Source organism: Lynx canadensis, chromosome D3 (genome assembly GCF_007474595.2).
Source record: "Lynx canadensis isolate LIC74 chromosome D3, mLynCan4.pri.v2, whole genome shotgun sequence".
In the NCBI taxonomy this organism is placed as follows: Eukaryota; Metazoa; Chordata; class Mammalia; order Carnivora; family Felidae; genus Lynx; species Lynx canadensis.
Window position 1 is genome coordinate 13,095,277 of NC_044314.2, and position 144,179 is coordinate 13,239,455.

Consider the following 144,179-nt stretch of genomic DNA (forward strand, 5'->3'; position numbering starts at 1 on the left):
CCTTTCCTATTTGAACTCTTTTAGTTCTAGCTTCTTAAGAAGCAAATTAGAGTCCACTTTTCCATCTCAGAATGTCAATTTCCCAAATAAATGCAATAATCGGCCCCATTTGATTTCCTGAATTATATTTTCACCCCAACTGGAATATCACCTATCTTTCATGAAAAATAAAGATTTTAAATCCGCAGACTCATTAAGCTTTGAACAACTTTGGTGGTCAAGTTGAACATAACTGATGTACAGACATCCCCCACTTCTCCAAGTTAAGCCACTTGGCTTTTAAGGAAAGACCTGCATCAGTAGGTCTAACGGAAATAATTCCAAAGAGGAGTTTCTCTTTTATGAGAAAAGGTACAAAATGAGTTTTGCAGGAGCCACTGTAGAGGCAGCGCTAACCTAGCAGCGAGAGTGGTACTTGCCCAGCTCCTTCCGGGGAACCGCACAAGGCATCTCAGCAGCAAGCCCCAGACCTTTGAACTGTGTGTGTGAGCATCTGGGCTTTGTCTCCATTTACTGGTGCATCTGTGTCCTTAAGGTACCAGGAAAGCCTAACAGGGGTTATTTTGGGGTCAGAGAATACCCAAATATTTGCCATGTAAATTAATAGTAATCGCTTCTTCTTCTTCTTCGCTTGAGGCCATTTCAGCTTACAAAAGGATAGCAGGGGAAACCTTTGTATTTAGTTTTTCTATAACCTTTTATTTCCTCATCCTTTAACATCATGGTTCTGGGGCGCCAGGGCAGCTCTGTAGATTAAGCATCCAACTCTTGATTTTGGCTCAGGTCATGATGTCACGGTTGTGACATTGGACCCCAATTCTCTCTCTTTCCCTCTCTCCATGCCCTTCCCCTGCTCCTGCTCTCTCTCTCCCTCTCTTTCTCAAAATAAATAAACTCTAAGAAAAAGTCACATTCAAAGAAAACACATATCCCACTCCATTTATTAGCTTCCTTAAAGAGACCATTCTAAGGACTTCGCAAAGCCTGCCACACAAAAAGTCCCTCCTAGATCCTTTTTAGATCTCTCTTCCCACCCCCAAACTTTCACTCACAGCAGCAGCTAAATATCCTTCTCTGTATCACAAATACATATTTCCTCACCACGATTATGCCCCACTTTCCATTCACCCCTTCCTGTTTTACTCAAGATTGCAGTATCCCCGCCCACGGAACACCTAACGGCAGGGGACCCACCGCTCCTCCCCACCATGCAAAGTGCATGCACATCTTTTGGAAGTTCAGCTTCTCTCCCACTCTGATTACATTTCATGAGACTATCATCCCCCTTTATTCTGGTGAAGGGTGGTAACATTCTTTGGCGTGTGCGTGTGTGTGTGTGTGTGTGTGTGTGTGTGTGTGAGAGAGAGAGAGAGAGATACAGAAAGAAATGGCAATAAAATAAGGTAAGATGCTAACATATTTACACAGCATAGTCATCAGAGTAAATCTAATGGACCTATATGAATTTTATATCCTGAGAACAGAGAATACACTCTTCTCAAATGCCCATGGTTAATTCATAGAACTTGACCATATACTGGCTCACAAAGAAAGCATCCATCAGTGGCTTCAACAAAGGGAGTACTGCAAACAACACCTTCTGATCCCATCGCAGCACAACTAGAGTTTACGAACAAAAACAGAGCACAAAAAGACCCTTCTACATAGATAGTAAACGTCCTGTTAACTCCTAGGGGAAAGGGAAAATAGAAACTGAAATTACAATAATAATAATAATAATAATAATAATAATAATGACACTGGTTTCCAGTTCTAGTCAGAATAGGAAAAACATATCCCACCCCGTTTTTTCCTATGAATTACAACTAAAATCCCTGGACAAAAGCCATGAGACGACTGTGAATGGTGGGAAAAAAAGGAGGAAGAAAGGCTAGAACCTTAGGACTAGAGGCACAGCTGGGTCTTTACCCTCCTATACATTCCAGCTTGTGTTCCATACTTTGGAAGTACTACCAGGGACAGGAAAGAAATCTTGAAGGAAAGCCTGTTCTCTCCAGCCAGAGGTCTAGGAAGAGGGTAGCCCGGCAGGACAGAGCCCTTTAGACCGCACCCAAACAATTACAGGCAGCTGTCATGAAGGAAGCAACGCCCCAACTCCCCCTCACCTTGGCCTGGTTGCGGCAGAGACAGTGGGGTGAAACCACGGTGAGCGTCCCCACCCTACCTCAAGCAAACAGTGTCACACGTCTGGCCACTGGTGGTGGCTGCAGCCACAGAAAATAGAACCCTACTCCCTCCCATTTACACTGAGAACACAGTCTTTGAGGTGGGATCTTGTCCACTCTGACCACCCTGAAGGAAGGAAAATGAAGAATACAATAACCAACAAACAAGTAGCCCCCTCCTCTCCCAACTAGAGAGTTTGAGAAGGATCACACAAAGGCAAGAGATGGAAAAAAAAGATCCTTCAAATTTGTATATGAAGCCCCAGGCACACACCCCTGTTCCACTCATCTGTAAAACCAAACAGAATCAATAAAGCAAACACTGGGAGAAGGGAATTGTGGTGCAGTTTCACACAGGCCTCTGGATAATGCAGAAGTGGGGCAGACCAGAATAGTACTGCAAAGATTGTGGCAACTAAATTGACACTAAAACCACAGCCTACCAAAGGGAGCCAGGACGTGCTTTGTAATAATAAATGTGTTAAATCCTACCAAAGAGAAGACTGAAATGAAACCAGAGTCTCCTTACAAAATACTCAAAATGTTTAGGATACAATTCAAAATTCATCATCATACCAAAATCCATGAAAATCCCAATTCACATGACAGAGGATAATTAATAGATTTCAACATCAAGATGATACAGGTGTTGGAATTATCTAACGAGGATTTTATTTTTATTTATTTTTTTAAAATATTTTTTACATTTATTTATTTTTGAGAGACAGAGAGAGAGAGTGTGTGAGTGGGGAGGGACAGAGAGAGAGGGAGACACAAATCCAAAGCAGGCTCCAGGCTCTGAGCTGTCAGCACAGAGCTCGACGCGAGGCTTGAACTCATGAGCTGTGAGATCATGACCTGAGTCGAAGTCGGATGCTTAACCGAATGAGCCACCCAGGTGCCCCAAATGAGGATTTTAAAACAGCTATTAGAAGATGCTACAACTAGCAGTTTCAAACACTCTTGTAAGAAATAGAAAACACACAAACAAATAAATGCAGATACACTGGAAAATCCAGATGAATTGGATAATTCCCTAAAGAAATACAGATTACTAAAACCAGATTAGAGCTGAGAAACTTAAACAGACCAATTTCCATTAGAGAAATAGAGAGCATTATTAAGGAACGACTCCCAAAAAAACATCAGGTACAGATGGTTTGACAGTAGAATTCTACCAAACTTCCAAAGACCAGAGTCCCAGTGCTCATTATTCTAGAACACTGAAAGGAAAGAAAACATCCCAATTCCTTCCCTGAAGCAAGTGTAACATTGATACCTAAACCAGAGGAAGACAGTAGGGCAGGGAGGGGACACATACCACACATCACAAATATTGATGCAGAAATTCTAAACAAAATATTAGCAAATAGAATCCAATACGACATTAAGAAAACAATACGCCAATACCTTGTGGAATTTATTACAGAAAGGCAAGGTTAGCTCAATATTAGGAACTTTACTGCTATAATATACCATATTAATAAATCTAAGGAAAAAATATTATGATTATCTGGACGTATGATGAAAAATCCACTGACAAAACTTGATACCCATTCGTGATTAAAAAAAATAATAATTTAAATGCTGAAGAAAAAAGATGTCCACTATCTCTGCTACTACTCAGCTTTGCACTGAAGGTAGGAGCAAATTCCCTTAGACAAGAGAACTCAATCAGAAGAATAAGAGTGGATGAAAAAAATAAGTTAAATCACCTGTATTTTCTAGATGCTATAATAGTATAGCTGGACAGCCATAGGTAATCAGTAATAAGAGCAAATCAAACAATTAAAGAATTCAATGAAGTAGCAGGCATAAAAGAAACATTAAAGAAAGTCCACAGTTACATCCAAATACCTATGGAAAATCCGAATATGATAAAGGCAGCATCTCAAATCAATGGAATAAAGATGGACATTTAAATAAGCAACTCTGGGACAATTGGGTAGTCATGTAGAAAAAGATAAAATTAGATCCATATCTCACCCCATCTATAGGAATAAACGCCAAATGGATAGGGATCTAAATGTAAAAAACTGAATCATGGAAGTACTAGAAAAAAAAATACTGGTCAATTCCTCTTTAACTTCTGTGAAGAAAAAGGCTTTGTAAAAATCCAGGGACAGTAAAAGAAAAGATTAATAAATGTGACTAAAAAATTAAAATTAATGCGTGTCAGAAAATACCAAAAACCAAGTCAAGCTATAGGAACATTAACAACATACACCACAGACAAAAGGTCTATACTTCGAATATGTAAAGAAGTCTTAAATGTGAAGGGCAAAGGACCAAAAACTTGATGGAAAAAATGTAGAAAAGTCGTGACCAGGCAATTCATACACAAAAGAAATTTTTTTAATGGACTTTTTTTTAAGAGAAATTTTAGGTTCACGGCAAAACTGAGTGGCAGGTAACCAGATTTCCTGTATACACCCTGCCCCCATTCATAGCTAGCCTCCCACACAAACAATGTCTCCCGCCTAAGTGGTACATTTGTTACATCTGATGAACCTACAATGACACATCATAATCACCCAACGTTTATAGTTGATATTAGAGTTCACTCTTATTATATATTCTGTGGGTTGGACAAATGTATAATGACACATAGCCACCAGTATATAGTATTATACGGAGCAGTTTCACTGCCCTAAAAATCCTCTGTGCTCTGCCTACACATCCCTCCCCTCCTCCCCACTCCTATTTTAAATGTTTATGCAATTAAAAATACGGGATTTCCTCTACTGCTCTTATGTTTAAAAATTCCCTCTGTGCTCTGAGATTCAATATCTACTTGCCCATGTCTTCTGCTAGTTTGTTTTGTTTCTTTCTGTTATTTTTTGGTATGAAATGAAGATCTACTATTTAATAATAATAATAATCAATTATCCTACTAGTATTCCTTTAAACTCTCTTCCCTCCAAATCTGGGTGAGTCCCATTCATCACAAGCTAAGTTTTAACTACGTAAGTTTATTTCTGCATTCTATTCCATGCCATTCATCTGTCCATTTCTCTGCAGTGAATTAAAACTGTTTCATGAAAGTGTGTTTCAGTATTTGCTAAGGCAAGTCCCTCCAATTGCTCCTCGCTTTCAAAACAGTCTTGACTATTTTCAATTCACTTAAATTTTCTACAGAATTTTAGATTTATTTTTCAAGAAAAACATCCCATTACAGAGTATAGTGGAATTAATGTCTGTGATTTTAAAAATACATTGAGTCATGTGTTCCTTAAGGAGACTAGCTTTGTTTCTCTGATGACAGCCACTCCTGGAAGGCTAGTATGAAGGCTCCTCAGGACACTTCCATCAGCAGCTTGGAAGGAGCAGGAAAGAACATACAAGGGATGTAGAAAGAGATAGAGACAGAACTCAAACAAGCAGAGACCTGACTTCCTTCAAAGGGCCAGACTATCAGTCACTCCATGTTTACCTGAATATGAATCAGACAGAAAACAAATTTGGTCTCGTGAAACATCCAAAAACAGTGTCACTGGGGTACAGTCTGCAGAAGAACAGAGGTGGCATCTTCGTAGGTTAGATAACCAAATCCCATCTGCTTTCACATTATTCTACTCCAGATCCTGGGACCAAGGCTGTAAGTGACGGAGAACAATTCACCCAAACGTGTCAGATCATCCATCACTCATAAGAGTCCAAGTCTTGGGAGAATTTTCTTTTACCCTTAAGGTTGGGTAAGTTTCACTGTTGGGCCTGCCTTCAATTCAGTTCATACCACGTAAATGGCATGCAGTTTCTGTTTTCATAACTTGGGAAATACTACACAACTGTAATTGTTTTGTAATGCAATTCTTTATAGTGACCCATTTAGAAACACAGGTCAAACTTGTTCTTTTCTGGGTTCCTTGGCCTGGAATATGTTCCCAAGTCCCAAAGCATGGCATGGTGAGATGATAGAATTCAAGTTGCCAAAAATTAGTAAAATAACTTAGTGCATGTTAGTAAAATAACTTAGTGCATGTTCCAAGGACACGATCTTTAACAAAGGAAGCTAGTTATAGTCTTCTTTGCCCAATGGCCACTAATTTCTGCCTCACTAAACCCAAATCAAAGCTATCACTAACACCTGCAACTCTCCTAGCTCCAGCCCCTAACCTTTCTCTGACTTTCTGTTCTTTAAAGTACTCTACATAAATGCTTTATATTCCCTTAACACCTTAACAACAACGACTTAAAATGTGGACAAGTAATAATCTTTAGGTCAAGCAGCTGATGAATTGGAACATTACCAAATTTAGTTTTGGCTGTAACTTCCCCAGGATTATTTTAAAATAAAATTATTTATGAGTGGGCCTTTTTTAGACCCACTAATAAATTTGAAGTGGATTAGTTTCCAGTTTTTTCAATATTGAAACTAGACTATCTCAAACATAAGCAGCAAGAAAGTTTGTAGCACAAAGCTACATAGAGAATACATAAAGATTTCAACAATTCCCTGTAGCAGTTCAGAAAAATGATGTCTATATTTTGATAATGAAAAGCAGAGATTTGTGTGGTATTGGTTAGGGTGCTCAATCTCTTTCTGGAGTTGGACTTTTATCCATCCTTTTATTCCTTTCCATAATTACAAAGTGAGTCTGTGGCTAACCTCATCCACCCAATTCCCAAGGTTATAGAATATGTTTAACACTAGACCATAGTAGCTGGGCCCCCCTCCCTTTATTTCTGATGGAGTCTGAAAGTAAGGATATGACCTAACCTCAAACATATCTTATCAGCCTCTTAATTCACAATTATCTGCTAATATTATAGGCATGAGAGTAATTCAATGTTTAATTTAAAATGTTATGATATTTATATAGTTCTTGTTTTATGGTCAAATACATAAAAATAAATCTAGAATGTGCCACTGAATATAGTGAAATGTGTCATTATGTAAAGTGACTCTTCTCTTCCTAAATATTCATACCTGGAGAGGCCACGTTTAATAGAGCCCTTATTTTACCTATCTGTTTTAAAAAGTTAAGTGTTCATAGCAGTTGGTTGTGAAGAGAGAAAATGCTCAAAACCACAGAACAAGTGAGGGTCAAATGGGTCAACAAAACTCAGGCCTCTCACTCCGTCTCCTGCGCGTGCCCCTGCCCCTCGGACATCTTCAGAGGTGGATGAGAGTCTAGTGGAGCCTCTACCCATCCTCAGTCTCCTCTGCTGGATCCTCCTGTTTGCTTCCTGCTGTAAATGCTGGTCCTCTCTTCCCACCCTCTCTCTGGAAGATCTCAGCCACTCCCATTACTTCCATGGTCACCCACCACCGAGGACTCCCAAAATTGCATCTCCAGACCCAAGGTCTCCTTTAATTCCTATATTCTAATGTCTACTGGACATCTCACAAGCATCTCATGATCTTCCCTCATGATCTTTCCCCAAACCTGTTCTTCCTTTTCAGCCCTTCTCTCTATGTAAATGGAACTTCTATTAGTCCAGTTGTTCAGCACACAATTTTGAGGGTAACCTTTGAATTCTCCATCTCCCCCATACTTATGCAATCCATTGCCAAGTCCTACAGTGAACTCCTACTCCAAAACCTATCCCAGGTCTATCCACTTCTTATCATCTCTTCCTGGACTACCTTAGTCCAAACCACCATCATTGCTTATATGCCTTTAGAGCTGACAACTATAGCTCTTAAGCTATAAGAGCTTACAACTATGTATATGTGTATTTGTTTAATGTCTGTCTCTCCTTTATACTTTAGGCCCCATGAAGGCAATGCCTGTGTCTGTTGTATCACTACAATAACCTCTATCTTAGTAGAAACTAACAATAGTCCTTCCATAAATGAAATTACAGAAAGAAGAGAGGACTAAACAATCTCCTTTTGTTGGTGAGTTTTCCGAGAAGTGGCGTTTCCCATGTTGAATTAGTTGAAAGCCATCAACCATATTAAAGTTAAATTTTAACTAAATATTGATAAAATGAATTATATTCTTATATTCCATAGATATAGGATTAATTCAATTGAATCGATACAAAATTTGAGATGAAAATGCCACTGCAAGGGAAAATACTTCCTCTTAGATATCTGATCTGCTGGAGAACAAGCCCAGTTGCTTCCATGCACCAACCCCCATGTGCACTGGCTGAGACAGCCACGATACCCAATCAACAACCATGCCAATGAAAACCATGCAGGTCAGATCCTTGGCACATGCAGTCTTTCATGAATGTGCCTGAAGCTAGGATCCTTAATATGCATATAATCTCTTCCCACTTCCCTGCAGCCCATAAACATGTCTAGGAGGCCACTGTGTCTCCTACCATCTGATCCACATACTAATGCACATAACAATCTTTAAGTCAGACTCAGCCGTAGTAGAATGTCTTGGGCAAGTATGACCTGAATGAAGATGTAAAGACTGTACACCAGAGATAAGAGGGAAAAAACTGCACAGTCTTATTTTGGGAGGAAATTCCATGGACATTTTGGCATCATTCACAAAACCAAAGAAGACTATTAACAGAACCAAATTTTTTTTAATGTTTATTTATATTTGAGAGAGAGAGACAGAACATGAGAATGAGCAGGGGAAGGGCAGAGAGACCGAGAGAATCTGAGGCAGGCTCCAGGCTCTGAGCTGTCAGCACAGAGCCAGACGTGGAGATGGAACCTATAAGCCATGAGATCATGACCTGAGCCACAACCAATGGAGCCACCCAGGCGCCCCATAGAACTTATTTTAATAAGGTTGCCCATTCAAGTCCTTCATCTAGTGGTTCTTCCCCCTCCAGTCAGCAGTTCCAAATTATCTACTCATTGATCCAACAAATTTTCATCAAGGGCCAGCCAACTGGATGTTAGGCTTGCGCCACACGGTGGGGATGCCGTGGTAGGTAAATTAAAACACCGTCCCAGCCTTCAATGGGACCAAAGTTTGGTAAAGGAGACAGCTGATGAGCAATTACAAGGCAGCATGAAAAGTGCCACAGGGGGGTGTTGTCTGAACAACCAAGAAATAGAGTTCGTTGAGAACTAGAGGGAGCAGGGAAACCCAGCAGAGACAAGTGGACTTGATCCAGTCTGGAGGGGAAGAAAGGAAGCCAGAGCCACACATGCAAGTGTTCAGGGACAGTAGGGAACATGGCAACCCTTTAAGTGGACGATGGAACTACTGGTCAAAGGCAGAAAGAAAAAAGAAAAAAAAAAAAGACAGACTAGGGGAAATAAGAAAGGAAGAGAAAAAGCTAGATAATGAAATTAAAAAGACAATCAGGATTTTAAATTAACCCATCCAGTTGTAGAAGGAAAAAAGTTGTGTATGTCCAGAGAGGCCTGAGTGCTCTTAGGTCCCTGTGTCATGCTGTGTCATGTGTGAAAGAAAATATATATTGTTTCCTAGCCATCAATTTTAGTAGGCAAGAGTCAGTAATGTACCTAGAATGTTGCTTTTCAAACTGCAGATTATAATCCACTGGGGAAAATGAAATAAATTTAGTGGATGGACATCAACATTAAAAAAAAAAAAGAAATACATTGGTACATGATAAGACAGAATAGTATAGGACACATGAGAACAAACAAATAGATCATAAAGCACTGCTCACAGGAAGGGCAAGTATTATTTCATGGGTACCCATGCATGTGATCAATTACAATTGCTTGATAGCCACCCACCAAGAAGCGGGTCCAGTGACGATTCCAATCAAGTCTTGGCATCCCTTTGAAATCTTTCTTAAATATTTAGGGCTTACTAAAGCTCCTGGACCCTGGCCAAAAAGGTAAAATTCTTGCTCTTTGCTGTTAAGTGAACTTGGACGCTGGGAGAATGCCTTTGAAGAGCTGGGCTCTGTGCCAAAGGTGGGGAGGAGGGGCCTCATAGTGGTCGTTCACCTTGGAGGGAGGGTCAGGGAGGGAAGCCTATCACACACAGCCACCAGGGTTTCCATGACAGTCTTGTGTATGTCACATATACCAAAAATCCAGATGCTAGGAGGATCTGGTTGTTTAAACGTGCCCATGCACTAAAGCATCTTTTCCCTGTAACTGTCCCAGAAACTTCTCTCTACAGTCAACCACTGTCTCTCCAGGGGCCAGACACAGAAGATTTGAGACTGGATGATAAGAGCCAAGCCATTGGTGTTTAGAGCCAGTTTCTAGACAGTGGTTCTATTTCTGAGGGCTTCGGTGAATCAGGTAGCATCTTTAAGAAAGGAGTTCATGACTTTTTGCTTCACTTTATATTAACTAATCCGTTCTAGGCAGTGAACATTTGTTTATTATAAAATTTAAGTCCCATGTGCCACTCTTCACCAGCCAGGACATGCACAAATATCTGAGGAAAAAGAATTCATCTCCGCGGATGGTGTCAGGCTCTGGGCACGGGTAGGCAGTTGGGCTAAGTTGTGGTCATGATACTAATAAAGATTTCTGGGGCTTTATATCTGTAAATATTTTAAAGTCACACCAATCGTGCCATTTGTTGCCTGCCACATAGGCCAAAGTTAGCGATGGCAGTTGTACCAAGTGTGTGCATGACAGGGGCGGGGCCGAGTGCTGTGAGAATGTGGCAATGTGACACTGAAGGTTTGAAGAAGTAATTACTAGAATATGTGGGCAACACACCCTCCTGGTAAAGCCACTTGCGGTTGAGGGACAAACAAGCAAACAGGAAAGCACCCCTCAGGAACTAAAACTTACCAGAGAGGCAAACTAGACTGAACTCGAAGGGGAGCTCTGTTGATATTTTCCTAAGTGTGGTGTCCAGTGTTGACAATTATATGAAAGACTGAGTATTGCAGTGCAGAAATTTCGAGACCGTTTATTTCATCAGGAACTCCTGGGAGCAGAGGTTGGCAAACTTTTTCTGCGAGCGACCAGACAGTAAATATTTTGGGTCTGTGTGCCGTATGGCCATCTTTCACAGCTCAATTTTTCAGTTGTAGCGTGAAAGCAGACATAGCAAGTAAGGAAACAAATGGACATGACTATGTTCCACTAAAACTTTATTTACAGAATCAGGTTTGGACTGAGAGCTAAAGTCTGCCAACTCCTACCCTAAAGCATTAAATGGCCCTCTGGAAATCAATGAGATTAAAGACTTTGGCAAACCACACAATTGATTCTTGACAGACCTCTATCCAACTTTATAACTTAAAACTATTACACCAACTAAAACTATAAAAAGGCAACAGCAAATTAGCCTCTCTCTTGACCCTCACAAGCATGTCCCTCAATATCGTTATTTTATTGTTGTCATTATTGGTATTCCTATTTTCAGCTGAAAATTTCAAGCGATTCAATTGCTTTTCCAAGGGTACACATGCTGTAATAAATAGCATTTATGCACAATCATTTGACTCCATAAGAATCAGAAAATCCAGAATCCAAATTTTTGTTTTGTAGCTAACCAAATTTCCTAGGCAAGGAAGATAAACTTTCTATGTTTCTAACTCGAAACACGGAACAGAAACTTTCAAAATGGTAATGGTGACTAACTTGGGAAGCAGTAGAGAATTTGAGAAAAGAAAGACTTAATTCACTGTTATGACAACTACAAAGAAATCAGAGTCCTTGTGTTTCCATTTCCTCACATCTCTCTTTCTCCTCCTTCTCTCTCTCTGTCTCTCTCTCTCTTTCTCTCTCTCTCTCTCTCTCTCTCTCACACACACACACACACACACACACATACACACACACACTGAGTCCCCCCAAAACTCTGGAAATAACTGGCAAAATCTAAAATGTAGGACAAGAGTCTTGGAGGAAGCTGCCAGGAAGTCTTGGAGTGCCAGGCCTAACCACCCTAGGTAATTGATGCCTTCTAATCTCACAGAATCTCCTTCACCAGCTCCCCCCAAAATACTGAGCAGGAACCTCTGTTTATCCTCCACCCTGATTTCAACTGCGATGGAGCGGAGGTCCAGACCCACTTTGTCATATGAGATGAATGGCTTGCCTGGCTTTCACAACCTTTAACAAGAGACCGGGCTGGGACTGCTGTTAGATTGTGGTGTTGTCACTGGATCCTTCTGCGGGTCCTGTGGGTGTGGCTGGCAGCAAACCACTCATAAATGGATGCTCTGTGCCCCACGGACAGAAATGGCCAGTCACTGTCCATGTGCAGGAACACACATTCCCAACCACTTTGCTGAAACACTTCATAAACCCACCCCGTGTAATGATTTTATGAGACCTGGCACACAGCAAAGTTCATAATCTGAGCCTGAAAACAGGTAGCAACAGGTGTGAGAAAACAGCTCTGTTCTTTACTTTGTATCCCCTACGGCATGCTCTCATTACGTAACATCATGTGCCCTGAGATGAGTACCTTCCTACTTTTAAACTTCAAAGGCTCATGTATAAATCCCTAATATTTATCTCAATAAATGTTATTGCTATTTGTTTCCACCTTTGGTGACAGGTAATAACATTGGTCAACCATTACAATGATCTTATATAGAGAACTGTAGACTTTTTACTGGTGATGTGATACAATTCTTGTCCATAGTTGAATAAAGATTTTTAAAATTCTTCAAGTTTGCCTCACTAACTCACCTTTAAAATGATACTATTGTAAGTGAATTCTGTTCAGTCAACCTGCAAACTCCAGTGTCTGCCATTAAAACACGCTAATTGTAATGCCAAGGGGACCAGTAGAAAGAAATCAGGGTCCTTTGCATCTTATCCCTGATTTTTGTCCCTATTCATGCCTCCTCTAACCCCAAAATTTCTCAACTTCTCATAGGAAAAGAAAAATTGGGGGGAAAAAAAGGTGGGGGAGAGGAGGGGAAATGAGAAGAAAAGAAGTATAGAAAAATTGTTTTTCGGGGCGCCTGGGTGGCGCAGTCGGTTAAGCGTCCGACTTCAGCCAGGTCACGATCTCGCGGTCCGTGAGTTCGAGCCCCGCGTCCGGCTCTGGGCTGACGGCTTAGAGCCTGGAGCCTGTTTCCGATTCTGTGTCTCCCTCTCTCTCTGCCCCTCCCCTGTTCATGCTCTGTCTCTCTCTGTCCCAAAAATAAATAAAAATGTTAAAAAAAAAAAAAAGAAAAATTGTTTTTCTTCATTTCAGAAATAGGAAAAAAAAAAACAAAACAGGAAGCCTCTAGCTATGGCCTGAAATGCCACCTCAATTCAACACTTCAGATTAAACACTGTGGGCACTAGGAAATTACTAACATTTTCCCTGCCTCCTTCCAACAGTCCATGCTCTGTGATGGCTGGAGATACTTGGAAAGAGCTTTGGGGCAGGCAGAGCAACTAACTACAGGAGGCTTTCCAGGAGAGATGATGCTCCAACTCCTTCTGGAACAAGGAAGGAGAGAAGCCAGTGAGGTTGACTGAGCTGGAGGGAAGGGCTTGGGCACAGAGAATCTCATGCACTACGGTCCTTGGGGCTCCAGCTTCTCTCTGGATGGCCCGGACAACCAGCCTTATCCCATCTTTGCACCTCTGGGGAACATTCTAAGACTGGAGGGCTTGTACCTAGAAAATGTCACAGGTAGAGCTTTTTATCTATTTGCTGGTGTTCCAGGCAGCATCACCTATGGCAACACTACCAAGTTCAGACAGGAAAACATAATCTGATTATTTCTCAAAGAATAAAGGAGGAAATCTGTGTTTGCTTTGGAGCAAACCCAGACCCCATATTCTGTCACAAAACATGAATGGAATAGCACACTTCCCTAGTGTGAAACTGAGGTTTTCAGTCCGCTCTATACGGATCTCCAAGCACTTTTCAGCCAAACAAAGGACTTCACATCTCTTTTCTAAGATAAACTTCCAGAATAGTTTTACTTCATCCCTGTCAAGGAATAAATGCAACTTGATTTATCAATATAAATATAAGCTTCTCTTCAAATATGTTAGGATTGAAAACTCTACCATAGACTTTGGATCAAAATCTTCCAGCTACAACTTTGATTAAATGCAAGGTTTCCTGTTGTAGTTCTGTTCTAACCGCAGATGTCAGGGCCTCACAAATTAAAAAGTCCTTTTCCTTCCCCTCCTCTTGTGTCATGCCGTTTGGGGGCCCCATGAGAAGCCCACTCCCTAGTCCATCTTTATCGAATGCAAAAATACTAGCAGAGATATCCAGGCTATAAATTACTATAGAAGACAACATTTACAGTACAGAGACCTTCTAAAGCTCAGCTGTACCCAGCTTTGGCTTTTTTTGGAGAACTTTTGATTCTGAATAAGTTTATCAAGTACTCAAAAGCTCCAAACATTACTAAAAACAACAACAAGCTCAAGCCTCTCACCATTGTTGCTAGAAGTTGCCAAATATCATTGATAATAATGAAAATATCATCAACAGGGAGCATCTAACACGTAGCAGACTTTTGGGGGGGAATGCAACTTGTCATCAGGGTTTTAGATCATTTGCTGTTAAAAAAAAAAAAGTAGGGGGCGCCTGGGTGGCGCAGTCGGTTAAGCGTCCGACTTCAGCCAGGTCACGATCTCGCTGTCCGTGAGTTCGAGCCCCGTGTCAGGCTCTGGGCTGATGGCTCAGAGCCTGGAGCCTGTTTCCGATTCTGTGTCTCCCTCTCTCTCTGCCCCTTCCCCGTTCATGCTCTGTCTCTCTCTGTCCCAAAAATAAATAAAAACGTTGAAAAAAAAATTAAAAAAAAAAAAGTAGAAAACACTAGCTTGTAAATATCCATTCATTCATTCACACATATTTATTCATGTCGTTACGCCTGGGGGATAGAAAGCCCAGATGCAAGCATTAAGTGTATTCATTCAGTGCATTAGTTATCTTTTATAAGCATGGCTTTGTTCTGCAATTGGCAGGCATTTTTCACACACAGTAAAGAACAAAGCTGATTTTCCTATATCCAGTATGTCGGCCAGTGAGATAGAGGCTGCCATTCACTGTCATCCTCATCGCAAAATTACTCTACAACAACCCTGAAGAGAACAGAGAAGGACAGGGGAGTTTACAATGCCTTCAGGGAAGCAAAAGAAGGCTACAGTTTTACCAAGCAAGTCATTGTCTCGCTTCCAGAAACCCAGATGCTGGAGGCAAAGCTGTTCCTCTGAAGGCAGATAAATGCTCACACAGACAGCCCTCAGGCTCTGGGGGTTGTCATCCATTTTAGGGTGTCTGAGAATACTCTAGAATAACCCAGCATGCATAAGAATGCCACTTACCTCCTCCCACTGCAGTTCTGCCACCTGCACTGATGGGCTCAGGTTCCTCCTGCCTCCTCCCTCCTGACTCCTCACTCCTCCCACCTCACCTCTGCCAAGGTCCAGGGAAAGTTCTCCAGAATTCCCACTGGCTCAACCCCTGAGGGAGAGGCCGGTGACTACAGCAGCAGTAGTGACAGCAATGCACGGAAGTCCCTCCCCCCTCCCAGACAGCACTAGTACGAAAATCATGGAGGGGACACCAAAGAGGCATACCAACTAGGCTTCCCTGTCCAGCTCAGGAAGGCATACGGCAGCCCCCTGCTCAGCAGGAAACCATAGTGTCTGTTATTCATCCTACTATTTGTTCATGAGCAAGTAAACCACAGAAAGAAAACATCCCCATCTAAACTGTATGTACCTGGATGTTGGGCAGGTTATCAGTCAAGAGCCAAGAATCAGAACAAAGAAGGGATGCACATGAGGGTAAGCCAGAGCCAAGAGGGGCCAAGCACCAGGTTCAGGACTCAGACAGTCCTGGCCTCTGCCCAGGACTGAGACCATTCCGAGGGCACTCACTATCTAGAGTTCAAATGGTGTCCCTGGAAGATGAAACGACTCAAGTCCCAGATCTCAAGATAAGCTTGCAACACATGGATGGTTTTTGCCAATGACAGATGGCAATGTGCGACTCTGGAGAAACACTGATGACCCAATACACAGCAGAGACCATATACTCCGAACCAGACGTCAGGATATGTGTTCTGGGAAGCACACTTTTGGTGGCAGAATACAGAAGGGTGTGGTGTACTGGAAATTCCAGTTCCTCACCTTGTACCCATGTGATCTTTGGCAAGCTCTCTAAGTCTTGCTTTGCTTATTTGAAAAATGGGGAGGATTTTAGTAATGGGGAAAAACGGGGAGGATTAATGGTTGAGAGGATTATAGGTAGCATATGCAAAGTACTTAGTATATAGTAGGCATTTAATAAATGTGTTATTAACGTAATAACAGATTGAGGCAGTCCTGGAAAATCTGTATCTATAATGAGAACTGTACCTATAATACTCTTCTATCTACATGTTACCCCACTACTCAAGGTCCATGTCAAGTCTCCCCATTTTCACCATCTTCTATATGAGCATGCACCCATATTGATTTCTTTCATTCTTGATAATATGTTTTCAACATATATTTTACTGAATGTTCTACCTTTTAGATACAATTTTACCTTGTCAGTTCTAAGTCCCTCCTATAAGATCTTTCCCTGAGCACAGAAAGCAAGCCATGCTACTTTAAAATCCCAAAGATTTAATATAACATAAGAGACCTGGTAAGCATTTGAAAAATATGTACTTAATTAATTGTGGTCCAAGCAGTATTTTTGGTTGGCCGTGACTATAAACATCCTTCATATCCACCTGCACATTTCCTAAATTATTTTTGAAAGAAGACTTTTCATGTTTGCATTGCACCATGATCTATATGGAAAATAAAAATCCTATCCACCTCGCAAAATTATTGTCACTTTGCTTTTGTCATTAAATACAGCTATGGCCCTGTGACAGTGGAACATGGAGATGTCGTGTCTGTGTGCTGAAATAAGGAGACATCCCTGCTTGTGTTAAATAAAGTCAGCCAGCATCACCGATTTATGGAACCACTTCTGTTCTCTATTTCCATTTATTTGGGCTGGGGATACCCAGTCTCCATCTTACTGGATGCCCTGGTCCATGGGGTAAGTTCCAGGTTAGAAAGGGTAAGCATGGCAAAATACAGCAAGTTATCTGAAGGTCACTAGTCTTTTATAGAAACAATATCCCCTGTACCCCCTCACCCCCTCACCACAAACACACTCACCCCTATGGATACAGGAAGAGTCAGACCCATTGCCAAGGCTAGACTTAGGGTATAAGTATGAGTACATCCCTTTTCCTCATTCCCTCCCATTCAAATGCCCAATGCCCTCCAAATCTCCCTTAGGTTTTGACCCCTTCCCCAGTAACAAAACCTGTTCTTACCTCAAAAGCAGTGATATTTGCCATTACTTCTTAATCTGAACCTTTATCAGAATCACTTTCCCAAAAAAACCCGTACTTGGATATCCCTCTAATCTTGGCAGAGTTTTTCCCTTAAGAGATTTTTTTTTTTAACGTTTATTTATTTTTGAGACAAAGAGAGACAAAGCATGAACGGGGGAGGGTCAGAGAGAGGGAGACACAGAATCTGAAACAGGCTCCAGGCTCTGAGCTGTCAGCACAGAGTCCGACGTGGGGCTTGAACTCACGGACCGTGAGATCATGACCTGAGCCGAAGTCGGCCGCTTAACTGACTGAGCCACCCAGGCGCCCCGATCCCTTAAGAGATTTCAACATCAGAAGCAGGTGGAAGAGTTTTGAAGATAACACCTCTCCAGATTCTAATGTATTAACTAGTACAGTGGTTTTAAAGCTGTGGGAAAAGATGAGATTTGAAAACATACATTTAATTCTCACCCCCTCATCCCATCCGCCATATAATGTTAAAGAAATTCTGTAAGAAATTGTAATGATAAAAAGTACATCATTGATGGCAGGGAAGAGAGTTATGTAAGTACCAGAAGTGCCAGGGAAAGATAAACAGGGTTCACTTGCAAATCACTATCACAAGGAGCAGTGACTCAGAGGGAGTAAGTGATGGGACCCTGCACTCCCCTCCTGGACATGAAAATAGAAGAAAGAAGTGGAGGAAGAGCATCAGGGGACATGACCATCGGAGAACGGCTTCACAGGGACCCTCTTTTGCTGCTGCAGACTGGTGGAACTGGAAAGCAGCGTTCCAGTGGAACCTAGAAATTCAGATGGATACAAGGGCAGAAAGCCCCTAGAAGGAGATTTCCTGAGATGAGAAGACATGTTAGAGTGAGGAACTTCATGAAAAAAAAGGTCTTAAAAACCAGGGGTACCAGAAGTTACACCAAGATACCACTGGCAAAGTGTTCGAAGAGTGAATTCCCAGGGTGGCTTTGTTATAAACTGGTGAATAAAACAGGGTTCTTCTACTCAAAAATGGATTGGATACTTGGCCACAGAGGATCCCACACCTACCTCAAGGCTTTGAAAAACAACCACCACCACAAGAAAAAAATACAAAACAAACAAATCAAAACAGAGACAGGACAGCACAGAAATGAGTCTTCCCTAGCAGGCTTGTCCATGACTCTGAATCTCATCGTCTGCCCTGACATTTTCCTTGCTGAATTAGCAAATATGAAGATTGATGACATTTCTAAAGGGATCCAAAAATCCAAGAATGGTCAAGACCTCCTCACAGAACATTAAAAGAATGTAATTGAGAGACATGAAAGAAAGTCTAAATGGCAGGACTTATTATGCTTATGGATGGAAAACTAAATATTGGAAATATGTCAATTCCTCAAAATTTTTTCATAGATTTTTTTTTTGCTATTCAACCAAAATCCAGTAACTTATGTGTATGTATTTGTAAACTGATGGGCTGATTTTTTTTAATTTTTTAGACATTTTTAAATCAAGTATAATTAACATACAGTATTGTATTAGTTTCATATGTACAATATAATGATTCCAACAATTCTGTATATTACTTAGTGCTCATTATAAGTGTATTTAGTCCTTTTACCAATTCCACTCATCCCTCCACCTGCCTCCCCTTCAGCAACCAACCACCAGTTTATTCTTTATATTTGAGTCTGGTTTTTGGTTTCTCTCTCTCTCTTTAATTCATTTATTTTGTTTTTTAAATTCCACATATGAATGAAAGAAATCATGTGGTATTTGTCTTCCTCTGACTTATTTCACTTAGCATTATATCTTGTAGCTCCATCCATGTTGTTGCAAAGGGCAAGATTTCATTCTTTCTTATGGCTGAGTAGTTAGTATTCCATAGTATGTATGTTTATATATAAACCACATCTTTTTATCCATTTATCTATTGATGGACACTTGGATGGCTTCCATAACTTGGTTATTATAAATAATACTGAAATAAACACAGGGGCACATAATATCTCTTTATTTGGGTAAATACCCAGTAGCAGAATTACTGGGCCATATGGTAATTTCATCTTTAATTTTGGGGAGAATGTCCATACTGTTTTCCACAGTGACTGCACCAGCTAGCATTCCTACCAACAGTACATGTGTTTCCTTTTTCTCCACATCCTTGCCAACACTTGTTATTTTTTTTGTATTTGATTTTAGCTATTCTGACAGGTGTGAGGTGGTATCTCAATGAGCTTTTGATTTCCATTTCCCTGATGATTAGTGATAAAGAGCATCTTTTCATGTGCCTGTTGACCATCTATATGTCTTCTTTGGAAAAATGTCTATTCATGTCCTCTGCCCATATTTTTTTATTATTTTTTTAAAATTTATATCCAAGTTAGTTAACATGTAGTGTAATAATGATTTCAGGAATAGAATTTAGTAATTGATCACTTACATATAACACCCAGTGCTCATCCCCACAAGTGTCCTCTTTAATTCCCCTTGACTGATGGGCTAATTCTAAAATTTATATACAAATATAAAAATTTATATACATAAAAGAAGACAACCTTGAAATATAAAAACAAAGTTGGAGCCTTCCATTAGGAGATGCCAAACTTAGAAAGCTACAGAAATTAAGAGTGGTATTAGTGGAAGGACAGACTAACAGGCCAATAGAGCAGAATAGAGAAGCTAGAAACAGATCAACCAATTTGATTTTTATTTAAAACAAAGACACCACTAAGTAGGGGAAGAGGGAGGGAATATGGATAGCCACACTTCTTTTAAACAAATGAAGTTTGACCTATACTTCACAGCCTTCACAAAAATAGATTCCAGATGGATTATAGTTCTTAAGGGAGATGATTTAACACTAAAACTTCTAGAAGATGACAATGGGGAATATCTTCATTAACTAGGTTTAGACAAAAATTTCTTGAACAGATAACAAAAAGCATTAGCCGTAAAGGAAAAGATTGATAAACTGATTCCATTAAAATTAAGAACTTTCTGGTCATCAAAGGGACACCTTCAAGAGAGTGAAAACATAAGCCAGAAACTGATAGAAGATATTTGCAAAAAATATTTATGACAAAGATCTGTTATCCAAATACATGAAGCGTGTTCTACAAATTAGTAATAAAAGGAAAGAAAACCCAATAGAAAAATGTGCAAAAGATTTGAACAAGAACTTCTCATACATTGCTGGTGCAAACTCTACTTTGGGATACTCTCTGGCAGTATCTCAAACTGATTATAAGTCTGTGCATAAGCTGTTTCAGCACTATATACGTACTCAGCAGAAATGCACACACACGTGTCAAATTAACTGCATATTCTGCTTCTCTCATGGTTTGCATCCTGCATTTTTAGTGCCAAATCTTGGAAGTTCAAAAAGCCTGGTCTCCCAAATTCAGGTTTATGCAAACAAAAGCTTGACTTTCAAGGCTATTAACTAGAAAATCCATTGAGAAACCCCTTCACTGCCCAGAGCATTCTCTTTCTTCATGAAGCCGATGTACACAGAAAGCCTAGAGGTGGATCTGAGACATCAAGGGGGCAAGTAGCCCTCAAATATTATCGCAAACTATCATCTGATACGTTTAAAATTTAAAAAGTAAACCAACTGAAAATATACAATAATAAGGAATTATTTATAGAAATCCTGCTGCATCCTGTAAATGAATACTGTACTGCTCTTAAGAATTATTTAATGTTTTAAGTACACAAATCAAGTTTAACATGATATATGCAATATAAGCCTTCTTAAAACAGAAATTTAAATATATGTGTATATATACGTAGGAAAATTATAAAGGATACTGGCATAATCTTAACAAAGGTTAGAGTTCAAGGAAGAATTAATGAGGTTTTTTTTTTCTTTATGATTACCTATGATTTCTAATGTTTACACACTGGGTAAATTTTTGCGAATACAATGTCTCTTTAAATTTTCAATGGATATAAGAGGGTGGATCGTATTCCGTTCATTACTGTTGAAATTTGCTTCCAATATTTTTTTCAGAGCATAGTTTCTTACTTTAAAAATATCCAAATTGAGGTCCAGAGAGATCCAGTTGGGGAATTTAATTACACGTCAGTAAAAAAATCTTTATCTGAACCAGCAAATAGGTAGTAGATGTACAATATATGCACACTTCACTGTCTCTTATCCACACTCCAGTGCAAGTACCTAGAGGGTCATAGAAGAATAAAAACTGAGGCCAACAGTATAGCGATGGGCCAAATGGATCATATGGCAATGTACAGCAGAAAAAGATGCTAAAATTTGTGGGCAAAGCTTGAGGGGAGACTAGATTTGCATCATCTCCAAAAAAAATCTCCTCAAAGGTGTTCAGTAATACAAAGGGATAAAAAAGTAACTTTATAATGGAGAAACCTAGCAATCATCACATCATCCAAGTGATCAAGCTAAACATCACCAGCAATAAGACGTATCAACATCATGAACACCCTGATGTGGTGCACAGATGAGAGCACATCATTCTTCTGGTTTTCTTGCCCCAAACGCAATACCTCACTCCAATTAGCAGAATACATTGGACAAATCCAAACTAATGGACATTCTGTAAAATAATGGATCAATAAAAACTGTCAAGGTCATGAAACACCAGGAAAAATCAAGGAATTTTTACAGAACTGGAGAAGACTAAGAAAACATAATAACTAAATATAATGTGAAACCCTAAGTATGGGCCCAAAACAGAAAGAGAACATTAGCGGGGAAAAAAATGGGTGTAATTCAAGTAAGGTTTGTAGTTTAATTAATAAGACCGTACCAATGTTAATTTTTTATTCTTGATATCTGCACTAAGGTAATGTAAGACGTTAACATTACAGGAAATGGAGTGACAGATAGAAGGCAACTCTGTATTATGTTTTCAACTTTTCTATAACACTAACATTTGTTCAAAATGAAAAGGGAAAGGAAATCCTTACAACAAAAAAAAAAAAAAAAAAAAAGAAAACCTCAAATAATTTTGAGTCCTGACTATAGGCCAGATACTGTTCTGGTCATTGTCATGAGCGAGGCAGCCAAATTTCCTGCTATCTGACTTATACTCCTTTTGTAGATACTGTATACATTGAACAAATAGAGAGGAAAAGGGGGAACTATTAAATACAAACTGAAAGAAATTTAATGAGTAGAAATGTAATGAATATTTATAATACCAACTGAAATAGCCCATAAACTATTTTACCAGTAGGATAGAGATTTACAAATTAAATACCATACATACATCTATACCACACCTTCCCCTCCCTCCCGCCACCAACTCTGCCATCTAGTGATAGGAAGGGGAGCTGCCCCAATACATCTAGAGCCTTTAAGCAAGTGTCAATTAGCCCAAAGTGTTTAAGGACCATAGGACTTAAAGGGGAGTGTGGCAGAAGCAGAGTTAGAACACAGGCCTTTAAATTGCCAATCTAACCCCCCGCTCCAACTTTCACAAATGTACCGAGCAGCATTACAGCAATGGCGCAGAGGACAGAACACAGACTCTAAAGTCAAGCTGCTGGGGCTCACATTTTGGCCCTACAACCAACAGTGTGACCTTAGGTAAGTTACTCATTCTTACTCAGTCCAAGTGACCGAGGGACATCACATACAGTTGTGGGGATCAAATTGGTAAAATCTTAAAATGGTGGCTGGCATGTAGTAATACCTCAATAAATTTAGTTCCCACTGCCATCACTGTCACCACGGTCTCCCATAAGCAGATTATGTTCTTTACACATCTTATACTATGGTCTCACCCAGCAGGAAGAGCCTAAGACACACTGACTGGCAAAGAGGTGGTAACTTAGCATAAAAGCTGAATATGAGATACCACCTCATACCTGCCAGAACGACTAAAACTAACAACACAAGAAACAACAGATGTTGGCCAGGATGTGGAGAAAGGGGAGTCCCCTTATGTTGTTGGTGGGAATGCAAACTGGTGCAGCCACTCAGGCGAATGCTGTGGAGCTTCCTCAAAAAGTTAAAAACAGAATTACCCTACAATACAGCAATCGCACTACGAGGTATTTACCCAAAGGATACAAAAGTAGAGATTTGAGGGGGTACATGCACCCCAATATTATAGCAGCATTATCAACAATAGCCAAACTATGGAGAGAGCCCAAGTGTCCACCGACTACAAAACGGATAAAGAAGAGATGGTATCTAAATACCATGGAATGTTACTCAGCGATAAAAAAGAATGAAATCTTACCATGTGCAACGATGTGGATGGAGCTAGAGTGTATTATGCTGAGCAAGATAAGTCAGTCAGAGAAACACAAATACCGTATGATTTCACTCACAGGTGGAATTTAAGAAAACAAAACAGATGAACATATGGCAGAGGGGAAATGAGAGAGAGAGGGAAACACATCGTAAGAGACCCTTGAAGACTTAAAGATAGAGAACAGACAGTTAAGGGAGGGAGGTGACTGGGGGATGGGCTAGCTGGGTGATGGGTATTAAGGAGGGCACTTGTGCTGAGCACTGGATGTTGCTTGTAAGTGATGAACCACTAATGTCTACTCCTGAAACCAAAATTGCACTGTATGTCAACGAACTAGAATTTAAATAAAAATCTGGGGGTGGGGAGGAAGCTGAGTAAAATTTAGCCGAAGTAATTTCAAAATCTGGTTACATTATATAACACTATGAAATTTTGTTTTGGAGATGCCAGAAGGCTCTTGACCATCCTTAACAATTTGACTTGATTTGAATGATGTCCTAACAAACTAGCAACCGCTAAACTGCTCAGCTCGCTGTTATCAGCACCTTGCACTCAGTTACACAGGTTGGACGTCCCCTTTCACTTATAAGCATCATTGCAATGGGTCAGCTGACTTCAGTGGTCATGGACTCTCCTCAACTGTGGTTTAGATGTTCTGGGAAACCCAGCTCAACACAAGGTGCATCTTAAACCTATCTTACATCGGAGTACACAGGCTCTTTCATCTTCTTTGTCAGAAGAGATTGTGCATGCAGAAATAAAACATTTTTCCACATTGCGGCCTGGGGTCATCTTAATTTCACTATAAGCAATCCTGTTAGAATTGTCACATGAGTTCTGCCATGGGCCAAGTTCACTGCATTAGCCCCCATTCAGCATATCTCACTCGGACCAATAAATGCTCTTCATCTCCCAAATCAAGAACATAGTAGACACTCGACGTACTGAAGGATTTAAGGATTTAATTCCTCAACTGATTCAACTGGCATTTATTGAGCATCCGTTATGCTCTATGCATTACTGGCACTGAGACAACAAAAAATATTTTAAAAAACGGCCCTTATGAAGTTCACATACTAGTGGGGAAAGACTGTCACTAAACTAAATAAATATATAATGAGAGTGACAAGTATTAATGAGAAAAGCAAAACAGAGAAGAGGGACTGTGTGTAGTGAGGCTGCGAATTAGAAGTTTGGAGGCTGGTATGTATAAGTGAAAACTGGGAGCATGGCCAGGGTCCCAGATGGACCTGTGGTCCACGCAGGAATTCAGATGGCATGGGCAGTGGGAGAGCGCACTGGAGCCCATATGCATGAGGAACCAAGAGGCATCCTGGAAAGAATTCATGTTCAGGAGGAAAGTCAGGGCGTCCATGAACCAAGGACAGTGGCTCAGGTTCAGAGATGAAGGGCAATTGTATAAGCAGCACACCTGTATTCTCAGGTCATGTCCGTCCCACACTCGAGCCTGAGTCTCAGGGCAAAAAGCTTCATGGGGCAGTTCAAATAGCCTCTGCGTCATCCTCGAGCAAGACTGGGACAGCAATGCAGCCTTGCTTGGGAATGACGGGATGGGATACGGCAAACAGGTAGTGAGAGTTTTCTGACCCCAGCTTCCACTGCAAGCAACGAATTGCCTCCTCACACCAAATCCTTGGGCCCACCGGACAGGGGCAGCAGGTCCAGGCCTAACCCAATGCGGTTCTGGACACAGCACCAACAGAGGGTGGCCCCTTCGTGGACCCGTTAGTGACATCACAGGTGGCTTCTGTGGCACCAGAGAGAGGGGAGCAGATTCGACACTGAGCCAACCACAGGGAAGGGAAAAGTGGGGAGTCCCAGAGAGGATTTGGGGCACTATGGAAGTAAGGGGTGGGATTCTGAAGGACCCACAGTAACCAGTGGGAACAAGCGCAGGAAGAGTCTGTTGGTTTGGTGTAAGTTCTGTAAGACTTACAAAGATTTAATTAATAGAAAGCAGTATTTTAAAAAATAAATCTGAAGATTGCATACAGAACCTAGAAACCCTGCCAAACCCACGCTGGTAAATGTCAGCCAACAGCCTTATTACCTCTTCACATGAGTCTTTTCTTTTTTTTTTTTTTTTTAATTTTTTTTTTTCAACGTTTTTTAATTTTCACATGAGTCTTTTCTACATTGATGGTCAAAGATGCTTGGGGACTAGACTGGGGGATTCTTGGCATAGATGTATCAGAGCTGCTGTGAGCGACGCTGACTCATGTCCACATTACCGGACATTTCCATCACCCATTTAAGCATCTTAACGGCGCCTTCACTGTCACACCTGAATTGTCAAAGATGCTATCTACATATAACCAAAACAAACCATGAGCAGGCATTGTACCCGCACCTCTAGCCTCTTCGGGTTCTGTCAAAATAATTGTTAACATGGAAAATACTCCTTATGATGTACTTTATGTAGCTTATACTGCATCTTTCCCATTACAAAGGTGGCCACTTAGAAGCTCAAGTGATGTTTACAGAATGCAAATCTGATCAAGTCATTTGTCTCGGAAGAAAGTCCTCATTCCCTGAAATGGCTTACAGCGTTCCGCACTAGGAGGTCCTCGCCCATCACTCAACCCTTGTCCTTGCCCATCGAAGCCTTCTCACAGCGCCCAGCACCCAAGTGGCATTACTGTTCTGAAGTCTGTCTTCTCTGTTTATGAAGACAAGGACTGAGGCTCTGAGGCTCTTTGGTATTCATTTTATATATACATAAATTCATATATATATATATGTATACGTATATATGTATATAATGAATAAAATACATAAATAATATGTATAATAATACACACAAGGCTTAGAACTTAGGTGCTCCAGAAATAGATCTTCCAAAAATTAACCAGGTTATAAATGAATAATGAAATGACAACAATCTTTTGAAGTCATTCACTCTTGGGCAGCAAATCTGGGGCTGACTGGAGGTACACGTGCTTTTTTGCGTCGGACTGAGGGTGGGCTGGGTGCCTCACTGAACTCCGCTTTCTCTACTGACCCAAAGAAAAAAACAAGTGCCACCAATGGAAAGAAACAAAAGGAGAAGGTTCCCCCACAATAAGACATAGAAGGAGCAGCTTCCCCGAGAAAGGCCCCAAAACAAGAAGAGGGATGACACTCTCAGGAAGTGAATCAAAGGAACATGGGACATGAAAGCAAACACCAAGAGCTGGTCGAGCATCAGTGTTATGGCTGCCGGGAGAACTGGAGCCTCCTTCCAGCTGCCCTTTTCTGTTGCCTTAGGTAACTAACAGCCATTTGATAGGATGACCACAGATCATGACATAATATCCAGTAGGATTAAGGTAGGAAAACCATGTAACTTATAATCCAAACAAGGATACTTTTGAGCATGAAATGGGAAGCTGTTGGTTGTTACACAAGGACAACAGAGGTGAGCCAAGACTGGGCCAGTCACACCAGTATTTTGGTTACCCCATTAATCCAGGCACTCCAAGGACAGCATGGGGAGAAGGATCTAGATTCCTCAATGCAGAAGTCTGAGGGGGATTTCTCCCCAAGAGGTGTCTCCATTAAGTCTTCATTTCTGCCATTCCATTCTGCTCCTGAAAAAAAAAAAAAAAAAATTAGAAGTCAAGGGAAAAAGCTATACTTATCAGTAAACACACAGACAAATCTCTCACTGTACCATATTTTTTTTTCACTTCATCTTTAACTGTGCATTAATTTCACATGGAGGAGGTCACTCTGAAAAGAGAGATCCGAGAAAAGTCCGACGTTCTATGCCCCGTTGATGCACAAGGACGCAGAATCTGGTTTGACGCTATTTACTGTCCAGGGGGGCGTCCCAGGCTTCCCTGTACATTATAGTGAGGATGTGAATGCAGTTAGGAGAGCAGCGATTTTGCCTGAGTCACTGTGACATTGTATATACCAAACACTGATCTGGGGGTTCAGCGTTCCTGAAATAAGAGAGAGAAAAAAAGACGACTGATAAACTAAGAAGAGTGTTTAAGTATGAAAGGGAATAAAACTGATAGAAATGAAAACAAAATACTATCAGAAAACACCTAAAAAAAAAAAGTAGAGACTTTTTGGTTTTTGAAATCCATGTAAAGGAGATTTCCTCCCTACTAACTTTTTTTTTCTTTTAATTATTAGTCTTTAAGTTTTTTGGAGCAGTTTTAGCTTTACAGAAAAATCGAGCAAAAAGACTTCCTATCTACTCCCTTTGCCCATCCCTCTGAATCTCCCCATTATTAACATCTGGCATTAGTCATACACGTATCCTCCGATATGGTGTCATATTCAACAGTTGCGTGGTTCTCCGTGATGGATACTTGGGTTGTTTTCCTGTCTTGGATATTATGAATTGTCCTGCAATGAACCTGGGAGTACAGATATATCTTCAATACACTGACTTCATTTCCACTAGATATGTATCCAGAGATGGGATTGCTGTATCTCATAGTAGTTCTGTTTTTAACTTTCTGAGGAACCTCTGTACTGTTGCAGTAATGGCTAAACCAATTTACACTGCCACTGACCGTGCATAAGGTTCCCTTTTATTTACATCCTTGCCAACACTGGTTAGTGCTTTTCTTTTTGACACCGTCATCTTAACAAGTGTGAGGTGATATCTCATTGTGGTTTTGATTTGCATTTCCCTGACGATTAGTGATGTTGAGTAATCTTTTCATGTACCTGTTGGCTTTTTGGAGGTCTTCTTTGGAGAAATGTCTTTCCAGGTCCTTTGCCCATTTTTTTTTTTTTTACTGAGATATAATTGACATATAATGTTAGCTCTTGGAAGAGTGAAAATAGCTGTGTCCTCCATATCTGGGGGAGATGTAGGAGAAAAACATCAAAGGAAAAGACCTCAAAAGGGAAAGGCTGCAGCAGGTACAAGGCCTTAGGACATGTTTTCACAGCTGCTCTTAAGGAATGCCTTGAGCCATTAGCATTGTCCACGGCCTTCATGCCTGACTCTTCCTGGTCATAAAGAACAATCATCTAGAAATTCAACCTTGAAAAACAAAACCATTAAGTTGATTAACACACTCGCTTAGCTGACTTTTTGCACGTAGTCTTTAGCAATTTCCCTAATAAAAGGGGGCCTCATGCTGACTTCAGCATGAGGACCTTCATTAACTGCATTTTGTTTAAGGACTCATCTTTTGCAACTCTGGCCATACTCCCTGCAACGGGTGCCTGGGGGCCCTAAAAAGCTCCCCATCCTACAAAAAGACTTCGGAGAATGACTCCAGCACCCCTCCCAGCTTTGCTCTCCCAGGCTGATTTAGTCACTGTCTCTCCAAGTCCTCCTCTCCTATCCCAGCACTCACACTGGTGTTTCTGAAGGCCCCTCTCTGAGACTTATTCCTGGCTTTGACTCTAAATGATGACCATCACCAGCTCAGTCCCCATCCCCTCAAGCAGGTTTTGGGGTTCTAGGACTGCAGCCTGTGAGCAGACACTCAGTCTGAGTCTTTTTAACAGACAGAGGCCAAGCCAAGTGAGCGCCATGATGCTCTGCTATGGTCAAGCCCACAGCACTTGGCCTATGTGATACCCCTGAGTTCCTATACAGCATATGCCAGGTTCACGTAGAAGGACACGGCATTCACCGGACAGGTCCTAGTCATCGTTTCTTTAGGATGTTTAAAGTGAATAGTAGATGCCAAGATATAACTCTTTTCTCCACCCATCATTGTTGCTTCAGGTATCTCCACTGTAGCACAGTGAAACCCTCTGTGCTCGGGGACCACTGGGTTATTCTGTGAAGTAGGCCAAAGTGGCCTCTTGGCTTTATGCCATGTGACAAATGGGCTTATAAAGGATCATTAGGTTAGCCCATCCTTCAGTGCCCTGATGGGGAAAAAAAGCCATCACTGGCTGCCACCACTGTCAGTAGAAAAAGAGGGTGTCCCATCACCTTAGGGGGGAAGCAGTGGCCTGTTATGGACTGCCTCTTCTAAGATTGGGTTATGGAAGAGAGAACTGAAGGGCCCCTATGCTTTGTTCACATCTCTGAGAGAGTTCTGGTAGGAAGCATTTATGAAGAGGGCACTGAAAAGGCAGTAAACGTATCATGGCCATCATTATCTGATTATCACTTCATGTTATCTTGAGTAGAAATTAAGGAGGATTTCTTTTTTTAAAAAGGTTATCTTTTAAATAAAAATCTCCTGATTGATTTCTGTTTTTGCTGTTCTGAATTTTTATTCATTGCATTATTGAAAAAAAAGAGAGAGGGGGGAAGAAGGTAGGAAGGAAGGAGAGAGAGGAGAGGAGGGAGGGAAAGAGAGAAAAATGAAGGAAAAATGGAAAGAATAAAGGAAGGGAGGGAGGCAAAAAGAAAAATCAGTTATCCAATTTAGGGCTTGAAAACATTTGGCCAAAAATTCCACGAAAATGTTGATTTAGACTCCTCCTTCTTCAATCTCCTTTGGTAAGTCATTTAATTACTGGAGTATATTAAAAATCTTCACAGAACTGAAGGCATTTTATATATTTATTATAACGAATACAGAATTTTGAACTGAAATTCATGATGTTATGTCTACACATGCAAGGAAAACTATAATATTTAAAAATCCAACCAAAGCTGAAGTCCTTAATTTAGTTTTCTGAAGGTAGATTGGTCACTTGTTCAAGAGATCAGTGATATATACAAGTCAAGTAAATCTAACCCTTGAAAACTGTTCTCATCGACTTGATCATGTCACCCAGATAGCACTTAAATGAGGCCCCAAAGATAAGAGAACCAGAGAAGCTTTTTTTGTAAATGTATCTTCTTCCATGATTTCCGTAATTTTAGGGTTCACCAATTCAAGGTATAAGTTGAGAGAGATCCTAGACCCATTTTGCTGATGAGCAAAGTAAGGCACAGAGGTGTGTAAGGGATGAGCTACTTTTAGTCATGGGTTTGTCCCTGTACCTCTTCTGTGACCCTGAGCCCCCCTCAGCCCCACTTGTTTAGGGAGAGGCGAGCTTGCCACAGAAGACGATCATGTTGGTAGGGATGTGCCTTATGAAAAACAGGAAAGGGTGGTTCGCCATGAACTGAGCTCGGATGGGGAGTCTTTTTACAACGAAGCTGTCCCCAGTAGCTGCTGCTGCCTCGGTGCCCTCTTCATTGACATCCACGTATGACTTGTGGATGACCTTTGATAAATGCAGGCCTTTGGCTGGTGATATTCCAGAGAGATCAGCTTTGATTTCGTTGAAGACATCTGTCATCCCAAGGGAGTTTAGCAAAGCATTTAGCTCATACTTCATTTCAAGTTTGAACCTGGGGATATGCACTTCAACTTCCCTCTCTACCATGTTAGCAGAGCTGGTCCATTCGTAAAACGTCTTCATGTTCAGCTGTTTCTCTATCTAAGAGACAAAACACAGATGAGCCCATGTAAGCCAAACACGTGCCTGTGGCATTAAATGCCATTCATTTTATAATTCTCAGTGTGCATGATTCCATGTATTGCTTTCTTTTGTACCTTGAAAATATGCTCAAGTCCTATCTGGGAAAAAACAAAAAAAACAAAAAACACAAAGAATGTTGCATTCAGCCACATCTTCCCCATTCTATTGTCTACTTTTCATCAATGTTTCATAAGTAAACTCCCCAAACGTGTATCCTACAGTCTTCTGCCTTAACTCCCTCAGATGCAGACTTCACCTAAACTCCCTCTCTTGCCTCTGAAGTCCTTGTGTTTCCTGGATGAAGTCACCATTTCTTGATTTGGTTCTCAACTCCGAAACATTAAATCGCACCCTCTATTACAAATTTGTTGCTCACTTGACTTCTGTGATGCCAGGATCCCCTCATTACACCTGGCTTCCCTCCTGACTTTGCCCTTGCCCTCACTGCCTCTGCCATGCGACTACTCCCGAAGTCCCGAAGAACTGAGGTTCTACACACCTTCCACACCTCCGCTCAGCCATGTAGCTACCAGGCCCCTTCTCATCCCCCCACCCAGTGCCATCATTCTGTGTAAGCCCTTCAAACCACTCCCCTTGGGCATGTGATCCCTCCAGCCAGTCCTCCCCACAGCTCCAAGACCAGCAGGCCAAAGCCCATCATCCCACGACAAGAGTTGAAAACTTTTTGTCACCTTCTCTCCATCCTGACAATATACAATCAGACATAAACTATCTTTTCCTTTTGTCCTTTTCTGCCCTAATCCGAGTTACCATGATGCAAATCTGTCTTGCTGGTCTCATATCTCTAGGGCATTTTCATGAGCATTTTGCTCTAGCTGGAACCACAGGGTACCCTTGTTCACCTATTCATCTACCCCTCCACCTGTGAGACATCAAGGTTACTCTACTAGGAGCCTTCCAGATCCCCTCATTGTCTACTCTCTCTACTCCCACAGGACTTCCGGCAGAGTATCGTGGCACTTGTTACATGCTATTTATAACTGTGTGTTGGAACCACACGTTTGTCTATGTTTCAGAACCCACTACGTCTATGTTCTATGTGCCAGAACCCACTAGAATTCTCAGCATAAACAATGTTTGGTGTATGAATGGCTAAACGAACAGATAAATGAATGCATCACAAGCTAATAAAGACCACTTCTACACTGCTTCCAAAATGCTATCTGCCTCCAAATATCTTCCCTGGCAGTCCACAACAGGTGCCCAGAGGTCTGAGCCCCTCTGAATCGGCCACGCCAGTATCGCACCTGTTCTCCTGGCCACGGCCATGCTTCTCTTCCTAGATGTCCACACACACACATCCCAACCCAGGTGCTTCAAGAAGGCTTCCCTAGGCCCCGCCCGCCCGTGCCACATTGTTTAACCTCAAGCAGGCGCTCCCTGCCTTAGAAACCTCCGACTGGGACCAGCCCATCCGTGCGTGTACGTCAGCTTCCTCTTTGTCATTCCCGCAGAGCACTGGAGAGTTCCAGCAAGGCTGGCGAGGTGCGCTTACTCCATGTCAGTGGCTTGCCTGCTTCTGTGCTAGGCAGTTTTGGCTGCAGCCAAAGAGGGGGGCTTTGACCCAAACCCCTGCCACCACCATGACCTTTTCTCAGTGGCTGTGGCACTCATTTCCCCTACAATAGCAGGATGCTAAAAAAGAGTGGTTGCCTCATGAAAGCATGTTATAACTGGGTTGGAAAAACTGCTCCCGAGTGGAAGGTGGCTTAATCAGATTGCTGTGTACTAAGACCCTAACCGGCACTACAGATCCATCACTAGAGAAAGATGCTTCCCAAATGTCAAGTAAGCAGCAGGTGCATGTATTAGTCCAAGATGGCACTTTTGCCTCCTTGTGCCCTCTTTTATGGAAGAATAGATTATTCCCCCTGAAATGCCTGGTCCCGAAGGCAGGGCCCAGGGTCCCCCTTCCTCTCACAGCCCCTGCGGCCTACCGCTGAACCCAGCGTGTGACTGAATTAGGGACTGACCACACTAGCGTCACACACTCGTGCACATGTGTTTCCTCTTCACATTAGCAGTCTCTAACTTCACCTGTTCCAGGCTGGCCGTGCCCGCGGGAAGCAGAACAATCATGCTTAGTTTGTGGTTCACGTAGGGCAGCTCCAGAATTTGCATCCGCGGCTCCTTTATGAAGGCTAATTTATATGTTCCCATTTGATACATCATTTCCACAAGTACGCTTTTACCCTATTAAAAAAAAGGGGGGTTCTCATTAGGTACAACAGTCACATATTTGCATGCACATGTACGTACGCTGATGTTTTCGCAAAACATGAATATTTGCATTAACACTAAAGGCGTGGGTAAAATAAAACCAATAAAGGACACCCTTTATTACTTTCCTTTGCAAAGGTTATGAATTTTTTATTTTAAAATAAGTCATTGTTAGAGCCTGTCTAGTTTAAATACTATATACAGTCATCTACATATAAAATTTCTTTTATATATTAGCTTGAGACGCATTCAAAACGAAGCTAGCGTTACCACCTAAGATGATTTATGTGGAAAAATGACATCATAGGATCATTTTCTTTGCTAATCCAATTGGAGGCTCTCTAGGAGAAAAGTAATACGGAGAGCTGTGTTGTGCTGAGAAAGCAACCCCAGCACACGTGGACAGAATGCATGGCTACGGGAACAGGCTCTCTTATCTGCGAGAGGGGTGCCAGTCTCCAAAGGCTCCAGTTACGGGCCCCATGAGAAAGATTACTGGCACTTCGTGAGGAAAAATGAAAGTAAAATTCACAGAAAACACAATTAAAGAAACCTATGGAGGGGCGTCTGGGTGACTCAGTCGGTTAAGTGTCCAACTTCGGCTAAGGTCGTGATCTCGCAGTTCGTGAGTTCGAGCCCCACATCAGGCTCTGTGCTGACAGCTCGGAGCCTGGAGCCTGCCTTGGATTCTGTGTCTCCCTCTCTCTCTCTGCCTTTCCCCCATTCACGCTCTGTCTCTCTCTCCCCCCACCCAAATAAATAAATAAATAAATAATAAACATTTTAAAAAAAGAAAGAAACCCAGACCAGTGTCTTCACTGAAACTTTCTAAATTGGCCTTAACATTCTCCAGAATTTATCATCAGTCTGAAAACAAAATACTTACCTCACTTAGCAGAAAAGGGGTTTTAATTGTCTCTCTTTCCTGAAACTTATTTTGCCATTGTCCTTTGAAATATATGGCATTCACCAGGACCATTACACAAGAAGGATCAATTGTGCCCTTTCCAAAGAGGTTTGTGACTTTTCCTTATAATAATAATTAAAAAAAAAAGATAATATATTTGGATTAGAACTGGGTTTATTGATAACAGAGAGTTGAACATTCACTAGAAATCTGGAACCATTTCTTAATTTTTTTTAACGTTTATTTGCTTTTGAGGGAGAGACAGAGCGTGATCAGGAGAGGGGCAGAGAGAGAGGGAGACACAGAATCTGAAGCAGGCTCCAGGCTCTGAGCTGTCAGTGCAGAGCCCGACGTGGAGCTCAAACCCGCACACTGTGAGATATGACCTGAGCCAAAGTCAGTCGCTCAAACCGACTGAGCCAGCCAGGCAGCCCTGGAACCATTTCCTTTTTAAGGCTAGTTATAAATTTGAGACACCAGAAGAACCCTTTTATCTCCTGGCCATGGAGGCTGTCCTTGTCAAATGACGTTTATATCACAGGATTGAATGCTTTGTTATTTCTAATCAGAAGATGGCATCCAGAGAGTAGCTAGTGTATTAGCTATGATCCACTTGTGTGATACCTAGTCATATCCAATGCCTTCCTATACATTACTGCTTATTTAGAAAATCTTTAATAATTTCTTATGGCTTCCCTTTAATAGTTATCAGGCTTCATACTTACCAGCACTTCACCACATCCAAATAGGTTAAGCATTCAAAAGATTCACTGATTCTTACAATGTACTAGCAATTCGTGTATCACAAGTATATACCAACACTTAAAGTAAATACATATCTAAAAATCAGAATTTATAAAAAACATACAAGATGTTTACTGCTTTGTTAATATACTGTTCAAATTGAACACCAAGCCCCCTTGGTGCACCCTGGTACACTGCAATTTACAAAACCTTAATTCAATACAAGCTAGCAATAGGAAACATAAGGATATCTGGAACATCAGACTCTAAGCTTAATTTTTCCACTACTGTTCCAAGTAAATTAACAGATCTGAAAATGTGTAGATCTTTCCAAGCATTTTCTAACTTAATACAAAGAACTGAATAAATGCATATTTTAATCTTGTCACCTATTACTAAACTTGAATAACACCCATCAGTCCACCCATCAACAAAATATTGTTGACACTTCACTGATAAGTGAAATAGTGAGATACAAATATGTTAGGGGCAGTCTTTAGGCTCAGAGAAGTATTTATTTTGTACTACTGACATGTTCTTCATAAATGCAATTAGCTTTAATACTTTGATGTTATTTCATCCTAATTTTATTACTTAATAAGCTTTATTTCTCCTGTATCAAGGAATATGATTGCCTACATTCATAAACCTCAGAGACTACCCGTACAATGAGTTGATGGCATAACCACACAGACAGGGATTTCAGCATGGTACTTTGTGCACCTCTAGTGGGATAGACCCAAAGGACAAAAAGAACTCCAAACAACATCTTAAGCTACTGTTATATTTTATTAGTATTGTTATTTGGAGACTGTGTGTATTGTTGGATGATGCGATTTTGCAATAATATTGGTGACATTGGAATCTGGGATTTTTGACACAAGATAAAAGGGAAATAGATGTAAAAAAGGGAGGGCTGTTAAGTAAAAATCCTATGAACCGGAATTTGAATTGGTCGTATCAGTAAGAAATTATGCCGTATTTCATCTAAAAAATGTATTCACTGAGAAGGCCTTTAAACAATGACCATGCCAGTATCAATGGGAACTCTTGTACCCAGGCTATGGTCTCTAATATCACTTCTCATGAGAATGATCCAGGATTCCCGCGAGAAGTAATTCTAGGTCATCAGCAGGACATCAGTCTGGAACATCTGGTAAAATCAGAAAGCAAAGAAGCCATCAAATTCCACAAGAGTAGGGTCAAAAGGACTTAGGAGCCAATATAAAGATGGGACCCCTGACTAAAAGGAGACAATAAATTGAAACATCTCAAAATGTTTAAATTTATGAATTCATAATGATACTTTAAAAAGAAAACTTGGGGCACCTGGGTGGCTCAGCTGGTTAAGCGTCCGACTCTTGATTTTGGCTCAGGTCATGATCTCTGAGTTCGTGGAATCGAGCCCTGCATTGGGCTCTGTGCTGACTGAATCCCTGCTTGGGATTCTCTCTCTCCCTTTCTCTCTGCCCCTCCCCTGCTCAGCTCACTCTCGCTCTCTCTCAAAATAAGTAAAAAAACATTTAAAAAAATCTTTGGGAAAAAACTCATTGGCTGTCTTCGAGGATGCTCAGAGGGAGTAAACGTTGGCTCAAAAACTGGTATTGAAGAGAAGGAATCTGGCATCCTTCCTCATATCAACTGTACTTAGAATACAGTTTTTTTTGTTTTTGTTTTCCTCATATCAACTGTACTTAGAATAACCAAATATTTTATGAGTAGAAGTTTCTCATAATGCAGATTATAAAGAAGGAATGGAAGAATTGGAACACTGCATGGGGCGCCTGGGTGGCTCAGTCAGTTGAACGTCCGACTTCATTCAGCTCAGGTCATGATCTCACGGTCTGTGAGTTCGAGCCCTGCATCAGGCTCTGTGCTGACAGTTCGGAGGCTGGAACCTGCTGCGGATTCTGTGTCTCCCTCTCACTCTACTCCCACCCCCCAACTTGTGCTCTGTCTCTCTCTCCTTCAAAAATAAATAAACATTAAAAAATTTTTTTAAAGAAATGTTTTAAAAAAAAGTACTTTTAAAAAATTAGAGCTAAAGGAAGCCAGGCAGTCAATGCTGAAGGGGTAAAGATCTCATAGGCAGGAGAAACACAAACAGATGAGCTCAACAGGGACTTCTGAATAATTTTTTCCTCAAGGTATAGTGAAGTTTCAAAAGTTTCCCCAAGCCTCGATAAGGAAAAACATGACAGAAACTGAAGACCAAGAATTTAAGAACTACTTTTCTCGGTGTCTCAGTGCTAGTGAAAAAATAATTGAAGTTCAGGAGCTGGCAAGGTGGGAGAGATGTTTCAGAATAACGCAAGGAGCAATCCACTGAGAATGTATGGCAATTTAAATACCTATGCACTTAAAAACGCAGCCTCAAAATATGTGCGGCAAAATTGGACATAACTAAAAGGAGAAACGTAAAAATCCACAATCATAGTGCAATAGTTTAATACAGCTTTGCTCAGTAAATGATGATAAAAAGCAGTCAAGAAAGAAGCAAAGACACTCAAACACAGACATCACAAATAACAAAGTCAGCCTAACCGATAAAATTAAAAAATCTCACCCAGTAACTAAAGAATACACATTATTTTTAAGTGCACATGAAAATTTTACCAAAATTAAAACATATGTTTTACCTCAAAAGTCTCAATAAATTGCAAACAATTGAATTATTATGTTCTCTGATTACAACAGAACTGAGCTAAAAATCAGTAACTAAAAAACAACCAGAAATAATTTCCACTTTTAAATAACCCCTGAGTCAGAGAAGAAATCTCAATGAAAATCAGAAAATATTTTGAGGCCCCTGGGTGGCTCAGTTAATTGAGCATCCAACTTTGGCTCAGGTCATGAGTTTGAGTCCCACATCAGTCTCTCTGCCTCCAGTGTGGACGGATTCCACTTCAAACCCGCTATCCCCCTCTCTCTCTGCCCTTCCCCACTCATGTGTGCGCATGCACGCACACACTCACTCTCTCTCTCTCTCTCTCTCTAAAAATAAAACATTAAGAAAAAAGAAAATCAGAGAATATTTTGAACTGAATGATAATGGAAATACAATGAAAAATTGTGAGATGGAGTTAAAGTCATACCTAGAGGGAAAGCAATTGTCTTAAATGCATACATTAAAAGAATGTCTGAAAATCAACTGTTCATCTCAAGAAAATTACAGAAAGAGTAGTAATTTAACAGCAAGATAGTAAAAAGAAGGAAATAAATGATAATCATAAATAGTCATGTAATAAAAAAACTACAATAGGGAACACACAAGCTGATTCTTCGAAAAGACTAAAAAATTACCAATCCATAACAAGTCTAATTAGGAAAAAAAAATGCACAATTCATGTTTCCAGAAATAAAAAAAGAGAAAACATTATATAACCAAAAGACATTAAGAAGGTAATACAACTTTATTATGAGCAATTTTATGCTAATACATTTGAAAATTCAGATAAAATGGCTGTATCCCTTGAGAAAAAAACTCAAAAACGTACACAAGAAGAAACAGAAAATATAAGTAGGTCTCTATGTATTAGAGGAATCAAATCTCTAATCAAAATCTTCCCACATAGAAAACACCAGGCACAGAGGGCTCACCTTGGAATTTATGTAAGATTGTTTATGTAAGATTGGCATGAATTCTTCCAAATATTTGAAGGAGAAAAATTCACACCAATCTTGCATAAACTCTCTTTTGGAAATTAGAAAAAGGGGAGAAACACTGCCAACTGGTTTCATAAAGTGAGTATAACCTGGATACCTGAACTGACAAGAATATTTGAATAAATAAAAACTAAGGTCAAATTCTTTCATGAACACAGGTGCAAAACCTCTAAAGAAAATATTAGGAAATCAAATCTGGTGATATGCAAAAAGCATAACATATGATGATCGTGTTTTGTTTATCCTAGGACAAAAAGGTTGGTTTAACATTAAAAATCAATGTAGTTCCCTAAATTAGTATACTAAAGAAAAAAATCACAGCTAAATAGATACAGAGAAGGCTTCAATATGATATGGTTAGTATCTATGCCTAAAATTCTTAGTAAACCAGAAATAGAAATTTCTTTAATCTGAAAAAATGCATTCATAAAAATACAGCAACAAACATTATGCTTAAATACATATTATTAAAACCATTCAGAAACAAGATATAAATCCAGAAACAAGACACAACGTAAGGATGCCCAATATCAGTACCTCTATTCAGCGGAAGGTCCTAGCCAGTAAGAAAAGAAAAGCAGCAAGAAAGGCTGAAGAGGAAATGACTGTATTTATAGAAAATCTAAAATAATATAAGAGTAAACTAGAGTTATGAGAACTCAGCAATCTTAATATATGACAGCCAGTTATACACTCCTACATCAACAACAAATAAAATTTGGAATAACTGATACTAGTAAAAATTCAGTAAACACCTCAAATATCTGAAAACCATTTGTCAAAAGACATTAACATAGAAAAATACAAAATGTTAATGAAAGACATTAAAGAGGACCTAAATAGAGATAAACTTCATGGAAGTGGATTGGAAGCTGAATATTATAAAGATGCCTGTTCTTCTCCAACTCTATAGACTCCATATCGCTCCAACTAAAATTTCAACTAGAATATTGACAAAAATTGACAAGTTGATTTTAAAATGTACATGGAGGGGCGCCTGGGTGGCTCAGTCGGTTAAGCGTCCGACTTCAGCCAGGTCACGATTTCGCGGTCCGTGAGTTCGAGCCCCGCGTCAGGCTCTGGGCTGATGGCTCAGAGCCTGGAGCCTGTTTCCGATTCTGTGTCTCCCTCTCTCTCTGCCCCTCCCCCGTTCATGCTCTGTCTCTCTCTGTCCCAAAAATAAATAAACGTTGAAAAAAAAATTAAAAAAAAAAATAAAATGTACATGGATTCCACTTATGAGTGAAATCATATGGCATCTGCTCTCAGGCTGACTTATTTCACTTAGCATAATACCCTCTAGATCCATCCATGTTGTCTCACATGGCATGATCTCATCCTTCTTTATGACTGCATAAGAAAAACAACAAATGGGGGCATCTGGGTGGTTCAGCTCAGGTCATGATCTCATCATTCATGGGTTCAAGCCCCGCGTCAGGCTCTGCACTGACAGTGTGGAGCTGTTTGGGATTCTCTCTCTACCTCTCTCTCTGCCCCTCCCTTGCTTGCTTGTGCTCTCTCTCTTTCTCTCTCTCTCTCTCTCTCTCTCTCTCTCTCTCAAAATAAATAAGTAAACTTAAAAAAATGAATAAACAAAGAGCAGAATCAGACCTATAAATACAAAGAACAAAGTAATAATTGCCAGAGGGGAGGGGGGTGGGGGTTGGCCAGAATGGGTGAAGAGGAAAGGGAGATACTGGCTTCCAGTTATAGAATGAGTAAGTCAAGGGAACAAAAAACACAGCATAAGAAATATAGTCAGGGAGGGGCGCCTGGGTGGCTCAGTCGGTTGAGCGCCGACTTCGGCTCAGGTCACGATCTTGCGGTCCGTGAGTTCGAGCCCCGCATCGGGCCCCTGTGCTGACAGCTCAGAGCCCGGAGCCTGTTTCAGATTCTGTGTCTCCCTCTCGCTGACCCTCCCCCGTTCATGCTCTGTCTCTCTCTGTCTCAAAAATAAATAAATAAACGTTAAAAAAAAAAATTAAAAAAAAAAAAAAGAAATATAGTCAGGGATACTGTAATAGTGATGTGTTGGGACAGATGGAGCTACACCTGCGGTGAACACAGCATAATTTATAGACTGAATCACTATGTTGTACACTTGCAACTAATGTTACCAGCATGCATCAACTATACTCAAATGAAAATAAATAAAATGTATGTGTAATGCAAAAGATCAAGTTAAATCAAGGCTCTTTGGAGAGGATCAACAATGGACTTAGACTTCCAGCTATCAAGACATATTATAAAGCTACTATAATTGTGGTATTTTCATGAGAATAAATAAATAGACAAATGGAGTCCACTGAAGAACCCAGAAACAGACTCACAGATATGATCATCCGGCTTACGAAAAAATGTACGTTGGGAGTGTAATGGTGACAGGATCCTTTTCCCAATAAACAGTGGTATGTCAAGTAGAGGTCCATGTGGAGTGGAATGAACTTTTAAATGAATCTGGACTGTAGTGAAACAGTAAAGCTTCTAGCGGACAGCATAAAAATATTTTCATGAGCTAGGAGTAGGCAAAAGATTTATTTAAAAGTATGCCAAGGTACTGACTATAAAAGAAAGGATTGATAAATTTTGCTCCTTTGAAATTGAGAACTTCTATTCATCAAAGGCACCATTAAGGGAAGGAAAAGACAAGATACAAAATGGTAGAAATTACTTGCAACATACATATTCAGTATATGCAAAGAATTCCCTAAGAATGTGTAAGAAAAAAAACAGACAAATCATCCTGATGTATGGACAAAATATTTAAACAGGCACTTTACAAAGGAAGATACGAAGTGTATAAAAATGTTCAATGATATAATTCAAAAAGGAAATGCAAATTAAAACTAAACTCACTACAATGGCTAAAGTTAATAAGACTCACAGGTGTTGGCAAAGTTGAGGAACAAATAAAACTCTCATTCATTGCTTGGGCAAGTGCATTGGTAAACCACTTTAGAAAATTGTTTTGGGGGTGCCTGGGTGGCTCAGTCGGTTAAGTGTCCGACTTCGGCTCAGGTCATGATCTCCCGGTCCGTGAGTTCGAGCCCCGCGTCGGGCTCTGTGCTGACAGCTCAGAGCCTGGAGCCCGTTTCAGATTCTATGTCTCCCTCTCTCTCTGCTCCTCCCCTGTTCATGCTCTGTCTCTCTCTGTCTCAAAAATAAATAAAAACGTTAAAAAAAATAAAAAAAAAAGAAAACTGTTTTGTATCTATTAAAATTAAATATACACATACCTTATATGGTCAGCAATTTCATTTCCAGGTATCCATCCAACAAAACCACATACAGTATATGTACCAAAAGAAGTGAATCAAAATGCTGATAGCAGTGCTGTTCATAATAGACCCAAACTAAAAATGTTCCGAGTGTTCATTAAGACTCAGTAGACTGGATAAATATATTTAGGTATTTTCAGAGAACAAAGATAGACATCAATGAAAATGAGCAAACCATGCAACATGTAGTCACAGGGATGAATCTCACAAAATGTTGAGCTTAAAAAACCCTAAGCACATGCTTTATGATTCCAGTTAACATGAAATTTAAAAATAGGCAGAACTAATATATAGTAAAAGGAGTCAGAGAAGTCTTAATGTTTGGCAATAGGGTGGATTCGTTTCTGGGAGGAAACACGAGAGTGGCCTTGGAGTGTGCCCTTCCTAGTAACTAATGTTTTATTTCTCTGACCTGCTAAAGGTAGAGGGGGGTTACCTGAGAGCATTTGCTTTTGTGATAATTTCTGCTTTGTGATAATTCATTGAACAGCACACATATACTGTATATATTTCTATAAGTATATATATATATATTTCAGTCAAAAAAATTATTTTAAAAATCAAGATGAGGGCCACCTGGGTGGCCCAGTCAGTTAAGTGTCTGACTCTTGATTTCAGCTCAGGTCATGATCCCAGGGTCTTAGGATCAAGCCCCGCATCATCTACCCCACTGAGCATGGAGATTAAGATTCATTCTCTCTCTCTCTCTCTCTCTCTGCTCCCCCAAACTTCCCCCACTTGCACTCTCTCAAAATTAAATTAAATTAAATTAAATTAAATTAAATTGAATTAAATTAAATTAAATAAAAATCCAGACGTAAGAAACATACTGACCAACTGCAATGTATAAATGTTACCTGAGTCCTGATTCACACAAAACCGAGACAATTGGGGAAATACAAAAACTCGCTGCATATTTGTTAATATAAACGGTTATTTTTAACTTCCTATGTGTAATAACGGTGCAGTGGTATTTTCTTTTAAATAATTTATATTTTTGAGAGACACAACCTGAAAAAAGATATCTGGGCTTTGTCATGGAAGAGGCAGTGAGAGAAGAGTGAGAGTACAGATAGAGAATTGGCCTTAAGTAATAAATCTTGCAGCTGAGAGGTAAATAAGGATTCACTATATTATTCTCTCTCTTTATTCTTTAAATCTTTCCTTAACTAGATGTTTTTACATAATGAAATGAACACATCTTTAAATCTAAATATGTAATCTGCCATTTTTTAAGAAGTATTTGACAACTGCAAGATTTATTTTAAAATCACGAAAGGTGGATTTCAATTGAATTAAATTTAATTGCAGAATGTACAACCCTTCTATAAAGTAGAAATACTGTTCTTCTCGTTCTCAGAATCACCTGGCTTAGCTCACAATCAGGACAAACGACTGTAAAGAATATTCCAAAATACTCCCTTCTTGTCCTCCATTGTTGATCTGTCTATGTTAGGTCCTGGATGTCACCCAGCTTCCTTGTTAGCACTGACTCAGAGAGTTTATCAAAACAGTGCAATTAAAGTTTGAAGACACCCGTGGGACTTATTCTTACCATTAGTTTTACTTTCAACCCAAGCATTAATAGTTTTCCTCGTTTCTTCTGGAGACCGTTCAAAATCAACAGTTTGCGGCGTGGTTTGATACAGTTTCTCAGAACAGTTTAGATATTGCTGTAAAAAGAAAGGACAATAGCACAACACAAAAACAGTAGAAGGGAAGCAAAAGCCTACAGCTCTATGTGTTCTAAAAATCACAACACAGAGGGGCACCTGGGTGGCTCAGTCGGTTAAGCATCCAACTCTTGATTTTGGCTCAGGTCATGATCTCATGGTTCATGAGTTTGACCCCCAAGTCTTGGGCTCTGAGCTGACAGCGTGGAGCCTGCTTGGGATTCTCTCTCTCCCTCTCTCTCTGTCCCTCCCCTGCTCGTGCACACTCTCTCTCAAAATAAAAAAAAATGAAACTTAAAAAAAAAATAAGTAAAATAAAATCGCAACACAGAGACAAAAGCAGCTCATGTTTATATGTCTGAAAGGAAGCCGAATCCATGTATGCTTATTCTTTAATTTTTTTTTATGTTTATTCACTTCTGAAAGACAGAGAGAGACAGAGCACAAGCAGGGGTGGGGCAGAGAGAGAGGGGGACACAGAATCTGAAGCAGGCTCCGGGCTCTGAGCTGTCAGCACAAAGCCTGACACGGGGCTCAAACTCATGAGCCGTGAGATCATGACCTGAGCCGAAGTGGGACGCTCAACCGACTGAGCCACCCAGGCACCCCCATGTATACTTATTCTTAATAAAGCAAATGGATTTAAACAAATCAAACAGCTTTCCAAAAGGAATGTTCAGAAGTGTTTGGTGGTCTCTTCTGCCCTATCATTGGCATTCTTTGTTCTAAAATGCTCAAAGCAAAATGGCAAGATACAATTTACTCTCACTGCTCTGTCCTCTCAAACAGACAAATGGGAGTCACTGCCCTACGTTCTAGGTGGGAAAACTGAGGACTAGAGTGACGAAGTGATTCAGGACCGGGGTGATTACATTTTGCTTGTTGGAGGCCTAACAGAGGGCTTGGTCTCCTCGTGGTATCCCTAAAAGCCACTATAATTAAAATGGTAATAATATTCTCTGGTGGACATAATTGGCATTTTTTCAACTTTATGTAAAATGTGAACAAAAATAACTTAAGGAATTCACTATTTTACTCACCTATACTAGTAATCCAAGTAAAAATAGTGTGCAAAATCAGTATAAAGAACCTAGCCCTCTCTTTTAACCAAGTTCCCAAGCTGGCCCCAATATGACATTCTGGACCCACCACTGATTACCACCCATGCATGGCCCTTGATTTCTAGAACCGGGAACTTTCCACTGCCTCACTGCCAAGGCACCAGTCAAATCTACATTGACTCAAATGAAATTGCCTGCTGTTCCATTCTTGAGACCTTGGGGACATACCTCTATGGTATGTCCATAGCAGGACCCAAGGCCCCACCATGAACTGAGCAGGATGATACAAGACTTAGAAATATGGCAGTGTGGGGGCGCCTGGGTGGCGCAGTCGGTTAAGCGTCCGACTTCAGCCAGGTCACGATCTCGCGGTCCGGGAGTTCGAGCCCCGCGTCGGGCTCTGGGCTGATGGCTCGGAGCCTGGAGCCTGTTTCCGATTCTGTGTCTCCCTCTCTCTCTGCCCCTCCCCCGTTCATGCTCTGTCTCTCTCTGTCCGAAAAATAAATAAACGTTGAAAAAAAAAAATTTTAAAAAGAAATATGGCAGTGTGAAAGTGGCTGCCTGGGGTGTGGCTTGCCATTTGCTTAACTGGGTTCTCTTGTGCCTAAATCCATTATAGAACAAAAGGAAAGCTTGCTGAGAGCAAACTCTGGGCCTCGGGATGACCCTTGTCCTGAGCTGGTCCAACTGTGGCTAGAACATGCTTAAGTGATTGTCCTTAATCCATGAGATGAAAGTTTTTCCAGACAGAATCCTGGGATAATAATATCTCATGCATGATACAGATCATGACAATCTGCACGACACTAATGAGGAGCTTCACATTTCAGGAACAGATGCATTCGTCATTATCCCAAATCAACATTTCTCTACTACCTATGTCCAGATCACTGTTTGGGGAAGACACGGGGCGGGAGAGAGAGTATTCCAACTTTAGGGACCATGACTGCTAATCCCCACCACATCAGCAGGCACTCCATAAAAGAGTCACCGTAAGCTTTTAGGACAGTAGGAAACAACACTTCTGAAACAGGTCCACACCCCAGGATGGACCACCCCAAGTTGCAAAAATTCTGACAATCAACTGTTAAGACACAGACTACATTACCAGACTAGAGGAGAACATTAGAAATTCAGGACTTCATTCTGCTTCCCCGAGCCAGCATTTAAATAAAACTGGTCAAATAAAAGCTATGTCACTGAGGCTAGCATTTCACCTTAATCACATCAGGATAACACAGCAATTAAAACAGGAAGATAGATTTGGATAGGGGTCGCACTCAGGCTTTGCCACTTAATTATCTCGGCTACCTTTGTCAACTTGACTTTTCAGAATCCGCCTCACAATTGTAGAATTAATGGCAATTTTGTACTTATATTAGGACTATGTAGCAGTTAATGTGATAAGACCTACAACGTATTAAGTAAACGGCACATGGTAAACACTCAATAAAACTACATATTACACTACTGTTGGGAAATGTTATAAATAGTGTTAGAATCTTGAAGCTAAAAGGGATTTAAGTCTAATTCTCTCATTTTAAAGATAAAGGTGACTTTCCCAAAGTCATGTGTCTCACAGGGAACAGAATTCACATCTCTTGGCTCCCAGTCCGGTATGCTTCCCATTGATTCTTAGCACTCTGCCATTAAAGACCTCTGAAGAAGGGGTGAGAAACGTATTTTGCTTTTTCATGATCCACAAGAGAATTCTTAACTACTTTGTTTTGTGCTTCATCCCTGACCTCGCTTCTTGGACAACTTTGGTGGTTTTTGCAAAAATAAAATTGTTATGTGATATTTCACAACTTTAAATGGGATTTTGATAAAACCATTTCACTGAAACTCTAAGTCAGCTCAAAATTTAATCTCTTACAGATGAATGCCATGTGGCTCTTCTCACTCTTCCCTTATTTTATGGTTTGAAACCTAGAGGATGCCAAGACAGCTGTGGGTCACCATTCCAGACGGACTTACCTGATGGAACATCATCGCCTTTGTCCCATAGAGTCTGTTGGCCATGCTGAGGGTATAGTTAGAGTCTGGCTGGTTAATTTGAGAGAATAAGACTCCAAACGCTGAATGAATCCTTCCAGCTTGGCTGCACTGAAGCACCAATAAACAAAGGATGGAGTATTAAGTTGCTTGATTTCTTGCCATTGGAGGGTTATAAATAATGTGGAAACAGTAAGTAGACAGCAAGGTGTTTGCCTCTGAATAAAAGGGTAGGGAATACTAACAAGCAAAGAGTTGGGGAGTTTAAAGCATGTTCCTTCTCTAGATTTCCTCCAGCTCAACAATCTCAGCACTCTGTGACCTTAGTCACAAGTTGTGTGCAGAACTGTAAGCTACTGCAAAACACACAAGCACTTGTTGGCCCCTATGGTTAAATCCGAAAGCACAAGTTTTCATAAAGAGATCCTAGTGGGGTCTTTAGGGTGACGATCCAAATTTTGCTGCTGTCCCTGTACCTATAGAATCATCTCTGTCACGCTCCTTTCAACGTCTCCATTTTCTGTGTGACCATGGAACCAAACACTTTAGCCCTTTGCTGAACTGATCTCACTCAGCCATCCAACCCATTCCCAGGAGCAATTCTGTTAGACCTACGGCTTTGAGGCATCTGCACTCAAGGACATTATTGGGGTCTACCCACATTCCCTGAAGCAAAGTTTCCCAAACTACGGACGTGCTTTAATCTCCTCACGACAAGTTGGGTTCTGTGAAGCAAGTATTTTTTGAACCTGTATGTATTTATGTGTTTTCTGAATCAATCACAATCAAACACATAACCATATCACGTGTGAGTTCTAATTTTGATGTCAACAGGAATTCTCCTACTAGAAAGAAGTGGGAATCACAGTCCCAGGCAGTGTGGGCTGGGCAACATCAGGCCCCGTTTTCCTGGGGTCTAACTATAAGGCAATGGGTCCTCTCTCAGTGACCCCACTGCAAAAATCTACTCCCTCACAGATGAGGCTGGCAGACTCAGTCCCATGTTGAGATTTACGGCACAGTCCATGAAAGAACAGAAAGCTTGAGCAAGAATAACAATAAGACATATGATAAAAGCTGGGGGACTTTAATACTGTAATTATTTTCATTATGTTAACTGTATAGGCTGTAGCAATTACCAGGAAGACTAAAGGACTCGACCAACGGAGACAATGCTGCTGGGTCCTTTAGGGGCCAAAGAGGGGCTCTGCCACTCAACCCCTGCACTATTAGTCCTCGGTGCTCTTATGTTGAAGAGCATTTGATAGCTCAGTAGTGATACTATCATACCTTAGCTGAGGCCTTGAACTCTGGTTTTAAGGATTCTGCAATACGATTAAAGTGAAGCACCTAGGAAGGAAAAAGAGGAGTCAACTGATATCAAAAGCAACATACAGTCTATAAACGTGAATATTTACAAGTTATCTGTTTTTCCATTTCAGAAAATGACCAATGATAACAGCTAACATTTAGTGATGTCACCTTCCGGGTACCGAACTAAGCTTTGGCATATCTTACTGAATCCTCGCAAGAGCTTCGTAAGTAGATGCTATTATCCCCATTCACGTAGGGAAACCGAGATCAAGAGAGAGGTTCCCTGACAACTGTCTGTCTGTCTCCAGACAGTAATGAGGCTCCTCTGCCCCCTCCTACTGTTCTCAGGCCCTTCACTATGACAGTGACCCTCTAGGGTCATGTAAAACATTACATGGTGTCCCTTTACAATATCTACTTTAAGCCAAGAAAATCATGAAAGTGCATCAAAATATGGAGGGAAGAAATAAAGGACAAACAATAATATGATGTATAAGTATCCAAAGAGTTGTTAAGTGATATTCATCTAGACTTTCCATAGCGATCAAAAATACATATAATGGAAAAATCACTATGTATCAGCCTTTGTAACCAGAAAAGTCACCCCTTTTCTCTTAGTCTTTCTGTTTCCCCATGTGTAAAATAGGGATAATAATCCCCACCTACCACATAGGGCCGTTGTGAACGTCAAATGTACTAATGAATTATTTTTTTTACACTTGAGAGCTTTTAAAGTGTTATTAAGTTTTTCTATCGGTTGCAATCCTGGAGGGCAAAGAATAGTATCACACATGTGTTCTCTGTCATATTTAAATCACTGAAAAAAGTGAACTCCAAAAGTAAACTACAGAAGGGTATGCATGGGAACACCAATGGGAAGGAAGAGACTGTGTTGCATTTATTGTGTTATTTGCATTATAAGTATTGCATCATTTAACCATTATTCTAAGAAATATGATTTTCCCCAATGTGTTTCTTCAGTCACAAGATGGCAGAATTTCCTTGGTATCAAGATGCGTGTATCTGGCTGACCCAGACGGGTGCACAGAACATGTGAAAGGTCTGTGGAAATCTCTGCTGTGTTCCATACCTTCTCCATCTGCCCTGCACTGTTTCCTCTGGCCCCAAGGAGAACCATACTTAGAGCATAAAGCAGACTCAGTGGTGAAAAGAAGATGTTTTCTCCTACGTTGTGCCTGTTCAGCTCTTTGAACACATCAAGGCAAAAGTCAACGTTTGCTGTGCTGAGAGGATCCATTTTATGCCAAGCACTACCTGAGAACACATGGAGGGAAAAAAAATCTCAGAATATTACTTGGAAGTACAGGTAATACATAGAGTTCGGTTATTAAATTTCACGAATTTATGAGTCTGAGCACACTGCTTCGTGAAAAATTACATACTCACTAATGAATAGAAGTCACTAATGAATAGAAATCACTAATGAATAGAACATTTAGTGTTCCTTTCAACCAGTGGTTCAAGGCTGTCTCACTCTCATTTGTGAACATTTAAAAGTAATTGTTCTGCGGCAGAAGAGCGGAAGGAATTAGGTCTTCATGCTCTTAATGTCCATGCTACAAGATCCTCCTCATCCTGGAATTTGTACAGAGAAATTCTCTAGCTACACAAGTTCAGCCAAACAAGTTGCTTTACCACTAGACTGCACACCTTCACAGCCTCACAGGAGAACACTTTTCTCTTTCCAGATACCTTCAAGTTCTCCCCAGATAGCAGTGTAAAAACATTAATTACCTGCTGCTCATCCCTTCCTTTCCTTTCCTTTTCTTCCCCTTCCCTTCCCTTCCCCTCTCCTCCCCTCCCCTCTCCTCCCCTTCCCTTCCTCTGTGCTAAGAGGACACAGATTTCATGAATCCACTTTCATGTAACCATGCACTTCAGAGAAGGCTTCAGGATCTCCATACCCCAGGGGCCAGCCTTGACTAGCCTAAGCCAAGTGAGGTAATTCTGTCTCCTGCAACAGTGACTAATTGGGTACCAACTTTGGGTTATATTCTGAGGATCCAATGTACAGCATGGTGACTCTAGTTAATAATACAGTATCGTATAGTTAGTTGAAAGTTTCTGAGAGTAGATCTTAAGCATTCGTGCGCACACACACAGGAAGTTAACTGTGTCAGGGGTTGGATGTGATCCTGGGAATCATTCCACGGTGTTTATGAATATGAAATCATCACATTGTACCTTTTAAATATATACTATTACATTTGGCAGTTATTGCTCAGTCAAGTTTGGGGGGAAACAAATAAAATTTTAACGATCAGAAGGTGCCGTGATTCTTGCCAATAAGGACAAAAAGTCATTGCTGAGCTTCTAGAAGAGGCTTCCCTCTGATAAAAAAAGACAGAGAGAGAGAGAGAGAGAGACTCACAAGAGGAAGACATCCCTCTTCTTCCTCTTGTTTGTCTTCATGTGACTACTATCACAGCAGCGACTGTGTGACCGGGATGTAGCCAGCCCAAGAGGATAAGCCAGACGTCAGAGAGGAAAGGTGGACAGAACCTGAGTCCTTGTTGATGCACCATTAAGTGGATGGATTAATCCACCCTGGATCTGTCCTACCTTGGGATTTCTCGTCATGTAGGATGATGTTTCCTTATATTTTAACTCATTTTGGTTGAGTCTTCTGTTACTTGCAACAAAAAGCACCCCAGCCTCCCCAGGGATTTCTTCCTACGCCCTTGACCGCTAGGACCCATTAGCCCACCTGCCTCACATTCACACATTTCTAGCACAGCTACGTCTTTCTCCCTTATTTAGTTCCCCAGCGATCTACAACTACTTTGTTCTTCTTCCTCTCATCTTCTAGATTACAGCTTCGCACTCTTATAGAATTCAAGTCTAGGCCTATATTCTGTAGGCTATTATGACAGGTGACCAGTCCACTGCCTCCGCCCGGGTATGTTTATTTTAGTTACTAACCTGCCTTGTTTTCAGTACATATCTGAGTTGAGCTCACTGGAAGTGTGTTCTCTGGGGCGTGACTCTGTTGGCTACTGATGTAGGCATTCGTGTCATACCTCTCACTAAAACATAGTTCTCTGTGCCTTTAGAGCCAAAGGAAGCTAAGCTGAAGGTGAATGCCTCAGAACTGGGGCTGGGAGGAAGGTGCACAGCCCAGCGCTTCTCGGGCAGAAGACAGCTGAAAGGAAACGTGTCCCTTGTAGACTTTCAAAATAATGACCCACCAAATTTATATGGCAAAAATGGTGATGACACATCCCTGTAATTAAAACTGGTTGTCCTAAAATAATCATTAAGGACTAAGTGCTATGTATTCGAATCATCAGACCACCCAAGATAGTATAAGAGAGCCTAGCAGTTATATTATAACAAGCCTGGACTGTATTTTTCTTTGCTTTGGACAATTTTTTTTAAAGGTATAACACAAAGGTTTTGCTAATCTTATTTAATGAAAATACTAGCATGTGCCTTTAACAGGATACTGTTCTTCAAGTCAGTTTTAATACAGCTCTCTGTAGCTGGTCTAATAATAACAATATTATTGTTGTTATTCCAGAGCGACATGGATAGAGCTTGAAAGCTCTTTATTTCACTACCTTAATAATGAAACCAGTTTTGGTCCAATAATGAGGCATGTCCGAGGCAGATGCTCTTTATACTGCCTTCTGCGTTTCGGTAAATGGGGTTAGCTAATGGAATCAGGTTCTAGAATGAAATTTCAGATTTCAGATTTATAAGAGAATGTAAATTTATGCTTCTTACATCTACATCATCATATTGTCATTATTAAAAACCTGCCTACATATTAGAGTGAACAGCCCTACAGTTATGGGGGTGCCTAGCAAAAGAGTCTGGAATATACTGATAGACCACCTGTATGAGCCACCTACTTTTATATTACTAATCTGTTGGTTTCTTTCTCTTTTTTCAACCACAATCATAGAAAGCACAAGTAATCACACCCCTCAGTTCTTGGCACAGCTATCATTGGGCCATAATTCTCTTCTTTGCTAACTGACTTCAACCCAATTCATTTTCTTTCTCCTCCATCCCCGTAGACAACACTTATCATTCGTTTAAAGCATATTCTTATACCTACATGTGTCCTTAAAAAATATTTGTTTCTTTATGTAGCTTTTCATTTTCATAAATGAGCTTATATCAAGTAATTTCTTTTTCACTGAGTACTTTTTTAAGACTCATCCGTGTCACTCTGGAAACATCATCCGTTACTTGCAAGTACTGTGCTTTTGTGCCTTTGCATTTTGCCAATCCATTGCCCAGTGACAGAAGCCCAGACGGCCTCCTCCTCACATCGTCACCAGCAGTGCTGCGATGGGCATCCTCACACAGACCCCCCCCGATGCTCCCGTGTGAGATCTCTTCACAAAGGAAAGGACTGCATCACGGGCTCCATGTACATGCCAAGCACTGCATACGTTATTCAGAGTTTAAGTCGTACAGGATGGGTCAGGTTACCCCAGTTTTGCAGACAAGGCGGTGAGGGGTTGAGAAATTCACATGGCATACGTGGGGTGGCCATGACACGAACGCAAGTCCATGTCTTCCGAAACCTCTGCTCATTCCACTTGCCACTGGACACATTCAGATAAGCTTTTATTCGAGGTAACATGATTTTACTTTTGTGGCACTGTGACTATTATCCCTAATTGATAAGGACAGCATCTTACCAGAAAAATTAAGACATTTTGTCCAAGATATAAGGCATTAATAGGCTTAATCTGTTCACGAATGGTTACTAAATATAGTATTATTTGCCTCACTTCACAGTGAGATCTTCTAGCTCTCCAAGCATTTGGTTCACAATACCAAGAAGAGAAACATTAGGCTTAGGTTTTTCAACAATTACTGGGAATACATAATTCTAATTAATTCACGAACTTGGGCATTTGGCATGTCTATTTGCAAGATAGAGTTTTCACTATCGTTAACCTAGCTCTTAAGATCTCTATTTTCATCATTCACTTTCCAAGGCCCCACTCTTCTTAGTACAACAGAGTGTCCATACTAATCTTAAACTCAACAGATTTTATGCAGTAACCTTGACTGACAATTTCCCCTACATCTGACTAATTGTCTTTGGAAAACACTGAGACACAAATATGTGGATGAATTCGCCGATTCTTGTTAACTGAGTAACTTCCTCACTAGATTTAGCGTTCTTTGAGGGCAAGGAAAATCTACCGGTGAAATTATCAGTGTCTTGCACAACCACCCAATCACCAACACATATTAGAGAAGTCAACATTATAAACAGTTTACAGTTTCTGGTCTAATTAATATTATGCAGTCAGTTGCCGAAAAGAGGATGCCACGAGGGACAGAAGTCCCAAGGTACACAGAATCCTACCGAAGATGCATAGGCCCCAGAGAAGGTTCCACCCAGGAGATGAGGGAGAGCTGACGTGCCCCTAGAAGTAGAAGGACTTTGAATTGAGCTCCCAAAGAAGGAAGGAATTGCAGAAAATTCCTTGTAGTGTATCGTCCTGCCTGCTTTTAGACTGAAAAAACCCCTCCCAAGCAAAAGGAATAGGTCACCTGGAGGCTGCCGTGGGAGAAAACCAAGAAAAAGATGCCCGGAACTGCAGCCTTTCTAGGTTAAGAAGGGGGATTTCTAGGAAAAAAATAAAAAACTATTCAGGAAACGCGAAGAGAGGACATGTCTTAGAGGGGGATGTTGGCAATAAAGTACTGAAAGAGGACACAGCACTGGAAGGCATTCTTCCCAGGACATCAAGTTATTGATAAGGCCAGTCCAGTGCAGTGAAGATCTTCTAAAGAACCAAGAAGAGTTTTGCTACACAGAGGCCACGGCCCTGTGTAACCAGCTCCGTTCTGGATAAGGGTTATTGGTAAGTAGAAAGTATCAACAGAGTTCTATTTTGCTAAACAAATCAGAGGTTGGAAATTAAGTCAGCCTGCCTCCAGGATTTTAAAAATGCACACCATCCACGTTAATGTATTAACAAGCATGATAATGTACTCATCAAGGGATCAGCAAAAGGCACGCTCAAAGAATAATCTTCGCCCTCGTGTGGCTCATTACACACCTGTCCAAACGTCCTGTTTTACTGCTCTTATCTGTTCGGGTCTGGCAACAAGCGCAGCTGAAACACTGAAGCACAGAAATACTTCTCTTTACCTTTGCTGCTTTCCCGGGTGAAGCGGACAATTTGGCAGGTGAGATTGGAGCTGTGTCCCTGACGAGGAAATATAAAGCCTTCACTTTTTGCCCCTCCCTTTCCATTGTGTCCTTAGTGATTCAGCTCCACATCCGCCTGGCAGAAAGCACAGCCCTGGGAAGGAAGTCCCTCTAGAGGCCACCCGGAGCTGCCTTGCATCTAGGAGACTCTCAGGATGGCCAGCGCTTTCTGGAGAAGTGTGCAGTGCTTACCCGCCTCCTGCCCCGCTAAGGAGGAAACATTTGCAAGGCTAATCTCTGTTCGAGAAAATAAGCTGTCTTTCTAAAAGGAGTACCTGGAACATATTCAAGTGGGCAGGGCCGTGTTCAAAATTCCAAAGACTGCTGTTTCCGTGTGCATGGCACAGAGCAATTCAAAAAGAAAGCTCTCGGCTGTGGCAGAAAGATTCCAGCCATGATGGCTGCTTCCTGGCCTGAGGCCCATTCATCCCGAGATTTTCTGAGCTCTGTTGCGCGGAGTAGATGTTTTTGTGCAAAGCTTCTGCAATCTGCTGGCAGGTAATTCCTGTCCCATATAAAGGACATAAGAATGAGCTCAAGCAGGACTTACTCTGTGGTTTCAGTTTAAAAGCTTGGTAGGAACAACAAGCCACCTCTACCTAAACTGAGTTCAGAGGTATGATTCAGCACCATGCAAGAAAGATTACAAATTAGGGGTAGAGATCAAAGCTGAAGACAAAAAAAAAGGGGGGGGGGCTGTGCAGTAGTCGAGAATCAGCGCCAAGAGACAAGCCTAGCTTCCCAGAGGCTATTTTTGCCCGTGTGATACAGAGCCCAGCCTCTCCGGGGGAATACCACTGTCCACACTTAAACTATGATGGCAGCCTGCACTGCACTTACGGTAAGAGAAAGCCCTTTATGGCCAGTGATTTTTCTTTTCAACAGGATGTTCTCCCCTAGTCGAAACTCAACCATTCTAAAAGACATTAAGAGCCAGAAGAGTGAGATGTAAAATTGTGGCCCTAATAGCCACCAGGCCCAGAAGATTCTCATAGAAATAAGTGTATACAATGAACCCTACAGAACTAAAAAGAGTCCTAGATCTGTCCAGTCTTTTTTGCCCAGGGCAAGTGTTTTCTGTCATGAGCCCATTCTGCCTGGGGGTTTCCATCCACTTGGAAGCCTCGTGTCCATGGCTAGCACTCACCTTCCACCTCTTCATCTTGTCTCATCTCCCTGCGGATCTAATAAGGAAAAGGCTGATTTGCTTAGCTTTCTTGCTATCTAAGGATTGAACTGATCAAAGATCTTTTCCATCCTCGGTCTAGACGGAACCCCTGTTATTTTCTGCTAGAGAACAAGTTCTTGCACTCCATTTGATTTTTTTCTTCCAGGTGGAAGGATACTCATTAACATAACACTCTTTGTCCCTCTTTACTCTCTCACCCACTCCTCCTTCCCCAGTGTCCCAGCCTGGATTCCCCAAAAACAGAGCCTTAGACAAAGTCTTGCTTGCCTGGAATTAATTCAGGAATGATCTCAGGGAATAGAAGAGAAAGAAGGGGTCCAGGAAAAGACAAAAAGCTAATACGATGATTGTTGTAAGGTGGCCACTGATACCTGATCCTATGGACCTTCAAAGGAACCTTATAAAATGTATCTCAGAACTGTCCACATAGAGGAAAAGTGAGGGAAGCATTTATCCCCATTGGTCAAAAGTGACCCCGAGGGCGTTAACTCGGGTTGTACTTGTACGCATGTCAAGCGTGCACATCCCACACCAGGGCATCAGAAAAGCGGCGGAGCCGGAAGCAACATGTGAGTGGAGATGTTATCAGGTTGCAACGCACAAAGGCATTGAAAGCATGTGCACAACCCATAGCCTCCCAAGCAGCTAGATTAGGTGGGTGACAGAATGTCCAGTGGCTCAGAACAGCTGTCCCACCCCTCTAAGCCATGACCTTACCTGTAAGCAGATTTGGGAGAAAAGCTGCCAGTTTCCTTATGTGGGTGCTAGCTACCCAAAGGAAGTGCACAAAAGACTCTGGTCTCTTCGTTCTGCCCTAGGTTCTTCCTGGGGTAGTGCCCCACATTGAGGGTCCAGGAATTCCTATGACTAGGTTGTACATCTGTCTAATTCTGTGGACAATAATTTTTTTTACCGTTTATTTATTTTTGAGAGAGAGAGAGAAAGAGAGAGAGTGAGCACGAGTGGGGGAGGGGCAGAGACAGACACACGCAGAATCCAAAACAGACTCCAGGCTCTGAGCTGTAGGCACAGAGTCCAACGCGGGGCTCAAAATCATGAACAATGAGGTGATGACCTGAGTCGAAGTTGGACATGTAACCTACCAAGCCACCCAGGTGTCCCTGTGGATGACAATTAGAATCCATTGCTGGCTCATACCTAATCCAGTCTTTCAACCTATCTGACCTGTCATAAATATTTTGTTCTCCATCTCCCTAATTCTTCACTTTTCTCTCAATATTTTTCAAGACGCAGGTGAGGTAAGAGTGTTATTTATTGGACCTCATAGCCTAGGACAGTTAGCATGGGCTAGAGACAGAGTACAGGCCAGATTTCTGTCCCCAGCTATTCCCTCCTCTTGGGCAGGCCATCTTGATGATGGCCTCCATCAGGAGTTAAAGAAACATTTGGGGAGCCTGGGTGGTTCAGTCAGTTGAGCGTCTGACTTCATCTCAGGTCATGATCTCGCAGCTCGTGAGTTCGAGCCCTGCGTCGGGCTCTATGCTGACAGCTTGGAGCCTGGAGCCTGCTTCAGATTCTGTGCCTCCCTCTCTCTCTGCCCCTCCCCTGCTCACACTCAGTCTCTCTCTGTCCCTTAAAAATAAATGAACATTAAGAAAATTAAAATTAAAAAAAAAAACAAACAAGAAGTTAAAGAAAAATTTTAAGAAAGAACCTGGAGGCAACCAAGAGGGCGTAAGTAATCTTAACAGAAATTGCTTTAATGGTGTTCTAAAGGAAGAATGTAGGCTGTAATGCGTTGCAGAACATATTAGAAAAGAACACACCCTTGAAGGGAAGTTGTAACATAAGATAACGCTAGAGGAAGCAAAGTTGAAGAACTTTTATCTGTGACTTTATTGAGTTAGTTGTTCTTGGGAGCTTAGCATGGAAGAGAGGGTGAGGAGGAATTCAGGAGCACCTACTCTATGTGGGAGATAGAAAGGGATGGAGAATGTTGACTTCTGGAACTTTCTTTTTTTTCCATTAAATTTTTTTTTCATTTGTAACCATTTATTTATGACTTCTGGAATTTTCATTTGCATTATGTCATCCCCCTTTGTAGGGTAGCCAAATTTAGCAAGTAAAACTACAGGATGCCCAGTTATAGGAATAATTTTACAGAAGTATATCCCAAATATTGTATGAAACAAATTTATACTATATATAGCACGTTTCCACTTAAAAAAAGCATTATTTATCTGAAATTCAAATTTAACTGGGTGTTCTGTATTTTATCTGGCAACACCACTTCTTCGACATTTTCCTGAGAGACTATAGTAAATATATATATTTAATGGATATTTATTTGACCTAGACACAGAATTAGGAAAGGTCCACAAGGCAGCTTGATACAGATTTGGTTACCAAATTTATGTACTGAAGAAAAGAAAAACAAAATGGACACGTGGCTATTGTTAAGAGAAAAGAGAGAAAAATTGATGAGAAAAACCACCCAAAGAGATATAACGTGGCAAGATGCTATGCGGATGGAAGAACCAACTCTACCCAAAATGACAGATGGGCCTTGCCAACAAAAGAGTAGAGCAGAAAAAGATGGATACATATTTAAACAAATTTGCATATATGAAGGGCTCCTGGGTGGCTCAGTTGGTTGAGTGTCCGACTTCAGCTCAGGTCATGATCTCACAGTCTGTGAGTTCAAGCCCCGCGTTGGGTTCTGTGCTGACAGCTCAGAGCCTGGAGCCTGCTTCGGATTCTGTGTCTCCCTCTCTCTCTGCTCCTCTCCCACTCATGCTCTGTCTCTCTCTCTCTCCTTCAAAAATAAATAAAAACATTAAAAATTTTTTGCATATATGAGAGTTAAAAGTTTTGTCCAAATTGTTAATTCCTTGTGGACAGAGACCACATTTTTGCCAAATGCCTGACATTCAGTAAGCACTCAATCACCATTTGTTAAACTGAACTGCTCATCTCTTTATTGACAGGAGGGGAAAGGGATGTGTTTCACACGGAGATGGGGCAAGACGTGAAGGTTGGGAAAAGTGAAGAAGATAAGTGATAAGTGATAAGTGATAAGTGAAAAGTGATAAGACCTAAGAGACTTCACTGACTGTCACTTGGGGCTGGAACCACACGATTCATGATACAAAGTGAGAGTGATGTGCTAACAGGTACATTTTGCTGCGGTTTGTACACTCCCAGACCCTTGGAATGTAATCACCCAGCCAATCTCCATCTTTTTCTTTTTTTTTTTTTTTTTTTGCAAACATTTCAGTTTTCTGACGGAACATTTTCAAAAAACAGGACCTTCCAGTGAAACTAGAGCTCCTACTTTCCCAGACCTAAAGCTACTCTTTCAAAAGAAGTCAGGTCACGTGAAAACCAAGAATTTGGAGAACAACACTTAGGGGACTTCCCTAGCTCTTGACAAAGACCTGGCTGCAACAAAATGGAAAGAGTGTGAGGCACCGACCCAAGAAAAATAATCAACACTGCTACTGTTTTATTTTCCACGAGGCACAGAAAGAGCCTTTCAACTACAGCAAGCAACTCCAAGTACTAGCAAGGTGGGCCCTTCAGCCCTCGATAGGTCTCCATACTTTAGTCCGTATACTTGCGGTATTCTTCAGGTAAGTCAAGAGGAATTCACTACCTAAAACATAAACTAAAAAAAAAAAAAAAAAAACCGGTCTCTCAAAAACTCTTACAAGTCTCATCAAAAGACCCTGGTAAGAAACTAGGCAAGTCACAGATTGGGGGAAAATACTGACAACACATACACCTGAAAAAGGATAGGTACTTAGAACACACAAACACCTACCACCAAAAAAGTTAAAGACAAATAAATGGTCAAATATTTGCACACACACTTCACCGAAGAATATGTATGAATGGCCAACAAGCGCAGAACAAAGTGCTCAACATCATTAGTCATCAGAGAAATGCAAACTAAAACAAAAGACGTAACATTTCCTAGCCGCTAGAATGAGTACATGAAGAAGGCCGACCATCCCAAAGGTTGACGAGGAACTGGAGCAACTAGAACTCTCACACACCTGCTGGCGGGGATGGAAAATCGGACAGCCACTTTGGGAAAAGGGCCAGGTTCTTCAAAAGTTAAACGTGCACCTTCCCTGTGATCTAACAATTCCTCTTCAAAGTATTTATCCAGGAGAAATGAAAACGTATTTCCACCCCTAGCCTTGTACGAGAATGCTGACAGTGGCTTCAAACACAAGAGCTGAACACTAGATGTCCAACAAGAGAAAATATAAACCAACTATGACACGTCCATATACTGGAAAACTACAAAGCATTGAGAAGAAACAAGTTACCAATACATACAATAACACTGAGTCGATGTGAAAAGCATTAATGCTGAGTGAAAGAAGTCAGACGAGGGGAACAGAAAAACTACGCAGGCATCCGGTAAGTACATACGGTTTAAAAAAAAAAAATCAAAACAGCGGTTGTTCCTCTTGGGGCAAGGTTAACTGGGAAGGGGCGTACACCTCAGTGCAGGCATTCGTGAGTAAACTGACTGATTTTAACACTTCACTATGTGTAAATGATACAGTAATAATAGTGTTCTATTTTAAATTAGATAATCTAATTTAACTTTTCCCAATATTTCCTTAATATTTTTTCCCAATATTTTCTTTTCCCAATATTTTCCCAATATTTTCTTTTTTCCAAAAATTTTTATAGTTTTACATTTTACATTTAAAGGTTAATTCTGAGGGGCGCCTGGGTGGCTCAGTCTTTTAAGCGTCAGACTTTGGCTCAGGTCATGATCTCACGGTCCGTGGGTTAGAGCCCTGCATCGGGCTCTGTGTGGACAGCTCAGAGCCTGGAGCCTGTTTCGGATTCTGTGTCTCCCTCTCTCTCTGCCCCTCCCCCTCTCACGCTCTACCTCTGTCTCTGAAAAATGAATAAACCTTAAAAAAAATGTTTTTTAATAAATGAATAAAAGTTAATTTTGAATTAATTTTTGTATGAGGTTTAGGTCAAGATTTTCTTTCTTTTTTCTTTTTTTTTCTTCCAAATTTTTATTTAAATTCCAGCAAGTTAACATACAGTGTAATGTTTGTCTCAGGTATGGAATTTAGTGATTCAGCACTTCCATATAATACCCAGCACTATCACAAGTGCCCTCCTTAATCCTCTATTTCCCTCATACCCGGACCCACCTCCCCTCTGGTAACCATCAGTTTGTTCACTATAGTTAAGTGTCTGTTTCTTGGTTCCCCTCTGTTCCCCCCCCCCCCCCACACACATCATGTTCATTTGTTTTGTTTCTTAAATTTGCAACAACATGAGTTGGGTATCATGCTAAGTGAAATAAATCAGTTAGAGAAAGACAAATTCCATATGATTTTCACTCATGTGTGAAATTTAAGATTCTTTTTTCTTTCATTTTTTTTGGAGGGGAGGGTCTATGGCTGTCCAATTTCCCCAACATCATTTGTTGAAAATGCTCCTTTTTCCACTGAATTGTTTTTGAACCCTTGTCAAGAATCTACTGGGCATACTAGTGTGAATCTTCTTGTGGATTCTCAGTGCTTATTCCATTGATCATTGTGACTATCCCTTTGCCAATACTACACAATCTTGGTTATCTATATAATACATCTTATAACAGAATAGAATGATCATTCGTATTTCTTCTTCCTCTTTAAAATAATTAGTTTAAAAACATTCCCAAAGGGTGTTAGGCTTAGAATTAGTATTTAAAATAATACTCTTTCAGACATAATCTACAAACCAGGGGAAAGTCACCAAACCTTAGTGACCCTGGAACAGTCAAGAAGCACCTAGGACATCCACTGCAAATCCTAGTTCCTTGCACTTGGAGAGGGTTTGGGCACTAGTACCGGTCTGTCGGGGTCTCACCCACAAAGCCTCCCTTTGCCCACACTAGACACTGACTTCAAATATTTCTTGTAGGACTTCATCAGTATCATACAAGTTAGGGCATGAATGGAAGGAGGTTCTTGTGGTTCTCTAATAGCTCATGTGTATAAATTACTTCTCCAATGTGATCTCTTACATTGGTGGCCCTCAATGAAACTCTCAATAGTTATACCTTCTGTGGTCCCTCCCTCTGTGACTTGCTTTAGACATTAGAATGTGTCAAAAATTTTGTTTTGGTTAACATACAAAAGTCAATTCCTTCTTCCCTATAGACTAGCAATGAACAATTGGAATTTGAAACTAAAAACAAAGCACCATTTACATTAGCACGCCCAAAAATGAAATACTCAGATGTAAATCTAACAAAATATTATAAGACCTATATGAGGAAAATTACAAAAGTCTCATGAAAGAAATCAAAGATATAAATAAATGGAGAGATATTCCATGTTCATAGATGAGAAGACTCAATACTGCTAAGATGTCAGTTCTTCCCACCTTCACCTACAGATTCAAAACGTTCCCAATCAAAATCCCAGCAAGTGACTTGGTAGACTTCTGCAAGCTGACTCGAAAGTTTAAGTAGACAGGCGAAAGATCCAGAATAACCAACACAGTATTTGTTTAGGATAAGAATACAGCTATGGGAAGGTTATTCTTTCTATTTTTTAAATTGAAACAAAATTGACATATAACATTGGGTAAGTTTAAGGTGTGCAACATGTTGATTTGATATATTTATATATTACAATATGATTACCACTGTAGCTGTAGCTAAAGTAATACTTCTACCATGTCCTATAATTATTTTTTTTTGTAGTGGGAACAATTAAGATCTCATCTCCCAGCAACTTTGAAGTGTATAATAAAGTATTGTTAACTATAATCACTGGGCTGTGCATTAGCTCTCCAGCACTTATTTACCTACTAGTTCTGACATATTCCCAACACAATACTGAAAAAGAAAAACAAAGTCTTCTTGGGTAGGGAACTGATATTACCTCACCTCAAAACTTACTATAAAGCTACAGGAACTAAAACAAGGTACTCCTGGTGAAAGAATAGACAAATATATCAATGGAACATAATAGAGAGCCAGAAATGGACCCATGCAAATAAAAACAACTGACCTTGACAAAGGTAGCAAAAGCAATTTAATGGAGAAAGAATAGTCTTTTCCACAAATGATGCTGGAATAACTGGACAATCATCTCTAAAAATGAATTTAGACAGTAACTTCACGCTGCTCATAAAACTTAACTCAAAACTGGTTACAAACCTAAATGCAAAATCAAAGCTATAAAACTTCTACAACGCAATACAGAAAACAATCTAGGTGACCTTGGGTTAGGTAACAACACAGTTTTTGGATACAATATCAAAAGCATTCTCCCAGCAACACATTTGGTAAGTCGGGCTTCGTTAAAATGTAAAACTTCTAAAACTTCTGCGCTGCAAAAGATACTGTGAAGAGAATGAGAAGATAATCCTACAGACCAGGAGAAAATATTTACAAAACACACATCTGATAAAGGACTTGTATTCAAAATATACAAAGAACTCAAAACTCAACTATCAGAAACACAAGCCACGTAATTAAAAAGGGGGCAAAAGATCTGAACAGACATCACCAAAGGAGATATGCAGGTGACAAACACAAAAAGGTACTCAACATTATTTGCCATTAGCGAACTGCAAATTGCGGCGACAGTGAGATAGCCCCACACATCTAGCAGAATGGCCAAAATCAAAAGCACTGAAAACCCCCAAGGCTGGTGAAGATGTGGCACAACAAGGGCTCTCACCCGTTGGAAATGCGAAACGGTGCTGCCATTTTGGAAGAAAGTTTGGCAGTTTCTTAACAAAGCTAAATATAGTTCTACCACGTGATGCAGTAATCATGCTCCTAGGTATTTACCCAAATGAGGTGAACGCTTATGTCCACGTAAACACCTACACACAAATGTTTATAGAAGCTTTCTTCATAATTGTCAAACACTGGCGCAGCAAAGATGCCCTTCAGTAGCTGAGTGGATGAACAAACTGTGGTACCTTCATACGATGGAATATCACTTGGCACTAAAGAGAAATGAACTATCAAGCCATGCAAAGACACGGGGGGATCTTAAATGCATACGGTTAAGTGAAAAAAAATCCAACATGAAAAGCTTAAATACTGTTTGATTCCAAGTACATGGCATTGTGGAAAAGGCAAAACTGTAGAGACTGAAAAGATAAGCAGTTTGCAGGGAGTCGGCAGGGATAAATACGTGGAGAAAAGAATTTTTAGGGCAGGAAAATTTTCTATAGATATTGTAATGGTGGATATGTGACATTATGCATTTGCCAAAGCCCCAAGAACCGTATAACATAGAGTGAACTCTAAGGTAAACTATGGACTTCAGTTAATAATAATGTATCAAGATCCATCCATCGAATATAACCACACTAATCCAAGTTGACAACAGGGAATACTATGGAGGGTACGGAGAGAACCCTCTCTACTTCCTGAACAATTTTTCGGTAAAACTAAAACTGCTCTATGAAAAAGTCTATTCGTTGTGTGTGTGTGTTTGTTTTAAATAGCAATGCGATGCCTGTCCTGGACATAAGCCTTAAGAAGACCTACTAGTTTCGACCACTGTGCCGTGGGGAGTCTTTAGCCACCATAAAGTCCCACTACCATGCTTGAGAGACAATGTGAGAAGGCTACACGGAGGGATCAAGCAGAGAAAAAAAGTCCCAGAAACAGCAGAGAAGAGTCAAAGAACCCAGCCAACAGCAAAATCCAAGGCCCAGACCCTGACCCCGGCTGAGCCACCACTGCCAGCCTCCCAAGCCGCTTCCGACAGCCTCGCAGAGGCACCAGACATGTGAGCGAGCGGTCATCCTGGAGTTTCCAGTCCCAGCAGACGCCACGCAGGAAAGACAACCCATCCCCTCTGTGCCCAGTTTTGAAGTTCTGACCCCATACAATTGTGAGCAAATAAAATGGTTATTTGAAGTTTTGCTACTCACCAATAGATAAGTCAAAAAGACCAAACAACATAAAAGTTACTGAAGAACAGCAGGTATTTTGTTTTGCCTCCCTTCCCCACCATGTTTGGCTCCAAGCAAGTGGAAAGTATAACTGACTCACAAAACAATCGTAGGCCTTGTGAAGGCACGCGGCTTTCACGCTCTGTCCATTCAGCAGAGGTTACTAGGGGGGTGCAGTCAGTTCAGTTTTCTGCTATCATATCCTTTAATTTGGAATTTTAGGAGTGGAGTCAACGATCAGCTGATCTCATTGTGTAAAACATGTTTAGTTGGCAAACATGACCGTAAGCGACAGAGGAGTGACAGGTGGTGGTTCCCAGCCTTCATTTCTAAGTCTTCCTCACCAGGAATACGTGGATATTCAACCGATATTTATGGAGGGCCTGCCATGAGCCAGGCACTGTGCTTAGCATGCTGCGACTGGCAGAGAAAACCACAAAGCAGCTGTCACCAGGGATGTGTCCTTCAGTGACTGTGTGGCAAGTGGTGAGCTGGCTTGGATGGATCCTATTGAGACATCCAGGTTTTGCAAACGTTCCTCCACCCTTGTTTCAGAAGGCTCCAGATGCTCTTGTTACGAAAATAAGTATATAATAAAAATAGAGGGGCGCCTGGGTGGCTCAGTCGGTTAAGCATCCAACCTCAGCTCAGGTCAAGATCTCAAGGTGAGTTCGAGCTTCGTGTCGGGCTCTCTTCTATCAGCATAGAGCCTGCTTGAAATCCTCTGTCTCCCTCTCTCTCTGTCCCTCCCCCGCTGGTTCTCTCACTCGCTCTCAAAATAAATGAACTCCAAAAAATAGTAAAAATAGTAATAGAGAAGCCCTTTTTACTTAGTTACAGGAAATACTGAGTTTCTGTCAGTAATTCAGATTTTTCAGTGCAGCATCTTCGTCGATTATAAAGAGGAGTGCTTTCTTCTGTAGCTGCCTGACGTCTGCTGCTAATTCCCCTTTATCCCAGGGAATCTCTCTCTCGCATCTATGGGCGCTGAAGCTTCCGTCTTGGAACTGTAGTCCCCACCTCGCTGCCTCTCTGCCCAAGCCTTGGCCGGAGTGGTGGGTGATTGAATCTGAAGTGAAAGGGAACATCCATGGTGCCCAAACTAGAAATATCTGATGTATCTGTGAACTCTGTTCAACCCCTCTTCTGACGGCCACAGGCCCTGAATTTAAGAACTTACAGGCTGGTGTGCCTCCTGACTTTCTCAGTCCCCCAAAAAATCACCACCACCCCCCCCCAGCCTGACCTGGCGCCACTCTCTCCACTGGCATGTCCCTGGGGGGCTGCATTCCACGGTGCTTGTATTCCTGGGACGGGGAGGCAAAGTTCAGCTGCACAAAGAAAGCCTTACCCAGAGAGGACCCAGGTTGACAGCTAGGAGTTACGGTGCAGTCATACTGTTATTTTTAGATTTTCAACCAGTAAATGCTGAGAGCAGGAAGTGGTGAATATTATATGCTGCTGTTATCTGAAGCTTGTGTATACAAAACAGTCTCATTTGGGGAGGGGAGGGGAGGAGAGCGGTGGGGAGGGGAGGGGAGCAATGTCAGAAGACCGCTCTGTTGCCTAACTCGCTGCTTCACAGGAAGAGGCCAACTAGAATTGCTTCTTCCAATTACACAGCACGATGAAGAACTACGAGGTGATAACATTTGTAGTTCACGTTTGCTCAATGTATTAAAGGACAAAAGCTTGCAGAATGGCCAGAGCTTGTTGGGGGCTGGGGGGGGGGGGGGTGGCAAAGGGTCCTAAGGCTTTAGGATTGATTGTGTTTAAACAACGGTCCCAGATTTTTCAGGTAGCTTCATGGAGCACCAGCGTTGCTACCTTGTACACGGAGTCTAAGCACACTCTGTGTCTCGGCCTCTCAAATTACTTCTTCATTTCGCTGAATGTGCGTTTAGCGGCAGATACTCTGCCAACTGAGTGGCGGAGCCACGTAGGGTAGAACTGGTCTCATTTTACTTTTACGGAAGCGAGGACGAAACCGGCCCAGGGCAAGCACACAAAACATGCTAGGTTAATTAGTGATGATGAACCAAATGACAGAATACATCATTAGTGAACAAATGACCAAATCGTGTTGTGGTACAAGCAGACGCACCAGAGCTGGTCTCTAGGTCCTGTCGTCCCCAAACCCAATTGCCTCAATTCTGGGAGACATTGGTGGAGTGTGGAAGAAACGGCCTAACACCCTCACTTAACTGCATGTAAAATGGATGGGTTTCAGCTTACACACACGACAGCTGAAAGAGACCCCCAAGTTCACTTAGGTCAAAGTGCTCACCTTACAGAAGACAAAAAAAGGAAGCTTAGAATTGACTACTTGGTCAGGACCTGACTAGGACTGGAACCAACTGGTAGTCAGTCTGCACCTTGACCAATCAGGTCGCTTTACCTTGATGACATCTGACTCTTCCTTTCTTTTTGTTTTTTTAATTCTTTTTTTTTTTTTTAATTTACATCCAAGTGAGTTAGCATATAGTGCAATAATGATTTCAGGAGTAGAATCCACTGATTCATCCCCTACATATAACATCCAGTGCTCATCCCAACAAGTGTCTTCCTTAATGCCTCCTGCCCGTTTAGCCGTCCCTCCACCCACAACCTCTCCAGCAACCTTCAATTTGTTCTCTGTTTTTAAGAGTCTCTTGCTTTGTTCCCCTCCCTATTTTCATATTATCTTTGTTTCCCTTCCCTTATGTTCATCTGTTTTGTACCTTAAATTCCACATATGAGTGAAGTCATATGACTTGTCCTTCTCTGACTAATTTTGCTTAGCAAAATACACTCTAGTTCCATCCACATTGTTGCAAACGGCAAAACTTCATTCTTTTCGATCGCTGAGTAATACTCCATTGTGTGTGTGTGTGTGTATATATATACATATATATATATATGTATATATATACATATATATATATATACACCACGTCTTCTTTATCCATTCATCAGTCAATGGACATTTGGGCTCTTTCCATACTCTGGCTATTGTTGATATGATAGCGCTGCAATAAGCCTTGGGGAGCATGTGCCCCTTTGAAACAGCACCCCCCGTATCCCCTGGATAAATGCCTAGGAGTGCAACTGCTGGGTCATAGGGTAGTTCTATTTTTAGTTTTTTGAGGAGCCTCCATACTATTTTCCAGAGTGGCTGTGCCAGTTTGCATTTCCACCAGCAGTGCAAAAGGCGAATCTTCTAAATTTTCAAGCAATGACTTTTAAAATGATAAACGGGGGGGGGGGGGGGGGGTGCGGGGGGCGCCTGTGTGGCTCAGTCGGTTAGGCATCCGACTTTGGCTCAGGTCATGATCTCACGGTTTGGGAGTGAGCCCTGCACTGGGGTCTGTGCTGAAAGCTCAGAGCCTGCAGCCTACTTCAGATTCTGTGTCTCCCTCTCTCTGCCCCTCCCCCGTTCATGCTCTGTCTTTCTCTGTCTCTCAATAATAAATAAATGTTTAAAAAAAAATTTTAAAGCAAAATCATAAATGGTGGGGTGCCTGGGTGGTTCAGTCAGTTAAGTGGCTGACTTCAGCTCAGGTCATGATCTCATGGTTTGTGAGTCGGCTCTGTGCTGACAGCTCGGAGCCCGGAGCCTGCTTCGGATTCTGTGTCTCCTTCTCTCTCTCTGCCCCTCCTCCGCTCATGCTCTGTCTCTCTCTCTCAAAAATAAATAAAAAGTAAAAAAAATTTTTTTAACAAAAAAACAATGGCATCTTTAAAAAAACACTTATTTGAATGACAGCAGATTTCTCATCTGAAGCCATGAAGACCAGAGGGAAATGTAACACTTATTTCAATGGCTAAGAGAAATGAACTACCCACTACCGATACCATATCCCACAAAACTATAGAAATAAGGGAGAAATAAAGTCTTTTTCAGATGCAGGAAAAGTAAGACAATTTTCACTAGCAGACCTACTCTTCTTAAAGAGTAAAAAAATTCCTTCCTTAAAGAAAGTGCTTCAAAAAGAAAATGATAAAAGAAGGAATATTACCTTATCTAGAAGAAATACCAATAGACACAACAGAAATATGTATTTATGCAATAAACATCCTTCTCCTCATTCGTTTTAGAAATTATATTGATGACTGAAAAAGTTGTAACACTCTCTGAAATTCACAACAATGAAATTTTAAAGTGAGGGAGAAAAAGACCGATATCAATATCATTAATAAAACAAGGGATATTTTACCAGATCCTGCAGCCATTAAGGCGTAATAGGGGAAAGCTACAAACAACTTCAAACGGATAATTCTGACAATTTAGAAAAAATGATCCAATTATATGCTAACCATAATAAACTAGCAAACTAAGGTGAAATAGGTCATCTTAATCGTTTTATAAGGATTGAATCTCCAGATACAAATGGTTTCATGAAAAAAATTTCAACAATCATTTAAAGAAAAATGAATGCTAAATAGAAAATAGAAAGTAAACAGAAGAGAAAAAACACTTCCCATTTCATTAATTAGGCCAGCATTACCTTGATACCAAAGACTGATGAAGACAGTATTTAAAAAAACTAAAGAGAACTACAAACCAATAACTCTCCATGAACATAAATGCAAAAATCTTCAACAAAATATTAGCAACTCAAATCCAATAATGTATAGAAAGAATTAGATAACATTACCAAGTGGAATTTATTCCAAGTATGAAATATTGGTCCATCATTCAAAAGTCTCCACCATATCAACAGTTTAAAGAAAAATCATATTATCATAGCAAATGATCCAGAAAACATTTAACAAAATCTGGCACCCACTCATGATCAAACCTCAGCAGAATAGGAATAAAGGCAAAGTTTGCCTCAACTTGCTAAAGAGCATCTACAAAAAACCTACAGCTAACATTAAATTTAATAGTGAAATATTTAAATCTTTCCCTTAATATTGGGAACAAAACCAAGATGTCCCTCTTGCCACTCTTATTCACCATAGTCCTGGAAATTCTAGCTGCTTCAATAAGGTAAGAGAAAAAGAATGAAAGATGTATTGGGAAGAAAGAAAACACTCCTCATTTTCAGAAGACAGGACTGTCTACATAGAAAATCCCAGATTCCTATAGAGGAATCTCCAGAAAACGTCTATAACTAGTAAGTGAGTTCAGCAAGGTTGCAGGATACAGTATCAACACATAAAAGTGAATCTCATTTCTCTATACTAACAATGAGCACGTGGAAACCAAAACATACGTTAAATTCAAAACACACAATTTGCTTACGATTTCTCAAAAAATAAAATACTTAAGATATTCACGTGTCACTCATTCACAGATTTCTTACCTTATCTCTTAAAGGGAGAAAGTATTTCGTATTTCAGTATCATTTTTTTAACTTATGCCTCACTTGGCACTTTTTTTTTTTTTTGCCACATTAATTTACTGCAGAATACTAGCAAATCTATGCAGATGATGAAACAAATCAATTCAATTCCATCTCACTGGAGGACACGCAAGCCAAGATCATAGAAAATATATGGGTTAGATAAGTTTGTACAGACATTAATTATAGCGCAGTTGGCCATGAGATCAATGCTGAGGACTTAACAACATACATTTAAATGAGAGTGTCTATAAGCAGAAAACAAGGTGATGTACTCATTGGCTAACATAAATGTGGTGACCAGAGGCTCAAAGGAATCTAACCCTATAATTCCCAAAAGAGGAATGGTTCAGTATCCACTAATTCAGTGCTCCATGATGACTTTAAAGAACATAATTATCACGAATACCAAAATTGGATGGTATCTTGTTTCTTCTCTAAATACAGCCTAAAGAAGAATTTATGGGAACCTGGCTACCTTGCAATGTTGCAAAACATCAATATTCTAAATATCACAATCTGGTGTGAAAGGAATTAAGAATGTGTTAACATCACCGATGTTAATATTAACGTTCTGATGAATATTGTGAAAACTCACCTCAGAAAAAATACCTGTGCACACATTCATACAGTTTTGAAACCATAAGAACTTCTGATGTAGTCCAATCTGCATTTTAAGACAAAGAAATAAACTCACAGACTCAGGAAGCACATGAAAGACATGGGCGAGTTCACCAATGAGCAAAACCAAGAAAACGAAACAAACGAGAGAGTATCATTTTATACATATCTGAACAAGGGGACTTAATGGACAGTGGACAAACAGAATTATCCTGATCCCCACTATTCCGTGCAGAAGCATTCTGAGCTTAGGAGTGCAAAAACCAATTAGAGCCTTATCCCTAGGAGTAAAAGAAAAGGAGGATTAATGTAATTTTCTTCTTAGCATTGTCATAATGATTAAAAATAATGTATAATAGGGTACAGCCGCTCTGGAAAACAAACAGTGTGGAACATCCTCAAAAAATTAGAAATAGAATTACCCCACGACCCAGCAATAGCACTACTAGGAATTTATCCAAAGGATACAGGAGGGCTGATTCATTGGGGCACATGGACCCCAATGTTTATGGCAGTGCTACCAACAATAGCCAAATTATGGAAAGAGCCCAAATGTCCATCCACTGATGAATGGATAAAGAAGATGTAGTTTATATATACAATGGAATACTACTTGGCAATGAGAAAGAATGAAATCTTGCCATTTGCAACAATGTGGATGGAACTGGAAGGTATTATGCTAAGTGAAATAAGTCAGAGAAAGACAGATAGCATATGTTTTCGCTCATATGTAGAATTTGAGGACCTTACCAGAAGACCATGGGGGAAGAGAAGGGGAAAAAATAGTTTCAAACAGAGAGGGAGACAAACCATAAGAGACTCTTAAATACAGAGAACAAGCTGAGGGTTGATGGCAGGGTGGGGGACAGGGGAAATGGGGGATGGGCATTGAGGAGGGCACTTGTTGGGATGAGCACTGGGTGTTGTATGTAAGTGATGAATCACGGGAATCTACTCCCAAAGCCAAGAGCACACTGTATACACTGTATATTAGCTAACTTGACGATAAATTATATTTAAAAAAATTTTTAATGTATAATCATACCAATAATGTATTAGGCTTATAAAAGACACTCAAAAAACGGCAGGTGCCATTACTATAACAGCCGATGCTGCTGAAGACCGGTCAAACTATGTGCAGAGAGAATGTGGAGTCGTCATACTCTCCCAGCTGGAATACAAAAGGGTGCAACCACTTTGGAAAACAATGTGGTTGTGTTATTTTTTCCATCTTTATTAAGATATAAGTGACCTATTACACAGTGTAAGTTTAAGGTGAACACACTGTTAATTTGATACACTTACATATTGCAATAGGACCACTGCCATTGCGTTGGCTAACACCGCCATCATGTCACGTGATTATCCTCTCTTTCTCGTGTGTGCATGAGCTGTTTTTGTTCAAGGAGAGCTAATTGTTCATCTCTGTGGGGGGATGAAGGCTCGGGTCTCTTACGCTGCCATTTTGGAGACAGCAGTCCAAAAAGCTTTAAATCTCTCAGGGATGAACAATTTCACTTCTAGAGAAAGTCTTCCTCACGTGTACAAAGAGACATTCATTGTTAAAGCATATACTTACCATACGATCCAGTAATTCCACACTTTGAAATTTACCCAATAGAACAGAATGCACATGTCACAAAAGGACTAGTATGCAAATGCTTATAGACACCTTATTCATAACAGCCGCAAACTGGGAGTACCTCAAATTATTATCAGCTGGCGAACGGTCATGGAAGAGTATTCAGTGATAAAAAGGAAGAAACTACAGATTCCTGCAGCAACGTGAATGAAACTCCCAAACACTATACTGGGCAAAAGAAGTGGGACAGAAGGAGTATATATTATATACTTTTGTTTACATGATGTCCTAGAACAGGCAAAATTAACAGAAATCTGATTAGTGGTTTCCTAGGACTGGAACTAGAGAGGAAAAAGATGATAAAACAGCCCTAGGAAAATTTCTGGTTGAAATGAATGCTCTACAACTTGATTGGGGGGTGATTACACAGGTGTTTACATTTGTCAAAAGTCACTGCACTATACTTTTATAATGCATGAATTTATTTTATGTAAATTATAAATCAATAAAATTGATAAACAAAGAGGAACAGGAAAAGGTTTGTCCAAAGTACACAAAGTAACTACTGTTTTTGGAAATAGGGGGGGGGGGGGGCGAACATGTCTTAATTAAATCTGTTTTCAAGAATAACCCCATACTTAAGAAAAAATTGCAGGTTACATTATGCATACTTCTCATGTCACCTCACCTAATTTTGTGAGGTAGATTCAATAAAATCTTCAGTTAAATATTTTAATGGTTCAAAAAGACCATGAAGTCAAAAACAGCGTGTGTGTGTGTGTGTGTGTGTGTGTGTGTGTGTGTGTAAGTGGAGAATCCATATACTAGTATGGTTTGGGTCTATAGCCTTGATTCATGGTAAAGTGCCAGCACTTTTAAAAATCATTGCTTTTGCACCACCTGTATGAATCTCAACAGAGTGAAAAAGGCAAATAAGGTCTTAGTGTTTTTTATGAAACTGGTTCTCATCTTGAGCTCTGGGGAACTTCCAGGGTCTGCAGATCACACAAGAAGAATCCTTTCTACACATGTTAACCTTGGAAATGTTTACTACATTAGAAATTCAGAAAGTCTATATAATTAACTTAAGCAAAAAGTATGCTGCTAAAATACTGGTAAGATGCTAAATTTGCAGTGGGTAAAGAAGGGAAAATGTGGACTCTAGACTCCCAAAACCTTGAGTGACAAAAGAAGTTTATCGCATAGAGTGGTTAGAAGAAAGTGGTTTATTTGCTTGCCTAAGAATAAAAGAGTTCCACAAGAGGGGGAGGTTGTTTAGAAAAGTCATGTTATAATGAAAGAAGTTCATGAGAAAATAGAAAATGCAAATAAGAGAACATGAGGAAGGAAAAGTGCAGGGCACATAGGTCTGAAGCTTAGAAGATGATGAGAAGCTCAAGAAGTTCCAAAACAATATCCTTTTCTCTTTCCTTTAATGAAATAGGAAAAGACATCAACTGGAAGTGATAATGCTATAGGATGAGTAGAGAATTTGAGAAAGGAAAGAAAGTTAATAGAAGCTTGGAGGGAAATGTGAAAGGGAGTTGACTCAAGATGATAAAAAGATTGGGAAATACTGTTGGGAGAACAGCTTAAATCAGAAATCATGACTTGCATGTGTGTGAGGGTGCTAAAATATACCTAACATGAAATTTACCATCATCATCATTTTTTAACTCTACAATTCAGTGGCATTAAGTACATTCACACCCATGTGCAGCCATCACCAATATGGTGGTTGCTCAAACTGTTTTACACACAGGTGCACCATTTTACATTTCCACTAGCAATGCACAAGAGTTCTGTTCTCTTCATATTCTTGCATACACTTGTTATTTTCTGGAAGGGCATCTGTATATCTTCTTTGGGAAAATGTCTATTTGAGTCCTTTGCAACTTTCTATTGGGTTTTGGTTTTTTGTTATTGAGTGGTAGGAATTCTTAATATATGGTGGATATTAATCCCTTATCAGACACATGATTTGCAAATGTTTTTTTTTCCCATTCTGTGATTGCTTTACATTCTCTAGATAGTGCCCTTTGATGCAAAAAAAAAAAAAGTTTTACATTTTGATCAAGTCCAATTTATCAATTTCCTCTTTTGCTGCCCATGTTTTAGGTAGCATATCAAAGAAATCATTGCTAAATCCAATGTTATGTTTTCCACTATGCATCCTTCCAAGAACATTCTAGTTTTAGCTTTTGCATTTAGGTCTTTGGCCCATTTTGACAATGTTTATATATATAGTGTAAGGTGAGAGCCCAAACCTGATTCTTTTCCATGTGGATATCCAGTTTTACCAAGATTGTCCTCTTCTCTGTTGAATGGTCTTGACACCCTGTCAAAAACCATTTGGCCATATATTCAAAAGTTTATTTCCAGGTTTTCTATACCACTCCACAGGTATATAGTCTGTCTTTATGCCACACTGTTTGGATTACTGTAAGTTCATAGTATGTTTTGAAACTAGAAAATGTAAACTTCCAAATTTATTCTTCTTTTCCAAGATTGTTTTTTTGGATACTGGGAATGTCTTGAGACTACATTTGAATTTTAAAATGAGTTTTCCTGTTTGGAAAAGAAAAAAAAGTCATTGGAATTTTGATAGGTATTGTATCAAACCTGTACATAGATTTGAATAGTATTGTCATTTTAGCGATGTTAACTTTCCAAGAACACAGGGTGTCTTTCCATTATTTATGTCTTCTTTAATTCCTTTCCTCAATGATTTGTAGTTTTCATTCTATAAATCTTTGGCCTACCTAGTTAATCCCTGGAATTTAATTCTTTTTGATGCTGTTGTGAATGGATATGTTTTCTTAATCCCCTTTTCAGATTCTTCTTGTTTAGAGTACGAAAATACAAACAATTTTTGTTTGTTGATTTCATATCTTGGAAATTTCCTGAATTATTTATTAGTTGTAACAGACATTTTGTCGCATCTTTAGGGTTTTCTGCATATAAGATCATATCGTCTTAAATACAGAGATCATTTTACTTCTTCCTTTCCAATGTGAATGTCTTTAATTTCTTTTTCTGGCCTAACTGTTCTGTCTGGGACTTCCAATACTATGTGAGGTAGAAATGGAAAAAGGGTAACAGAGTTCAGTCTTTCTCTCTGCAATATAATGTTACTTGTGGGTATTTCAGAAATATCCTTTATCATGTTGAGGAGATCTCCTTCTATGCCTAATTTGTTGAGTATTTTTATCATGAAAAGGTGCTGAATGTCGTCTAATGATCTTCTACATCATTCGAGATGGTCACATGATGTTTTCCCCCTCACTCTGTTAATGTGGCATAGCACATTGATTGATTTCCATCTGTTGATCTATTCTTGCATCCCATAAATAAATCCTACCTAGTCATGATGCATAATCTTTTTAGTACGCTGCTGAGGTCAGTTTGTTGGTACTTTATGAGGATTCTTGTATCAATATTTATAAGAGATATTGGTCTGTACTTGTCTTGCTGTAGTGTCCCTCTTGCTCTGATATCAGGGTAATGTTGCCCACAGAGAATGAGTTAGGAAGTCATCCCTCCACTTCAGTTTTTGGAGACGTTTGAAAAGGATTGAGGTTAATTTTTGCAGTATCATATACAATTCACCTGCGATGTGACTTAGCCCAGCGCTTTCCCTTATTGGAAGAAACTAAGACTTTAATGAATACAAAATAAGACCACATTCATCTTTATGATCAGATCAAATATAACCCATCCACCATCCTATTTAGGATGCCATTCTCTCTCCCTGGATTCTCCCTCTCGTAACAACTTTAAGAACCCCAGAACATTTATTATGTGCAGATGTGGAGGGGGATTCTCAGTCTTCTATGTGTTTTACAGAAGAAACACCAGAAACCTCTCTTGTTCCCAGGAAATCTCGTGCTACTGACTTGCTGTTGCAGCCACTGCCACACAGTGTCACTAGTGGTGTGGCCTGAAGCGGGTAGCAGACGGCAACACCAAGGATCTGGACCCTGCAAGAGTGACCGCCAGACCCTTTGCTCAAGAGCAACCCAGAACTTTAAAGCCTCACACACGTCTTAGCTGACACCTAAATTTGTGTCCACAACACAGTTACAAAGGATATAACTTATGACATGTTATGCGTGTGGCTATTTTAAAATAAACTCATTGTAGCACTCTTTAAAAGGCATCCAATGGAATCAAGCTATAGTACCTACTATTTACCCGTTTCTAAAACACACGAACAAGCCCTTTCACTTTTCAAGATTTTAAATCATTCTTCATCACCTGGAAATTATATTTCCATTCCACTTTCTTCAAAGAATTTCATCCTGATTTAATATTTTTATATCTTAAAGTCTTCTATTGATAACTTGGTCATCCTTCCTTCCAATGAAAATGTTTGTGAATTTAAAATATAAAATGTTCTTACTTCCCATGATCATATTGCTTTAAATGTTTAAAATATGTTTTCTTATCCCTACACTTACTATTAGCATAAAACTGGAGGAAGATATTTTTAAAATGATGCATAATTATTGAACACAAAAGCTATTTTTTTCAATTAGAGAAACATCTCTTAATGAGATGAATCAGAACATTTCCCTGTGCTTTTTTGTTTAAGATAAAAATGTATCTCGCTAAAAAATCATTGGTTCTGCATCTAACACAAAATTTTGAACTTTGCAGGGCGCCTGGGTGGCTCAGTCGGGTGAGTGTCCGAATTCGGCTCAGGTCATGATCTCACGGTTCGTGAGTTCGAGCCCCGCGTCGGGCTCTGTGCTCAGAGCCTGGAGCCTGCTTTGGATTCTGTGTGTGTCTGTCTACCACTCACCCGCTTGCTGTCTCTCAAAATAAATAAATGTTAAAAAAAAATTTTTTTGGACTTTGTTAGGAGCAGGTTGAACCATTAACCATTTTTAGAAATGAAATAAAATGAAGATTCACTTTCATAGGAAAAAATATTCATGATGAGATTTGATAAAATAGATTTTATATGTGAACTGAATAATACACACCGTATCTGAAATAAATTCCATAGGTTTTATGTGATGTATCTTCAAAATACATAACCCAGTAAAACACTCAGTACAACCAGTTAGTTTGGTATCTTCTTGCACCTGAGATAGTATCTAGCACAGCGGAAAAGAATTTGTCACAGTAAGTACCAAAGTCGTATTTAGTGTTCAGTAGCCTTTGAGATACTTGCTTGTCTCTCCGGTTTAACACAATCTTGGTAATAGTCAGAGGCTTAAAGGGGCTGTGTTATTGAAAAATTATCATTACTCCCACAGTCACTCTGCCTTCATTTATATATATTCTTGATTCGGAACTCACCATGAGCTAAAATACTTCCCTTCTGACATTCTATTCTTCACAGATGACAGGAGTCTGTCGAAAATAGGGAAAGGGAGAAGCCCTATGGGTGGGCATGAAGTATCTCAATTAATCGTGAAAGAATTTTGTCTTTGTTGCCTCCTGGGCATCCCTATAGTAAGATTTGAAGTAGGTGACAAGTTAGCTTTTCTTTTGTGAAATGTGGAAGAACTGGGACGCCTGCCTCTGTGAACACAAGACATTTTCAGGCATATAAATTTTGGAGAAGAGGACACATGCATTTGAAGTTTTGTAATTCTCCTATAAAAGTCTCTGTGGGCACCTTTGGGGTTATTCTAATCTGAGGACTGCTGTTTTGGAAGATGTGTGGGTTAGGGGAAGCCTCTTGTCTCTAGGACAGTCGGCTGTGAAGGGTCCATGACCCACCGGCCCACCTTGGTGTCATTCGTTCTGTCTCTTTCCTTCCCTCCTTCCCTCTCTTCCCTTCCCTCCCTGCCTCTCCAGGCATAGTCTTCCTCCCCCACTTCTCTCTCTCTTCCCCCCGCCTCTCATCCTATAACCACACACACGCATCATCCGACCAAGGGGGCTAAGCCAGAAGTGGTCCATTATTAAACACATCTTGCCTTTGGAACTAGCACTCCTGGGAAGTCTGGGGTAGGGCCACTCACATAGCTTGCCCCCTTCCTTTACTGTTCCCTCACTGTCCGCTCTAGAAACTAGGGCCTGACCTCCATGGTCTCTCCAGTGCTGCCACCAGAAGTGGTCCAAAAACCAATGGAGAAGCCAAAGTGAAGCTCCTTCTGAGCTTGTTTCATGAGGCCGAGTGTGGATGAGCACCACAGCAGCCATGACCTCAGTCGGATGGTTCCTTCAGGGCTGCTGCAAGTCCCTCCTACTGCCAGTGCCATGGCCTGTCCACTTGCTGTGTCAATCCTAACACCTACAGTCTTGGCCCCAGCATCGTCAGTAGATCATCACGAAGAAGTACAGGCTGGTGTCCATGGATTACCCGGTGTCTGGGCTGTTCACGCTTACCCAGCAGCACATGTATGCAAGTATGTGTCTTGTACTTAGGTAAAAACAGCTAGATGGTTTCTTCTCCACTGTTGAAAGTTTTGACTTCAGCTAAGAGAGTGTTGACTGTAGTGGAATGAATACACACTGCACAAGTACAGTAAAGGTAACTTCATGTCTATCAAGTATCTCAGAGTATGACCTAATTTAGCTATAGAAACTTTGCAGCCGTAATTAGTTAACATGGGGAAATACTGGCTTAGGGTAAGTTCTAATCCAGTATCCAGTTGTCCTTAGAAGAAGAGAAGAGACACACAGAGGAAAAGATCATACAAAGACAAAGGCACAGACCGAATGCACAAACCAAGGAACAGCAGGAGCCACCAGAAGCTGGAAGAGGCAAGGAGTCTCCCCTAGAGCCTTCAGAGGAGCATGGTCCTCATAACCTCTTGATTTTAGAGTCCTAGCTTCCACAAGGGTGAAGGAATACATTTTGTTCATTTCCATCCACACAGTTTTTAGATACTTAACGATGGTGGTCCTAGGAATCCACTACCGTGCTTGAGAGTGGATGAGGAGTTCCCCCTGTATTTTGCTGCCTACGTTTCTGAACAATCTTTACTTACCAGAGCAAGCATCAAGTATTTCAACAATTAAAAAACACCTTTAAAGAAGCACATGTACTTCCAAGCATCACTGGAATATTATTGTATATCAAATTGATACTGACCAAAATTCAACTTAATGCCCTGAATTTCAGGAATCCATGTTAATTCATTGTACTTTAGGTAAAAGTACTTTAGGTAAAAGTACTTTAGGTAAAAGTACAATGAATTAATACGCTTTGTCAAGTGCTCCTCATAGCGTAGGGAGGACATCACTGGAACAATTCAAGGCCAGGAGTTTCTTGCGCAGTGGTGTATAATTACTGGTACCTATGAAAGTAGATCTGTCATGCTTGGGTGAACGGAAAACTGAAGGAGGTGATGATAACTGTTCCTGGCAGTCTGGAGAGACAGATGTTAAAGGCAGCGTCACTTCCAGAATGCAGAGGCTTGTTCCAGAGGTTAATGAGATGGGCAGTATATGGTGATAGGATGGTCATGGAATTTTGGCTCAGGGTATGAGGCTAAGTCACTTGCCACCCAAATGTAAAAGGAACCTTGGCAAACTTCCCCTGTCGGTGACGTCCCTGCTTCTGGCCCTGTGCTGGAGACCATGCATTTAGCCTACCACGTCACAGAAAATAACTAAGAACCCATTGCATGGACAATGGGTCACTAAAGATGCCTTAAAAATATGATGGCCATGGGGCGCCTGGGTGGCGCAGTCGGTTAAGCGTCCGACTTCAGCCAGGTCACGATCTCGCGGTCCGTGAGTTCGAGCCCCGCGTCCGGCTCTGGGCTGATGGCTCAGAGCCTGGAGCCTGTTTCTGATTCTGTGTCTCCCTCTCTCTCTGCCCCTCCCCCATTCATGCTCTGTCTCTCTCTGTCCCAAAAATAAATAAACGTTGAAAAAAAAATTAAAAAAAAAAATATGATGGCCAAACATATTATGTAACCACGCCTAATTTCAAACAAATCTTCAAGAAACATTCATCCAAATGTGAACAGCCAATAATCAGTTGTTCCAGCTTACTGCTAGACTTGGAGCACAGAAAGAATGCTCTCTCCTTATGTTCCAAAGACAGGCTAATTCTACTGAAACATCACCAGAAGCCCATAACGGAAGGGGTGAACAGCAGTGTAATCTTTCTGATAAGATGAAAAGTTATAGAATGAATTTTAAAATAGAACTGATGAAAATGATTTAAAATATCAATCAAAATGATAAACATCAACCCAAAACTAATGAAAAGGAAGGGCTGTATGAATGGCACTAGAGATGGAAAGGGAGGAAGGGAATGCTCTAAACTGAGAGAAATGGACCAGGGAACTCATGGACTGAAGCAGAGTGGCGAGGGGGCCCAGGTAGGCTGGAAAGGGAGCACCTGCAGAAGACCCCCAGGAGAAGCAGAAACCTGCAACTGAGGGGTAGCAGTGGGAGGGGGGTCAGAGATATAGAGCACTAAAGGTAGAATTCCAAGGGAGAAGAGTCAACAGTGACAATTCAGAAAATTCCCTGTCAAGGACTGGATAAGGGGCCATCAGAAGGCTATGACGAAACCACCCATGCACGGACTTTAGCAGGAATGTTGACAGGGTATAATGGGGTTAGAGTACAATGCATATAGAAATAGATGAGCTGTCTGCCCCCATCTAGCTAAACCTCAAGCCTGAAAGGACAAACCACAGACGGTTTTGATGTGGCTTGGTGTTTGGACAAATGTTCTTTCTTTCTTTTTTTTTTTTAATATATGAAATTTATTGTCAAATTGGTTTCCATACAACACCCAGTGCTCATCCCAAAAGATGCCCTCTTCAATGCCCATCACCTACCCTTCCCCCCACCCAAATAGTCTCCTGATTTGTTCATTTTGGCCACTCTGACTGGCCTGAGGTGATATCTGAGTGTGGTTTTGATTTGTATTTCCCTGATGAGAAGCGACGTTTAGCATCTTTTCATGTGCCTGTTGGCCATCTGGATGTCTTCTTTAGAGAAGTGTCTATTCATGTTTTCTGCCCATTTCTTCACTGGATTATTTGGTTTTTGGGTGTGGAGTTTGGTGAGCTCTTTATAGATTCTGGATACCAGCCCTTTGTCCGATATGTCGTTTGCAAATATCGTTTCCCATTCCGTTGGTTGCCTTTTAGTTTTGTTGATTGTGTCCTTTGCTGTGTAGAAGCTTTTTATCTTCATGAGGTCCCAATAGTTCATTTTTGCTTTTAATTCCCTTGCCTTTGGGGATGTGTCAAGTAAGAAATTGCTGCAGCTGAGGTCAGAGAGGTCTTTTCCTGCTTTCTCCTCTAGGGTTTTGATGGTTTCCTGTCTCACATTCAGGTCCTTTATCCATTTTGAGTTTATTTTTGTGAATGGTGTGAGAAAGTGGTCTAGTTTCAACCTTCTGCATGTTGCTGTCCAGTTCTCCCAGCACCATTTGTTAAAGAGACTGTCTTTTTTCCATTGGATATTCTTTCCTGCTTTGTCAAAGATGAGTTGGCCATACTTTTGTGGCTCTAGTTCTGGGGTTTCTATTCTATTCCATTGGTCTATGTGTCTGTTTTTGTGCCAATACCATGCTGTCTTGATGATTACAGCCTTGTAGTAGAGGCTAAAGTCTGGGACTGTGATGCCTCCTGCTTGGACAAATTTTCTAAGAGCAGTTGGCTCTCAATGCTAATTATCATTGGTCACAAATAGGTGCTATATGATACCCAATGACATTTCTCCATTTCTGAAGCAGGCGTGCCCCCTAGTTCCCAAGAATTACATCTCAATGATGAAGCTCCCTACCTTCCCCACCCACACTGCAAAAAAACCAAAAAACCAAAAAACCAAAAAACAATGATAACTACATATCCTTTCCACCATGATTTTTCTCCACAGCACATTATGGTTAAATATCTATCCTTTCTGATACATGAATATCTGGTTCATTTACATTCACTGCTGTACGATATTCCGTTGGATGAACATAGCATGATTTCTTTTCTTTAGTCTTCTATTAATATACATCTAAATTGTTTCTACCTCTCACCATTGCCAACTGTACTGCAATTAACCCCCTTACACGTGTATCCTTGAGCACTGCATGTAGGGGTACATCTAAGGTGTACTATATTTAGACAGAGAACTGCCGACTCTTTTTTTAAGTTTACTTATTATTTTTGAGAGAGAGAGAGAGAGAGAGAGCACAATAGGGGAAGGGCAGAGAGTGTGAGAGAGAATTCCAAACAGGCTCCACATTGACAGTATAGAATGCGGGGCTCAAACCCAAGAACCATGAGATCATGACCTGAGCTGAAACCAAGGGTCAGATGCTTAACTGACTGAGCCACTCAGGCATCCCGAGAACTGCTGACTCTTAAGCACATACTGCCAAATATTCCCAAAGTAGTTGTACTAACATCTTCACCAAGATTTTATCAATAATTCTCTTCTTCCACATAACACCAATCCTGAGTATTTAAAAACTGTTACTGGTGTTAATCTCACTGTTGTCTTAATTGCATTTTCTTAGAAAGGTGAAACATCTTATCACTACAAACGTATTGTATCTTTTAGTACTTACTTGTCAAGATCCATGGAAAACATGTTTCAGATTTCAGTTGGAATTGAACTTCCCAAGCCCATCATAAGTAAGCAGCTGATCCCACAATCTTTATAATCAAAGTTGTCACCATAGCAACTAAGCACCACAGCCACCTGATGTCCCCACACCTTTCCACTGCACTTTATGTCTTGCTTCCATCAATGGGAACTTGCGGCCATATGCCAATGCCCCATTTGCTCTCAGCACGTGCTTCTCAATACGTGAGCAACCTGATTTCCATTTGAAGATATTTCTCCTAAAGCAATTTACTTACTGTATTGGTCAAGGGCCCAGCAGAAAACAAATGACACAGTCAAGATGGATAATTCAGGAAAGTTTAATAAAGAGACTATACAATGTATGGTCAGGTCTAAGAGAAACCGAGAAAAGATAGTGAATATCACAAGGCTGACAACAGTGGGGAGACACTGCCATCCCTAGACCTAAAGAGCAAAGGGAGAGGTTACCAAAATCCAGAAAACAGCTGTAGCTACAGAAAAGGTTTCCCAATAGCATCTGTGGCTTTTGGGAAATAAATGCATTCATCCCTTGGCAACCTAGCTGAGAGGAAGCTAGGTGACTCTTGCTGCCTCAACACTGGCCAAATGCAACTGTCTGTCAGAGGACAAGACCTTGATTATGGCTCCCTATGTCTCAGCTTCCTGGAACCCACAGGAAGTTGAAAGAGCAAAGGGTAGAACTGGAAAGCAAATTAAATCCCCAGCAAACCAACATCTCATATAGTCAAGTTTCTTTACCCCTCTAGAACTTTGCCTTTCCTTTGGTACTCCAAAGAAGGCATCAACAACATTACTTTATATAAAGAGCATATCAAGAGCAAATAGATAAGAAACATCATAAATCCAGTGAAGAAAAGGGCAAAAGACACGAGAAGCTTTTCACAAAGAAGGAGATTCAGCTAAAACAGAAATGTAAAATAAAATACGAATGGATTCCACTTGTTGACTATGAAAGTTTTGAAGTCACCCGGAATACTGGAAGCATTTAGGATGAAGAGCTAAAACCGTAAAAGGGCGCAGAGGTAACAGATGACCTGGTGAATATTAAGGAGTAACACACAAGACGGTCAGTGGGCACATGGTGATATACCCTCATGGCTAGAAACTGAAAACAGGTCATTGAAGACAGTAAAAAAAGCAATGGCTAGAAAAAGCAGTGGAAAAAAAAGAAAGAGAAGACCATGTATCCTGGCTTCACAGTATGAAGTTGGGGGAGTGAGAAGGAGCCTCTGAGGAAAGATCAAGTGACATGCAGTCAGTCATGGGGAAAATCCATTATTTCAGAAAAGCAAAGAGGAAGAGGAAAAGCGGGAGCCCACGCCTACATTGGCGTTTCTTGGCAAAAGGAATGCCACCATGAATCAGGGAGGGAGTTGTAAGAGAACAACGAGGAACAGTGTTGGATTCAACTGAAAGCAGAGAGTAGGATGACTGTTCTGGGTGGTGCTGGAGGCGTGGGAATGGGGAAAAGGGTGGAGGTAATATGGATTTGTCTGTCTTCCATGATATACTTACACGGGAGACCACTGCCCTAACTGATGTCTCTTTAAATCTTAGCAGAATGAGTGATCCTCTGTGAATTTTTTTTACAAAGCTACTTAACCCCATTCTGATGTCATTCAATGTATACATAGCTGTATCTATATCTGTATCTGCAGGGAATACAGTAATTGGCAGATATTCTATTACTGGATGCTTAGTCTCCACTAACCAGTTTGCCTGTAAACAGACACAACCATATGCTTCGTAAGAAGGAAGAAATAGGATTTCCCCTAGGATGTGCAACTTGACAAATCATGCCCTTCACAAGGAAGTAAGGGTCAGGACAACCAAGGGGATATTTCTTCACCAACCCATAAAGGCATTAGCAATAGCAGGATGGCTCCCGAAAGTGTGCATTCCTAAGTTTTATTGGGTTCCTGGATTCCTGGAACCCAATATCATTGGTTAATGACATTGGTGTATATTTAGAAAATACCCAGAGACACAAGTTGGCCGGTAATCACATGCAAAAATATCTGAGAATTGCTGAGTCTTCTGTAACAGTGTAAGACATCAGGATGTCACAATCCTGTCTATTACGTGCCAGGAACGCTTTTTGGGAACAGAAGAAAAGTATGAAGTTATTTTTCATGTGAGCCCAAGATCTCTCTAAATTTAAGCAAACTCCTGATCCTTATAATGAGTCCCCTTTCCTCACATTCACTTCTGCATGACAAATCTTAGCAGCTTAGTGTCAGGAGAATTCGGCCTCGGTCAGAAGTTCCCTTCAAAGCCAATTGATCCCACGCTGTCACCAAATTTCTTCCTTCCAAGCCCAGCCTGAGCTGCTTTTTCTGTCCCATGAGGTCAGGTCCCTTTCTCTTGGAGCCCAGAGAAACCCCTCCTGCTCCTCCTCCTCCTCCAGGAACCCCCATTTCTATCTGGTGACAATGGCCTGTGATTGTCTCCTGTGATTGAATAGGAGCTTGACAGAGAAGCTCCTATTCCTCGTGTTTGTAATTTTTCATCGTGGTTCTTTTTCTTGTCATTTACTTCTGTCTTTGGACCCACTCCTTCATCAAAACCCCAGTAGTGTTCCTCCTCCCTTACCCTCATCCAGTCTCAACTCCGGGGTCCTGTTACATAACAGTCCCACTCAGAATTCACTCCACACAGGGGGCTAGAGGAGAGCTAAGAGCAAGCAGCCATGCCCAAGGGGTCGGGCCCCCTACCTCCACCCCCTCCCTCCATCTTCTGAGCTCCTGGGACATTGTTGTAGGTGAATCTTCCTGTGAATTCATGATGTGCTGAGACACAAGACCCTGTCCTTGGCAAGTGTTAGAAAGGACTCACAAGAGTAACGAGTGCTGGAGAAGCGTGCTAGAACTCCCACACATAACCCCGTCATATTCTGGTGGGAATATAAAATGGCATAGTCTGGCAGTTCAGAATCAAACACAGAATTACCATATTGACAGTGAGTTCACTCCTTGGTCTATGCCCAAGAGATGAAAACATACGTCCATGCTGAAATTTCTACGCGAAAGGTCACGTCAGCATCATTCACGATAGCCAAAGAGTGACCAAACCCAAATGTACACTGGCACATGAATGGATTACAAACAGTGCTATTATCACACGATGGAACGTTATTTAGTCATATAAAGAAACGAAGCAGCAACACATGCTACAATATGGGTGAAGACCGCTAAGTGGAAGGAACATGAGACAAGGCCATACACCCTGCAAGTCCATCTAAATGAAAAATCCAGAATAGACAAATTCACACAGACAAGTAGGTTAGTGGCTTCCAGAGACTGTGGTAAGGGAGAACCATGGAGGGGTCTCTTAGTGGGGGTGATGAAACTCTTCTGGAAATAATTCATGGCGATCTGCACAACCTTGTCACTGTACTACAAACTAGTGAATTTTACATTTTAAAAAAGTGAGCTCATAGCATGTGAACTATAAATTCGACCCGCAGTACAAATAGCCCCCACCCTCAAGGCAGGGCAGATGTTGTGCCAGATGTCCCACGATCACCACCCTCTCCCCACCACAGCCAGGCTTCAGGGTACGGCGTATCTGGGGGAAAACACTTTCTTTCGTCTGCCTCTTTCCCCGCCCTCCCTATTCATTTCTACTAAACCCCAGCTTGAGAGAGCTGTCTGGGGGAAGGGAGGGCTGGATGCGATTTGATTCTCTCTCTGAGCCTCACGCTCAAAGGAAATCACCCTGATTTGATTCGCCACTCGCTGTTCTTGGCTGTCTCAGGACGGAGCCCTAAAGGGGCATCTGAAAGCCCAGCCTCCTCTCCTGGTGACCGTGGGACTTAGTATTTGACTGAGCCTCACCCCTTCCGATTTTGTAGGAAGACTTTATTTTCTTCTGAGAGTGCAGAAGGTTCCTTTCACTTAAACACAAGGAGATATGTCATCTCAAACCCAGAGTCTGTCTAACCTAGTCTGGGTAGCGGATACACAGGCAGGTTCCTGAGCCAGCTGATCTGCCTGGATAGCTCACCTGTGCAATTCACTACCCCTAGAAACCTGAGCCTTTATTCACCTGCTCTGTGCCTCGTTTCTGTCACCTGTGAAATGGGGCTAACAAAGAGACCTGCCTTAATAAGCTGTTAAAGGTGTCCCCACTCGATAGAAGTCAAGTTTTTAATATTAGCCCATCTATGCACGTGAGCAGCGTAAGGTTCCAGTGATAGAAGAATTAACCATGGCATTCAAAGAACACCTTTTCCTCATTTTTTCTTACCATTTTTTCTGACTATGGTGTCCTGTCCATGAATATGACACCGGTATAGTGAAGGCCAAGTGACAGATAAATGTCACGATTCTGGAGCTCAAACGATCTATTTTTGATTCATATTTATATAAAAAAATCAGAATGCTGCCACTCAAGATGGTTCCTGTTTATATCGATTGTTCTTCTCCTTGTGAGCAGGTGAACACCGCTAGGTAAACGAGCCCCACACTGATCTTCAAACACAGAGAAAATCCGGGACTGGCTGCAAGGGGGCATGGGCGGTCACAAGGAGGACAGTTCTCAAGGCACAGCCTTTAGGGGAAGGCAACAGACTCTTGTTCCCCGCCTATTGCTCGGCCACCTCGGCAGGAGAGCTTTCGACAGAACTCGAGCTATTTTCCTGGTTATACAGAATAATTCCTAAGGAAATGGACAGGCTGAACAAGCCTGTTTCAGAACAGGAGACAGAAAATGTAAACTTTTTCACTGTTTCTGTTTGATGTGGGCCTTAAAGACATCAACATCCAAGAGAAGACTTTTTAAGGGTTGTTTCCAGGTGGCTGTAGCAGGCGGGTGAGAGGAAGTTGGCATTTTAACTTTATCCTCACTGGTACTAGAAAAGACACCTACATGCATCTCCTAAGAGCCGAGGATTGCAGGGCTGCAGTATTTTCTGCTGCATGTGGAAAGGAAGTACAGTAATGGAAGAATCATGTTTTATTCTCCTGAATATTTTGAGTGGATACATGTCACGGTTAGCCTGATTAAGAAATCAAAAGTTGATTTACTTGAAATACCAACTGCAAGGAGGAGCGGAAGGTGGCAGGAGAGAGGTATATATATTCAGGATCTCCCCACTCACTGCACACAGGCTGACAGGCTCCCTGCCCACCTCTGCTTCCTCCAGGGACACAGGTAAGTGCTTCCAGCCGCTCCAGCTTAACAACTGGAATCATTTCTGAAAATAATGGCAATGACTCTTTATAGCATGCGTCTATTTCATTCCATGCGATTATATTCTACTTGCTCTGCCAGAGTACATTTGAAACACCTTCTTCATCTGATTTACCCTTTATTTATTTCTGATTATGCAATGCCCCCTGTGGAACATGGGGGGTGGGGAGAGGGTCTGGCACCCACAGAACCTTGAAGGAAAAGGCAGAGAGGTGCCTCACGGGACGCGGCTGAATGTTATTACATGAATCTGTGTGTTAGTATCTGCAATAAAGCATTTTCTACCGAGGCCTAGTCCTGCCAGTAATGAAAGAAAGAAAGAAAGAAAGAAAGAAGTTCCATTACTTTCTCACAAAAGTTTTTTTTTATGTGTACGGTAATTTTGATAGTTGTCTAATTATGAAATTTATACGTGTACATTGAAAGGGGTTAAAAAGTAAAAGGAAGAAAAACTTTAGTTGCCAAAATCCCACAATCCAAATAAAAGTCATTTCTTTTCAGAAAATTTCATTGTACCGGGGCACCTGGGTGGCTGTCTGTTAAGTGTCTGACTTAGACTCAGGTCATGATCTTGCGGTCTGTCCGTGGGTTCAAGCCGTGCATCAGGCTCTGTGCTGACAGCTCAGAGCCTGGAGACTGCTTCAGATTCTGTGTGTCTCTCTCTTTCTGCTCCTCCTCAGCTCTCTCTCTCTCAAAAATAAACATTTAAAAAAAAATTTTTAAGAAAATTCATGATAGACTAACCCTCCCTTCAGTAAAGCCATAATATGAACCTGATGCTTCTCTAGGAACTCCAGGTCACATCAAGGTCGCCATGGATTCACTCAGTGAAGCAAACACCCACTTTGCATTGGATCTGTTCCAGCAGTTCAAACTATCAAAGAAGAATGACAACATCTTCTATTCCCCTTTATCCATCACATCAGCATTAGCCATGACCTACTTAGGAGCCAGAGAAAACACTGCCCTCGAAATTGGGAAGGTAGGTGTCAGCTGCCTACACACTGACCAGCTTAGACGGATCTCTCCGTTGGCTTGGGTGCAGATGACCACAGATCCGGCTGTGCAGCACAGGAGGCTGGGCAAACATTCCCACAACTGGGTGAGCACAGAGCTGTGGGGAGCACACGCCCTCCCCTGGGCTCTGCCCCATTTGCCTCCCTGTGCCTACATTTCCTCTGGGAGCTGGGATGAACTCCCACAACTGCACAACAAGTAGAGGAGAGGCTTAAATGGAAGAGTAACGGTAGAAGTGAGGCGCTGACTGAAATCCATGGAAAACATCCTCACGTTTCCTGAACAATGAATAACAACACAGGATTCTTTGAAGTGGCTGGTGATCAATCAGCTTTGTGGTCGTTTTTCAAGGAGCAAATGCTTACACTGCAGTTTTCTCTTTTTCCTTTGCGTATTGGTTTTGGTTTGGTTTGTTTTGAGGTTTTGTTTTGTTTGTATTGGGGTTCTTTCTCTCTTTTTGACTTCCAGATCTTTTAAGTACTTTTCTTGTCCCACTTCCTGCCTCTTCCAGGTCCTTCACCTCAACAAAGCCACACACAACACGAGAGGAAGAACTACAACAGATCACGTGAGTCACAGAGCACTGGGGTCTAGAAGGAGAATCACACATCCAAGAGGGTCCCACTTTAAAACGGGAATTTCAGATAAACTGTGAAAAGTCAGCTTTTAGGAGAAATCTTAAGCAAAATAGATTGGACAGAGTTGTTTCTCATTTCATATTACATATTGATTTCTTTCGTATTTTTGTTTCCGGAGTGGAGATCACTACTGTTCTTAAAGAGCTTCAAATTCCTGCTCTGCTGTTCACCACTAGGGAACGTGAACAAGACACAACTGCTCTGAGGCACAGTGACCTCAGCCCGGAGAACTGGGAGTAATAAAAGAATCTGCCTCAGTACATACAGACAGATGTAAAACATTACGACAGTGCCTAGATTACTGGAAACCCTGACAAATTTTATGTATTGTCATCATAGAATAACAATAATTACAGTAATCATAAAACTGTTGCTAAAATAGTATCATTTTAATTAATTCATAAATGGAATTAAGAGGAATAAGCACACATCCAAGTAAATTGTGAAAAATTATTATATGAGTTATATAGTTCATAACCTGATGGTCCAAATCTCTTAGCTAGCAAGTGGAAGTTTCTGGATTCAGACAGGCCTAGGTTCAAAAATTGTCGCTGGCTCCCCATGGCTCTTTGGAAAGTTTATTTAATTCTGAGTTTCTTTTTTCATCTGAATTAGTCTAAAGACCCACAGATACCAATGTAGAGTCCTTACCCGGCACATACTGTTCCTACATGTAAGAGTACGGCTATCATGAGTGAAGGTCATGGTCAGTAGGTCTTAGAACATAATACCATCTAGGAGGGCACAGGACTTCATGTCATAACGTAACTGAAATGTACAAATCCAACATTATCACACCAGTGATGGCTGCTAAAATGCGATATGCTTCTAGTCTTTAGGGAGCTTACGTTTAGCTGGGAAGCTTAACCTAATCGTTTGTAGCAATTAGAAGGCAATCCAATGGTGGAATTGTACTGCATCTACAGTTCAAAAGTGAAAAGACTGGATTATTTAGAGCAGGAACAAAGAATTTCCTAGAAGAGACTGAATGCAAAGATTTTGAAGAATATTTAAGTAAATCCACCGAAAATCAGGGAACAACAATGAATGTCATCTGTGGGAATACCAAACTTTACCTTCGGATCTAATAGATAGACACGGGGTTAGTGTTTATATTTACGTTGACAGAGACTACAATGAGCTTACTTTTTGATATTTGAAGGTTGAAAAGTTGGGCAATGTGCACCACCAATTTCAAAAGCTTCTAACGGAATTAAAGAAACCCACTGATGCATATGAACTGAACACTGCCAACAAGTTCTATGGAGAAAACAAGTATCCATTTCTTCAAGTAAGTTTCACCTGGCCTTCACACCTTATTTGAATCCTGGGCCGTCAGTCCTTCAATGACCAAACGGGAGACAGTCAGGCAGATGAACCTGGCTGATCCACATGGGGAGCATTTACACGGGGTGCAAGATTCCCTTGCCTCAACTATACCAGATGAAGTTTCCTAGAACCTGACAATGTGCCAGTATAGAGTGTGGGTTCAGGGATTGCTTTATAACCCAAGGGAAGGCTCAGTAGCAAAGGAAGTCATGAGATGCCCCTCGTGAGCTGACACCACTCAGTTACACAGTATAAATTTTGATGGGCAATGACTAATGGGATACTGATGAGAGGGCAGGCTTGTGAGTCTCTAAGGAGAGTTGGGGAAGTACCAGGGAAGACTGAATGCCCAGAATGGAAGACTAAGGATTGACGGTACTGGTGAGGAGTCCCAGAAGCACACCATCTCCTTTGGGGCATCACGCTTTGCAGTTTGCAACCCACGGCCTCTCCTGTCCCAGCCTAGGTACAGAAGGCATTGCCCTTCGAAGACTTCATTCTTGCACCAGCCTGTGCTTCCTTTTCACGTTACCCACGTGGTAACCGTGTAAAATATGCATGGGCAGGAAAAAGTAGGTTTCTCCAGGGTTCGTCTAGATTCCTTGTACTCTATCTTGTCAAGATTGAAGATAATTAACTTGGGAATACATAGTTACTGACAAATTACTCTTAATTCTTCTTTGTGTCCTTCCTTCCTTCCCACATCAAAGGAATATATGGATAACGTCAAGAAATTTTACCTAGCCAGTGTGGAATCTGTTGATTTTCAAAATGCGGCAGAAGAAACCCGTAAGAAGATTAATTCCTGGGTGGAAAGCCAAACAAATGGTAGAGTATGGGAGCTCTCCCATTTAAAAAACAAAACAAAACACTTTTGAGTCCCTGCTGTGCATGAAACCTATTCTTGACACCCTATGGGATGCCCGTGGGGCGGGGCTTGGCTTTGAAGAGAGGATGGAGAAGGGCACTGCAGATGACCGAATGGTCCAAGTCAATGTGGAGAGTAACAAGGGGAGCCCAGGAGGTAGAACAGAAAGACGACTACAAGGAAACACGGCTGGCAATCTGTGTTTGCTCGTGGCCAGAGATGACCGGATGTCTGTGAACCTCAACACTCTGCTCAGACCCTGTCTTCGGTTCACATCCTCTGTTCTCTATTCTAGTGGAGAATAAAGAGGAAGACACCGCGGGGAGTGGTGTCTGACAGCACTTATGTTTCAGACTATAGAGCTCGTGCCATTTGTCCTAAAGAACAATCAAGCCCTATTTCCTCACAGCCGTGAGCCTAAAGTTGAAAAACAGAAAGGAAAGGAGGGAGGGAGGAGTGGAAGAACTGAGGAAGGGAAGGGGGGGTGGAGTCGCTTGCAAGAGCAGCTGACCCCAGTGTATGACTCTTCAGTGTGTGGTGACCAAAGTCCTCCAAAAACAGAAGCTGAACACCTTTCCCATGACAACGAGGGGTGTCTCTATCAGGCTGGTGCCGTGAGGAAAGCTGAACCTCGAGAACCACTGCTCACTGTCCCTAAAGTAGTGACTTGTGTGAATAATTAATGATCGCTTGTAACTTCCAGAGCATCTTCCAAACAAACCACTTGTACTTCTACGGCAGACCTCTGATGTTCTTACTTTTGCAGGAAAAATCAAGGATCTGCTTCCCGAAAACTCTCTTGAGTCTACCGTTCTGGTTCTGGTGAACGCAGTCTATTTCAAAGGACTGTGGGACAAGAAATTTGATAAAAAATATACGGTGGAGGAAAAATTTTGGCTGAACAAGGTATTATAATTGATTTATTTATTTAATGTTTATTTATTTTTGAGAGAGAGAGAGAGAGACAGAGCATGAGTTGGGGAGGGGCAGAGAGAGAGGGAGACCCAGAATCCGAAGCAGGCTCCAGACTCCGAGCTGTCAGCACAGAGCCTGACGCGGGGCTTGAACTCACAGACCGTGAGATCATGAATTGAGCCGATGTTGGACGCTTAACAGATAGAGCCACCTAGGTGCCCCTGTAATTTATTTATAATAACGTAACACAGTCATACATGGAATGTTAACTTTCAACTCCTGTCTGACAGTGTGTACAACTGCAGGTAGAAAACAGAATTTGTCATGGTTGCATTGTCCTCTTCTTTGATTTTTTTTGACTCTATTTACTTGGGGATACTTGGAGAACCCTACCATCTGTTAGAAGGAGGATGCGTATCTCAATAGCGTTATCTTCTGTTGAATAATGCCTCACTTGGCGTTTGTTTGCCACGTCAATTACCTCAGGATACAAGCAAACCCGTGCAGATGATGAAACAGTCCAGTGTCTTCAATTTCACCTCACTGGAGGACGTACAGGCCAAGATCCTGGAAATGCCATACAAAGGCAAGGATCTAAGCATGATGTTGCTGTTGCCAAATGAAGTGGACGGTCTGCAGAAGGTACAGCCTCGTATCTCTGATTCTTCCTACTATTGCCTCACTTCCCAGCAGTACAATGCTTGTGTGCGTCATTCACTGCACCAATGATCACAGTTAGCTGGTGGTGGCTGACAGAGTTCAAGTACAGAGTGGGTCATTTCTTCTCTGCCAACAGCCTAAAAAAGAATTGTTAAGGAGAATCTAGAATCCTGTGTGTTCCAAAAAGTAAATATCTTTTTTTTTTTTTAACATTTTATTTTTGAGAGAGAGACAGAGACAGAGAGAGACAGAGCACAAGTGGGGGAGAGGCAGAGAGAGAGAGGGAGACACAGAATCTGAAGCAGGCTCTAGGCTCTGAGCTGTCAGCACAGAGCCCGACATGGGGCTCAAACTCACAAACCGTGAGATCGTGACCTGAGCCAAAGTCGGACGCTTAACCAACTGAGCCACCCAGGCACCCCTCAAACGGTAACGATCTTAAATATTGCAGCGTGATATAGAAGATTATACAGAAAACCTCAACATCGCAGGTGCCATTAATATTCTGAAAAACCTACCTAGGTGCACACATTAATATTTTGCAACCATAAGAACTTCTAATATATTCCAGTCTATTCACGTGAAGACAAGGAAATAAGCACTCATATGTAGGCGACGTGACACGTGGAAATATTTGCAAGCTCACTTATAAGCAAAACGAGCAAATTAAAACAACAAAGGGTACATCTGAAATATTAAATCACAGTAGTTTTGCAGACAACGGACAAACAGATTTAGCTTTTCAATCTGGAAGTATTCTGTTGCTAGGAGCTCGAAAATCATGCAGAGTCTCATTGCTCAGAGACAAACAAACAAACAAACAAAAAACTACTATTTTCCTCTTAAAACTGTTATAATGAAGTTAATATATAAGAATACCAACAATAGTATCTGACGCATAAAAGACGATCCAAAGATGGCAGCTTGCAATGACTCCAACAGCCCGTGATGCTGCTGACATCCCAGTGACCTTGCTGCAACCAAAATAGATACTGTGCTAACGCTGGGCTTTGGAGATCCTCGGGGAAAGTAATACGTCAGTACACATGAAGAGCCACGACCCTGTGCACACTCCAGCTCAGCAATCCTCATGATCAATAACATCAGGAATCCCAGTCCTGGGATTTTAACTTAAAGTAACGAATCCAACAAGGCAAGGAGCTCAAAATATTGAAAGGTTCAGAACAAGGAACAATGGCGTATCTTCCTATCGCCAAGAGTTTAACTTAGCGACTGACACATAGTGAATGCTTAAAAATATGTGTACGTTGAATCATCAATTTAGTGTTAATAGTGTGTAACAATTTAAACTTGTTTAGAGTACTATATATCTGTATGAGAAATGTTTACAAATAGGTCAAGCAAGAAAAAGGAATATAAGTAGGACATACACTATCATCATTATTTAAATCAGGGTGTAAAAAGTTAGGTATACAAGGATAGTAACAAGACGAGTCTATTTGAAAATGAAGCATGTCATGTGGGGAGTGTAAAAAATAGATACATAGTTCATTTCTCACAAAATGATCTGATTTAATAATTCTGTTGCGCATATATGTATGCATATATATCCATGTGTATACATTTATACAATGCATATGTATTTATGTATACAGAAATACAACACAGTCATGAATATATAGTACATTTTTCAATTGTATAATATCTTTTTATGACTGTGTTATTTCTGCCTCCTCAGATAAGATGTAATAAACTGAATCTCCTGTTTTTACATTTACTGTCAAAATAAAAGGTTTCTATAATTCAATCCAATGTTAAATCATGTTTGATGTCCAATGAGAATCATGTCGGTTGTTCCTGTTTTCTACCGCTGTAGCTTGAAGACCAGCTCACCGCTGAGAAACTAGCAGAGTGGACGAGCTCACAGAATATGAGCGATAGATGGGTGGATTTATATTTACCTCGGTTCAAAGTGGAAGACGACTATGACCTCAAGGCCACGCTGCAAGCCTTGGGGATGCTGGACGCCTTCAATACACAGAGAGCCAACTTCTCAGGCATGACAGGGAGCCTGGATCTCGTGGTGTCTAAAGCCCTCCACAAGTCCTTTGTGGAGGTGACTGAAGAGGGCGCCGAGGCCGCAGCTTCTACAAACGTAAATGTTGGGTATACATCACCACCAATTTACCATTTTCGTTGTGATCACCCTTTCCTGTTCTTCATCAAGCACAATAAGACCAACTGCATTCTCTTCCTGGGCAGAGTCTCTTCCCCTTAGATACAATTAGCCTGCCACTACTTACCGAGAAATGCAGTTTTTCCAGTACATTGACTGCTAAAAATAACATATTCTCTTTCATTCTTTTGTTCCTTTCCAATCTCATAGTCATCACTGGGAACGTAACGGTTGTCTATCTATCTCCCTCTTTCTACAAACACATGTAAACCTACTTTATCTCCCCAGGATAATTCCCCTTTGGACAAAATGTTCAACACGAGGTAAAAGGATATTTTAATACTCCATCTTCTACTAAATTTGAATAATATCTATTTCAAAAACCATATCTACTATTCAAACGTACTAACCTAAATACCCACATTTATTTGAATTTAGGTGACATCTAGCACCCTTACTTGTCTAAATTTCTTTTATTTTGTGAAATAGATGATCAATAAAACATTTATTCAAATTATTTGTTGCTTTCCTCTTTTTTTCGTTTCAACAAAGTACAAGTGACCCACCACACAGAGGAAAGATAATTTAAAAATATACTATCACATTAAAAAGAAAATTCAAGGGGCGCCTGGGTGGCGCAGTCGGTTAAGCGTCCGACTTCAGCCAGGTCACGATCTCGCGGTCCGGGAGTTCGAGCCCCGCGTCGGGCTCTGGGCTGATGGCTCGGAGCCTGGAGCCTGTTTCCGATTCTGTGTCTCCCTCTCTCTCTGCCCCTCCCCCGTTCATGCTCTGTCTCTCTCTGTCCCAAAAATAAATAAACGTTGAAAAAAAAAAATTTAAAAAAAAAAAAAAAAAAAGAAAATTCAAAATAGGAGCAGAGCATGATAAGGCTGAAGGTAGTTTGGTACCAAACATGAAAGGTGCTGTAGGCCACGTTCACAACTTTCTATTTTATCCTAAAACAAATGGAAAGCCAGTACAGGTTTCATTTGTTTGTTTCCCAAAGATGAGACTGAGATCATCATATCTGCATTTTAAAATTATATCTCTGGCTATTGTGATATAAATGGATGAGAGAAAAGAACAGTGTAGATACAGTGAGATTAATCAGTAAGCCATCAGAATGTCAGAAGTGGCACTGGGGAAAACCAGATATGTAAGAATTACTTCACAAGTAAAGTGCACAGGATTCCAGCAACACATTATACATGACAGAAATGAGAGACAGAAGCCAAAAACCATGTCCAAGTTTCTGGCCTACCCAACTGGTCGCATGGAAGAAGATTTTGTTTTGGAAGGAAGAAAAGATCCTGGGTTTAGGTTTGTATCTGTCGAATTTTAACTGCTTTTTTTTTAAGTTTATTTATTTTGGGGGCGGTGCGCATGCAGGGGGGAAGGGCAAAGAGGGAGAAAGAGAATCCCGAGCAGGCTCTGCACTGTGAGTGCAGACCCAGGTACAGGGCTTGAACTGACAAACCATGAGATCATGACGTGAGCTGAAATCAAGAGTCCGACACTTCACCAACTGAGCCCCCCAGATGCCCCTTAATTATTTTTGAGACATCTCAATGGACTTGTCCAGTAAGCACTGGAATACATGAGTCCAGAAAGCCGGTGCAGGATATGATCTGAAGCTCTAAATTTGTCATGTTCAACATAAAAGTTTTTCCATATTTATTCAGGAACTCTAAAACTTGGTTAAAAAAAAAAAAAAAAAAAAAAAAAAAAAGGGCAGCTAAAGGCAAGAATGAGATCCTAGGGAGAGAACGTAATGTGATGAGAAAGGAGGGCCTAGAACTGCCTCTGAAGTACATCAATATACAAAGATCAGGTATTGACAAGTTTTAGTTTCTAGGACACAGCTTTGCTTAAAAGGACTGTGTTCATTCCAAATCCTTCTCAGTCAGTACTGAATCCCCGCTGATTTCATAAAATGTGAATTCTGGAGGATTTGAGAAAGGTCTAAATTTTCTCCAGCAGAATTCAGCAGCCCAAGAACACAGCAGAGCAAGTAAATATTTAGGCACGTAAGGGTAAGACTCGGCCACGAGAACTGAGCGACTGTGCGGCGAACAGGCTGGGAAAGGAAGACAAGGTGGCCCGCGGCTGTCTGGATGCACAGAGAGGCTCTGGGCTACCTGACAAGGCTGAAGAAAAGAAATGAGAGGCATGAGTTGGTGACAAATGTAAAAGGATCAGAAGGTTGGCCCAAGACCTGGGATCCTGAATAGTATTTTAAAAGAAAGTTTTCGGTAAGAAGTAAATTCAGAGCGTCAACAACACTCAGTCTTCTAAATTCAGTCTTCACTCATTTCTAATGATTCAATGAAGGCGAAACTGGTATAGCATTCTGGGGGTTTCGAAGACTTGATTGTTGGAATGCCTTTAGACCACAACTTTCAACTGCTTGTTATTTTATTTGGGGTTCAAAAGAAACTTTACAGAAGCACGCAAGACAAAGGCTCATAGGCATCGGAATCATATCCAGTAGAGGGCACGACTGATACCTAGTTGTGAGAACTGAAAACTTTTGCCTGCATTCTAGGCCAGTCAGAGAAGCAACCCGCGACCGCTGCCTGCACTGGGGCCCCGCGTAGGGAAATGGATGGAAAATTCAAATCTCGTGTCTTTATTTTTAAAGTAATACATTATAATTCATTGCCTAACACAGGATATATTCACTCCGTATTGATAAAGAAATGCTTCAGTGAAAAGTTATATAAGGAACGGATAGTTACGTGCTCTCGAGCTTCCGCCCCCACAGAGTACACCTCGCACCCATTACGGGGGTCCAAACTCTAATTTTAGTTCTAAAAGCTGGCCACATCAATGCTGGAGAGAATACGGAGCAAGAATGCCCATACGCTACTGGTGGGGGACACAGAAAGGTACGACCCCTTTGGAAATCAGTGTGGCCAATTCTTATAAAAAGTAAACAGGTACCTAACATATGACCTAGCAGCCCCCCCACCCCAATATTTACCTAAGAGAACTGAAAACCTGTATCCATGAAAGGACTACACCCAAATGTCCGGAGCAGCTTTATTCGCAGGGCCAAAAGCCAGAAACAACTCAAATATGCATGAGCAGGGGAATGGACAGACAATGGAATAATAGGACTCGGTGACAGACAGGAAGAAAAGTACCGACTCCTGCCGCGGGATGAACCTCCCACACGCTGTGCTGAGCAAAAGCAGCAGGATGGAGAGAACACGTAATGTGTGTTTCCACATCTACGAAGCCCAGCCTGCGGTGACCAAAAGCTGACTGGCGGTTTCCTGGGGCTGGAGCTGGGGAGGATACTGATGGTAAGAGAGTCCAAGGGAAACTTCTGGTGGGACGAACGCTCTACAAGTTGACTGGCTGGTGGTTACACAGGAGTTTATAAAAGGCACTGATGTGCACACTTACAGGGCATGCGTTTTCTTTCATGTAAATTATGACTCACTAAAGTGAGCTGAGGAGGATGAGGAAGAGAATTGCACAAAACACACATAATTACTATTGTTTCTGGAAGGACTTGGGTGGAAAAGACTTCTTAATTAAATTTGTTTTTAAGAGCAACCTCTTTCTTACCAACTCCGGGCCAATGCTCAATGTGTTCATATACATTTAACCATATTTAATGATACGCCAGTGTCCCTGTCATATGGAAGCACCATGAAACTGCAAATTAAAAAATGAAATTCTGTGATCTGTGATCTACCAAGTTGCCTTCACTGGTCATCAAGATGTTAAAAATGACCATATTTAAATTGTCATATGAGACTTGAGGGAGTTTAATGAGAAAATTCATTTCCAGATAATTTTCCGTTAAATGTCATGGGATAACATTTGGCATGTCAAGCTATTTTTATGTCAGTTTTTGACACAATTTTCACAATAGTCAAAGATGAAAGCCGAGCTTCACAAACTATTTCTGTTTATAAATGGAAGGATACATACCTCCTTCCCTTATGAGATGATATCGTCCTCTGGGGACAACCCTCAATGGACAATCCTACCGACTCCCTCAGAACAGGGAGTCTGCCCAAATTATTTATGCTGCATACCTGAAGCACACACAGGTGGTCAGTGACAATGTGACAAATTAACAAATGACTGAGTCTTTCCCCATAAGCCACTCAGGAGCCTATCATTTGTCCTATAAGAACTCATTTGTATTTCTACTATAAAAGACATAATAAACATCTGGAAAATGTGTTATCTGCCTCACTGTGTGCACTGTAGTGTAGGCCATTCGACTAACAATTATTCTGTCCCGACAGTGTGCCATGCTGAATCAGGCAGTGGGTTCCCATATATGATAGGGTGACCAAAAAATAAATAAATAAGTCAAGCGTCCCGAAGGCCAGAATATGGGAACTGGATTCAAAACACAAGCAGGCCAAAATTTGGGAAAACGTCCCAATGTTAAGTGATCAAGGCAGAGTTCAAGGTCTGGACCTAGACAAGGAGTATGAATGCAATATATTACAGGTAAGTACCTGAGACCGGTCAGAAAATAGCTGGCGGGCAATCAGAAAACTAAATATCCAAAAAACTTAAGAATCCCATAAAGAAAAGGCAAACTCGTAAATTCAGGAAGACATTTTACAATAGACAGAACAGCCCAGAACTTCCCTGAGGGTTCTCCCTCCCAAGTGGCTACGTGTGTGTGATTGCCCAGAGGACGGGGATGTCCCAGAGCACAGAAACCCAAGGCCGGGCCCCGGCCTTCTAGAATCTTAACATTTAAGACTGCTATTGTTTCCGTGTCTCATCACTGTCTACCCAAATGGGTGGAAACCGGCAACACGCATAACCCAGAAGATTGCCTAAGATGATTCATATTTCACTTGAGACTACGAATGTGATTGCTTTCTCCCCAAGAAGGATTCTTTGACCTGTATTTTCTATCTCACACTCATTTTAAGAAAAACGATAGCTTGCGTTGTAAGTACGGTTTTTTGAGCGGTCAGACCAAAGGGAAGTGAAGATAACCTGCACACAACGGAGCACCGTCCGCGTTTCCGCCTGGGAGGTGATGTTTACGCCCACTCCAAGAGTGGCACATCAACGACCTGGAAGGCAACGCACGCTGACGCCGCTGAGAACCGGTCATTCCACCGACACATCCCGCAGAGACAGGCTTCCCGTGTGGCGATGAGATACCGTCTGTTTGCAGATGCAGAATGCCATCACAAACAGAGAATCGTACGTATTTTTTAAAACCCAGGGGATTAGTCTGTGTGAGCTCAGTGAGCCAGACCGCGTAAACACCGTTGATGGGCTTAATACACGTATTGGTGTCCTGGAACACTTTTCCAAACTCTGATGCAGAGACACAAAGCAACCTGGGAGAGAACTGCTGCTCCACCTGGAATCCAATAACACTTTAGAACCGAGGAAACGTCACCTTATGTTCTGATGCGGTGGCTAAACGCAAGATGACCGTGATTTGATTTAACGAGGCATGACTCATACGAAATGAAACAGAAAACTCGGCTATTATCCTACTGTCTACGAGGAGTCACTATTTTCTACACTCTGTAACTCCAGTAAGTGGGCTTGCTGGATACTATTTCCAAAAATCTGGCACTATCAGTTCAAGACAGTAAACACGACGATAAAGAAAACAATGTAATGAGCTCAAAGAGACAGAGACCTGAAAGTATATTTACGACCGCATTGTCTTACATAAATTTCGGAGCGAGATAGGACAGCTGTGGGAAGTAGGCTGCGACTGACCGCCCTAATAGTAAATGCAAAAACACAAGGTCAATGCCAACAACGTTGAGGGCAAATACAAATCAAAAATAGGGGCGCCTGGGTGGCTCCGTCGGTTAAGTGTCCGACTTCGGCTCAGGTCATGATCTCGCGGTTCACGAGTTCGAGCCCTGCCTAGGGCTCTGTGCTGACAGCTCAGAGCCTGGAGCCTGCTTCAGATCCTGTGTCTCCCTCTCTCTCCACCCCTCCCCCGGCTTGTGCTCGCTCTCGCTCGCTCTCTCCCTCTCTCTCGAAAATAAACGTTAAAAAAAACTTTTAAAAATAAATTAAAAATAAGAGGCTTAATTCTTCCTGTCAAATACAAGAGATTCCCCTCCTCTCCTTTTTCTCATCATTTACTCTAGAAAATGTGTAATTCTAAACACTTTCTCCTCTCTGAAATGTCTATACCCCCTTTTGAAGACTGAGCCTTCTGTCAGCTTCATGGCTTGAGGAAAGCCTTTTCTCAAGGACCCGTGAACCACCTCTTGGAAATGTAAACTTCATGGGAGCCAGCACCCCCATCTCCCAGTTTTCTAGAAGGGTGGGCACCTAAGTCAGAGGGCCAGGTTCCAAAAACTGCCTCCGACCCTAAAAATAGGAGAAGTCTGTTTTTCCTCTGGATAAAGCCAAGTAGCTCACACAGATGGTCACCTCAATTCCCAGATGAATCCAGGACGAACTGTTTGTGACACATGGTGCTATCAAGTCCTCTTACTTGAGGAATAGTTACGGTTTATTGTTTCAGAATATGTATGTTATGAGTTACATCTGCTTGGCTATATAACAGGCTGTGGTTGCCCTCTGCCTTTGTACTCTCTTAGCGAATGGCCTGTGATACGCGTCACATTCTGGTTCAATGCTTCTTCAATAATAAAAGTGTTTTCTTTTTCTACCACCTTTGTCAAGAGAATCTCTAGGTTGGAAGAACACTTTAGTGTTTAATTCTATTTCCCTAACACTTTCCACTGTTACGAAGAGTATGCTTCGTCCCACCAGAATCCTGCCATGGGACACTAAAAGAAAATGTGTGTGATAATTTTAACTTTAAAGAAAGGACGTTCTGTTTTCTTATATAGCTTCTGATGCTAAGCTCTACCAAGATTCCTAACCCACAGGAAAAATCAGATCAGAAATATTTACTGTTTTCAGCTCGCACATTTTGGTGTGATTTTTTATGCACCCAATAAATAACGAATACGGGAACTGACTTTTTTACTTTAATTTAAATGTAATGTAGCCGTGTGTGGCTGATCGCTACACTATTGAAAACCAGAGGTTTAAAAATTTTGTTTGCCTGACCATTTCATGGCTCTTTCCGTGAATTTGGAGTCTCAAGCAAGGCAAGAAAAGTCCAATTTTACGTCCCCATGGGTCCATCATATGTGCCTTAGGAGTCCAATCACCTCCATACCTCTAGCCAAAGAGCCGCTTGATTTCACCCACAAAATTTCATTAAACGGTAAAGAAAATCATACCAATAGAAACTCAGATCTACAGAAAGTACTAAAGATTGACCAAAATGGTAAACTGTGAGTAATTATAAAAGACATTTTTGCTCATTTTTAAAAGATAATTGACGGCTTAAAGCAAAAACAACAGCAATCTATTTCAGGGTTTATAAGAAACAGAAATAAAATCTGTCACTAGAATAGCAAAAAGGAGGAGAGCATAAAATGGAAGCACACTCTTTGAAAGTTCGCACATTAACAATTAAGTGGTGTATTTCCTGAAGATGGTCGGTGAAGGGTTAAATATGCAAAGTGTAGTAGATCTAAAACAACCACTAGTAAATCAATATTGCAGATAAACATAATACCAAAGGGGCCCCTGGGTGGTTCAGTCAGTTGAGCACCGACTCTTAGTTTCGGCTCAGCTCATGATCTCAAGGTTGGTGGGTTTGAGCCCCGTGTCAGGCTGTGTGCTAACAGTGTGGAGCCTGCTTGGGATTCTCTCTCTCTCTGCCCCTCCCCTGCCCGTGCACGTGCTCTCTCACTCCCTCACTCTCAAAATAAATAATCTCTTAAAAACTAAAATGAAAACTAGCTTATCAGGGCACCTGGGTGGCTCAGTTGGTCAAGCGTCCGGCTTCAGCCCAGGTCACAGTTCATGAGGTCAAGTTCTGTGTTGACAGCTCAGAGCCTGGAGCCTGATTCTGATTCTGTGTCTCCCTCTCTCTCTGCCCCTGCCCCACACATGCTCTGTCTCTCTGTCACTCTGTCTCTGTCTCTGTGTGTGTCTCTCTCTCAAAAATAAAAATAAACATTAAAAAAAAACATTCTTGAAAAAACTAGCTTATCAAACACTTTAAAAAATGTAATACTAAAAATTCTCAATCAGAAAGATGTCAAGAAAAAGAGAAAAAGGAAACAACAAATGAAACAAGCAGAAAACATGGCAATATGGTAGATTTAAACCCAAACGCAAGCGTAGTTACATCAAACATAATGATCTAAACGTTCTATTTCAAGGACAGAAACTGTCAGACCGCCAGAAAAAGCAACACCCAGTGGAACACAGTCCAGCTCCAAGTTTGATATTTGACTGCTGAGGGCATTCAAGTCCCATGGCTCTCTCCCCGGGACCCACATCTGGGCTCGCTGGTAAGAAAGCCCTAGAGCTCCCTCCCTCGGCACCTGCAGGAAGTGCAGGGCACCAAGCAAGCCCTGACAACCAGGTTAAGGAGCTCTTACCCAGGGCCAACTCCTAACTAACCACAGTAAAGCCCTCCTGGCACTGAAACCCGAAACCTCAGTATTTGAGTAATAAATCTCGTCATACTTTCTTCGTGCATGCCTGGCATCATCAGTCTCAATGTCCAACTAATTTTTTTGGAGGGGGGTCCATTCTACCTCCAGAAGATAACCACAGCATCCCATTATATGATAGTTTTAAAAAATAAAAATAAAACCTTTAAATACAAGGACACATCTAGGTTAAATGAAGGGATAGAAAAAATACACCATGCCAACGCCAGTCATAGGAAAGTTTGAGTGGCTACATTATTATTATTAGACAGAGTAAACCTCAGGACAAGGATGGGGCGGTCCTGACATCTGATGGAACCAGGGGTTCCCCGGGTGGCTCAAGTCGGTTAAGCCTGGACTCAGGTCATGATCTCACCATTTCACGGGTTTGAACCCCAGGCTGGGCTCTGCACGGACGCTGCAGAGCCTGCCTGGGATCCTCTCCCTCCCTCTTTCTCTGTCCCTTCCCACTCACTCTGTCTCTCTCAAAATAAGTAAAAATAAACTTAAAAATAAATAAATAAATAAATAAATAAATAAACAAACAAACAAACAAACGAACAGAGGGGGCGCCTGGGTGGCTCAGGTCATGATCTCCTGGTTCATAAGTTCCAGCCCTGCATCCGACTCTGCGATGACAGCTCAGAGCCTGGAGCCTGCTTCCGATTCTGTCTCACTCTCTCTCTCCCTCCCCCACTCACGCTGTCTCTCTGTCTCTCAAAAATCAATAAACGTTTAAAAAAAATTACAAGAAAAATAAAACAGAAGAACCAGAAACTGACCCACACATATATATGTCACAAAGTTTCCAAGGTAAGCAATTATTGGGGTAAGAAGAGTCTTTTCAACAAATGATGCTGTAACAACCGAAAATTCACATGAAAACCAATGCGCCCTAACCCTTACTTAACAAAAACGTATTCAAGATAAATCATACACCTCAATGTAAAAGCTATTAGCATAAAAGTTCTAGGGAAAAAAATAAATAAAACACAGAAGATGGTCTTAGCAAATTTGAGATAGGCAAAGATTTCTTCTTTTTTTTTTTTTTTTTACCTAATTCTTGCTCAACATTTTTATTTTTTTCTTCTTTTTTTTCTTCAATTTATGAAATTTATTGTCAAATTGGTTTCCATACAACACCCAGTGCTCATCCCAAAAGGTGTCCTCTTCAATACGCATCACCCACCCTCCCCTCCCTCCCACCCCCCATCAACCCTCAGTTTGTTCTCAGTTTTTAAGAGTCTCTTATGCTTTGGCTCTCTCCCACTCTAACCTCTTTTTTTGGCAAAGATTTCTTAAGTAAGACCAAAACGAAAAAGAAAATCCAGAAGCCATAGAAGAAAAAAAGCGACGAATTGGACTTCATCAAAATGTAACCCATCCCACTGCGGGGGCGCCGCCTCTCTGGCGCCCGGCAGGGACCCCGGGCATGGGGCGCGGGGTCCCCCAGGCACTGGCGTCCTGCCACGGCGGGCCGGGAAGCCGGGAGGCCGGGCGAGGGTCTCCGGGGCCCGGATCCCGGGTGTCCTTAGCGTCCGGCATCACCTTCCCCACCACCCGGCGCGTGAAGAGGCAGCCGCAGCTACACGAGGGCCCGCAGTGGCCTACCTGGGCTTTGGGGACTGCGTGCAGCGACGGTCTCGCCCCAGGCCTCCATCCGGCGGGCTAGGACCCTCTGTCCCTTAGCAACCACACGGCACGCGCCGCCTGCTGTGTGGCTGAGGCCCAAGTGGTCCGGCGCCTCCCGGAGGCGTTCACGGTGAAGTTCACCCACCACCAGAGGTGCCCCAACCCCGACTCCAGAGGATGCTTCCGCGGGGGTCACGGAGATCGTGCGCAAACAAGGGCTGAAGGGGACGAGCCAGGGCCTCACCGGGCCACCCGCTTCTCGGTCAAGACCCACCCCCGCGCAGCTGGTGTGAAAAGGTCAATTTAAGGAGGCCCGGAACCCGGGGTCACCGGGCGCTCCCAGCTCTCGCGTGAACACGTCCCTGCATCATCGAGACCCGGATGCGGGACGAGGGGACGCGCAGCTTCAACCGCGTGCGAGCGCGCCTGCAGACCGGGAGCGGTGAGCGGCTCAAGGCGCTCTGCCAGGGCTCTGACCCCCGCCTGGGCAGGGCCAGCCTGGACGTGGCCATCCTGTTGGTCGTCTGTGATGAGGTGGAAGCAGCTTAGGTAAGTGTGCAAGACGGGCTGAGCCCCAGAGGGGCTGCGCGGCGTGCTAACCCCCAGGCGCCTCCAGCCCAGCCCCTGCCGCCCTCTTACCATGATTGCTGTGCAGTCATGCCCAAAGGGCCCCTTACCCTGTCCTTTGCACTCCATGGCCTAGGTCAGCCCTCTGTGGCCATCGAGGCCACATGTCCTCTTGTGCCCTGTGTCCCTTGTGGTCTGGTATGACACCGCCATTTTATCCACGTGTTCGGCCACGGCTGGGTGTCCCTCTGGCCTGTGAATCTTTGCCCGCTTGTCCGTGTGCTTACTCTTGAGCTGTGTGCCTCTGTGTCACGTTCCGTGTCACATGACCCTGTGCCCCGCTTCCTGGGGTGCCTGTGTGGCTTGGGTCCATAGCCCTGGAGCCCCAGCCCAGCCCCAGCCAGTGCCTTCCGCTCTGGCAACAGGGGCATCTGCGCCGTCCTCCCACCGCCGCCTCTGGGGCCCCAGCCTGGCCTCACCACATTCCAGGGGCTTAGCGCCATGCCCTGCCACCCTCATCCTGCCACGGGCCTTACCTGACCCTCAGGCCCTCCCTCTTCTGGCACAGGGTGGTACCCACCACTCTCCCCAAGGCAGAATAAACTGGATCCTGGGCAGACGGCGGGGGGTGGGCGGAATGAAAGAAGAGAGTTAGAAAAGCACTCCATATATTTGACGTGGAATTTGTATTCAGAATACATTAAGAGCAATTAGAAATCGACAACGGCAAGACAATGTAATAGAAATAGGCCAACGCTTTGGACAGACACTTTACCAAAGAAGAGAACCACAGTGAGAGAACACCTGCACACCCATTAGAATGTGTGCGATGGAGAAGACCGGCCACACCAACCACGGGTGAGAACGCAGAGCGACTGGGCTGCTCATACGCTCCTGGTGGGAGTGGAACATGGAGAACATTTTGGCAATTTCTTAGAAATTTAAACGTATCATATGACGCAGCAATTTCACTCCAAATGTCTAAATGAAAACATACGTCTGCATAAAGACTCACGCGCACAAATGTGCATAGTAGTGTTATGCATGGTGGCCAAACGCCGGAAGCAACCCAAAAGCCCATCAGTGGGTAAGTGGGTAAACAAGATGTGGTTTCTTCAGACAACAGAATAGTGTTTGTCAGTAAAGAGTAACAAACTACCGACACCTCAGCAACGTTGATGAATCTCAAAAACACAGTGCTGAGCAAAAAGAAGGGGGCACAAAAGAGGATATCCTATCTGAATCCACTCGAATGAAACCCTAGAAATGACAAATCGACCCTGACGTGATTGAAGGCAGATCAGCAGTTGCTGGGCTGGTGGTTGACCGGGAAGCAAAAGAAGAGAAACTTGCAGGGATAATGGAAATATTCTGCATCTTGGTTGTGGTGTTTTCATGGATACATACATTTACAAAGATTCACCTTCTACATTTCAAGTAGGTGAACTATTTTATGTAAATTGCATCTCTGTCAAGCCAATTAACTGTTAATTTTTTTAAGTCTCTTCTGAACCTTCCTATGGAAAAATCCCAAATAACATAAGTAGATACTCTCCCCTCCAGAAGATAGAGCTTAATCCCTCCACCGCCAGTAGGATAAATGGAACTTAGTGACTTGCTTTCAAAGAGCATAGAGTACGAAAGGGGAAAAATAGCAACTTTATAGTGTAGAAACCTGACAGGCTCTACCTGAAGGAGGAGATCAAGGTTAACATCCCCAGTGATGTCACGTACATGTCAGGTTCTTCCTCATATGATGTAATGAGAAGGCACTTCACCTCTGTGATATTCTTTCAGAAATCCCAGAACCCCAGTCTAACCATGAGGAAACAAGTCAGGCAAGCCCCAAATGCACAATACCAAACCAGTACCCCTCAAAACTGCCAAGGCCATGAAAAACAAGAAAAGGTTGAGAAATTGTCACAGATCAGAGGAGACTGTGGAGATACGACAATGAAACGTGTTGTTATTTCCTGTACTAGATTCTAGAACACCTAATGGACGTTAATGAAAAAATTAGTGGTAACATCCAGGTAGAGCCTGGAGTTTAGCCAGTAGCAATTACGTTAATTTTCTATTCATAATCAAGTACCAAAAATATTCCCACACAGCTCTATGGATCAGAAGTCCTGGCACAATGGGACCAAATCCCATTTAGGGACTACGAAGGGACTACCCCCAGGGATTTACAAAGCTGAAATCAGAGTATCAGCCAGGCTGTGCTCCTTTCTAGAGGCTCTGAGGAAGAATACACTTCAGCTGGGTCATTGGTCAAATTTATCTGTTGCACTTACAAGACTGAGTTTCCCACTTACCGTCTGTGAGTTAAGGGTCACCGTAAACATCTAAAGACCCTCAGGGCCTTGCCACATAGCATCCTCCATGTTCAAAGTTAGCAAGAGAATTTTGCTTCTATCAGATCCCTCAGGCTTTGCCTCTGACATCCCTGTCTCTGAGCTCTAGACCAAGATCCTACAGGTTCATGGGATTAGACCAGGCCCACCCTGGTAATTTCCCTTCCCTAAAGTGAACTGATTTGGATTCTCAGTTGCTTCTGCAAATTCCCTTCACAGCAACACCTACATCAGTATTGGATTGACTAGGACACCAGGTGGAATCGTAGAATGCTGCCTGCCACAGTGACTGATGTACCAACATTGATTTCTTCAATTTGACAAACATGCCCTAGTGATGTGAGATGATAACATTAGGGCAAGGAGTTTATGGAAACTCACCGCACCATCTTTGCAACTTTTTAAATCTAAAACTATTCCAAGTAAAAGGTTTGTGTAGAAAACAGTGTCTTCAAAAATCCGAAGTAAATGGAATGTGCCATCTTGTGCCTCCTGGGACACAAACTGATAGAATCACTGTATTCGATGACTATGAACAGTAGCAGCATAGAGGATTGAGGAGCAATGAGGAACAATAACAAGGAAGCAGGAGGAGGAGGGAGAGAAGAGGAAAAGGAAGAGAAAGAGAAACAGGAGGAGGAGGAAGCAGCAGCTTACATTTATTGACCATGTAAGTGCCAGGCATTTTCTTAAGTACTGTGTAGAAATAGTCTTATTTAACCTCTGCGATGACCAGACAGGGCATTATCTTATTGAGTTATCTCCCGATGTTACAGATGAGGAAATTGCAATAGAAAAGGTTACATGGCTTCCTGGAAGTCGCACAGTCAGTCAGTGCTGGAGGCGGGAATCAAATTCGGGTAATCATTGGATTCAGAAGCATCTTCCCATTTGATTCCCCATAGTCCACGCATCCACAACATCAACCCACTCCTTCAGCCATTCTGCTCTTCCCTGAAAAGCAGGTCGCTTCCAAAGAATGTAACATACGCAGTAGTTTACATTTGACCCAAATACTAGTAGTGCGAATGCAGTCCACCACCATGAAAGCCCAAATGACAGTGTCCTGAAATGCCTTGCATAAGAGAATATTTGAAACCCCAGTCATCTCACGTGTCTTTTTCCCTGTGCATAGAGCTCCGAGCTCATTCTGATGAGCTTGTGTTTATTTGTAAACACATTCTTTCTTTTTTAATGTTTATTTATTTTTGAAAGAGAGAGTGAGACAGAGAGACAGAGCATGAGCAGGGGAGGGACAGAGAGAGGGAGACACAGAATCCAAAGCAGGCTCCAGGCTTGAGCTGTCAGCACAGAAGCCCAACGCAAGGCTTGAACCCAGAACTGAGAGATCTTGACCTGAGCTGAAGTTGGCACTTAGCCAACTGAGCCACCCAGGCGCCCTGTAAACACGTTCCTATGCATAGAGTTTGATCTACTGCGATTATATTTCCAATGAGATCTTAGCCAGCCTATCTATTTTCAAGCAGATGTGAATTATCCAATTCATTCGGAGAACAAGAAGCAAAAGATTGACTTGCAAAACAATTAAGTGGAATCTTTTTTAAGATTGAACTCTGAGAGTTTTCTCTTCTTGAGAAATTTCTCTTCTCTTACAGCATGTCGGCTGTGCCATTGGCACTCTCAATATCTGCAGCAGATGAAAATATTTTTAATCAATCCCTCAAAACAACTAGGAGTTCAGGCATCCCCAAAAACATGGGTCCCAACTTCCCTGCTATCTTTCAAGCTTTTGTCTAAGGGGGCTATATATTCTTCAGGATTCTTCAGGCACCCAGTAACAAAACTCAGGGTTTTTTTGTTTTGTTTTGCTTTTTTGGTGGAGTGGTGAAAACAGTGTATCAAGTTCTCTCTCCATAGATACGTGACAGGTAGGTAGTGGGTAGGTAAGTGGGTAGGTAAATAGGTAGGTAGGCAGGTAGATACATGATAGATGTCTCCTTTTTTCAGTTCACTTGTTTTCAGTATTGATCTCATCTTCTATATAAAGGAAAGCTTCCTATGTCACGAGAAGACTAGTGTTTGACTTCGGCTAATACCTAGATTATCTTCCAGCTAGTAACCCTCAAGAGAGCTTCTCTCCTCCCATCTTTATGTGAAGTCCCAGACCACATTCCCACCCTTTACGCAGATTACTGTGGCTGGAAGATGAGTTAACAATGATTGGCTAAGCCCAGAACATGTCACCTTTCAAGGGCCTTTAGTACTGTGGTTACTTCGTACTAATGGTTAGCAACCTCACCCAGATTGGCACCAGAAAGGACTTCACCAGCAGCTCCTCTGCTGTTTGCCAAATAGGATGTTGCTCAACTGGGTCACTTGGCTTTTTGTCCCAAGGCCATCCACTTGTAGACATGCCCAGCTCCACTGAGGACATTTGTGAAACCAAAAAAAGAGATCCTGGACGCTTGGTCAAGGATGTGTGGAGTGAGGAGGCTCTATCACTGAGGCTGGTGGACAAGCACCAGTTAAGATCCTGAACTGCCATTGTGGTTAGTGACACCTCTGTCATATCTGTCTTCTTATCAGAACATCCCGACCTGCATTTTGAGCCACTGTACTTTCTAAAGCCTTATTACTCATAACTCAGATGAATCACCTCCTCCCTTGCTTCCTTGCCTTTTTAAATAAACTTCAGTTTAGGGGCGCCTGAGTGGCTCAGTCGGTTAAGTGTCTGACTTCGACTCAGGTCATAATCTCATGGTTCGTGGGTTCAAGCTCTGTGCTTGACATCAGGCTCTGTGCTGACAGCGCAGAGCCTGGAGCCTGCTTCGGATTCTGTGTCTCCCTCTCTTTCTCTCTGCCCCTCACCCGCTCTCTCTCTCTCTCTCTCGCTCAAAAATAAATATTAAAAAAGAAAAATATCACTCAACAGAATACCCATTAACACTCCTTTTAAATTCCTTTGTAAATTCCTTTAAACATCTTATTTCATGCTTCTTTTTATTCTTATTTTATGTGTAATAAATGTGTACGTATTTAAGGTATACAACCTAATGACTTGATATCCGAATTAAAATAATTCCATTCACCATAGCATCAAAAATTGTCAAAATAAATTCAATGAAAAAAGGATTTGTACACTTAAATCTATAAAATATTGCTGAAAGAAATGAAATTACTAAGTAAATGGAGAGACATTTGATATTCATGGATTAGAAAATTCAGTATTGAACAAATTGGTCCATAGATTTAATGCCATTCCTATCAAAATTCCAGTAGGCTTTTTAAATAAATTGACAAACTGATTCTAAATTTTACATGAAAATGCACAAGACCTAGTCTAACCAAAAAGGATTCTGAAAAAGAACAAAGTAATTACGCTCACTGATTTCAAAATTTACTACAAAGTTCTAGTAATCAAGACAATGCAGTATGGTCATATCAGTAAGCATATAAATCAACAGAACAAAATTGAGACACCAGAAATAAAACCTTATATTTATGGTTAATTGATTTCGATAAAGGTACCCAGACAATTCAGTGAAGAAAGAATTGTCTTTTTGATAAATGATGCTGTGGATAATGATACATCTGTATACAAAAAAAAATCATAACCTAGACCTTACCTCATGACACACACACACACACACACACACACACACGCAGAAATGGACCATGGATTTAAACGGAAGAGTTAAAACTAAAACTTCTAGAAGAAAACAGGAGAAAATCTTTGTAAACTTGGATTAGGGAAAGAGTTTCCTAGATACACCAAAAACATTATCCTTCAAAGATAATATTGCTACATTAGACTCTGCACTTCAAAAGACGCCATAAAACTGTCAGATACTGCTTCACAATCACTAGGACAGCTAAAATCAAAAAGACTGGCTGTAACAAGTATTGGCAAAGAGGAGTAGAAATTGGTACCCTCCTACATTGCTATGAGATTGTAAAATGGTTGCAGCCCCTCTGGAAAACAATTTGGCAGTTCCTCAAAATGACAAACACAAAGGCACTAATCCCATTTCTAGGTATGTACCCAAGAGAAATGGAAATATGTGTCCACACAAAACTTGTATACAAAATGTTCATAGCTGTGCTATTCACAATAGCGAAAAAGCAGAAATAATATAAATGTTCATCAGTTGATGAATGGATAAACAAAATCTGAAATATCCACGTAACAGAATATTACTCAGCCATAAAAAGAATGAAGTATTGATTTATGCTGTAACTTGGAGGAACCTTGAAAATATTATGCTAAGAAGTCAGATGCAAAAAAAAAGCTACATATTTAACAATTTCATTTATATGAAATATCAAAGAAAATTTTACAAATATGGAAAACAAATCAAGAGTTGCCTGGGATTGGGGATGGAAACAAGCATCAGGGAAACATTGTAGGATGATGGATATGTTCCAAAACTGGATTGTGGTAACAGATGCACAACTATAGAAATCTACCAAAAATCATTGAACCATAAATTTCCAAAGCGTGGATTTTATAGTAGGTAAATTACAGTTCAATAGAGCTGTTAAAAAAAATTGATTGGCTACAATATTTATCTTCTCAAAATCGCCTTTATTTCACAGTATGAAAAGGCTTACACAACTGACAACAGATAATATGCTCCGTTAGAAGAGAAGATGAAAATATGGGAATCCTTTGTCTGATACATTGTTTTATTTTTTCCTGGCTTTAAGCCTGAATTTATGTTTTGCTGACGTGCTTCTAAATCCTCTTTCTTCTATGCACTTTGCTGCACTTGCCGAGAAAGAAAAAAGTAACACATGAATCAAGTAAATTACTGTTTTATTTAGGGGTGCCTGAGTGGCTCAGTTGAGCTTCCGACTGGCTCAGGTCATGATCTCGCAGTCCATGAGTTCTAGCCCCGCTTGGGGCTCTGTGCGAACAGCTCGGAGCCTGGAGTCTGTTTCAGATTCTGTGTCTCCCTCCCTCTCTGACCCTACCCCATTCATGCTCTCTCTCTCTCTCAAAAATAAACAAACGTTAAAAAAAAAAACAAACAAACAAAAAAAAAACCTCCCCCATTCATGCTCTCTCTGTCTCAAAAATAAATAAACGTTAAAAAAAATTTTTTTTAATTACTGTTTTATTTGTGTATTACGTCAAACTATTGGAACTAGAGGGACTCCCAGAAAGACTAGTCTGTGTCTTTTCTGAAGAGTCTGTTTCTCGCCATTAGTACACAAAACCACAAGAGGTTGATTTACTTCCAGAAGAAATCAACAGATGATTACCGACCCTCGATTTAACTTGGTTTTTACCGAGCACAAACAAAAGGACGTTTCAGCTTTAAGGAGAATTATAAACACACGCACCCTGTTACAGTCACCGGGTCATTGATTTTGATGGTAAGATTGGAATGCAAGCAAGTAAGACAATTTTTCTTAAAGAACGGGCTATGTCCGTAGTCTTAACTGATACTCTAACACTGGTTTTCCGCCAAGGCCATGACTGTCCTAAGGAGAAGAGAATCTACCAAAGAAGAGGATGCTATTGGACTCGTTGTGCCTGACAAAGAACAGGAAAGGGTGATCGCAATGAAAATGTTCATAACCCGGCGCCAGTGTGAGAGCAAAGCCCACACCGGTGCCTGCTGCAGCCTCAGTCCCTTCCTCGGTGACCGCCACAAAGGCCCTGTGCAGGAACTTCTTCGCCTGCAGCCCGGAGTGTGAGGACAGCCCCAGAGAGTCCGTTCTGTACTCGCTGAAAGCGTCTGCCGGCCCCCTGGCTGCCAAGACGGCCTCCAGGGCCTCCAGATCGTACCCATCTTCCACTTCAAACCGCGGTAAGTGCAAGGTCACGTTCCTTTCTTCCATATGCCCTGGGTTAGTCCACTCTACTAAATTTTCTGGAGTTATTTGATCTATAATCTATGCAGGAAAAAGTGGTATGATTATCAACACAAAGTTAGAACACTGTAACACTGATTTGAAGCTGTTAGAAATGATTAATTTTAATAATGCACAAAAGAAATGTTATTCCACTAGACCGTTGTCTTTATAGCAGGCACTTGTCTTACACTTCTTTATTCATCTTTATGTATGTGAAAACTCAGTAGTAGTAAATGAATTTTTAAGGATGAGAAATAAGGTATTAATTATTCTATCCACATATTATTTCATTTTTTACTATTCCCCTGTAGTCTTTTATGCATACATAATGTATAATTTATATAGAGTAAGTCATATATTTATATGAATTACCTGTAATAAATATGTAATAATATACCTTACATAATATATATATTTACTTACATGGTATATATTTACATAGTTGCAATTACAGTGAATGTCCACGTTACTTGTTTTAATGTAAACTTTTTCAGAGGTGTGTATCTCTCCTAAATATCTTCAGACTGATAGATAATACTTCCATCGAGCTGATAAATTTTGCCAAACATTCATCCACTCATTTTACAATCATCTAGTAAGTATGCAGCATGATAGATGCTGATAGATACTGTGGATCTGAAAATAGCGATGATGATGATGGTGGTGATGAATTTCGAACTAGGTATCTTAGTATATTTAATGCAGAAATTACTGATTTGACTCAGAAAGGCAATTTTGTTTCTTCTGAATTGGAATTTTGGAGTCAGAGTATGAATACTCTTAAAGCTTTCATACATATTGCCATTCTGCTATCCCAAATTTTTCCAACATGCAAAGCAACTAGAGATGTTTCACAGCCAGAGAACAGCATCTAGTATCATAATAATATAGCATCCATCATTTATCGAGTTATTTCCATGTACTGGACCTCTTTTTGGAGCTATCTTAGACTAGGTTTAAATCAAGGGGGACTAAATCAAAGGGTTCAAGATTAAAGATCTTATGGATTTGGGATGATTATTATGTGTCAATGGAGGTTCATCTTTGGATTAAAAAAATTACCACTCTGGTAAGTGACGTTGATTATGGAGGAGACTGTGTATGTGGGGGCAGGGAGGAAATGGGAAATCTCTGTACCTTCCTCTCAATTTTGCTGTAAACCAAAACTGCTCCAAAAAAAAAAAATAAAATAAAATCTTTAAAAAGAAATCAGGGGTGTCTGGGTGGCTCAGTCAGTTAAGCGACCGATTCTATTTTGGTTCAGGTCATGATCTCAATGTTCATGAGTCTTGAGAGCCCCACATCGGGCTCTGTGCTAACAGAGAGGAGCCTGTTGGGATTCTTGGGATTCTCTCTCTCTCCCTCTCTCTCTGTTCCTCCCCCACTTGTGCCCTCTCTCTCAAAATAAATCAAGACACTTAAAATTTTTTTAAAACAAATAAAAAGAAATTAAAGTTCCAAGAAAGAAATTCAGGAGGTCTCATAGCCTATTGAACAGGATGCAAAATTTGCTGTATGTGCAAATGCCGTTCTTTTCTGGGGAAAAGGTGCACAGAGATCAACCATTTCTCAGAATAGTGTCTGATCTTTGGAACTCCCATATGACCTTAAATGTTCGTGTTCGCTCATCCCCAACTATTTCGGTATTGGTTGTTTTCAGGAAACCCGATATCGCTTAATGCCCCTTTTTAGACATCCGTCTGTAGCTGCTGCACAGAGTAAGGAAGAGTGTCTGCTCGACACCAGCTCCAGATCAGTAGTCCTGTTTCCAAGCTTACCCAGAAACAAGCTTTGGGACACAAAGCCTCAGGAGATGAAAGCAAGACTGGGGAGATGCAAGGTTTTACCTTCTCCAGGCCATCTGTGTCATTGGGCAGCAACACACACAGGCTTAGGTCATTGTTTCTATACGGAATTCCCAGAATCTTGGCTTGTAAGTCCTCCAGGAAAGTGAAGCTGTAGGTACAGGTCTGTGTCATCATTGGCACACATTTGCTCGCACTCTGCAACAAAGCAATAGAGCGTGCAGTGTCAGAGGAGGCGGAAGACAGCCAGGTTCGCCCACCAAAGTGATTGGCTCCCCCAAAAATAGTGCTAAAGATCAGGGCCTCCAGTCAGTATTTGCTGTCTACCACGTTTGTTCGCTCAAGTAGGGCTTTAGATTGTACGTTCCACGTGTCAACACATCACATAAATAAATTAGGGGCCATACCTTATTCAGCCAAAACTCTTCCTCTTTGGTATTTTCTTTCTTAAACTCCCTGTCCCATTGCCCTTTAAAATAAACTGTGTTCACCAGCGCCAGCTTGGTGAAGCTGTCTAGAGAACCATCTGGAAACAGGTCCTTGATTTTTTCTGCAAATGAACAACAACAACAACAAAGTTGGCCCATCTTCAAAATCACAAGTGCTAGGCAAGGCAGATATGATGAAGGTGGACTTGACTCGTCACTAAAAACTCAGCCAGGCCAGCACCTGAGGGCCTTGCCGACAAAGGGTTTGCTGGCAGAGTTGTAGGGAGGCCCTCGCTTTGCCCACAGCCCATGTGTCCCATTGGATAAAATGAAGTACGATGGTTAAGCGTTCAGGTTCTGGGATCGGACTGCCTCTGTTAGCATCCAGTTTTGCCTCTTACCAGTTGAGGAATCTTGGGCAAGTTATTTAAGCTCGCTGTGCCTCAGTTTCCACATCTGCAAAACAGGAATAAAACCTGCCTCATGGAGTGGTTATGAGGAGTAGATGACTTAATATGTGTAGAGCACTTGGAGCGCTCTCCAGCTCATAAGAAGCACGCAGTAAGTGTAAGCTATTATTTTTACCCATTTGATATAATTACCACCCGAAACTTAGGGATTTATTATATTATTGGAAAAGAAACTGATGTTTTTGTCTCCGGGTTTAGCCCCTCCCACACTAAATTCTGAAGAATATTGGCATCAGTCAACCCTTTGATAGACCCTCCTTTTTTCCTGCTCTTCAAATTTTATTTTATTTTTTGGTCTAAGTATAAAGATGGAAAAATTGTATTGTGAAATAATAATGTCTTCCTGATAACTGGAATTTTAAAAAATGTATTCTGAAATTCTAACACTAAAGTATCAGCTATTGCCCCCCCCCCCCACAAGTGTATTTTCCATATTAAATAGTCCTCTCTGGTATTTCTTGTGTGTTTGGCTCATACTAGGGGATAAGGAGAGAGCATGAAGTGAGGCTTTGTCAAGTTCTGTGCTGAGGATGGGGCTAAAAGTTGTTACCGTCCCAGCATGATGCTCTAGTGGAGATGAAGGCCAGGCAGCCCCAGCTGGAGGCCATAAAGATCTTGGTGGGAGGAGAGCTAAATGTCTCTCACTTGACAAGAGAAAGGAGACACTCTATGACATTTCCTCTTACAGACCCAGACTAAGAAAGAAAGGCTCTCACATAAAGGAAAAGATGTGAACCCAACACAGACACGGGTCCAGTTTCAGGAGTCCCGAAGATACTGTGAGGCACAGCCATGTTCAAATCATTCTCCGTTATGGAGCTGGCTTCCTGTGGTCCCTCCCTGGGGCCCCCTTGGCTCTCTCCCATTTGCTGAGACTATTCCACTCTCTGTAGTGTCTTCTCCCACTCCTCATGCCCAGCCCTGCCCTTCTAACCCTAACAAACTTATCTTAAGTCTGAACCCCCCAAAGGCTTGTGCACCCTGGCACCCTGTGAGTGTCCAGCTCAGAGCAGGTGCTCAAGAAGCATTTTACGATGAATGACCCATCCATACTGTACCCTTTGTTTGGCTTTCGACCCAGGAATTAATCTTCTTTCGACTTTCGTCTGCTGCATTTACGAAGTCAACAGGTTCCAGAGAAGCGTGGTAATATTTTTCCACATAATCTAAGTATTTCTTTAGGAGGAACAGGGAAAGAATAGAAGGAGGTTGAAAATTCAATTTATTTTGAAAAAAGGAATTTCAGTTTATCCATTTCCAACATCTCTAAAAAATGTGTCTGTACATTAAAGATGGCTGACATTGTTATCAGGGTGTCTTAGGACCTGGGAAAATCACTTCTGAGTACTTCCAGGCACGTTTTTGGCAGGTACAATAGGGTTAAGGCAAAAAGCAGATTTAGACTACCAGAATTAAAAAGAAGCTCCCAAAGGGCCTGAATGGAGAACAGGCAGGGGGACACCCAGTGATGTGGACTAAGCCAGGCAGTCAGCTCAGGCAGTATGCCTCCAGGACCCACAGTCCTAAATGGGCCATCGGCCATTCATGAATACCACTCACAGATGTGGTGGATACAGCTAAACTTACTTGAAGGAAGAGGTATGTCTTTTCTCCAAAGAGCCTGTTGGCTATTCTTAATTCATAACCATTAGTGGATTTGCCTATCTCACTCAAAAACTCTTGGAATTGGTGATGTATCTCTTCTGTCTTCTCAATCTTCAAAATCAAAACAATATATATGTTATATATATGAAATGCTGTATTCTTATAATAAAGTAAGCTCAATAAAAGACAATGTTATTAAGAAAATCATAAGGAAGAGAAAATACATTTACAGTGTTGTATTTATCAAAAAAAAAGATCTGCATCTAAGTGGACCTGTGCCATTCAACCCCATGTTGTTCAAGAGTCAACTATCCCTGAATATCAATGACTGGTGACTTCAAGGCCAGTGGGGTTTCAGGTCCCACTCTCTCTGTACAACTGTATGAAATGGGCCAATATACACTGCCAAGTGGTACAGATATTGGTATAATCCCCTTGGCAAACAGTTTGGTGATATTTAATAAAGTTGAACATACATACACCCTACCTTCCAGATACGTACTATAGACCAGTGTTGCCCCATAGAAATATAATGCAAGCCACAAATGTGAGCCACATATATAATCTTTTTTTAAAAGTTTTTATTATTTTAGAGAGGGAGAGAGCGTGAGTGGGGGAGAGGGGCAGAGGAGAGAGGATCTTAAGTAGGCTCCACACTCAGCATGGGGCCTGATGTGGGGCTTGATCCCACAACCTCAGGATCCTTTCTTGAGTCAGATGCTTTACCAACTGAACCACCCAGGTGCCCCAGCCACATATATAATCTTAAATTTTCTAGTGACTACATTCTTAAAAGTAAAAAGCAGATAAACGTAGTATTATATTTTATCAAACCAAATATATCTAGAACATCATTTTGACATAACTATAATACATAATTATATATATATTAATATACAAGTGTATATTATTTCAACAAAAATAATATATAAAAATTAACAAGATGTTTTATATCTGTGACATGATAAAAAAATGTATACTTGGTCTGTTTCTCCAGTGTCTAACACAGAGCTCCTAAACCTTGTAATTTGCTGACTACAAATTCCTGGGTGCTAGGAAGCATCTTTTCTTTTGATATTTTCTCTTTGATCCCAGTTCCTGACACAGAACTCCTAAAGTCCTTGGAATTTCCTGGGTGATAGGGGCATCTTTTGTTCTAACAACTTCAGGATGGGGGCTGGTCATCGGAAAAGACCAAACCATAATTAGAAGCTTGGAATTTTCAGTCCCATCTCCCATCCTCCAGGGAAAGGAGAGGGGCTGGAGGTAGAGCTAATCACTGAAAGTGCCTCTATGATAAAGCTTTCATAAAAATCCCTAAACTACAGCATTTAAAGACCTTCTGGGTTGGTGAACACATCCATGTTCTAGGAGGGCGGTGCACCCCAAACTCTTGGGAAAACCTGAGACTTCGCCCTATATACCTCTTCATCTGGCTATTGGTTTGTATTCTTTACAAGAAACCAGTGTTTCCCTAAATTCTGTGAGCCATTATAGAAAATTATCAAATTTGAGTAGGGGATAATGGGATCCTCTGATTTGTAGCCAAGTTGGGCAGAAGTGTGAATAATCTGGGAACCTACTTCCTTGCAATTAGCATCTGAAGTAGGGCAAGTCTTGTGGAATGGAGCTCTTCAACGTGTGGGGTCTGCACTGACTTCATGCAGTTAGTGTCAAAATTGTTTAATATAAGGAAACTCACACATTCGGTGTTAGAAGTGTTGTGAGTAGTAAAACAGTTTTCCTTCAACATTATTTTCTCATACTAAGATCTTGAAATGCGATGTATATTTGACACTTACAGCACCTTTCAGTTTGAACTAGGTATATTTCAAATACTCTATAGCCAATTCAGTGGCTACCATATTTGAAAGCTCAGGACTAGAGAGACTCTCATCCAGGGAAACTACAAGGCTTGTATAAGAAGGGTCATCTGTTTTTAATAAGAAGGAAGAAAGGAAGCAAGGAAGAAAGAAATCACCTGTGAACAGGATCAATGGGTTAATAGCCATGAAAATGAATCATCAATGGCTACAAGTATCCACCTAAAATAAATGAGTCTTATAAATACAATCCTGAGCCCAAAATAATGAGGTTTCAAAGAATAATAAAATTAAAAAAAAAAATACATGCAATGAAATAATACAGAAATAACAAACACCAAGTTCAGGATAGTGGAACTTCTTCTTTCAGGAAAGGCTGGGAATGTGTTCAAGGAAAGTACTTGGGGGCATTAGCTAATTTGTCAATAGTTTATTTCTTTTTTTTTATTATTTTTTTTAACATTCATTTTTGAAAGACAGAGACAGTGTGAATGGGGAAGGGGCAGAAAGAGAGGGAGACACAGAATTCAAAGCAGGCTCCAGACTCCAAGCTGTCAGCACAGAGCCCGACGCGGGGCTCAAACTCACAGACTGCAAGATCATGACCTAAGCCGAAGTCGGCCGCCCAACCGACTGAGCCACCCAGGTGCCCCCTCAATAGTTTATTTCTTACACTAGAAGGGAGAGTTAAAAGGTATTCAGAATTGCATTATTCAGAATTGCAGAAGTGTATAAGAATTCCTAATACCTTTTGTACATGATATCTTAAAATTTTATCTTCAATTTTTAAAAGCAAGGTTCAGAATACTCTAAGTTTATGTGATAATGAAATGTGCATCTGGCATGTCTTTGAGCAAATCACTGTACTCATCTGCTTTCTCATCTATTGAAAGAGGAGATTAGAGCATGTGGCCTCCAAGACATGCCTCAGTCCTAATGTCCTTTCAGTCAGTAATTCTATTCTCCTTCGTGCTTCTGTGGGTCCCAGAAAAGTCCTGAGGGGTGGACAGAGTTGCTATGTAGAGTTGTACAGGTTGTGCCCTGCACAAAGCTGAAATTCAACCGTCACCCCCCAAGGGGGCATTCCTTTTTCTAATTCCTGCAAAGATTCTGTCCAGGCTACCATGCTTGGGAGGGAGAGTGCTCTGAAAACAGCTGTGCTCCGTGGTCAAGTGGACAGTGGAGCAGCTATCTGACCCAGTTCTGTTACACAAACTTTGTAAGGAAGCCTGACTCTCCACATATGCCCCAGAGCCAACCAGACAACCTGGCCATGTGGGACTGTGAAATGAACAGCTCGGATTGCTGGGTGATTGGAGCCATGATTTTATGAGCATCTGGTGCCGAGCCATGACTACTGTCAGGGTAGATGTGCCTTCCCCCACCCCGAGAGCTCTAACCATCCCCAGATGCCAGCCCTGACCTCTGGACTTTCCCATGTTCGAGCAGATTGTCCTTTGAGGAGCAATACTACAACCCTAGAGCCAGAAGTGACCCCAAGAAGTCATTGGTCCTGTGCTAATACATCGTTAATGTAAAATATCAGCAAGGGAGCTTAAAATAAAAATAGAATGTAGTGATAGTATCGCCTACTACCGCCATTATTACTGGGTGAGTCAGCAGTATGTTCCAGACCTCCACTGGGTACTTCATAGAGGCCCAAAGAAAATGAATAGCTTACCCAAAGTAGCATGGCTGGTTAAGTGACTGGGTCAGGCTTTGAACTCAAATCTGTTTAACTCCTAAACCCATTCACTCTGCCATAGGGACTTTTCAATCCATGCATATTTACATCGGAGTGGTCAAGGTGCTTTAAAGTTAAAGTCTCCTCTTGGGTCACCTGGGTGGTTCAGTCGGTTTAAACATTCGACTTCGGCTCAGGTCATGATCTCGCAGTTCGTGGCTTCAAGCCCCGTGTTGGGTTCTGTGCTGACAGATCAGAGCCTGGAGCCTGCTTCGGATTCTGTGTCTCCTTCTCTTGCACTCATTCTCTCTCTCTCCCTCTCTCTCTCTCTCAAAAGGAAATAAACATTAAAAAATTTTTAAAAAATAAAGTTAAAATCTCCTCTTAATATTAAGGGTTTGTTACTATATAATACCAGCAACCCTACTTGGCTGCAGTGATTAAAAACAAGCATAAACTATTACCCCTCCTACACATTTTCCCAGGGAGCCCATATCAACAAAGCAGACTTACTGAAGACTGTAACACATATCTCCTCACCTTTTTTTCTTCGGCTTTGATTCTGGAGTTCCCTGCCTCTTTTTCAGAAGAGAGCATCTGGAAGGACAGAAAATATTATGGTTGTGGTCAGAATAGAGAAACCCTCACATAGAATCAGTCCGGGGGTATTGAATGTTTGTTCAAGAAACTTCAGTGGTAGACAGGTAGCATTTCTCTCCTTGCAAAATCATGCACAGGTCTGGATTGCCCATTGATCTCCCCTACATTGGTTAATCCTTTCATGTACTGATCTTTGATGCGTCATTTATAGGCTAGTGGGGATTACACAACTTCTTCCAGTAGGTTTTGTTCTTCATGCTGTGTCTTTAGTAATGAGGTTAAAGACTTTGGACAAGGCCACTCACTCAGCACCCCCTCAAAGGAATTTCAAGCACCAGGGAGCAGATGGCTTGGCGATATTTGGAGAGGGAGGAGGACTTCCCTCATAGACCTGCAATTGCCCTGTACCTTCACGTGCATTCTCTGTTGCCTAGCCCCATTTCAGGGTAATGCCGGAGGGCTGCCCCCAGAGATGAGCCTGCCTGGACAGCTTCCTTACCTTCCGTAACTGGGCCGGGGTGGCTCCTTGGGTCCCAAAGACGAGCATGCCGATGGCAGCTGAAATGCCCGCGGGGGAAAAGAAGATGTTGCCATCTTTTGTCTTATTCAGCTTTTGGAAAAGATTAAACCCAAACCTTGTGTATGCTGCAGCAAGCGAATCCATGAAGATCCCAGCAAGATCTAGAACAGCAACAACAGTCAAAACCAAACAAGTTCATTTCACCTATTTGAATTGCTTTCTCTCACAGGAACCCGTCCTGCTTCTCTTCCTGTCTGTGCATTGATTCAGGAAACAGAGATTTTCATCCTCCTAGGGAAAAGTCACTGCTACCTGCTTCTCACCCCTTTCCTTGGCCTTCTCTGGACAGGAGATGCGAATCAATCTGGCATCATCCGGTGTTTCTGTTCTCATTTCCCTAGGCATCGGGGTTGACACCTAAATGGTTTTCTTTTCTCTTGTTCTCTGCCAGAGTCTGCCCGTGTCTGCCTGCCCACTGCTTCTTCCCCCCAGGCGGGCCCAGCCCTTGCCTGCTCCCTTCCGATCGCCCAGCTGCTGGCCCGTGACCAGGCCAGTGAAGGGCCTGAGAATTCCTGCTGATCTCAGGTCTCCAAACCAACCTTAAAATAATAAAGTCCATAGTGGCTCCTTTCCAGGTACTTTGTATTTCTCAACTGATTGAAATCTAGTGCAGAGAGTGACTGGGTGGATTAACTATCTTAAACCCCAGTCCCTAACTGCATGAAAACTGGAGTCTTGTCTGAATTTTCCCTAAAGGGCAATGACAGATCTCTTTGCCATGGATTATTAAGTAGAGGCAAAAGTGTTTTCTTTCCTCTACTTTTTCTATATTGTTTCAGGCTTGTGCCATGAGTTCACATTACTTTTGTAACATCACAGACACACACACAAATAATTTTAAAGAGCAATTACTATTTACTAAAATAAGCAATTACAACACATTTTATGCTTTCTTCACCACCAGCTATGTTACAACTAGTGAATGAAGGCTTTAAGAAAAATCCTAAAACAAGAATGAGATTAGTGTGGAAGAAAATTTTTTGAAAGCCAAAATACTTTGAGGGGTTTTTGAATCAAGGGCCCATCCCTGTGAAGGCATTCCACATCTGCTGTTAAAACTTCCATTTCAACCCCAAGTTTCCTTACAAGGATTCCTTACGAGTTAACTCAGAAATCAAATCAATCAGGGTGCCTGGGTGGCTCAGGCAGTTGAGAGTCTGACTTCGGCTCAGTTCATGATCTTGCAGTTCGTGAGTTCGAGCCCCACATCAGGCTCTGTGCTGACAGCTCAGAGCCTGGAACCTGCTTCAGATTCTGTATCTCCCTCTTTTTCTGCCCCTCCCCCACTTGTGCTTCCTCTCTCTCTCTCTCTGTCTCTGTCTCTCTCTCTTTCTCTTTCTCTCAAAAATAAATAAAACACTAAAAAAACTTTTTTAAAAAGAAATAAAATCAATTAACAGTCAAACAAGATGATACATTGTCATGACTATGTAGGCACTGAATTAAATAAAACCAGCCCAAGGAAAATTAAGCACAATAAAAGTAATTCTTTCAAATCAACAAACATCAGTGTTCCCAAAACACTGAAGTCTTAAGCTGAAGCTAAAGAAAGGACTTACCTGGATTTTGGAGAGACAGAGGTGGCTAGGAAAGGAACCAGGAAGCATACGTAGCAGGAGTTGTTGAGATCTTTAATTTATAGCTCTCTCTCTGTCTCTCCCTGCCTCTCCCTAGTCATTATCTTTGCATTTCAAGTAAAACAATTTTGGTTTCTCAATGATAATTTCTCTAATAAAATTAGCATACACGGTTTATGACAAGCTGAGGATTACATTTCCTATTTCTTCCACTCATAGCCATGAAGCTGTGCACTTGATCTCAGCAACTGTTTTGTGAACTGTAGTTCACAAAGGGTGCACCTTAAGACATAGAGGAATAGAGTTTAAATTCTAATTCCTTGCAAAGGATTTTGGAGGCCCAAGCATAAGAAGATCAAAATCAGCCAGACAGCAAAATAAGATTAAAAGCAGGAGCTCAACCCAAGACCAAAGAGTAGCATGAGAATGACCAAGTTAAATAGATTATGACTCAGGTGGAAAAACCATCAGAGGGCGGGCTTTCATCCCCAGTGATCTTCAGGATCCTTTGGAAAGAATTGTTTAGATGACTGGTTCTCCACCTTGGATACACACTAAAATCTCCTGGGAAACAAACAAACAAAAACTATGTCCAAGCCCTACCCCAGACAACAAAGTCAACATTTGCTGGGGTGGGAACCAGACATCAGAATTTTTATCACCCCAGGTGATTATGATGTGCAGCCAAGGTTGGAAACCACTGGTTTATAGCCTGACAAAGATCTGAATTAATACGTGCTTTACTTACCATGGAAGTATGGGGCTGTGTCCTAGCAAGCCCAGCCTCTGCAATAAAGTTAACTTAGCAGTTGCTCCTTATTTTAGGATGCTGAATGAAAAGAAGAAAATGAAATAAAACTACCTTACAAGATAAAAAAACAAAAAGTGGTGAGAAGAGTTTGGGCAGGTAGCTAAACACACACATGCACACACGCATGCACTCACAACTCTTGTTCTCAAGCATTCTCTCTTTAATTATGAAATCCCTCATTTTAGTTCATTCAGTAAGCATTGGTTGAGAGTCTACTATGTACCAAACACTGGGCTAAGGACCAGTAATTCGTAACACCCAACAAGCTCATTGTTTCAGGAAAACAACACTGTTTCCAAAAAAAACTCAATAAGAGATTACACCTCCAAATTCCAGTTTTTCCTGCTAACCCTGAGGCATCCCTACTGGCTCTACTAGTCCATTAAAGAAACAGTGCTTGGATTATTCTCAGCATTGGTCTTGGGTAAAGGTGTGAAGATTCATCGTTGTTGCCAAGAAACAAATCTTAGAAGGACAGTTTAGCTATTCCCTCTCACCCGCATGTCTGCCTAAGGAAGCAGCTTAGTGATGTACCTTCTAAGGGCATGGTCAAGTGTGTACCAATCTCAATACTCACACTTTGCTTTTTGTTTTTTGTTTTGTTTTGTTTTGTTTTGTTTTTTTCCTGAACACAACTCTTCAAGCAAATTCAAAGCAGTATTTAATTAACTTTGCTTTCTAATTGTCACTGAGAAACATGCCAGTTGAGTAAGGTTTGGAAAGAAAAAGTACTTGGTTGTGGAGTTGACCTTGGATGCCAAGAAAGTGAAGGTCTTAGGTTTTTTTTTAGATGGTATGAAATCTTTGAGTCGGCAATAATGCTCCATTTTTGAACCTCCCTATCAGCATATGTCTTCTAATTCCTTTCTCTGTGACCCTAGACTCCGTTGTATGGCCCAGCTACCTCTGCAAGCCCTCCACATTTTCCTAAAGCATTTCCTCTATCAGGCACTTTCACAGGGAGGCCTGGCTTTCCCCTGGGGACCACACATCCCACAATCTTCCCTGGGACAAACACTCATATCTTGGGATCAGGAAGCAAAGTCCCCATTCCTAGTCTCTCTCCTACCTTTGCTCCTTCCAAGCCTTTCTTCCTTCAACACCTTCAGCGTTCCCTTTAGAGATTTACCCTGTCTCGCTGTGCCCTTCCCGAACCATAGCTACCCCCACCACCCCTGCTAGGCATGGTCTTCTTGTTCACTCTAACCCCACTGCCCCCTGTACATCTTCATAGTCCGTGCCAGGGGCAGCTCGCACATTCCTGACATCTTCCCTCTCCTCTTGTGGTCCACACACATGGTCACACTTTAGGTGTCGTCACCACCAGGAACTGCTCCTGCTGGAAATTACTGGACACCGAAATTCTTCCCTCTGGCTATGGAGTCTTATCCCTGTTCCTCCTAAACCTAATTTTCAATGTCACAACCTCCAATCATTGCACCCCTCCCTAACCTTCTATTTCATCAGCCTCTCCCTCCCAGTATCAAAACTGTCCCAAAGGTAGAAAATACATTGACAATTAGAAGAGCAGTTCAAATGTTTCTGGGTGAGGAGACGAAAATAATTAAGCCCTGAACCAGAGTGCTAGAGGGTTCCCATCTATCCCAAGTTTGGACACAACCTCTACATCCGTGCATCAGTCTGTGACTGACGCTGGCATGTAACACTTCTTCTCCAAGACCCTAATGTAATGGATGCCACTGGGTCCCAACCAGATCCCTTTTGCCAGCCAGTGCTCCTGTCACCTGGCCGCCATTTTGTCTGACAGTTCAGTGGGGAACCATGCAGCACCCCACCTCCAGTCAGCACACACCTCAGGTTTGACACACTGGCATAAGATACAAAAAGACAGGACATGAATTTCGTGGTGTAATTTTTCCTCCGGAGCTTCTGCCATAGGGTCAGAGTGAATCTAATCTCTAGCTGAGACCACATGACTGATGAACAGGTTTCCATTCCCTGTCCTTCCTCTCTCAAGGAGAGGAAACCCTCTCCTCTCTTCCCCATCCAAAAAATTCCCCAACAACAACCCCTGTCTGCAGCACTGCTTCTGGGGAAGCTGACCAAGACCAAGTGTCTTCATATCTCACCCAAGATCTCTCATTGATTTTGCTTTCTAAACAGTCCTTGGCAATTCTTGCAAATACTCTCCTTTAGATGCGCTTTTCCATCAGTTTACCAAGGCCAATGAAAATTCCCCTGGGTATTTAGATTGGAACCTTTAGAATTGACACATTCATTGGGGGAAATTGTCATCTTCACATTAGGAACCAGAAACATGTTTATCTTACATGCCCCTCAGTAGAGTTTATAGATAGAAAGAAATGGAGAAAGAATGAAATAGAAAACCAGTATTATCTTTGTGATGAAAAATAAAACAAGTATGCCACTATCACTGCTTCCATTCAAAATTAAACCAGGGCTTGGAGGGAAAGAATAGAAAAAAATAAACAAACGACAACAACAACAACAACAACAAAAAAAAAACAGAATTCAGCAAATGTGATATGGCAATTGAATAATTAAGTTTCAAGACCCAAAATGAAATAAAATTATCATTCACACAGGAATTGGCACATATGTTATAAGAATTTAAAAATGAGTTTAGTAAAATTACTGAATGCAAGGTCTCTATAAAAAAATGTTTATATACTAGCAACACAATGAAATGCAAAAAAATGAAAAATTTTTTAAGTATATGATTTGATAGAGTACCCCAAACCATCACATACCTACTAAAAATGAAAGATGTGTAAGCCTCCACATAGAAAAGATCAAACATAATACAGGAAAATTAGGAAGACCTAAACAGATGGAGGAATGCTTTATTTATGGTTTAGAAGACTCAATATTGCCAAGATGTCAACTCTCTCAAAATTGATCATTGAAAACTCGGTTGAAATCCCAGGAGGTTTTTCTTGTTGCTTTTCAAAAGTTTGAGAAGCTGATTCAGAGCTCTGAGAGAACCAAAACACTCTTGGAGAAGGAGGAGGAGGAGGTAAGACCTGTTCTATCAGGTAGCAAGACTTGTTAATAAAGTGTGGCAAAGGATAGGGCAAAAGAAAGGCCTAGAAAGGTGTCTGTGCATATCTGCACACTAGATTTTTTTTTTAAGTATTACTGCAGAGCAGTGGGGGAAAAGTGATATTTTCCATAAACTATGCTGAGACAGTTGGATATCCATTGGGAAAAAATAAATCTTGACTACTGCCTCATACCACATGCAAAACATCAACCCTAAATGACCTGCAGAGCTAAATGAAACACAACAAAAACATTAACATTAATAGTAAAGATTAATAAATTGGACTACACAAAAGGTAAAAAGTTTCATTAATCAAAACACATTATTAAAGTTGAACATACACATATCCCATGGCCCAGCATTTCCACCTCAGATATACACCCAACAGAAATGTGTGCTCATGGGCACTGAAAGACACGTCCGATGGTAGAACATAGAAATAAATTATGGTGTAGTCACACAATAAAATACTATACAGCCATGACGAGAAATGAGCTAAAGCTAGAGTCAACAAAATGGGTGGGCATCAAAAACAATACTGAAGAAAAGAAGCCAAATGCAAAAGAATAGAACTGTGGGGTTCCATTTATAAGAAGAAGTTCAAAAGCAGGCAAAACTAAACTACAATGCTACAAGTTGGCATACCCGTTATATTTCGAAGAGGATGAGGAAAGTAAAAATCGGAAAGTGATGCAAGGGAGGCCTTGAAGTAATGATGATGTTATACTTTTTTTTACCTGGATGGTGGTGGCATAGATGTTCACTGTTTGACAATTCATTGAACTCTATGTTTATATATTTTTAATATTTCTATATTTGTGTTACTCGTCACACAAAACACATTTCTTTTTAGACTTATTCAGGTATTTTATAGTTTTGATATTCTTGTGAACAGAGTCTTTGGCTTTTCCATTCATTCATTTATTCAACAAGTACTATTTGAGCATTTTCACCAATGTCAGATAACTGGTTTAAGTACCGAGGAACAGCAATGAATAAGATGTAAAACATCCCTTCTCTTGTCAGATTTATATTCTAGAAGAAAATATCAAGTAGAACTAAGTGCTATGAAGTTTTAAAGAATGTTGAACTTGCAAATAGTTATTACTGCTGTAAAAACAACTTTTAAAAAAAAAATTTGGATAACTAGCCAACTACCTTGAAGAACTTTCTTCTTTGCTAAACTGTCAGCTAACTCATTTGGATTTTTTAGAAAGATGGTCATAAAATCTCTGCATAATGACTTGATCTCTCTTTACCAATATTTATTCTTCTGGGGGAACTGTTGCCCCGTTTAATGGAAGGCACTTAATTTCAAATATCTGTGCACATAGATCAACAAGCATAGCAATAAGGCACCATTTGTTTTGCAAGCTGCACTTAACTATGCCAACAGAATTGGGCATTCTTAATCTAAGACACATTGCCTTCCTATAGTAACCTGTCATTTTTAGCCCAAAATTCCTATACATTTCAGTATGAACAGAAAAGTTGCCCAACAAACGTGCAAAACTACCATAAGAAAATAGTGAAAATCAAAAATTTTCAGTTAATGAAAATAATCCCCAAGAAATCAACCATGAGCCAAAAAAAAAAACAAACAAAACAAAACAAAACAAAAACCAAAACCAAAAGCTGCTGCATACTACCTAATGAATTAAATACCATTTGAAAAGCAATTGTGAACAGGAAGAATGCTTCAAATCATAATTTCAAATCAGAATGGAAATGAACAACAACAAAAAGAAATATGTGTCATGATTATCTTTGTTCCTGTTACTGATGTAGGCTTTGATTAATTTTTTCATCTGATTGTTACTATCCTCACTTTCCTTCTTTTAATGTTTCTCTGGTATTTCCTCTTCTCTATCATTACTCTAATCTTCCTATTGTTATTACTATGTCCTAGTAATAGTCTGTAAATAAACCTTTCTCTTTTTAATGCAGTCTGTCTTGTAACTGTGCAATTTAACTTATCCACAACATCTAGGACCTAGTCTTTTTTTTTTTTTTTAATGTTTATTGAGAAAGAGAGAGAGAGAGAGAGAGAGAGAGAGAGAGAGAGATTGAGACAGCACAAGTGAAGGAGGGGCAGAGAGAGAGGGAGACATAGAATCCGAAGCAGGCTCCAGACTCTGAGCTGTCAGCACAGACCCCAACGCAGGGTTCGAACTCAGGAACCTCAAGATCATTCTAGGACCTAGTCTTATTTGGACTTATTTAACCACCTTGTTTTACATGTTGTATACACTATGCTTTCTTGTTTCTTTTTTCTTCATCACATTTTTTTGAATTGATCAAGTACTTTTCATTCTTTTTTCTCCTAACGTTTCAGCAAGTATGTATCCTATCTCAGTTCTTCAACTGGTCAACCTTTGGTTTAACACAAATATTAGGGGCTCCTGGGTGGCCTCAGTCAGTTAACCAAATCCAACTTCAGCTCAGGTCATGATCTCATGGTTTGTGAGTTCGGGCCTCGCGTCAGGCTCTATGCTGACAGCTCAGAGCCTGAAGCCAGCTTCAGATTCTGTGTCTTCCTGTCTCTGCCCCGCGCCACTCACACTGTCTGTCTCTCTCTCCCTCAAAAATAAACAAGCATTAAAAAAAATTTTTTTAACACAAATGTTAAACATAACGTCTAAAGTGAATCCCTCTTCACTCCTCAACCCTACCACCTCCCACTTCTCATGTTGAGATCGTCTGAATCTTCATTTTTTTAATAATTAATTCTAGGGGCGCCTGGGTGGCGCAGTCGGTTAAGCGTCCGACTTCAGCCAGGTCACGATCTCGCGGTCCGTGAGTTCGAGCCCCGCGTCGGGCTCTGGGCTGATGGCTCAGAGCCTGGAGCCTGTTTCCGATTCTGTGTCTCCCTCTCTCTCTGCCCCTCCCCCGTTCATGCTCTGTCTCTCTCTGTCCCAAAAATGAATAAACGTTGAAAAAAAATTTAAAAAAAATAATAATTAATTCTAATTTAAGCTTTAATCCCATTTGACTCTTGTTTTTGTTTTGTTTTTTTTTTTTCTTTTTTGGCATCACGGCTATTCATAGCTCACAATTTCTTCTCTGATTCATCTTTTAAAATTTTTTTGCAGTAGAACTTCTAAACATTCCTTAGCTTACAGACAGTCTCTACAAGTCCCTGCTCATGCATTTTGGTGTCCCCCTTTACTAACAGTTTGTATGGTACACACTCTAATTGCATTTCCTTTTTCTCAGAATTTTAAAATATTGCCCTGTGTCGTCTTGCAGGGCCTACGAGCAACCTAAACTCTATCTGACTCTCATTCTGTTTTATGAATTCTATCTCTTTTGACTCACAAATCTTTGAGAATACTCCCTTCTTTCCCTGATCTTCCATAATTTTGCCACGGTGTGAAGTGTAGTTTTCAATGGGCCCTTCCAATCTGTGTGAATTTGTTTCAATTTTGTATATTTTTCTTGTCCTATATCTTGGAGTACTTCCTCCCCTCAGCTCTCTTTGTTCCTGAAATGCTCACCAATGAATGTTGGAGCTCCTTCAACTACAGTATTTTAAATGTGCTTTCTTTTTCTTTATCCTTCTATTCTATGTGTTGTAGAATTTCACGGCTCAGTCTTCCAGCTGACTCATTGGCTGTGTTCATTCTGCTATTCAGTCAGCTTACTGACCTCTTGTAATAATTAAGTTTATTTCCAGGAGCTTTAAATAAAATCTTAACTTCCTATTTTTATTTTATATTTCTTAATGTATTTTATTTGATCTATTAACTCTATCAAAGTTGATTTCTGAATTCTTTCATGCGGTTATTTCCTTCACACATTTGGTAATCTATGTCACATGCTTATCTCTGTATTTGAGATTCCTCATTAGACTGTCTGTGGATGCTCTTTTGTGGTTACCACCTCCTGCTTTAGCAACTTAGGAGTGAGAGACTCTGCATGTGCTTCCTGGCAAGGCTGCTAGCAGCTTATACCCCATGAGTGGGAACTTGGCCATCTTGGTGACAGTGGCAGTTACCTGGGGACATGATTCTACCCCTGTGTCTCAAGTGGACCCACTTACAGCTGGGGGCAAAGACCTCTGCCACTCAATGCCTGGCACAGGGCTGGGCCAGGAAGATGCACACCTGCCCAAATCCTCCTACTGAATTACTCAAACTTGCCACCATGATGGTGGCCCACCTGGTACTCCCCCTGACCTCTAAATTCTCCACCTTGAGGCTCAAAGAACATTGAAACCCAAAACTTCCTCTCAAGTAAGTCCTTGACCATCAAAGTTCATGCTTGCAAAATAAAAAATTGGAAGTAAATGACGTCTTGTATTCTTTATTTCTATTTGAAAGGATATATTGGGCAGTGGTTACAAATCCACGTTATAACATCCAGCCAGACTGCCTGGTTCAAAATCCTAGTTCAACCATTTGCAACCTGGGTGACTTTGTAAGTTACTCTCTGTGCCTCAGTTTCCTCACCTGTTAGCTATGGACACTAATAATAACCTGGCTCTGAAGATGATTGAGAGGATTAAATGGGTTAACACACATAAAGGTCTTTGATCAATACCAGTGCACATAAGTACTCAAGAAATACCAAGAACTATTACTCTTCCAATTCAGAGATTTCATGACTGTAGTCTTATTCTGGATATTGAAATTCATCCGTGCCTGGACATGATATTAACAACAGCAATAACAACAACAAAAAAATAGTGCCAAAGGGAAGAGTCACAGCTGCCAACAGTTTGGGGACATAATTAGAATTTAAAATCAAGTATTTCTCTTCTTCCTTTGATTGTCAGTTGAAATCATATTTTTACAATTACCTTACCTTTTGGAGCCTTTGACTACATTGGATTCTACTCAAAGCAACATGAATTTAGTTTCAATTCCTTTGTTGTTTATAGCATGGTGCTAGGTGTTGGTTATTAAACATACAATGCTCACATATACAGAGATACAGCCAGGAAGGATTTTCTGTTGCATTTGCAACTTGATTGGGCAAGAAATTCTTTAATCATATGTTTCCCCTCAAACCTGTAGACTAGGTTTCCTTGTCTTCAGAAATTTAATACAACAGGAATGTCTGGGGACCCTCTGTTTATCCTTTGTAAGTGAACGATTTTCTTTTTTTGCCCAAATGCTAAGAGAATTATCTTCTCAACCTTTTATTTTTATAATTGTTTAGCAAGCCAATTTTTGCTTACTTTTCTTGGAAATTGATCTATGTAATCAGGTGACTATCCATGTTAAGAAAGTTTTCTTTAATTGTGTCTTTGGTTATTAATTTCATGCCAATTAATATGCTTGCTTTCTCAGAAACACAATTCTTAGGTCTTCTACAGCTGCAGATTTCCCTTTTATTATTTCCTGTATATTCTAAGACAAATGCTGAAACACACCCTAGTCATCACTAATCAAGTTTTCCAGTGCATCAGTTCTGCTTCTTTACTGCCTCTAAAATCTATTTAAATTTTGATATTATATTTTTAGTCCCCTGGAAATGTTTTTATATTTCATTCAAATTCTTTCACACCTCATCACAGTTTATTTTCATAGATCTCTGCTCCAATTCCATAGATGCATGCCTTCCTAAAATCTGTCAATCATACCAAAAAGTTTTCTGAAGTTCTCTTCTGGTTCTTGCCACGAATCATTTTCTGAAGTCTCACTTTTTTTTTCTATAGCATGATGTATTTATTCCTTATTTGGCATTAGTTTGTTTTTTCACAGCGGTATATATATTTTTTCCCTATTTCCTTAACCTGGAACCTGGGATGATCTCTTTAGAACCTATGTGTGTCAAGAAAAGGTGTGTGGGTTTCTACCAGCTCCACTGTTGTGCATCTGGTTGCTTCTCAAATCCTTTCACTCACCTGTAGCTAAAACATTGTTCGAAGCACCTGATGGGTAACATTATTTAGGAGGGAAACAGTCAATGAAAATATGATAATTCCTAAATTAAATGTTAAGTATACAGAATGAATGGGTAAAAGGTGTGTGCCGTATGTTGGGATAAATCTTATGTTTTAGCTAGCTAGCTAGCTAGCTATTTTGTTTTGGAGAGAGAGATGGCACAAGTGGGGGAGAGGGTCAGAGGGAGAGGAAGGGAGAATCTCAAGCAGGCTCCATGCTAAGTGTGGACATGGAGTTTGATCCCATGACCCTGGGATCATGACCCGAGCTGAAATCAAGAGCTGGACTTTCAACCAACTGAGCTACACAGGTGCACCTTGTGTTATATTTATTGAGTAAAAAAGTAAAAGAATAAGACAATGGATTGGGGAAAACAAGAATACAACACAAGTAATGTGGATGAAGAATATATTTGACATTGGCATTCAACTACAGAACAAAGAAACCCACAGAGACAACCACACAAATTCCTCACCCATCATCCCAATCATAAGGCTTCCGCCTAAGGTTAATGATACTGTAAAAAAAAAAAAAAAAAAAAAAAAGAAAGCCATACATCCAATGGAAGGAAGCACCAATCAGGGATGAAGCAACACATGTTCTGGCTTGCTCCAGCTCAAGGGGAAATATACATTAGATAATGTATGAAATCATAAGAAGGGCCCAGGTTGAAATAAAATAGAACATACAGAGCCTGTGAACTAGAGAGTGCTAGAGAGCCTGTTGGGTACTACACATTCATGGTTCTCTTCCCAGAACGTTTGTAGTCGGGGTAGATGAATCATTTGTTTTTGAATCTGCATGGCCTCATTTGTTTTACCTGTCAACATTGCTGGGTGGAGGAAATCTTGAACTAGAAATGGAGGAGCTCAGTCCCCGATTTGCAGGTTCTGGCTGGTTTTCTATCAATTATAGAGCATGGACTTGCATTTTCTCTCTGCCTCTGACTGCCATATTAAAGGGTCAGTCTCACTGGTGCAAGAGTGAAGAGTCCAGAGCTCCTGATTTTAACATAATTCCCAGTTTCTTATAGGCTTCCATCTACTGTAGTTCACTGGACTGTCAGAAAGCTCTCGCCTCCCTGTATGATCTGACTCTCTGACACTCTGAACGGAGGAGGTAAATGAAATATATGAACCCAACAACATTGCCAGCAGGGTTCTTTCTGTCTTTATCCCACCAAAACTACTCTGCTTGTGAAGACTAAACTGCCTTGGGGGGAAAGTGCCAATACCTGTCCTCACTTCCTATGAGTTGTACTGGGGGAGTTTAATTCAGTCTTCAAATGGCTACAGAAAGGAAAAAACTGATAAGCTAGGGGCACCCGAGTGGCTCAGTCAGTTAAACATAGGGCTCTTGATTCTGGCTGAGGTCATGATCTCATGGTCATGAGATGGGGCCCGGCATTGGACTCTGAGCTGACAGCGCAGAGCCTCCCTGAGATTCTGTCTCTCTCTCTCCCTCTCTCTGCCCCTCCCTCACTTTCACTCTCTCTTTCAAAAATAAATAAACATTAAAAAAAAAAAAAAAGAAAGAAAGACAGAGGCTAGGAGACAGCAGCAAGGACAAAGTAGAGATGGATGTCTGGAACTTAAATTGGCACAGCTCTTATGTTTCTGAACCCCAGGGGAGGCAGTAGTGGGAGGGAACAAAGCAGACTGACACATGGGTGGCATGATACAGGGAGCCCTTGACTAGGCTTTCCATCCAGCTCTTAACCTGTAGTCAGCAGAAATGTCTTCCAAATTTGATGATCCATTGGCTGTCACTCCCAGGTTTTAGAGCTGTTGTAAGCCTTCATCTTTTGTGTATGCCTTCATATGTAAGCATGGTGGAAAGGTGGGAAAGATTTCCTGGCACAAGATATATCTTTCCTACATAATTGAGATGAATTGTTAGTTCTGTAGATTGTGTATTTCTATATTTTTGGATGAAAAAAATTTTCAAGTTAGGTCTCTGTCACTAAAAAAGTCAGCTGGCACATAACATGTTGCACGTATTTTAACTAATGACAAAGTGCTTTATTTACTAAGAAGAGACATTTTAATCAATCGAAGATTAGTAAAGAATATATTTACTGATATACAGAAAAGTTTAAGAATCTCACTCTTTCTCATTTTTGTAAATAGTTACATTTTCCCTTTGTGATTAAAATTCTGAGAAACCCCAATACAAATGAGAAGATGTGTTTATCAAGGGAAAGAATAAAAACGTAAGCAATGCCAGACAGTGCCAAACCTTCATGGGGGCCATAGTTATCCAACTCAGTATCCAGCAGTGATACCAGATCAGGCCTAGAGTCATCAAAACATCAACCCCAAAAGGAACCACAGAAGAGACTTTGTATCTGATTATCTGACATAAACTTGACCCAGGAGGCGTGCGTTCCGTGGAAAGGACTTGGAGGAGCCACCACACACTGTCTCACATAATCAATGAGGAATTTGTATACCACAGACAACCTTGGGCAATGAAAAGACTGCATGGACAACATGGAACTAGTTGTTCACAGCACAAAGAAACCATTAATGTAGATGAGAAGTGGGGAGAGGGGGCCCACATGACAGCAGGCGAAGTTAGCCTGCCTTCCCCTACAAAAACTGATACAGCCACACTTATCCAACACAGTGGCAACTGGGAAGAGGGAGCCATAGGGCAGGGCAGGGAAACGGAGCTCTAATGACTGTCCAGGTCTTTGAGTTAGGCGTTGTTAGTAGTCATTCCAGAGCATTCTGTTAAGGCCAAGAATAAGAATTCCCACAGACGTATCAGGGGATTAAGGTCCCGGGTCCTGGACCCTTGAACACTCAGGCATCAGGCTTTCAGTAGACTAGAGCCTGATACGAAGCCAAGGGCCTTCCTGACAAAGGTTTCCACATGCATCATTCCCAGACCCAGGCCTGCTCTCAGGTTGTAACCAGGCATGAGGTCTCCAGGAAGAAACAGGTCTATTTCCAGGTGGCCAGACTACAGAGATAGGGGGACGGGGAGCCCAGCAGTCAGCAGTAAGGGCAGTGCTCCCCTCCCCCACCTTGCATGCTGAGTATTTAGGGTTAACTACAGAGGAGAATTCTCTGAGGAAGGGGGTGAAGAAGACACAGAGGACAGTGCTTCATGACAATGGCCTAGGAGACTCGATAAGGAAAGCCGGGACTAATTTTTAAATGCACTGTGGTTCTCCTGGGTCAACGTCAGATTCACAAAACAAACACCATCCTCCTGCACAGAATGAGTGCTGGTCAGGGCAGGCTTATGTCTTGAGCTCCGACTTAAATCCACCCCAGGCCCCACTTTCTGCCAGATGAGAAGCACCTCACAGGGCATCTTCCAGGCAGTAGAAGAAGATGGGCGAGAAAGAGGCAGGGCATCTTGCCCAGCGACCGGCCATGGTTTTAATAGCCATAGAAATAGAGCTGAGCTTCCAAAACACATTCCACTTAAACATTTCTTCTTGCCACGCATGTTAAAGTGGTTTCTGAGTTTGTCATCTCCTAGAAGTGGTCTAATGATTTGGACTTTCAGAATTCCTTCATAACGAGGTAGGGAACTTAAAGTCAGTACCATCCCCATTATGTTGACCTGCCCGTGACAGAGGGTGAATTATATTCTTGAAAGCTTAGCACGGGGAAAGGTTAGGGAGGGAGCAAGGGCCTTTGATACTAATGCACATAGTTAAAAGTCAGCTACAGGGTGAAAGAAGGATCAGGACACACACGAGCCAGTGGCTGGAGGAAGAGAGCATGGAGCTGTGATAGGATTCCATCAGCTTTGGATATTAGCAAGAACACAAATGCACACATTTCGCCAGGGGAAGACTATACTGCCATTTTCTTCCAGGTCCCAGGCACTAGACAGCATGCTCCTTTCAAGGAGAGCAGACCCTGCCATAGAAGAGAATGGTTTGGGTTTTGTTGTGTCTGATGAAAAAGAGAAAAGGGTGATTGGCATTAAACGTCACCCAGGATGGTATGGACCTTTCCATGGTGGCAGCACCACTGGCGGCTACTGCCTGGGTGCCATTTTCATCCACCTCCAGAAAGGTTTTATGGACAACTTTTGACAGGTACAAGTTGGGACTTGGAGAGATGCCAGTAAGATCAGCCTTCCTTTCCTCGAAGATATCCGTGATGCCCATGCCCTGTAGAATAGAATTCAGATCGTAGCTGTCTTCTAGGGTGAACTGTGGGAAGGAGACGGCTACTGGTTTTTCTGACATATTTTCCGAGCTGCTCCAGGCCATTATTTTTTCGTGGGTGATGTTCCTTTCAAGCTACAAGAGGGAGAAGATAATGTTCAGGGTCAGATTATAAGCCTGAAAAGGATGCCCCAATTACTTCAAGGGCTTGAGTCTATTTCAACAGCCAGTAGCAATCTTCGAGTTTCTTTCCTAAGCCTCAAAATACTCCTGTTTCATTTAAATTCCTCCAAGCAAGTCTCTTTCCTCTTTAGAAGTCACAAGACAGTTTGAGTTCTTTGTCTTCTGGTGTCGAAGGCCCTTGCTCCCTCCCTAACCTTTCCCCACACTAAGCTTTCTCTCCTCTGGTGTCTGACAGACTGGTGTCTGGGTGCCAAAGCCCAGCAAAGCTCAGTTGACCAAGTTGGGTGCCAAGCCTTGACATTGTGAAGTTCAACCCCCTCTTCTATAAAACGGAAATAATGCCGTTAGGCTCTTGCAAGGACTGAACAAGATAATGTATGTAAAGGAATTAACATAGTGCTGGCACACAATAAATTTTGAATAATGGCTATTATTGCAGTCACTCTCCAGGTATTTCTCTCTCACTTTCTCTCTCCCTCTGTCTCCTTCTCTCCCACATGGAACAATATGTAGCCAGGTTTCCCCACCTCACAAGCAATCTATTCTGGTATCAGTATCTCCTGTCAAGGCACATGCACCCAAAAACAGAGTTCAGCTAAAGGGTCGTTCCGTGAGCCATAGCAAAATAGTCTGAGCAAGAGACCAGAAGTCAGGTAATTCATAGAAAAGGATTCATAGGTCCGGAGATTGTAGAAGACTATGAGATTGGAGAGGAAAGTCTTAGCCAACCTTTTTGGTATTTGTTCTTTTCTAAATACCAGAGGAAGACCTATCTCCACGAATTCAGATTCTTATATATTCTTTGGTATCTCTGAGAGCCAAGGTGCCATCCTTCCTCAGGACAGTAAATGGTAACTTGGGCCGCTCTCCAAAGATCTACAATGAAATATTTCGTAGACACTTGAAAGTGAAGACTTACCTCTTCCAGGCCCTTCAAGTTATCTTCAGAGAAAGCCGGCAGCAGGACAAACATGCTGAGCGCCCCCTTGGTGTACCTTATTTCAAGGATCTGTGCCTTCAGCTCCTCTATGAAGCCAATCCTAAATAGGCCCTTTTGATTCATCATCCTCACGGTCTTCTTTTCATTCTGTAGTGGACAAGATGGCAAGTCACAGGACTGCCAGAGTAGCTCACAGACTCACACGGCCCCATCACCCCTGAAAACAGGGCTCCATTACAATGAGAAGGGTCTTCACCAGAGGCTCTGAGCCACACCAGTGATCCAACCTAAACAGTCTTCTCCCCACTGGTCAGTCAGCCCTTCCTTTACCAACACTTTTTCCCCCCTTGGTTTTAATAGGCTTTTCAGCTGCCAAGCCCACCTGTTGGTAAACTGTCTATCCAGGCATCTACCTACAGTCCAGCCAGTGGAAACAAGCCCCACCAGCTTTCTACCTTCCCTGCCTGCACCACCCAGTCTCTTGGCCTCATCTTGCCCTTTCTGGCCTGTGTGACCCACCCAGTTGGAGCCTTGGTTAAATGATAACCATCTAAATGCTAAGTAACAACACTTGTTCCATAGGCTTCCATCAGACAGAAAGGCACCATCCCAAACACCTTGTGGACATGCGGGGTCATCAGTCTACAGATGAGGATGTACAGTGCCTGCTAACAGGTGACAGGCTGGAGTCTGATCCTTCCCTTTACACCATTCTACAGTCTGGTGGCTTAGAACGTGGGTTTTTGAGACAAATACTCACAGATGTGAATGCTAATGCATGAATTTAGCTAAGTAACCTAACCCTTGCATTCTTCCCCCTCCCCCATTTCTCCTAGAATGAGAAAAATAATAATACCCACTTTCATAATGTCGTTTTTGGGAAACAAATGAAGTAGTGAGTGGAAAATGCTCAGCACAGTGAGTGGAAAATGCTCATCTTGGCACCAAGATGTTCAACAACTTCAGGTACTGATTTTTGCTAATAACAAAATATTCTTATTATATTGTATGCTGCAACCCACAGACCTGAAGTTTTCAAGTTGAGAGTACATACTGAAATCATAATTTCTTAGTGGCAATTATGAGCAGAATATATAGAAAACCGTGTGTTCCAATATCATACCTCATTTAGATAGAAAGGTGCATCCACTGTGTTTTCACAGTCAAAATATTTTCCCATTTGGCCTTGAAGTAAACAGCATTCACCAGAACCAGCACAGTTGCGCTGTTAATAGTATCCTTGCTGAAGAGTTCCTTGATTTTACCTTAAAAAAAAAAGGTTCCAGAGAATATCCAGCATTTGAATTGTGTCAGAGGGATTCACATAGACAGATTATTCTTAATGCCACTTAACATCCTCAAGGATAGAGCATGTCTGATTCAAGAACGAACCCAAGAAAACTACACCATTCATCGTCCCAGAGCGGGCAGAGGTGAGGGTGGGAGTTATAGGGAAGGAACTGTCACTCAACCCAAGGAGGGACCCATTCTAAAGCACTGAGTCTGCTTTGATTCACTGAATCATTGTGGTTGGAACTTGCCATCAGCTATCCTATGCCATGATATACTTTTCAGAGTAGACCCTGCCACCTGATTATATTATAACCTCCTGGAGAAACAGAACTATTGTGGAAACTTCCTGTCTTAAGCACTCATCACAGCAGAGTGTATATGTTTAAATATAAACAAAAATGCATGTAAATGTGCTAGACCAGGACATAAAACCTATTTGGTAGGGGCTTTCGCGTGTGCTGTTTCATTCCATCCCACGTCAACCACGAGAAGTGGGTATTGTTATCCCTTCTTATAGAGGAATAAACCACAGCCAGCAAGAGGTGAGGCTACACAGCCAAAAATCAGCAAGGTCAGCTGAGATCAGTCCTGGGGCCTTCTGGCCCTAGGCTCCTTCCACAGTAGCACAGCCCTGAGGCAGACTGGAACATCCCAGGCTGTCAAGCAATCATCCATTTTCAGTGCCCATCCCATTCCACCTCCAAGTACCAAACCATCAGTTATTTGAATGCATGCTGAGTCCTTAAAGATGAGTAGAGCTTTTTACTGCAAGACTTCCACTTAAACCCCATAATAATAGATTACGTTGACATCACCTACACTTACAATATTCCAGAAGAGTTGGCTAACCAGGAAAAAGTAGATAGTCATGCCTTAATACGAACTTTTTTAGTGAACACACTTTCCTCTTGGCAACTGAGTGGAACCTTGAAGAAATGGGAATTTTTGTGGCATGCGGACCAAGTGAGAGGAAATAATTTTGGAGTTTGGGTGCTTCTCCCAAGAAAAGGCTGGACAGGGGATTTTCACATTAAAAAATTATTCTGGGGGCACCTGGGTGGCTCAGTCAGTTAAGTGTCTGGCTCTTGATTTTGGCTCAAGTCATGATCTCACGGTTGGTTGGGTTTGGGCTTAGTGCTGACAGTGCAAAGTCTGCTTGGGATTCTCTCTCTCTCTCTCTCTCTTTCAAAATAAATAAACTTTAAAAGCTTATTCCAGGGGCTCCTGGGTGGCTCAGTCGGTTAAGTGTTTGTCTTCAGCTCAGGTCATGATCTCATGGTTTGTGAGTTCCAGCCCCACCTTGGGCTCTGTGCTGACAGCTCAGAGCCTGGAGCCTGCTTCTGATTGTGTGTCTCCCTCTCTCTCTGCCCTTCCCTCGCTCTCACTCTGTCTCTCTCTCTCTCAAAAATAAATAAACATTTAAAAAAAATTTTTTTAAACTTACTCCATTTTACATTGAATCCATAGTTTCACTATTCATCACTAGCTCTAAACCCCCTTCACCCAGAAAACACCTATGTACTTAGTGAAGCGTTGATAAAAATTGAGATTTTATCATTTCCATTTCCCTCTGAATAACTAGATTCTCTTCACAATCTTTCTACTAAACTTTTTTTTTAATGGAAACAGTTAACATCCTGCTGGCATGTGCTTGCCTGAAAAGATTTTACCTTTTATGATGGAGCAAAGAAGCATCAGTAAGTAACATAGCATCTAAGCATTTGACTCTTTGCACCTGCAAAACAGGCTTTGAACATGGCCCACGTTTGTGAGCATCTGGCCTTGACAGACTAGCCATCTGAGAAACCAGGCTGACTTTTCTCCTTTTAAATGGAAAGGAATACCAGCTATAATGTGTTTGGTCTTTCTTACCTTGGCACTGAGATTCAACCCAAAAGTTAATCTGTTGTCTGGACTTTTCGGTGTCTTTCCGGAAATCAACACTTTCAATGGTTGTGTGGTAAAATTGAATCACGCCATCTAAGTATTCCTGTTAAATTGAAATAAAGGGAAATAGTGCAATGAAATCAGATAACTGTGCTAACAGTTAGGAGTGAGGCAGTCAGGAGAAGCCTAACGAGAGAGATGTGCCCAGTCATTTAAACAAGATGTGTGTCGTCTCTAGCTGTCCCCACTCTTAATTAGCCAGTGGCATTTCACTCATTGTGGTGACAATTTAGGATACAGAGTGCTTGTTCATGAAGCAGTCCACAGTTACAAGGGCACAAGCCTTTCCTACCAGATACCCTTTACCTTGGACATCCCATTTGTGGAGATGTTGCAACATGAATATCAAGTAACTTGAGAGACTTAGCTATATAACATTCCTCTATTTTTAAGAATTAAAACCTTACTTACTAGTTAGAGTTTCTGGGATGATAAAAGCCTTTTGGAAATCAGGTGATGCTTACACAACATTGTAAATGTAATCAAGGTTACCAGATTGTATACTTAAAAATGGTTAAGGAACGCCTGAGTGTCTCAGTCGGTTAAGCATCCGATTCTTGATTTTGGCTCAGGTCATGATCTCATGGTTGGTGAATTTGAACCCCGCATGGGGTCTGTGCTGACAGTGCAGAGCATGCTTGAGATTCTTTCTCTCTCTCTCTCTCTCTCTCTCTCTCTCTCTCTCTGCCTCTTCCTGCTCTCTCTCTCTCTCAAAATAAATATTTTTTAAGAATGGTTAAAATAGCAATTTTTATGTTATATTTTACCACAATTTTTTAAAAGTTATAAGGTAATATACCAAAACCACTGGTGTGTACATTTTTAATAGGTAGATTATATGATATGTGAATTTATACCTCAATACAGCTAGTTTAAAAGAAAATCAGTATATAAATCTCATTTCCATTGTAACAAAACATACTTATTTTGGCTAAAGTGTGCTCAGCCTGCCCCCTTACGAGGCCAGCCTAGCCAACTGTATCACACATTTGCCTGTGGTCACACCCCTCAAGTTTATTGCTAAGTCTGTGGCTCCTTCCAGTGGTGACAGAGGAAATTGAAGCCAGGACTCAGAGGTATGTTAATCTACATACACACTGCTTAGCCAGGGAGACAAGCCAAGCACCTTTTTGGATCCAAATGCAGTCTCCTTCTGCTACATCATTTTGCTGATAGGTGCATACAATTATATCGAGGGGTGTCCTGATCGTGGTATGAAAGGTGATTTTAGAGAAGTGTTGGTGAGGGTTGGGGAGGGGCCGGAAGAGGACCTACCAAGTGTATCTACTAGGCATCTTCACGGGGAAAGACAGTCACAAGAAGGAAGGCCATTACCAAAAAGCTCCAAAAGCTATTAGTTACATGACCCTCTTTCCGCCCACCAGCACTAGCCTCATAAACTGCTCAAGTTGAAAACTGGGAGGAGGGCAATGGAAGGTGTGGGAGAGAAAGAGGTGGGCCCCAGACAGCCCATCAGTCCACGGTGCATCCTCCTGACAGAGAGGACTGTGTTCCAGATGGCAGATGAGTAATCCAGCTACTCACTG

General features: G+C 41.4%; 4 protein-coding genes across 7 annotated transcripts in view; 1 reads left to right on the forward strand and 3 right to left on the reverse strand.

Annotated features, from left to right (window-relative positions):
• Positions 1-30,020: 30,020 nt before the first annotated feature.
• On the reverse strand, positions 30,021-54,084 carry SERPINB11 (serpin family B member 11). Of its 2 annotated transcripts, none has more exons than XM_030292397.1 (8): positions 53,977-54,084; positions 48,919-49,103; positions 47,805-47,864; positions 46,497-46,625; positions 43,341-43,458; positions 34,077-34,219; positions 33,008-33,163; positions 30,021-30,907 (listed from the first exon to the last, which is right to left on the reverse strand). In XM_030292397.1, exons 2-8 carry the CDS (start codon positions 49,084-49,086, stop codon positions 30,503-30,505), a joined length of 1,179 nt encoding a protein of 392 aa, XP_030148257.1. In that variant the 5' UTR covers positions 49,087-49,103; positions 53,977-54,084; the 3' UTR covers positions 30,021-30,502. The 2 variants fall into 2 exon arrangements, with proteins under 2 accessions (XP_030148257.1, XP_030148256.1); XM_030292396.1 differs by having other exon boundaries at positions 53,885-54,084.
• Positions 54,085-88,214: 34,130 nt separating this feature from the next.
• SERPINB3 (serpin family B member 3) lies at positions 88,215-95,066 on the forward strand. Of its 2 annotated transcripts, none has more exons than XM_030292232.1 (7): positions 88,215-88,382; positions 88,929-88,985; positions 90,218-90,346; positions 91,095-91,212; positions 92,019-92,158; positions 92,654-92,809; positions 94,665-95,066. In XM_030292232.1, exons 1-7 carry the CDS (start codon positions 88,215-88,217, stop codon positions 95,064-95,066), a joined length of 1,170 nt encoding a protein of 389 aa, XP_030148092.1. The 2 variants fall into 2 exon arrangements, with proteins under 2 accessions (XP_030148092.1, XP_030148094.1); XM_030292234.1 differs by having other exon boundaries at positions 92,717-92,809.
• Positions 95,067-113,081: 18,015 nt separating this feature from the next.
• SERPINB13 (serpin family B member 13) lies at positions 113,082-123,201 on the reverse strand. Of its 2 annotated transcripts, none has more exons than XM_030336512.2 (8): positions 123,094-123,201; positions 122,750-122,931; positions 122,191-122,247; positions 118,126-118,254; positions 117,597-117,714; positions 116,048-116,190; positions 115,683-115,838; positions 113,082-113,874 (listed from the first exon to the last, which is right to left on the reverse strand). In XM_030336512.2, exons 1-8 carry the CDS (start codon positions 123,173-123,175, stop codon positions 113,461-113,463), a joined length of 1,281 nt encoding a protein of 426 aa, XP_030192372.1. In that variant the 5' UTR covers positions 123,176-123,201; the 3' UTR covers positions 113,082-113,460. The 2 variants fall into 2 exon arrangements, with proteins under 2 accessions (XP_030192372.1, XP_030192373.1); XM_030336513.2 differs by having other exon boundaries at positions 123,083-123,156.
• A 14,798-nt stretch (positions 123,202-137,999) lies between these two features.
• Positions 138,000-144,179, reverse strand: part of SERPINB12 (serpin family B member 12) — a 10,219-nt gene continuing 4,039 nt past the window's right edge. Inside the window, 5 exon segments of the mRNA XM_030335734.1 lie at positions 138,000-138,404; positions 139,372-139,539; positions 140,516-140,565; positions 140,568-140,657; positions 142,558-142,675. Of these exon segments, the coding sequence (XP_030191594.1) occupies positions 138,000-138,404; positions 139,372-139,539; positions 140,516-140,565; positions 140,568-140,657; positions 142,558-142,675 (831 nt within the window).

Bases quoted from the DNA above. Each gene is read 5' to 3' on its own strand.
- SERPINB3 (XM_030292232.1), top strand. From the start codon at position 88,215: ATGGATTCACTCAGTGAAGCAAACACCCACTTTGCATTGGATCTGTTC. The intron at 88,986-90,217 runs GTGAGTCACAGA...TGATATTTGAAG, and splicing joins GAAGAACTACAACAGATCAC to GTTGAAAAGTTGGGCAATGT. The intron at 92,159-92,653 runs GTATTATAATTG...CAATTACCTCAG, and splicing joins AAAAATTTTGGCTGAACAAG to GATACAAGCAAACCCGTGCA.
- SERPINB11 (XM_030292397.1), bottom strand. From the start codon at position 49,086: ATGGATCCTCTCAGCACAGCAAACGTTGACTTTTGCCTTGATGTGTTC. The intron at 43,459-46,496 runs GTAAGTCCGTCT...TTCTTTTTACAG, and splicing joins AGGCGATGATGTTCCATCAG to CAATATCTAAACTGTTCTGA. The intron at 33,164-34,076 runs GTAAGTATTTTG...TTTTTTTAATAG, and splicing joins CCCCTTTTCTGCTAAGTGAG to GGTAAAAGCGTACTTGTGGA.
- SERPINB13 (XM_030336512.2), bottom strand. From the start codon at position 123,175: ATGCCTAGGGAAATGAGAACAGAAACACCGGATGATGCCAGATTGATT. The intron at 118,255-122,190 runs GTGAGGAGATAT...TTGATTTTGAAG, and splicing joins TCAAAGCCGAAGAAAAAAAG to ATTGAGAAGACAGAAGAGAT. The intron at 117,715-118,125 runs GTAAGTTTAGCT...TTCCTCCTAAAG, and splicing joins AGACATACCTCTTCCTTCAA to AAATACTTAGATTATGTGGA.